This window comes from Strix uralensis, chromosome 16 (assembly GCF_047716275.1).
Source record: "Strix uralensis isolate ZFMK-TIS-50842 chromosome 16, bStrUra1, whole genome shotgun sequence".
Classification (NCBI taxonomy): Eukaryota; Metazoa; Chordata; class Aves; order Strigiformes; family Strigidae; genus Strix; species Strix uralensis.
Window position 1 is genome coordinate 7,414,832 of NC_133987.1, and position 130,179 is coordinate 7,545,010.

Sequence of the window (130,179 nt, forward strand, 5' to 3'; positions counted from 1 at the left end):
AGGTATCATAGGAGAAATTAACATTCTCAAAAATTCACAGTGGTGTCTTGTCCCTAAAGCTGCTCTGTCCCGTGGCTGGGCAGGGTGGGGACCAGGGTTCCTGGATTTTGAGAGTGTTTTCGGGATGGCAACCAGCCCCCACTGGTCTGGTGCCAGAAAGGAGGCAGTTCAAGGGTCCCAGGAAAGCGAGAAGAGTCATCCATGGACCAACTTGGGTCCTTATGAGTAACCTGGGGGAAACAGAAAGCTCCTGGTTTCACCCATGCTTGAGGCCTGGATTAGCAACGCTGGTGATAGGGGAAATAAACCTGCCCTGGTCTGCAGGCAGTGAGGGTGCAGAGAGCCCCACAGCTCCGGTCTAGAGCCGCTTTGCACCCCAAAACTACAACTTAACGCCTGTAAAGGCAGCAGAGCCCTTGGGGGGGGATCACCCTGAGGTCTGGCCCCCAGCACGTGCGGGCTGCCGGGGCTGGGCCGGGCCATGTGCCCGTATTCCCCTTCCAGCAGCTGAACCACCGCAGCGGGATTGCTCATCTGCACCCCGTGGGGGACCCACACCCCCCCTCCATGGCAGAACACCCCCATAGAGCACCTGCACCCCCCCTCCATGGCAGAACACCCCTATAGAGCACCCGCAACCCCCCTCCATGGCAGAACACCCCCATGGAGCACCTGCACCCCATGGGGGACCTGTCGTCCCCCCCCATGACAGAGCACCCCCATGGAGCAACTGCACCCCATGGGGGACCTATGCCCTCCACCATGGCCGAGCACCCCCACAGAGCACCTGCACCCCGTGGAGGACCTGCCGTCCCCCCCATGACAGAACACCCCCACAGGGGTGCTGCACCCTGCAGGGGACGTGCCCCCCTCCCCCCATAGCAAACACGGACACCCCCCCCCCTAGGAAACACGTGCAGCCCTCGGCCCGCCCCCAGCACACAGAACGCCCGGAAGGGGGCGGGGCGGGGCCGCCTGGAGGACCGCCCCTCCCCGCCTCTATGGTAGGTTTGTCGAGACGGGACCGCTCGGGCCGCCCGTCTCTCCCTCGCCGCTCTCCGCTCCCCGCCGCTCCTCTCTATGGTGCGGGGCGGTGCGGTCACGTGGCGCGGGCAGGCCGGAAGCAGCCGGGCAGCGGCGGTTAAATGAAGCGGGGCCGGAGGGGTGGCGCGGGGGTGGCCGGGCCCGGTGAGTGCTGTCTGGGGGCCTTTCTCCCCCTCCGCGGCGGGCTTGGTGTGGTCTGTGCGTCCTGGGCGGGGCGGGGGAGAGCGGCGGTAACCGGGCGACGGGGGAAGGGCTGGCCCCGGGCGCGGGGTTCATGCCGGGGCTCCCCGCTTCGTCCCTCGGGCCTCGCCGGCTCCCTTGGTGGGGGGGTCGGTCGCTGCTCTCGGCTGGGGTCCTTCCCCCCCTCCCCCTTCCCCTCAGGGCCGGTCCCTTTTCCCCCCCTTCCCCTCAGGGCCGGGTTTCCCCGCCCCGGTCCTTTCTCCCCCTCCCCGGGGCCGGCCCCGCTCCCTCCTCCCCCCGGGGTGAGTGGCTGGTCCCGGTGAGGCCCTCACCTCCCTCCCGGCTCTGAGTTCCTGCTGAAGTCCCATGTGTGCCCCCTGGTATGGAGGTGAAGAGGTTGGGGGGTACCCAGGTACAATTTTCTGGTGCTGCTCTCCGTGGACTCTTCACCGGCTCGTTTCAGGTACCCTGGGCTGTGTGTTTATACTGGGGAAGAAAAATAGCGTCGGCTCCGAAGCTGGTGGCGAAAGGCAGAGATAAGCTTGTTCTTCTCTTATGACCCCCGTCTTGTTGTGGAAACACTTGGTGCCTTTGGGACATCTTGACATTTCAGGCATCTGCTGTGGGAGCTGCTGCAAAAAAGACCCAAAGCACAGCTGCCCTCGGAGTTGAGGGATCTGTGCAAGAGAGACTCCTTCTCCTCCTCCTCCTTCTCTTCCCCCCTCTCTCTATTGATTTGAGTGCTAGCTCAGCTTGGTGGGAGAGAGCAAATGCTGGAAGCACTAATGTACACAGCATTTATCTAACGGAGGTGCCTGATGGGTGTTTCTGCCTCTGAAGCTGCACTCATTCCCCCAAATGGGTGGAGGAAGGTCAGGGTTTCACCGAAGTATTGTGAGGCTGAAGAGCTGTAGCTAACTCCAGCGTGCGTGTGAAGAGAGGAGCGTGAGCTCACCCGGGCAGCGCTCCCGCACACTGGTTTGGGATGGGCGAAATGTAGGTCAGCTTAAAAAGTCGCTGTCGTCTCGTGGATCTGCTGGCTTTGCAGCTGTGCTCGCTGGAACCCTGGCATGGCCGATGGGCAGATAACGGCCGCTTGCACCTGCAAGTCTGGCCCAGGAAGTTTTTCTTTTCATCTCACCTTTGCTTTATGACCTGAAGTGGTGTCTTCAAATGTCTTCTAATACCTTACCTTAGAGTCTCATGGAAAAATACCAGAAACATAGTTTCCCTATAAATAAGTTTAGTTGTCGATATTCCTTTTCAGCTTCTTACTGCTCATCAAGCGAAGTTCATTTTCTTACATGAAGTGTTACGGTTCAGTCACTGGTTTGAGACCTCTGATGCTTTAAAAAAAAGCTGATGTTGCTGCTGTGCACTTTTACTTCCATTATTGAGGTGTAATGCTGAGGGACTATAACTCAGCTGTCTGTGTGCTTTTCACAGCATCTTTTCTTGTGTTTCTTTTCCAGCTTACTGACAGCCACACAGAACAGCAGACTCATCTAGCTGTATTTCAGGCAGCAATCCTAAAAGCAGTAGCTAATTGCCTTGGTGGTTGAAAGGCATGGGCAGCCTTAGTGCTAAGACCTACAAGCGCACCCCTGCATCTCTATTTGGTCTCTGTGGTGGTTGGCTGCTCTTTCTTACAACTTCTGCTATTCAAGCAACATACTTTGGAGCTGTTGCAGGTTTCTAGTGGTAGTGATGGAGGAGAAGGCAGGTGTCCTCCATCAGGCTGATAGGCTGAGCTTTGCATGCTCAGTTATAGAGCAGGCTCCTCCCCTTTCCAGAGAGGATGGCATAAGAGCTTTTTCCCTCCAGTGACCTCTTTGGAAAGTGAGGGGGGATATTTGAGACCCATCACTCTGCATACCCACATCTTGAGCAGGTTCTGGTATGTCCCTGTACAGGTACTGGGCCATAGGAGCGTGCAGCCCAAACTGTATGGCAGAACACATTATCTTTAGGACTAGTAGAATTCTCGGGACAGCTTTTAATTATGGAACGGTGGGATTTACGGCTTTAATCTGAGCTTTTCATTTCTAGGACGAATGCTGTGCAAAAATTCCACTGCCTTACATCAGGCCTTTTGATATTGTAAACATCTTAATAGATTTCATGTGCTGGGTGTCTGCATGGTGTGACTAGATGTTAATAAACAGTCATCTTGACAGGAGTTTGTGCCTGAAATACCAAGACTTGGGAAAGGACTCAGACCCACTTCCTGAAGAAGAAGAGGCATTCAGCCCACTTGGTAGTGCTGCATTTTGGTAACAAGCCTTCTTCCATCTCTTTTTCTTTCCTTCCTAGGATGTTTTCCTGTCAGCCTGGCTGCAGGCATACTTCTCGGGCAACTGTGTAAGTCAGGGCATGAATAACAGTTCCTGGAAGAGCAGTTGGGGCGGGCTTTACTGATGATAAGGTACATTCAGGTTTCCAGCAGGGTGCTGGCAGCCTGTTCCTGGGCTTGTGTTTCAGAAGCTGCCTTGGAAGTCCAAATTCCTGGGTAGACCAGTGCTTTGTCTGCCTGAGAATGCAGTGGGCGTTACTGCCGCCGGCGAGCTACGACCGCTGGCAGTGTGGCTGTGCTTTCAAATTGAACACAAATCGCTTAAAAAGTCCTGTGGCAAAAATAGGTGGAGCGAGCACACAACTCGGGCAACTTTGGTGTAGCTGGAGAGAGGCAGGAAGCGTATCTTGGGGGCCAGGAGCTGATTAGCAAGCCTGAATTGTCGCACAAACCCAAGTGCGAGAGATGTGGAGCCCTTTGGGTGTGTTTTAGTGCCTGCTGGAAGAAGCTCCCATTCATTAATTTGGAATGGGTGTCTTATTTGTATTTATTTCTTTTTAAAGTCATTGTGAGTGGTTTACTGTGTCATAATGCTGGCAGCTTGGCGCAGCGATGGGCGTCGGGACTTGCCACCGGCTGCATTTTTTTCAGGACAGTCAGAACTGCGCCACTAATTCGTCCCGTCAGAAGCTTGGGGTTTTTTGCACGTGGATTTGGTCTGGAGATATTTTAAGTCTCCATTTAAATTATTGAGTTCAGACATCTTAACTACTTAAAGGAGAGGCGCTAGTAGTCTCCGAAGTCTGTGTGTGCACTAAAATAATAGTGTTGTGTATTGCCTGCCTCGGTCGATGGGTGGGGTTTTCAAGCTGCTACGTGTAACTTCAGTTGCTCTCAGTAGGATCTGTTCCTGGTGGAGTAGGTGCCTTTTTTTAATACAGTGAGCAGTGGAAGGCATGAAACATGCCACTGAGTTGGACACTAGCTATCTTCCAGTAGGAGCCCAGGAGATAAGGTTATCTGGGTACTGATGTGGTCGTGAAATGGAGCTAAAGCTAAATAATGTGCTGATCAGCATTAGTCTGGCGAGAAGTAGAGTAGTTTTGTTTTAAGCAGGTTACTGGGTCGGGAAGGTCTGGGGAAATAGGGGAGGGATAGGCAGGGAGAACAGGAAAAAAAGAAAAAGGCCACTTAGCAGTGTCCCGGTGGCTTGAATAAGTTATTCTTGCCAAAGCACCGAGATGTGAGATAACAAGGAGTGTTTTACTGAGCTGGGATAATCTTGTTCTCAGCAGCCTTCATGTCACTTTTATAGAATTTGAGGTTTATTTTGGAATATCTCAGGAGTGATGTTTTTCCTCTGGGTCGGTGCTTAAGAGCTTGTGGTGATTTTAAATTCATAATGATCCTTGAGAAAGCTTAATTTCTGGGACTAGAAATCATGTTTCTGCTGAATGATGCCCTTCTCCTAATTACCAGCGTTGCTGTGGTTCCTTCCCCATGGAAAAAGCATTGGGCTTTGGGCAAAGATTTCAACATGGGGCAACCGCTACCCCAAGTCACGATGCCTTCTCATAGTGTTTCTGACCCAGGTTGGGGAAAATTTAAATGAAGCATGACTTCCTCGCTGGCTTTGAGGGAGCCTGACTGCTTTGCTGATGCCGATGGTGCCTGGCTGGTCATGGGGTGACTTTTGGAGGCTGTCGTCCTCACTCGTAACGAGGAGCAAAGTTGATGAGCTGAAATAAATCTGGGAGTGTATGTAGGTGTCAGGGTGACCTGAAATGTTTTCAGTTGGCTTCTGCGGACAAGTGCTGGATTGCTCGCACTCGGTCTGCTTACCTCTGTAAGGAGGCCAAGCTACTGTTTGCATTATTTAGATAAACACTTGGACAAGATCTGTAGAGGCATCATGTGATATTGCTCCGTAGTATAAGGTGATGAGGATTTGTACTAGCTAGAATCTTTGCTTGGAGAATATAAGGATGGAAAATGGCCTCAAGTAATATATTTTGTCTAAAGCACTTCTCACACAAGGCTCCTGTACTGCTTTGTCAATACTGACATGCTCTTACCAAGCTGGTGACGCTCTTACTGCTGTTTTTCAATTGGAAAAAGGAAGACAGCAGTTGGGTTTTTGCAGCCTTTGCAAAACCAGAGTTAGGAACAGATTTACGCTTCTACTTCCAAACACCATCCCAAAGATGTGATGCATTTTTATATTAGATGGAGGAGGGGAGGGAAACCTCTCCCTGATGCTTCTTGCAGATCATTTTTGCTTGAAGGTACCTGCAGGCCAGTAGCGGAAGGAGCGCTTGCCCACATCCCCGTGGCAAGTACAAAATGTTGTTGGCTAAACGTGTTACCGTGGGATAGCAGAGCGAAACGGGCAGCGATGTTGACAGCTGCCTGCAGCAGAGCAGCGATGCTGCCTAGAAGACTTTCCTCCTCTCGCCGTATTATGCTGTAATGCAATTTGAGGAAGATGACAGCAGCAGCATAATGGGGAGGCAGGAAAAGAAGCTTTTTCTCCCTTGCAGGAAACCAGCAGCGTAGGGCGTTTCGTACCTCCCCTGCTGCTAAAATTTCCAGCTACAGATGAACAAGACGGGCAAGACCCATTAGCAGTAACTTGGCTAGCATAAATAGTTCATGTCCTCTCTATATTGTTAAACCGGAATCCTATTGTAGTGGAGCAGGCTTCATTGTGTATAAACTGGGAGGTGCCCTTGGATCAGCCACGACTAGCACAGACCAGCTTGCAAGGGCTGGAACGCACCTCACACTTAAACACACTGTCTGAAGAGTGCTCCTCAGCTTAATGTTTTTGTGTTTGTTTAGCAGTTTGTGGCTGCTTTTACTGACCCTCTGTCCCAGATGGTTAAATAATCTGTTTGATGTTGTACTGTTGCAACACCCAGGAAAAGAATTTATATTCTGCTATGTGAAGGCTTAAACAGTGTTGGACACTTGACTGTGATGACTAAGGGGTAGGCACGTAAATCTGCAGCCTGGAAACAGTCGTGTCCTTAGAAAATGGTCTGACTGCAGCCTGTGTAACCTCTTAGCTGTGGCCTGTAGTTGTTCTGATAGTCTTCCATAGGCAAAATATTTATTGTCCTTGGGATGAAATTGTTAGGTACCTTGCGGTCTCCTAAATCTGCGTGACTGTTGACCTGGAGAATTAATGTGTAGTGCTTCTTTCTTTGATTTTTAGCTGGCCAACTGATAACTCATTCATTTGTGAACTTTAATAGGCTCAGAAAAGAATAATGTTGGATGTGGAGCATCTCTAAATCTGGCCATGATCCGATTTCACTGCTTTCAATTCTGATGCAGTGGTATGCTTTCCTCAAGTACAACCTCTTTGCTTTTCTGCTATTTTAGCATATTCTGCTTAAACCCTGCAATGGCCACTGCCACGTGGCATGGATGAAGTCAGCCTGGACAATTGTCGTGAGCCTGGAAGGCTGCCCTCAGTTTTTGCTAGTGAGAGTTTGCTTGCTGGCCCAGAATTGGTTGGCTGTAAGGCTAACGTGTGGCTGCAAACAAAACTAAACCCAGTTTTACAAAAGCAGTTGCTGGCTGGCTTGAAAACCTTGTAACAACTGGTCATCTGTGGTGCTTGAGCAGTAAGGACGTAGTTACCGTTCTTCAGGTGGGTTGGTGGCAGTCCTTCTTGTGTAGCAGATGTTGGATACAACAGGCAGGTTTTTTTACTCTTTCCAGCAGAAATAGGTGCAGAGCGTGGACTTGCTCAGGTGTCGTGCATGTCTTACAAGGTTTCTATTGGTATTTTATTCTCAGTATGTAAGGCAGTTTAAGATCTTTCCCCTTCTAGCAGTTTATTTTAATATCTTAGTTCTGTTCTCCCACTTTGCCATGTGTGAGAAGAAAAGGTATCTCATCTGAATCCTACAAAAAAGTTTTCCAGGGCATTTCTTTTCAAAGCTGTAACAAATGCTGGTGGAGCTCAGCGCGAGAGGAGGCGACAAGCTGTGGTGTGGAAACATGATCATCTTAAGCAGGTATTGCAGTGAAACCCTTCTTAACATGAGGCCACAGCTTCTGGCTGCTACTGACCTTTGAAATTATGGCAAGTGCAGATGCTTAACATAGCTCAAAAAAAGGGTACGGCTGTAATAACCAAAATATGTGACCTGTGAAGTAATTCTTTTTGGAAGTCCCTGATTCTGGGATATTTGACACCTAGACTGGTTGGTAGCAAGCTTTTAAGTTGATACCTCTGAAAGTACTGTGCAGATTGACACAGAAACCTTCCTTTTTGCTAAGGTGGGCTACTGCAACAAGTCAGGATATTTTTCCTTCTGTGCCACCTCAAGGTCAAGTCTTAGCTTTTATATTGTCAGCAGCTTTGTGAAATGAGGTGAGGTGTGCTTTGTAGACTGCAGCCTGCCTTGAAAGCAAAGTTTCTTGTGACAGGTTCAGGTCACTTTTAAAACAAAATAAATATAAAAAAAAAAAATACCCCCTTCCTTTTCACATTTGCTCCTGGGGGTGCGTTATGCTTTTTTCTGGAACACAACTTCCCGAGTTTAGATGGTTATTTTCAGAGCTGGTCTGCTGGGCAGCAGCTTAACATCTAGGATGCCATTGCAACCTATCAATCCTTGGTGATCTTTAAAGTCTTTTGGCTGTTACTGCAACTAAAACTGACTCTTTGTGCTTTCTAGCCCTCTTGGCTTAGGTCTAGTTAGACCCTTGCTGCTGCTTTTAATAGCAGTTTGCTGGTTGTGTGCAGCCTGTCTCCTCCTTGCTCCCAGTGCCCCCTGCAAACAGGGCTGCAAGTGAAGCAGGCTTCTGGTTGCTCATCTGTGTGGATGTCAGTGCTGTAGCCTGTCCTAGGGTTACTCTTAAAGTCCTTTATTTCTCTGTTTCCTCTCCAGTGAAAAACGCTGCTAAGATTGTAACCTGAAGCTTCCTGAAGACGTGCATCCAACTTGTTAAATAACCACTTAAAAGGTTGCACTTGGTTTTCTTTGTTCTGTTATACCTTTTAAAGGTGACATTCAGGATCCCTTAAAAAAGGAAAGAAAAAAGGAAAAAAACTACTAAGGCTTTGGAGAGGAAATGCTGTGTCCTTTCTCCCGGAGAGCTCTATGAAGTAACAGGAGGAGTGCTCTCACATATGTCCTGGGGCACGTAGGGCATTTGTCCTTTTCTGTGTGGCTGCTGGGTTGATGGGGAAGAGAGGGCAGTTGCAATTCATGTTACGTAGAGCCGTGGCGGTTATGTGCAGCACCTGGTAATCCATGGAGTCTGGCTTTTTCAGACATCAGTGGGTTTAATAACAGTGCTGCTCAGAGAAAGGAGCCTCTGCCCCCTTCTCTTGGGATATACGTGAGTTCAGGGCAAGAAAACTGGAAGTAAAACTTGCTCTGGAAGCGGCAAAGCTGCAAATCGCATGGTTTCGCATGCTCTTCCGTTCGTCCCCACCCTTATACCACAAAATCAGAACAAAACAGTTCTTTAAAATGATGGTTTGGGAGATAGGCTGTGAGCCCAAAGAGGTTGGTGTTTTGTGTGTGTGTGTGCTGTCGTAGTTAAGTGCTGAGCTGCTGGCGTCTGAATTGTTGTTTGAACACGAAATGCCAAGCTGGCACCTGTGTTAGTGTTGTGGGAGGGAGGTTTTGGCTTTTGAGGATTATATGGTATGATGTTGCACATGCCAGAAGCCTGAGGCAGGCAGAGTAGTACCCTTTACAGGAGCTAACTGCAGAGATGCCTCTTCCTCCCTCAAAGCCTTGAATTTGCACTTTGCTCTTAAAATGAGCTGCTCAAGGCAATGGCATTAACTCCTTTCTAACCAGACTTTGTAAATTTAACTTTTTTTTTTTAGGACTCCATTTAATAGGGGAGGCAGATACTGATCCAAAGCTCCCCATCTCTTGTGCAGAATATGCTTTTTTGTATACATCAAAGTTAACTGTCCCATGCTGGTCAGAGAGATGTGACGATATGGAGCCCTGTTATTTAGCAGAAGGACTGATGGGGATCGTGGGAAGGCACTGAAATGTCCAGCAGCTGACCTTGATGCCAGTCATCAGGGAATAGCTTGAAGGCATCAGAAACTTTCAGTTGAGTTGAATTAGCAGTTGCCCATTTTTGGAAAACAAGTACATCTGTTTCAAAATAGTCTTACATTTTAGAGAAGAGCTCACAGAGCAGAGATTGGTTTTGCTAGGGAAACTGGGATTATTGTAGGTGGCCAAATGTTAAGTTAGGTGAATAGGATAAAACTGGACAGGTTTCTTTCCTCTTGTACTTTGTGTTAATAGATGCAATAAAAATGGAGATTGGGTATATGAAGAAATTATGATTAAGAGATACTGTCACCTTAATGGAATGATGAACTGCGAGTGAGGTTGATTGGAAGTCTTCTGATGTACAGACAGTTGAGATGTTTCCTGTAAATCCTGAGTTGACTTGCAAAATAGGGAAAGTTTAGTTAGGGATTTGATCCCAAGTGATCCCTGAAAATCCGCTCTTAATTGCTTCTGACTAGGCAATTTTCATTAGACTGGAGCAGTGCCACATAGATGTAGCTCGTACCCTGTTAACGCAGAGCCTCTCTTTTCAAAATATCTTCTGATATGTTTTTGGTAATGCCATTGACTGTAAAAATGCACAGCAGAGCTCTGCACAAAGCTACAACACATGGTCCTTGTTCTAGCCACAAGCAGCGTTTTACTAAAGCCAGAGAGCCCTGTGTCAGTGAGCTCATAGTTTGCTTTTCATCCATGCGGTGATCGCTAAGCACTCGGCAGTTATCAGGAGAGCTCGCATCAATGATACGTCTTGGTGGAAAGGGCATCTCTCGCTTCAGTGCGTTTCACAGTGTAGCTTTTCTTCTTGGGTAAGAGAGGGTGAGGAACAGGGAACTTCTGTGAGATAACCAGAAGTTGTGATTGCTGTCAGAGAAACTTGAAGAGTCCCTGTCCCTCTTGTCCATCTTAATAATGTTCTAGCCTGGAGCGCTGCTTCTGAGGCCAGTTATGATGTTGGTGTGGCTGCAGAAATAGTGGCCACTCTTCTGAGATGCTTTCTGAACAATGTGTGTGTGGGCTGTCATGTATGTATGGAGAGGTAAACGTTGAGTTCTGATTTACTTGCCACAAAATGTTTCTAATGTTATATTGTCTTATGTTTTGGTGTGATGAAATCAGTTCTCTGGCCTTCTGCAGTAGAACTATGTTACCCGGCTCTTATTGGAGACCAAATTGTTCACTTCAGCTTCTGTTCCTTGATTTTTCTCAGATCTCAGGAATCCTGTCATCTTCTGAAGACAGACGTGTCTGTCTTAAAATCATTTGGTAAACCAAGCCAGCTGCTAATGCCTTGTGAAACACTTAGGGAGTGTTTTAAAACTCATAAGCTAATTCTGTTTATCTTCTGGTATGTTGTTCCTCTTTAGCACATGCTACAGGTCCAAAAATTGGTGGCAGAACTACATGGATGCAGTTGCTGTAAGTCTACCCTTGTTCTGTGCTCCTAAGAGGAGCTTTTGTGCGGTATCTGTAGCTGGCTGTACTGTTTTCTTAGCAAACCAAGCCGCTGCTGGAAACCAGGTGGTCTTGCCTGTGAGCCACTGCCCACACACTCCTGTCTTCAGGAGGCCAGGGTAAGGTTCTTGGGTTGGCGCCAGTGCTTTGGTTTTGGCGTGGTTTCCCACCGTTGCCTGAGCTGTAGGCAGGCCCCCGTGTAAACCTGCTCGGCAGAAGCCCTGCTGCAGGTCTGCATTTTAACCTCTGGCTTTATTCCTTTGCGAGGTGTGATGCAGCGGTGGTAGCTGCCTTGTGCGTAGCAAACAGGACTTGTTTGTGCCCAGCGGTTCTTGTCAAGCTAATGATCAGGGGATTTCTAATTTTCGGTTGGGATGATGCTGCTTAACACGATCAACTGCTGTTAAATTCTCCCAGCTTTTGCTAAGTGACTGTTACAAGGAGCAGCCCCCAGCAAATCGTGAACCCTTTGAAACGTTTCAATGAAATGCTTGACAGTAAGTCGGGCTGGTTTATTTGCCTTCTGTTGTGTTTTGGTATTTTTTTCAAGGGCTGAATTTTTAGCTCTTCATTTTGCTGGTTGTCACAAGCCATGCATTATTTAAGTAGCTTCTCTTTGTTTTAGCAGCTTGAAACGAGCCAGAAATTCACCTTGCTCGCAGGCTACCAGCAGACACGTTTGCTGCCCGCAGGCAGAAAATAGGAGTTGATGCTCTTCCGTCAACTTAAGTGAGCAACAGTGGTGTTGCTGTATGGGGGAGAGGCTAAAACACACAATGATTTGATGTTGCTGACATCTCTTTCAAGTTGCACTCCCCCCACCCGTTCGGCTGGGATTTCAGTTCCTACCTCCCCTGCAGTGCTTTCTGTCTAGTCCTGTTGCCTTGAGCTAGAGCCAGAAAAGAGCACTTTGAGTCTAGTCCTGTCTTGGGTATGTGGGAGTTAAAGATTCTTTTTCAAATGCTGTAAGTGTGTGTGTGGGGGGGAAAATACATTATTACCCTATGTCTATGAGGGGGGATCTCAGCACTGTGAAGATGCTCATTGCAGCACAAATGCGAGGTGGAGGGAGTTCTGCTCCAATTACTGCAGTCCAGAAATGCCTGCATGTACCGAGAGTTTAAATATATGCACAGTAATGATGCGTGCTATTTTTAAGTTGGGCTAAAAATATGTAACGTGGTGTTTGCAGGGATTTTTGAATGGGTTTTGGAAATCCTTGTGTAAGCATTCTGTGTGAATCTGAGACCTGCTTCACCTCTTAGCAGCTGATCCATCAACTCATAGTAGTGGTTGGGACCAGTGGTTTTGTAGATTAAATTTTTGCATGTATGAGAAGCTTGTTTGGGATCTATGTGTGACTTCAACTGTCAGTCTGAGATCTAATCAGTTCAGAGAACAGTTATATGTAAGTCCCTGATGGTCTCTGATTTTTCCAGTAGCTGTTCTGTTAATGGGTGGTTCTCCCCTCAAGCTGCTGTAGGAAAAAAACGTAATGGGGAGGATTTTATTGCCTGTGCAGTGAAACAGCTTGGATGGGCAGAGTCATGAATACATGGAGTAGTGTGGAAAGCGGAGGGGAGATTTGGTGGAACCGCATCTTCAGCACAGCGGTCTTCACAAGAGATGACAAGATCGTGACAAGAGTTTCGTGTTACCCCAATACTATATAGGGATGCAAGCCTCAAGTCCAGTATGTGTGCTGTGGTGCAGGTGGGAGTTTTTTAAGAAAAAGGGAAAAAAACAAGCTTGCAAAATGTGTATCTGTCTGCTGCTGCCAGGTCTTTTTCTTTTAAAACAGTTCTAGTATCCTGACCTTGACTGTATTGCAAAAAACCTGATGGTCGTGTTAGAGCATGGTTATAGATGGCCTTATTCTTTACCTATAAATAGTCACTGAAAGCACTGAGGTAGTGTGGGATAGCTTCTTTCCATCTGTCTTGCTTGCTTTTTATTATGTTGTTTATGTAGGGCAAGACCCTAGGGTGGCTCTGATCTTGTTACTTCACGTTCTTGGCGCCCTAGTGCTATAAACATGAATAAACTTCTTATTCATGCCACTAGATGGAACTGGCCCATGCTTATAGATATTTGTTTAAACTTGAGCTCTGTATTGAGTATTGACAACATGAATTGCTAGCTCTCGGTGGAAGCTTGGCTTTTACCCTCAAAACAGTGCTTTATTAAGCTGCTTGGGGTTTTATGCAGTCTATTTTGAAATAGAAAAGTGGTACATCGCCAGTTCTTTCCAGGTTCGGCTTTTTGTTGTTGTTGTTGCCTTGACTGTGTACTACAGTTAATGCTACTTATTATAGTCCTGCTTTTAAACCACCATGAGTCTTTTGGTGTGTGCGCATCTTTCTCTGGTATGGGGGGTAGACAGTCTGTATCCCAAGTTTAATTTCAGATTATTTCCTGTGCCTCTTTCTTGATTCTTGAGGTTGAAGTGTGCAAGTTCCCCTCTATGGGAACCAGAGTTGCCTATAGAGAATACAGTCTTCGTGTTAGGCTTGTGGCTTATCCCTTGTTCTTGGATGTAAACAGCTGTGGTTTAGCTAGCACTGGACAAAGCACCATTTGAGCTATTTGGGAGATTTTTTTGGTGACTGCCGAGCATTGTCGACCCACTTACATGTACACGCACACCCAACGCTGCTAACGCATTGCTTGTCCCTGTAGGGGACAAATATCCAAGCCACTTAGCTTTGCTCAGAGAAAATCTGAGCAGACACCTGTCTAGCCTCTGTCCGCACCACTTGATGATGCGAGGGCTGATTTGTGGCTTTCACGAATGTCCTTGTTCCTCCTCAGCCAGTCTTGGAGTGATCCTTTGCCTTTTTTTGCCTGCCAAGACATCTCTTTGTTGAGCGTTAGCCTGCATAAAGGCAGCTGAGATGAGGTGGGTGCTGGCTATGCAGGGGCTGCTGGTTGTTGCTTTATAGGACCGACCCGCTGGGAAGCAGAAGTGGTTGGCGTGGATACGTGAGCTGAAGAGGCCTGGGTGCTGCCTCTGGTTTTGCTGCCAGCCTGCTTGCTGGCCTTGGTCACACTGGTCCTTTCCATGCTTCCATTTCTTCATTTTTTTTAAATGGCAAGAAGCATACTAATCTTGTTTTCTAAAGTACTGAGAGACCTAAGGATGGAAAAACACTATGCAGGACTGGGTGGTAGCTATTCACGAGTACCAGGGGAAACACAACTTTAATAATGTGAACGTGACCTTTTAAAAAGGACAGGGTTCTCAGTGACCTGGCTACTGAGCTGCCGCTCCAGCACCTGTCTGCAGTGATGTGAACAGCGCTTTCATGTCATTCTGGCAAATAAAGTAAGATTTATTTCTCCTTGTTTAGAAGGCAGAAGCTGAAGACTTAGTGGAAACACTCCCAAAAATCTTGGTTTTGAAGCATTTTCAAGGCATCTATATGCCTGTGATACTCTTGGAGCTGCTTACTGGAAATAGGGTGTACTGCTGAGGTTTCAGGGCTGAAGTTTAGGGGTAGTTGCATATTTGTAGTAATGCTGGTTAGAAGAGGTCTCTGCAATTCCCTAGCCTGACATCCCACTCAAATTTTGGACCATCACCAGTGCTGGGACCAGGTGAGTGTGGCTGTTTGTAGCCCAGCCTTGAAAACCTTTATGGTGGAGGTTCCCACTGGAGAAGGCAGCTTCAGGCACTGAGTTGTGCTGCTGGTACCCTTTGTGTTAAGCAAGTGTCCTGCCCTGCAAACGGGGAAAATGCCGCTGCCTTGCTCCTTTATCCCACTGCCTGCGGTGCAAGGCTGCAGACCGTGTCTGCTCAGGCTGTCCTGCAGGAGGAGGGTGCATTCCTGCCCAAAGCCAGCCATCTCTTGGCGCTGCTGTGCAGTGTGTGCTTTCTGTGAAATGTGGCTTGGGTTTTGGCTTTAAGTGCTAAATTATACACTTTTTTATTTCTATTATTCTGTATTACAATATTTTGGAGATGGTAATGAGTAGTTCCTTGGAGGGGGTATAGATATAAGTGCATAGTATGCATCTGAACTGATTTCTTCATTTTGCTGTCCTGGCTGCAAACCCTGTTCCCTGCAGAGGAGGTTAAGTAGAATTATTGAGGAGGAATATATACTGCTTTGTGTGCTAGCAAACAGGATTTTACAGCAGACCCACCATCTTCTTCCAACTTACGGATCAGTAAATATTTAATAATACTGATTCCTCTGTGCTCTAATAATGAGATGAATACTTCTCAATAAAAAGACCTCCTTTCTCATCTCAATGATCAAATTGTGCTTGGAGTTCCCGTATGTATTCAGCTGCTCTGTAATAGCAGGAATTGAGAGCTATAAGCTGACAGAGCATAAAATGGAAACCTACTGTTCAGGTTGCAGTGATTCCTCTGACCCCCTAATCCTGTTCGGGAGCCTCCAGCCGGCTCATTGTGCCTCTCTGAGAACAGGTGGGGGTAGCAAGTTTTAGTCCCAAAAGCTCGATCCTGTGAAGGAACCTGATCCCTGTCACGTCTCTTTTCAGTTTGAGAGCAGGTGGCATATCCTGGAATTTGTACCAAGCCCTCACTGAGGAGGGAATGTGGTGTAAATCAGGGAAGTCTCTTCTTTAAAATAGATCGTGGCAAGAAAGCGTGCTCTGTAGATGTGACTTGTTCCCGTGCTGGTTCACAGTGCAGGCACAAAACATTCACTTATGTAACGCCGTGCCAGGGGTGCAGCATCCTTCTGACGTGCCAACAACATGGGCGTTGTGGAAATGAGCTCAATGCCTCTCTGGTCCATCTGAAGTTGTGCCTCAGCTTGACGGGACCCAGGGAATTCAAGGTGTGATGCTGGTGCCTCCATTTCAGCTGTGCAGCTCGCTTTATGGTTCAGCTCCTCAACTAGGCTGTCAGGTCTGATGCCCATAATATTGACTGTTCCTCTTGGTGCTCGCCTTTCTGCAGCGCAGTGTGGTGTGACTTCACGGTGTTAAGTGCGATAGGGGATGGTTGTAATGACATCAGCTGGTCCATTTGAGATGCAGGTTTACATGGTGATGCCCTGTGGCCGCTCAGGCAAGTGGCTTTTGCTCCTCTCACCAGTAGATGGTGGCAGAAACACCTCTACGGGAGTTGATGCATCAGGTTTTTGACTTCTTGGAAGCGGGAGAAGATCCACATACGGGGAGGGTTTGAGTCCTGGGTGGACAGAATTGCATCTCCCTCTGCCCTGCCCCTTTCTGTGATTGCATAGCTATAAGCGTCTTCGTGTCTTCTCCAGAAAGGCTTCTCGGGCCTGATTGTACTCTTCAGTTGGCTTAATTGTCGGAACAGAAGAAAACAGAAATGTGTCTACTTCTAGGCACTGAGAAGGTGGTACAGAAAAATATCCTCATGAACCAACTGTACTGGGAGAATCAGGAGAACCCCCAAAATGATCTAGCAGCTTAGTCTTGGGAAAGCCCCATCAAGGTGCTGCTGAGTTTGCCTTACTCTCTCCTGGTTTTATTTTGTGTTCTAGTTCCTCGTGCGAGCCTGACTGCCATGCCTGGACGTTGACACTTTCGGGGACTGCTGTTTAAAATGGCAGAGAGAGGTGGAAAGGAAGAAGTAATTAACTTGAACAGCTTCCGCAGTCACAGAGGGAAAGGTGAGTACTGGTTCATGCATATTTTCAAAACTCTCTTTGTAAAACTCCGCTTACAAGGAGCGGGATTTGTAGATACTGAACTTGCAAGAGCGCTGTTAACAGGAACCTGCTAGTGGTCTGTTCTGCCGTGTCACACACTGCTCTGTTACACTTACTTCACAGCCACCTACAGAAAATTTTCTCATTTTATGCAGACCTGCAAAATATTTGGCTCTTGTCTTTCTCATGTTGTACTGCCTTAAGGCAGATTGCTCACTTCTTGGGAACACCATGTAGAGGTATTTCAGCAGATCTGAGGGACTTGCGGTGTTCCACCCTTCTGAGCACCTCACAGGAGAGATGCTGGCTCTGCAGTCATATCCTCGCAGGGCTGTATGCATTGACACCTGTTCCTCCAAGAGTGGAATTCAAAATGATGCTTTCTGTGCGTGCCTGAAAAGTGGTAAATGAATACTCAGGAGTACTTATGCTAAAGCATAAGCCAAAACGTTGTGTCAAATCACAGAAAAAGCATGGTTGTACACTGTCTCTGCAGTACAGAAATGCTGTTTCTGGCTTGAGTGTCTCTCCTGCGTTCCAGCAGCTGTGTTCAGTAGCATCAATATTCCGCTGTTGAGAAGCCTTGAGGGACAAGGTTGTCATCTAATAGCAGGATATCTTCTGCACCCGCAGCCCGGGGCCCTGTCTCAGTCTTGCGTAAGAGGCCGAATTGCACGGAGAACTTTATCTCTCCTCTAGAATGCACTGCACATCAGTGAAAGAAAATGTATTGTCCCTGAGATACTGAAAATTCAGGACTTCCCTGGAAGAATTAGGAAGTACTCCCTATGTGGCTCGTTCAGAATAATTTTTGCAGCAGCTTCACTCGTGCCGAAGTTTGGGATAGAAGAATCTCTGCGTGTAAGTGTCAGAGTGACTGTTTCCTGCATGTGCCGTTGTGGTGAGCTGTAGTCTGTGCAGGTGTTTTGCTCAGAGGGCCCAGGGATGTAGGAGTGGCTGTTAACAGTAACTTGCAGAGGAACCAGTGACCTTTGAGCGCTTCTTCCCTGTTGCTGCAATACAAATGTGGAGACTGCTTTTTCCAATGTTTCGGTGCTTCTGCCCTGTAATTTCAGTTATTTACCTTTAGCAAATAGCTAACTTTACTTACTTTACTACAGACTGGATAAACCGCAGGGATGAAGGTCTTATCACAATATCAGATTCCTCGGATGAAGAATTACCTTTGTTGCAGGAAATGCCAGCAGAACAGCAGTGTGAGGAGGATGACGATGATGTAGTCATCTTGGCAGAGGTAATTTTTCATTCTCGTACTGCCTTGCTTTATTCATGGCCTTTATAGCCAATTTGTGCAAATATCTGATGCATTCCTTTGAGAGTCCTATCCGGTTACAGTAATTTACTTAAGATGTCTGAAATGAATGTTGAAATGACGGCATTTTGTTGGCTTTAAGTGTTTAATCATATCTTGGGCACAGGAGGGGAGAACTAGACTGTTAAACTGCATTGTATTTAAAGTTCTACTTAACTTTATGGAAGCTACAGCCTTCATTATCTGCCAAAATCCAGAGAGAGGGAGCACTTTGTAAGAAGACTTGATGTTCCTTAGAAGGCAGTTTTTCAAAATATGCCTTGTTTGACCTTGTATACTTTGTATTCTTCTATGCTATCTGGACTCTTGTTGGGCTGTTTCAGGCACTTACATTTTTGTGATTCTACAAAACCAGCCCACCTGATAAATCTCTTTCTACTGGCACAGGCAGTCACACAGAGGAGGGCCAAAGGTTTTAACCTACCCCGATTATTTTAAGTGTATAATTTCATATCTAAGCTATATTAAGAATATATTCCACTTTTCTGTTAAATTAACTGGAGACATTGAGAAAACGGGTTGCAAAGCTGACCTTTCTGGTTTAGTTGAAAACAGTAGCAGAGAATATTCAGACTCTGTTGGCATACAGCAGTCTGTCTGCCAGAGGCAAGAACAAGGCTAGAGATTAATGCTTTGAGCTTTGGTTCCTGCCTGTTTAAATAAATTGGTGAGAATGCAAATATGCCATCAGTTAGTTCCCCCTTCCCAGACTATTTTACTGGGAGGTAAGTGGGGACTGAGGTGAGCTTAGGAAATTATTCCAGTCGGAAAGTTCTGTGCATCCCCAGTTCTGCCACATGTTCTTAGCACCTGGGGACAGACTGAGGATGGAGTTCAGTGAAACAAAGATATGTGGGTTGCAGTTTTATGCCATATTAAGCACCTTGCTAAACAGACTTGTCATCTGTTTCCCATCAGAAATTTGATTAGATGCAAAAGACCATCTGGAGCAAGGATTCTGACATGCAGACAAGAACTCCTACTTACTCTTGTCTGTCTTCTTTTTAGACCCCAAAGCATCAGCAGCTTCTGCGTCCCAATGTCATCAGACCTGCTGCTCTGTGGCAGGGTGCAAACACTGTGGGAGAAGGAGGATCTAAAAGTGCTGTTGAGCCCTTGAGGAGCATATATCAGCAAGATGAGATCTCAACTCTGCTGTGCCAGGGAGACCAGTATAATCACATGGTGGAGAGCAGTGCTGGACCAAGCAAGGATGAGAATATGAACTTTGCCTTGCAGCAGCCTGGACCCTCTGAGCTTAATGGCCCCAGGTTTGAACCTATGAGTAACCAGGAGCCTGGCCCAAGTTTGCTTCCAACAAAAAAGACAAGTCCACCACCTGTTAACAGAGAAATCCTTAGTCAGGAGAATGCAGATCTTCCACCACAACAGGAAGAAAAGGTAGAAGCCCGGGGACGGCAAGGAGAGGATTTGGAGCCAGAACAAAACCTTGGAGGAGCACCTGCTGCAGCTACCACAGACCGGGAGATCCGTGAGGACAACCAGCTGGATCACCTCCACTTCCAGCCATTGGAAGGCGAGCCCCATGCTGTGGTAAATGGTTGTGCTCCTCAGCAAGGGCAGCCTGAAGCAGAGCCAGGATCTTTGAGGGCATATGGAGAGGAGGCTCCTGGGCCAGCCTTCCCCCGTCCTGAACCACAGCAGGATGGGATCCCAGGGCCCGCTTCGCCCCAGCCGGCACATCCACCAGAAGAAACGGGTCAGCAGGCAGCGATTGACAATGAACAGCCAGGCCCAGCATTCCCCACACAGGGATCTCATGAATTTGGCTCTAGTAATGTGCCAGAACAGGATGCTGCTGGGCAGGCCCTAGACCTCACTGCGCTGCTCATCAGAGAGACAGTAAGTATTCCCAGGGCTTGTTTGCCTTCCGTGTGCATGTTATTTTCAGACAGGTTTTTCAAGGTATGTAGTGTTTCACATGCTCATTGACTTCAGCTGCAAATCCTCTTCATTTTGGCTGAGACTCAGCTGTGCACCATGTGAGGAGCATGCAGTGAACTGTCTTGGAAAACTTTGGTTTGAAAGACTAACCCCAACAATGTGGCAGAAGTGATGAGAGGATGCAAATCTCAAGGGCACTGTTTGCTTTGGGGTGGGCTCTTGGCCAGAGAGATTTAGCAGAACTGATTGCAGGGTCTCAAGGGCACGGTGAGATGAAATAATAGGGATCTGTTCCTTAAAGGCTCGCACCCTCTCAGTTCTGCTAGTTTGTTTTTGTCTGGCTGATTCCTAACCCAACTCTGTAGAGCTGGTTTAGGAACGGATATAGAGCTAAACTAGTGAAACTGAGACTAAACACTGGCAGAGGGATAGAGGGTGGGGTAGAGAAAGCTTAGAGACACACAGCTGAGAGCCACGACTGCTTTCAGCTGACTCTCCTAATATAGTTTGGTCTGTGGCCGTGTTAAGGCCACCGTGGTGGTCAGGGGTAATGGTTGCCCTTGCAGTGTGGATTTCCAAGCAGTAGCACTGAGGAGTTACTGGATAAGCAGCATGAAGGCTCACGTATGTTAACTTCACACGCTCCTTTCTGACTCTGCATGTGAAATATAGCATGAGCGGCGCTAGCTACAAGAACTGAACAGCCAAGGAGGGTATTCCTTAACCTTTGGTGTATTCAGCAGTTTGTGCAACATGGTGTGTATTTGAAAAACAAAACAAACATGTCGATATTTCACATGTCTGATGTTTTCCTCTCCAGTGCACATTCCTCCCCTGATTGCTAGGGAGGAAGAGTATCTCTTGATGCCTTATGGAATGCTTTCTTGCAAACAAGCGTATTTTACTGCCTCTATCTTACACCCCCACTCCCATCCTTTTCAAGTCTTCCTTCCACATCCCGTGTCTGATTCTATTTGGGAAAACTGGGGTTGAGGAAAATATGCTTTAAGTAGCAGTCCAACAAAATTCAATTCTTTCCAAGTAAGACCTTGTTGGTCAGTGACTTGCCTGGAGATGGGTAAGTAGATACTCTTGCATTGTCCAGTCTTGCAAAGCAAAATATCATATGGTGCAATCGATTGCAATACCTGTACAGAAACCCAACAAGAGAGAGCAGCAAAGAGTGCTCTTTGCTACGTGGCTAATGCTGGGAGAGCTTTCACAGAAATGCCAGTAAAGGTTTGTTGTCTGTTCAGACCTCGTTGCTAGTGTGTCTGGGTGTTTTGGGTGGGTATACGTGTTGTTGGTTTTTTTTCCTTTTGCTTTGGAATGTTGTATTTCAGCACACAATCTGGAACTCCTTAATCTTCTGTCTGAAGGTAAATATTAGCTTTTCTTGAGTTGTAGATCATACCTACGTGCCTCTCCTCTTTCCAGCCCGAATCACTCGTTAGGCCAGCTGCTCGTGGCCATTCACATCACTATACATACTCTTCTTGTGAGAGAGAGCTGTTAGCAATCATCCTGTGGAACAAAGGAAAGCCAGTGGCTTGCAGTATCCAGGCTGGATGAATATAAATGGTCTCTTGAAATCCTTGTCTCAGGAGCGTGCTAAATAATTACCCATAAATCTGTCTGTGGTGCTGTTGCTAGGTTGTGCTACACAGCTCCTCTAATACCTACGTAACCTTTAGCTTTTCCTACTGTAGGAAGCAAGATTCCCAGATGTGAAGAAGGAATATATTGAAGAGCTAATCAGCATCAAGGACTGCTATGACTTAAATGTGTAAGTATAGAGCTAAGAGCCAGGGTGCATCATACAGCAGTCTGGCTGCAGTCACATTTCCGTTTCCCTACCTGCTAATGATGCTGTTCTAGAGCATATCCAAGTTGGGAGACAGCTCTGCATTGATAGTGCCAAAGAGTAGAGAAATTTTTTTTCCCTTCCAATAGAGCTTTTCTTAAATCGTCTCTAATTCTGACATTGTGCTGTAGCTTCTCTGCTTTTAAGATCATTTGCTTCTTTAAAGATATTACATATAATTTCCTCTTAACTATTACTAGCGTTCTTAAAAAGGGTGTCAGGATTAAGGTGTTGAGATAACTTCTATAACACGTGGTACAAAGGTGAATTGGTGAGTTTTGAGTTGGAGAAAATAGTTTCCTACTTCCTCATTTCACTGGCTTTGGATTTTTCCAGGTAAAACTGACACTGTTTTGGACTCCCTTATTTAGTGTCATGATGTTGGCTTTTATCCCATTTAGTTCATCAAGTAGCAGTGGTACTGTTTGAGTTCTCTCACATCACTTTTTGCAGCTAGAATAGAGCAAACACATTTCAGGACTGGTAGGATTGACTCTAGATATCTGTTGAGGGGCTGATTTTGGTCAAACTGAGCAGAAACGTGAGCCAGGAAGGGAAATAAAGGGAGTGGAAAATCAGCACAAGGACTGTTGCTTTCCCAATTGTGTTAGCAGCTCAAGAATACTTTAGCATTCACTGTGCTTGATAACTCTGGGAGTCATGTTAGAATCAAAAGTTTAAAAAAAAGTCATTAACCTTATCGATAAGTTGCATCATCTCCTTACCTTTTTGGGTAAAGCTTGCACAGCTGCAGAGCGAAGGATTGCGTGTGTTGGCACCAGCAACGCAGAGGGGAGAATGGTTTGAAGTAAATCACTCGTGACTTGTGTCTGATGCTAGGTGGCCCCTCTTTCTTTCTCTCTCTCTCTCTGCAGCTGTCACTGCTGTCTCAAAGATCTTGAAACTAGTTATTATGTGATACAAGAATGAATAATAGGTGTTGGTTGCCAGAGTATTCACTCTATCTTGTATGAATCCAATGCCCTTTCTGGTTAACTAGGGCACTAATTAAGCAGTATTTAAGTGCGTGAGGATTAGAATTAGTTATTGGACCATAAGTAAGTTAACTGGCAAGGAACTAACGATGATCCCATCCATTGGGCATAGATTTCCTCTTCTACTGTCTTTGCCTGTGTTGTGAAGTCGTGTCTCCAAAGTAGGGCTTCTTGGTCAGAAAGTCATCAGACTGAAACTTCTTCCTTGTCTTTTGAAAGTGCTTTCCCTATAGCAGTGGCGTAGTCAGCATGAGAGAAGCTTTCAGGTGCCTGCACCACGTACTTGGTGCACCTTGGTGTGGATGGTTGTGTTGGGAGTGTAGAAGACTGCTAGGGCCATTCCTTGGAGCGATCGGCCGTTTAAGTTAAGCATCTGGCTGCAGGACCCTCTCACAGATTGTGTGAAAAACCTCGTCATTGTGTCCTGCAGGGATTTAGCGAAGCCTGAGAGAATTAAATCCCACTATTGGCTTCTATCAGTCTTAATGTGTTCCTTCCCTTTTTGCTCCGAAATCTCTTCTCTCCTATTGTGTGCCACAGACCCAGAGAGATGAAAAGGTGCTTACAGGCTTCCCTGTAGGCCATCTACAGTGTCTGCTCAGCGGTGCGTTACCCACTTACTGGATGATAAAGATTTCTTCTCCATATTTTTATTCCTTTAACCAAACTATCTTTTGAGTTGTCACTGCATCTTTTGTATGAGAACAAATGGGTCAAAGCAGTGGTCAGCCTCGCTGGCAGGGTCTCTTTGATCTCCATGGTATGTCAAGCTGAATCAGGCTTGAAATATAATAAATAAGGGTGGCTGGGTTTGGGCAGGGATGAGGCTTTTAACTGGCTCTGTGTCCTGCGGTGCAGATATTAATGAACAGTGCTGCAAGTGTGCGTGCATTGCGCGCTGGGACCCACTTAACTAATTGTCAGACATTGAAGGTTAACATCTCTGAAAATCCTGGGCATTGAAATGGCAACATGCAGAATAGTTCAGATGTATTCTGACTGTGCCCCAGCTGAAACCCCTGCATTTGAGCTGCAGTGATTTGAGCTCCTTGAAGTTGCTGTTCTGTTGGATTAAAACAGTTATCTTCTACAAAAGGGATGGCAGGGGGGAGGGCTGGAAGCTATTAAATGCCCAGCACCAAGATATTTTGTTGTTTTCCCAAATGATGGTCTTAAAACTTTCAACTGATGTGAAAGATAAGATGTGGGAGCTCCTCTTAGCAGGGTATCATCTATTCAGCTTTTGTGTGCAGAAGCATTCACACTCAGTCAAAAGCTTCTGGCTCAATATGTCAATACCTGATTAAACAAAAAGAAATGCCTCTGCTTTGAATGTGAAAGCAGGGCTAAAGTAATCATGCCTTGATAGTGGGTTAATGCTTCAAGCCAGTTCAGATTTCTTAATTAGGGACTGATTTCTGACATCAGGAATGTAAATTAGCTGCAATTATGTCTTTGCTGCAACCTAGCACCTTCTCATTCAAAAAGTTTTACAGATGTTAATTGCTTGTCCTAGCTCCTTTCAGGAGGATATTATTCTACAGCTGGGGAAACTGAGGAACAGCTTATGTTACAGCTGGTTAGCGATGGTTGAGAATAAGCTGTGAAAGTCTGATTCAGACAGATAGCCTACAGCAAGCTTCTCTTTGAAAAGGACTTCTGAAGTATTTGTGGATCTCCAGCAATGGGGTATTCTGAAACTTCTTGCTAGAGTCTTTTCTAAGCTGAAATACTCAGTTAAACTAAATTCACCTGACAGTTACGATTGTTTGTGATAGGACCTCAGGTATGCTGCATATACGGGCTAGTATGCATTTTTTCCAGCGATTTTTAGTGATTAGTTTCTAAATGCTGTTCTGACTAGACCAGTTTCTAGTCGAAGTTGGACAATGCTGGTGTGATTTCAAGCTTTATTATAATGAAACCTGTATTTAGAATACATACTGTATGTAAACATGATCTAAACATGCTTCTGTCTCTGCTCTAATGTGGAAGTAGTTAGAGACTGGAGGCTTTAATTCAAATTCAAATCTGTAATCTATTGTTGAGGAAGACATCAACCTTTCACAGGTTTTGTACGGGTCCGCATGCTTTTATTTCCATGGATGCGTTTGTATTAATAACAGTAGATGACAGCTAGATTTCAATTAAAGATGCTAATGTTGTGACTTATTTCTTGTATGGTCTTCATAATGTTAATGCCAGAGCAGCAGAAAGCTAGTACACCCTGACTCTTAGTCGTGCAGGATTTGACATGTGCTCAAAGGAGGTACCACTTTATGTGGTTTGACCCATGGATGTGATGAGTGGGGAAGTAAGCGTGTTCACCTCTGGCGTGGAGAGATGTAGGCTGGTTAGTAGCTCACCCATACAAGCTTCTTGTAAGTAAACGTACTTATTGAAAGACAGATCTGTTTGCTTTTCCTTCTGCAATCATACAGCCAATCATTCTTTACTTAATTCTCAGTCATTTACTTTCAGTTTGCTCTAGTAAAAAGACCTCCCTTGGTTCTTACTGGGCAGGCTGTGACTTGCCTGCCCAGCCTCGTAATTATAGGATAGTGAAAACTGAACAAGTGAGGAATAATGAACCTGAGCTCCCAAACGCTGAAGTAACTATACTTATCTTTTCAGACTTTGTAACTTTCTTCTGGAAAATCCAGATTACCCAAAGAAAGAAGGCAGAGTGGTTTTAAATCCCAACAGCAGCCTGCTTGCCAGCCAAGATGAGACAAAGGCAAGTGAGAGTATCCTCATCTATAGCATGCCTCTCTTCCAGTCTGTTCAACCTGAGTGGACCTTGGGATGTCTGGTCCTATTAATGTGTATTTGTAGAGTGCTTGGTTGAGCCATGCATTCATAAGAGGCCTTTGGGCACATTTAAAATGGCATTAAATAGCAATAGTTAGTTGCTTGCAAGATGACTTCCAAAATTTTCCTGTTTTGCTGTTGCATAGCTGCACCCTGTCTGCTCTTTTGCCTTGAGTAAGACCCTCTGCCCTGCCTGCCTGTCAGCTGCCCTGTCTGAAGTGTTCATTTTGATAACTGATACGAGAATTCCATGGTCATTCTGTCACATGACGTAGATTTGGCCCTCAGGTCTCTCTTGTGTGGCCTTTCGGCATTGCCTTTCAGCCTCCTAACTGCAAAGTCCCTACAGCTGCTTGATTTTATTTATTCTTTTAAAGTCCGTTTGGCAAAAAAATTCTCTCTGAGGTGTTTTGAGTTGAAATAGCTGTGTGTGGCCAGAGAGAGATGTCGAACACCTCTTTTCACTCTTGGAAGCATCTCTCAACCTCCAGCCCATAAAGTTGTTCACCCTCTACAGTAACTTAAATGTGTCCTCTCCTCGCTGTCTTGTGCAGCCACGCACAATGGCTTTAAACAACATGGCGTGGGTCCTGCTAGGAGCAGAGCTGCAGCGTGGGGCAGCTCGGGGCAGGTTACCCGCACAAGCACATAGACCAGTAGACTTCACACCCGTGCTGTGCTCGAAGCTGGTGGTTAGATAGGTGCTCAGAACTGGCTGCCACGTAACCTGAATTTTGGGTGGTCTTGCAGAAGGTTCTGATCACTGAAAGAGTGGATTGGGGTGTTCTCGTGTGTATTTATAGCAGCATTTTTACATCTTTTGTGTTTTCTCCTTAGGTGCCTAAAGTGGACTACTTTGACTTTTCCAAACTTGCCCCACTTGATCAGCGGTGCTTTATTCAGGCAGCTGACCTCCTTATGGCAGACTTCAAAATGCTGAGCAGCCAAGACATTAAGTGGGCACTACATGAACTCAAGGGACACTATGCAATCACACGAAAGGTTCTCCAGTTCAAGTCTGTTTTCTTTCCTAGGGTTATCTCCTGTGTCTGTGGAGAGCAGTGCGATGTCGTTTGCCTTACTATACCATCTGCTAGAGTGTGGTTATGGGCTTTTTTAAAAAAAAAGATCTTCCTTTCCTTTTAAGAAGTATTAATCTGTTTAGTAGAGACTTGCAAAATTTATTGGCCAGACAGAATGCTGCAGGAAGTTTTTACTTTTCTGTGATAGGAGACCTGGGGAAACACTAGCTAGTTGATGGTAGGTAGGTGATGCATTAAACTGAGAAGCATTCCTGTATGTTGCTGCTGAAGTGCAGTATAATTGCCAATAAAGCCTAGACGCTTAGCTAAATCTTAAAACATTTAACTGCTGCTCTTAGTTAACTGCATGTAATTGAAAAGAAGCCCGAGTCTCACTGTCCTGTTTCTTCTTATTATGACTTGTGGAATGAGTCCTATATTCCTCATGAAAGAGTATCAACAAACTGAATGTAAATGTGATTTCAAGCTTTTGACTTGGATCTACTCCTCTGATACGTTCCTCTTGCTTGAGCTGCTTTCTCTACTGTTCTAGGACTTCACTAAAACAAAAACTCATCTCTTCACTTGCTTGAGTGAGCACTGAGCATTTGAGCTTCAGGGTTGGTTGTTTTTTTTTTTTTTTTTAAAAATAAAAAACCGAACTCAACAGCAACAAAAAAATGCCAAACCAGCTCTGTTGTATCAGAGTGGACACCGGCTGTATTTGAGTTAATAGCTGAAGTGTTGTGAAGTATCGTTCAACTATTTTGTTTTTATGGAATGATTGCTTTATGAGCACATAAAACAACAAGGTGAGCAAAGGCAGGAGGTATACTTGCCTCTGTATGGGGTGTTTGGCTTTCCAGTTTTGGATCAGTCTTATGCACATGTTTGTACTGGGCTTTGATTTGAAGTATGTGCTTCTGCTTTCTTCCAGGAACAGACAGGATTTAAGTCTGTATGTTGTTTTCTAGGCCTTTTCAGATGCTATCAAAAAATGGCAGGAGCTGTCTCCTGAAACCAGTGGAAAACGAAAAAGGAGGAAAGAAATGAATCAGTATTCATATATAGACTTCAAATTTGAGCAAGGTAAGTACCAGGCTGCATGTATTGTCCTCTCAGCATCGTTATAATAAGCAGAACTGGCTTGCAGCAGAAAGTACTGTTCTTAAAAAGGGATGTGGTCCCAAAACAGCTATGTTTCTGTCACTGGCACCTATTTTGGAGATATTCTTCATTAGTATCGCTGCTTGGTACAGTGCTCTTTGAGATGCTGAAGTTATGCAGCTGGTAGTGTGTGGAGGAAGAAAGATTTAAGCTTTGTTCTGGCTGCTCCATTCCATTTCATTGTGCCTTTAACTCTGCTTTAGGGGATGTGAAAATTGAGAAGCGCATGTTCTTCCTGGAGAATAAGAGACGGCACTGGAGGTCCTATGACAAGCTCTCCCTTCTCCCACCGGTGCTACTGGAGCAGGAATTCTATGAGCAGAAAGTTAAAGAGATGGCAGAGGTGAGTGGGAGGAGCTACTTTGATCTTGTAGTGCAGATTGCTTCAACTACTGTAGAGGTTTTGGCCCTAAGCATGGAAATCTGCCTTTTAGAGAAATTCAACCGCTGAACAAAATATTGAATAACTGACTACCTTTGCCCCTTTAGTCCCTGTTAACATGTGTGACTTCCTGAGTAACTAACTTTTGAAGGAAAAAAGCCAAGCACAGAGAGAGTTTCATATTTACTTAAATAAAGCTGTTACTTCTGCCAACACTGTTCTGGACCATTTTTGCTACAAAGTATTAAAAGCTCTACTAATTAATTCTTTCCTCTAATTGTTAGCAGGCTTCTCTGCTCTTTTAGGGCTTGTAATTGCAGCCCAGTGTTGGTGGTGAATAATGACCAGGCCCAAGGCAGTCTGTCCACTCGCTGCCTTCCACAAGCTGGCAGTCCTGTGTCTCCAGAATGTCTTGTCCTGTGCTGAGGACCATGTGTTTCGAAGCAGAACCCTGCAACACCCGCTGGTGTGCTGCCTTCCCCTCCTAGTCTGAGGAAAGACTGAATTCACAGCTCTGCACCTACAGTCCTTTCTAAAGTAGCTTCCTAAAGATCCTTGTCTCTTAGGCAGATGGATAGTGTCTCCTTTAAACACAAAGCTAACGTTCCTTGGGGCTTTCTCTGGAGGGGCCCATTGGGTGAGATCATCTCTGCCCATGGAAACCTGAACCAGCAGCCCTCCATAATACAGAATTCGGTTCTTTGTTCTTGCTGCCTTTGCTTCTCCCATCTGTTGTAGCTGAATCATAAATAGCTTAATGGATTGGAAGGATGGGCTTAGTGATGTTGTAAGAAGACAGTGAGCCTTTTATGGTGGTTTTAAGTCCTGAGATAATGTAAAAGAGTGTAGAGGCTGGAAAATTGCTTTATTCTGTAAATACAGATGCACATGTCTCTCTTGCAGCATGCAGACTTTCTCCTTGCTCTGCAGATGAATGAGGAGCAGTATCAGAAGGTCAGTATCTATGTGGTCCGTTGAGTTCAGCTTGTGCATAGACACTGTTTTGCACTTACCACTTCACAGATTCTTTTGGCTTCTGAAATGGAGCTATTCTGAAGCTGCATTTGCACTGTGCTGCTTTTGCTCAGCTGGCAAAACCTGCACAGTGTGTGTTGGCTTTTAGAAAAGGTAGGCAGGAGCGGAGTCCAGCAAGACAGTATTGATTCATGTAGTAATGATCTGTAGTAATTCAGTCAGCTGCTGCTTGTATCTTCACTGGCTGGAACAAACACTGCAATAGAATAGTGCCAGGTTTGCTCTTGCTACCACCATTATGGCTGTTGAAAACAGATTTGCTGTCGTTGGAGCTCTGCCAGTGGAAAGGCCTTCCTCATTTGCAGAATTCTTTAAAAACCTGAAAATCAGGTCTTTCCCTTTAAACAGAGAAAAGTTCAGCAGCTGTGGATTACCTTTTCCTTCTCAATGCCCCTTTCTCTTCAAACTTTGGAGAAGATGTTGGACCTCTGAAGAAGTGGGCATACTTTTTAACAGTGGCAAGCTTCTCCACCCCTGCGGTTTAGAGGCCAAAGCAAGGTCTCTCCAGGCAGATGGGTAAATGTTCCTTTAGAGGGTAACAGATCTGCAGACTGTTTTTTCCCATATGAGTGGTGTGTACTCTCTGCTGCTTCCCTGCAATTGCATCTTCCCCAGACCAAGATACCTCTCTGCCTGTGAGCTAAGAATTATTAAACACCATATGTTCTGTAGCTTTTTGGAACCTGTCAAGCAGGACATGTAGATATTAAATTACTTAAAACTGAGTTTCTGGTTGTGCTTAGTCACTTTGGACCACCAAATAGGATATGTAATGGAATGGTGTATATCTGTTGCTCTTTTTTTAGAATTAACGCTGGCATTGTTTACGGCTTGCAGTTGTATGTGTCTGTATGTTGCTATAGCTATTGATGTTTTGGTGATGATGCTAATACCCCTGTTTATGGCTGCAGGATGGTCAGATGATAGAGTGCCGCTGTTGTTATGGGGAGTTTGCATTTGAAGAGCTAACTCAGTGTGCAGATGGTCACTTGTTTTGCAAGGAGTGCCTAATTAAATATGCTCAGGAGGCAGTCTTTGGCTCTGGGAAGGTAAGAATTTCCCAACTGGATGAGGGGAAACTGGGTAAATTGCTACTGGGAGATCGCATTGCTGTTTGTGTTGTGTTGTTGCTTAAATCAGATGTAACTGTGCTTCCCAGGAAATATTTTAATGGAATCGTGTCCTGAAATCCAAATCCAAGAAGTCAGTCTCGCCATCAAGTGAGGCCAACAACTTCACAATGGGATCTTTGCTGAACAGGATTTCAGTTTTGCTGAACTCTATCTTTTGTGCTTTGTGCTTAGCAACTTGGATTATTAGGAAAACTTTCTATGCCATAATAACAAAAATAACTTACACTCGTCTGTTTTTTTATTTTCTACTTAATAAACCAGTGGTATCTGCAGAGAGAACACACTCTTATCTCTGACTTGGCCAGTCTCCTCCTAGCTAAGAGGGTCCTTCATAATATCACTGTGATCCCAACTTAATTTGGGGTTCCTCTGTGACACTACTAACCTTCTTAGTCTCCAATTTAGCTAGCAATTATCCTGGTACTTAGCTGAGCTATGAAGTCATTAACCTGCTCTGAGGTGTGCATGCTCCTTTGCCTCAAGAAATGATGATCAAACTGTGGGGTGCTTTTGTACTCTGGGGTCTATTTTTCATGTGAATGTATAAACTGGCAGCTGTATTTTATGTGACCGTGTTGACAAGAATGCAATGTTCTGTCTGTGAACAGAGTGCTGGTTCTCAGCAGAGACCGTACAGTAATAATGGGCCGCTATGTGGTCACAGTGGACTTGGAGTGAGTGAACTGTGATCCCGACTGTCAACAGCATCTTCATGCCCAGTGTTTGTTTGAGGCCTGATTTGTTTAATTAGTCTTGTTCTTTCCGTAGCAAACCCATTCTCTGTCAGTCATCTGCTGACTTAAGCCCTTGTCTCTCTAAGCAAGGCTCTGCCTTAGTTTATTTGGAAAGGTTGTGGGTACTGAGTTTTGCTTTTTGCGAGTATCATACTAAACCTGAGCTCTCTCCTTCCAACCCTAGTCAGAGCTCAGCTGCATGGAAGGCAGTTGCACATGTTCATTCCCCACCAGCGAGCTGGAGAAAGTGCTTCCAGAGAACATCCTCTGTAAATACTACGAGCGAAAAGCTGAGGAGGAGGTGGCTGCTGCCTGTGCAGATGAGCTTGTCAGGTAAGTGTCCAGCAGAGGATGCAAACTGCACTTACTGTTGTAGAAAATTGTTCCCTGAAACCCTAAATGCATGCTGACTGTGAGATAGGTAGCTTTCAAAGAGCTGTATTATGAATTCAGTCTTCTGCCTTCCCAGGTCTGTTTTTATTCAGGTCTGTCTTTGACTAGGAGCAGATTAAAATTCAATAGACTTGTCTCCCCCAAGACTTGCTTGCCAGCTCTGTGCTGATCCTCTAAATTACATGGTCAAAAGCAGTGCTGAGCATATAATATTTTGACTGCAAACAAGGAAGTGATCGAAGAAATATGAGTAAAAAGGCAGCAGTCAGCACATCCTGTCGGCAGGCGTTTGGTTGGCAGCCTTATTAACTACCACATAGCTCTTTGACTAAATCCGCTTTCAGCGAAGATTTCTTTGGCACTTTGCATTAATGACATCTTATTTTGGGCTGCAGGTGTCCATTCTGTAACTTCCCAGCTCTACTGGACAATGATGTGAAGCGGTTCAGCTGCCCTAATCCCCGCTGCAGAAAGGTAATTGGGGGATATTTTACCATTTGGTCTCTTCTGGAGTGTTGGGCAGGACTGCTGGGAGGACAACTCACACTTCCTAGTAGCAGGTGAATGAATATCTAATGTGACTGCATGGGGCAGCAGTCAAAGTATTTGCTGGATCCTACTGATGTTCTATAAAAGCGTGTGGCTGGTCAGATGAATTTCAGGGCACTGTTGATAAAGACAGCACTATTCCTTTCTTTCCTGGTAAGATGTTGGCTAAAAAAGCTTATGGATGCCATAGGTTGCTGTCTTGTACATACAGAAATGTTTTAAGTGAACGGGGAGCTGGGTGTTTAAAAGGCATAAAACCAAACTGTAATCCTTTAGCTAATGAAACTTCCGGAGAATGAGCTGAAGCAAATTTGTGCTATCCTTAAGAGAATCAGCATCTGCATTTTTCTCTTATGCTGTTGCCTGAATAGAGATTCAGTTGGAAGCGACCAAAAAAAACTTGTTGGAAGAGCTCACTGAAATGTGAGCCATTCAAAGGGCAGAAGATCTTTGTGCTTCTCTCAAAGTTTGCTAATAGCCATAACGGGAGAATCGTCAGGCCCAATGGGGGGGAAAACTTGTTGCTTCTGCACCATCTGTTCTGGGGAAAAATAGAAGCATAGAAATGTGTTTTCCAGTCTTCTGAATGTATGCAGAACCTTGCTTGTATCTGGTGCCAGTGAGCCGAGGCCAGTACAGTATCAGTGTTGAGTGCTGAAGCTACGAGGCATCTTGCGTAACTTTAGCCACAACAACAAAATCTCGTGCAATATTCAGGGAACTGCCTGTCCCCTAGTAGAGATTTCTGCTAATCACTGAAATTCCTCTTGAGTGCATTAACTTTATGGTTGTAGCTGCTGTAGCTTTGAGTTGTCGTATTGACATGATACCACCGTTTGCCTGTTTTGAGAAAGTAATAGGAAGTCAAATTCTGTTGTCTGGAAAAATGGAAATTGCCAGCAGTGAGCTTCGCATTCTGTAATGAAAATTGAACTTACTGGCAGGGGAAAGCTGCTTATGAAAGATGCACAATTCCATTTTAGTTCTCTAATCTCCAGATATGTTTTGCTAACATTAACCTCTAGCATTTGGGGAAAACAAATGTGATTCTGATGGATCATGCAAGTGTCATGAGCAAGGAGGCTTGCTAGTCGCTAGGTGGCAATGTTGATTCACGTTTAAATAATTATTTTTTTTGCAAAAGCCGAGTTGTTTTCAAAATGTACATATGTCAGCACCACAGAACAAAATTCAGGCTCGAAGAACATGAACGCTTCGATGTGCAAAACGAATAGAAATTGCTTTTTTTTTTTTCCTAAAATGTGTGATGTGGCACAGTAACTGTGGTAAGAGGGCTCAGTGCTGAAATGTTCCTTTCCTTCTGGTTTGCTGTTTCATTTCCTTCCTAGCGTACTGCCTGTCCCCCCCTCCCTGGGGTTGCAGCATTCCAGTGGGCTGGATTTCTAGTTTCCTGGACAGCTTGTGTTGATTCATTAGCTGAAAATCTGCTGAGTAGCTTTGTGCTCTTCTTAGAAGTCTTGAATGACTTTAGGATTTTAAGTTGAGGGTGAGGAATTCAGATAGCAGGATGTGGTCTTGTGTCACAGCATCAACTGCAGTGGTTCTTCATATTCCTACTATCTTGTCTCTCTCCAGAATAAATAATTTCAGTTAATGCTCTTGCTTGCAGGAAACTGTTGCCCTTAGGGAGGAAAGGGCTAATCTAGGGAACGCTACAGAGGTTGGAGAGGATGCATTGGCTTTGCTAGCAGTGCCTCTGGCAGCCTCGGTGGTGGTGATGATTGATCCTGGAAGGAGCCCCGCTCTGGTTGGAAGGACTGCACTTGCACAGCTGAACCTAAAGGGAGGGGAAGTGTGGAAAGGTCAAAATGTGCCTCTCCTGAAACCTTGAGGCTCTTCCAGGGAGGGGAGAGGAGGACCAGATGGTGGACCCATGCTCCATCACCTGGATCCTTTGTCTTGCTTTGAGAGTTCATGTTGATATGCTCAGGCTTTCCTTTAAATCTTGCAGAGAGGTTGATTCATATTTGGGCCAGCTGTGGATGTATTGTAAGTGATAGGAACCAGCTGGAAACCTTCATTTTGGCATGTATGTCGGGCTCAATAATAAGAGCAGCTCTAGGCATACCCAGGTCACTGCTTATGCATCTCACCTGTAGTTCCAGTCACTTGCACCTTGCAGGGACTAAAATGTTGCTAATTGTAACCTGAGCAATGGGCAGAGCTGCCGGTCGCCTTCTGCGACCGAACGGCTGCACGGAGAGCATGCAGATGAGCCCGCACCATCTGCCAGGGCCATTGTGGCTCCAGCTGTGTGGCGTGAAGTTTGGCTCCTAGTTAGGTGGCCAGGGCTTGAATCTTAATATTGTGAACTTGCAGGGTGGAGGAAAAGCTTAATTAACCAAGGAAAAATGTTGCCCAAGCCACCCAATGAATACATTCTCCTGTGTGTGTGTGTGCTGCCTGAGCTGGTGCTGGGGGGAGGCAGCTTTCACTCAGATCTCTCTGAGTTTTGAGGTTTTGCTCTGTAACAGCTCACTGACCATGCATGGAGCCAGGCTTCCTGGTGACAGGAGGGTTTGCCAGCCTGCTTGGTCAACCCCCATCTTATTCTGCTCAGGGATCCCTGTGTGGAAGCAGCTCTTGAATTTCTCATCTCTGATGATGTGTATTTCTCCCTCCCTGTGCTCTGACACACCAAACCAAAGCTGGCAGTTCTGGTAAAACTAGGAAGGGCACATGTTGCTTCTTGACTTGTGCAGCACTGGGAAGTGAGTGTGCACTTTTGCACGTTGGGGGAAGTACTGTTTCCCACCAGCAAAGGAAGTCCATCCTTTCTGCCCTGCCTCCCTCCTCCCAAGGCCCCACAGTGTTGGTGAAGACAAGGCTTTTGTTCCTGGGCTGCTTACTGCTGTCCCCGGCGCCGTGTTGCGGGTGGGGGAGATGGTCTCCCCGCTTTGCAGTCTCAGCACAAAGCACTGCAGGGCTTTCAGCCAGCAAAGAGATGGGAAGGTGAAAGCTGCCGTTGCCATAGAAATAATGCATGCACAGAGCAGCGCTGTCCCTTCGGTGCCGGCGAGCTCAAAACCCTCAACACTCATTTCCTAGCCAGGCCACATTGCGGGGACTTGCATTTCCAGGACTTTTTCCTTAAAACTCCTTTGCATAGCTTAAAATTGTTGTTACTTTATTGTACGGCTGTTGCCTGCCCTGGCGCTGACGGGACGCAGAGAGGGGATGGCGTATGGTGGTGTGGTGCTAAATTGCATTGCCCTCGGCCGGGGCAGCTGCCCCTCTTGTTCAGGGCCCCTCAGCACATCCTGGTAGCGAGGCTGTGTTTAGGGACTGAGTTTGACTGCTGGCTGTCAGAACTGTCACGCTGGAAAAATGAGCATTCATGTGCCTCTGTCAGGTGGATAAAATCTTCACTCTTTCGCTTTTTCATCTTCAGGTTAGGCTCTCTGGCCACAGCAATCCTCGTGTGTACTTTTAATTTGCAGGACTTGGTATTTTAGAGGGCTTCTTTTCAAGCTGCTCGAATGTCTCGGGATTGATTTCAAGGTGCTGGCTAGAAACAGATGCACCCAGCTGCTTTTAACCTTCATTTTCTGTTGGAAGCAAGACAAGTTTAAGCTTGTACAGAGCTCTGCCTAGCAAGCTGTGTCTGAACATGGCTTCTCTTAGCAGGGTGCTAACTCTGCATCCACAACCTGTGTTAATAAGCGTAAGTCGCGTTGTACGGTTTGCAGCAACTTTGATGTGAGTGGCCTTGATGAAATAAATTGTTGCATGATCAACAAGACTTAAAGTTACAGCAGGAGCCAAGGGATGTACAGCACTGCCTGTGATCTCTGTACCTGGGGGGTGATGGGGCACACAGCTGCTTGTGATTCAGAGGTGGGTAGCGATTCAGCCACCTATGATCCAGTTACAAGTGTTTTATAGGGTGCAAGGGGAAATGTTTGTGTAATCAAGTACCCAGCAGCCTGGGATGTGTCCAGGATGACAGAGCCTTCCAAGGATGTCATCCAACACATACCACAGGGCCCATTACTTCTCTGCTAGAGGCTGGCCTGTTGCTGCCCGGAGCTGCCCTGCCTGACTCCAGATGCGCTGTGGTTTTGGGCTTAAACTGTATCAAGATTTGTCACTGGCAGGGTGTGTGTGCAACACAAAAAAAAAAAAAAAAAATGTTCTGGTTGGAGAAATTGAGCTTGTCCCAAATGCCTCGGAATAGGATGTGCATATGGAGAATTACTTAATTCTCCTTGTTTTGCAACATGTTTTCCCAGCTGTTGAAGTCTGCTGTCTCATTCAGCTTCCTGACAGCAGCGCAAACATTTTGAAGGTCCCATGGCCCCGTCTCATTCTCTGTTCAGCGTCCTTATTGCTGTTCTCTGTATGCTTTTCCTTGAGCCTATTTATTTAGATTTGATTGTTACTTAGAGCTTAGCCCCGCAGCTTTAGTGGAGAGCAGAGCCAAAGGTGGCACTCGCTTATGGCAGACCCCTGTAATTGCTTTCTGGTGGCAATGACCTCAAGAACCAACTCCTGCATTTAAATTCCCATTCTCCTGTGTCTGTGTGAATGCGGCTTAGCAGAATTGGTTGAGATGAGGAAGAAAGGGAAATGCAGTGTGAAGGACCTTGTTAAGTGTCTTACTGGGGGGGTTGGGAATGGAGTACTCATCCTGCATACACCTTTGTCCGGAGGCCTGTCTCATGCTTGTCCAGGCTGGCAGAAGAGTCCAAGCCATCTTTTCATGACTCTGCCGTCTTCCTCCTCGGCACTGCATCCTTGAAACATCCTGCTCTGGAGCTCTCAGCTTTCTTGTCCAGCTCAGTGCCTTCGCTGCACCCTTTTTAAATGAGCGGTGCGCATGGGAACACGCTCCACTCTATTACTGCCAAAACCACAACAAATGGCAAGTTTCCGTCTGTCATCTCAGCTCGGCTCTGAGGCACTCGGCGGCTGGGCAGGCGATTTTCATTTTTCTTCCATAAAAGGACATTGAAACTCGTCTGCAGCGGCGGTGCTCCGCGCCGCAGGCAGGGCGAGCGGCGATGCTATCGACGGCAGCGCCTGCAGTGCTGCAGCAGGAGCGCCGGTGATTTCCGTATCGCTGCTCAAAGGGATGGGCAGGAGGGGAGGGATCAAGGCCGAAGGTGGGGTTGAGGTGATTGTAGGCGGCAGATAACACCCCAGCAGATTTTATTGCCAAGTCCTAAAGGAAGATAGATAACAGGAGAGTGCTCCTGGTACAGCAAAGCCTTAAAAGTACAGTCCCATGTAGGAGGACTATGCGCGTGCTAAGCCACGTGGTCCTTCCCATTGAGGCATGTAGGGTCAAAGTTGCATGGGGAGTGCTGAGAGTCAGGAGATCTTCTCATCCCCAGCTTTATGCTGGGCAAGCTACTTAACTTGGGGGGGCGGGCTGCAAGGGGAACAAGGGAAAGCCACGTGCCAGGGGCTCTCCTTGCTTCCCAGGAAGCTGGATGGTGCATGCCCACAGCTTGCTTCCAGGCTGAGAGAGAGCATCTAGGAAAGCCAGGGACCAGGAGTGAGTTGTTCCCCTTGGACATACTCCTGTAGTTTGCTTTTTGGGTGTGCTTGGTCTGGGCTAGGAGCAGCTACAAAAATTGAGTGGTGCCAGCAGTAGCTTGCTCCTAAATGCCCCATTCCAGAGAGGAGTCATGATGATCAGCCCAGAATTGCCCTATGACTTGTCTGTATACCTGCCACCCTTCCTCGGGACATGTAGGAAGGGGCTGTAAGAGCTCTGAGAATATCTCACCTGGAAAAAGGGTAGGAGTGAGCTGGGTTAATTGCTGTGGTGGGGTGGAGAGACTCCATCAGTGGGAGCCCAGGTGCTGCTGCTTTTACAAGGTCAAGTCTATTTATGCAGTGGTATGTGGAAATACTTCACTTGATAAATGAGTCTGACAGAGGAGAAGAGGGCAAAGCCCAGCCTGGAAATGGACCTGAGGAAATAGGTCAGTTTAAATGGGGTATCTGTCTCTTAGAGGGGAAAAAAAAAAAACAACCCTGCTGAAAGCAAGAACTCAAACTAGTCTCTTTAAAAATATACTGTGTAAGTCAGTGCAATTTCAAGCAACAAAGCTTACTCCTGTGCTTGGTTTCTACCTTATATAGCAATATCCATTCAGTGAAAAGGCAATTCTCCCACTGTTTACTGACCAGTGAATACCTCTTTGTCAGGTCCATAAGAGGTAGCAGTGCTGTCTTCCCTTCGTAGCTTTGTCCTTTGCTGAGGAAAGATCCAGAGGTAACAAGCTGAACACAATTTCATGTGGGGATGGGAACTTCAGCCTCAGCGGTCTTGTCTCGCCCTCTCTCCGTGGGCACAGCCTGTCACCATCTAGGCAAAGGAACCCCTGAGAGCAGCTGCAAACCTGTGGTGGTCAGTGCGGAAGTGCCGTGACGGCGTCTTTGGAGATAAGCTGATGGATTCCACAAGAGGTTGGATAAGAGCACCCTGGGTGGGTGGTGTGAAAGGTCCTTGGCTGCCTTGGTCATGGCAAGTTGGTGGAGAGGTCCTGTAGCCAAACTGCTGGGGCTGGAAGGACCCTGAAAGCTGTAGTTGTGCTAGGGTGGAGCAGAGAATGAGACCCGCTGCAGTCTGAGATCAGCTGTAAGCTTTGCCTTTTCCTTCTTAGGTCCCTTTGAAAAAGAAAAGGAGGAGAGGTGTTCTTCCATTTCATGCAGGGAACAAGAGAGGGAGTAATTTAACATGGTTGCCCTACCACTGGGGAGAAACACTAAACCTCTGTATGGACCAGAGTGCTCAGATTGCTTGATTTGTTTGATTTTTAAACAGTGAAGTAACTTGGCCTCTGTCACTTCTCTGTCCTCATAACAGGTAGCAATGCCACCGAGCTGCCCCAGGACTGCTGTGGGAGCTCAGTGCAGGTACCCTCCATGGCAGCAGGGGCAAGTTTAAGGTTAAAACTCTGCCCAGTGCTACTTGTTTTTGCAGAGCGTCGGAGTAGGGTTATCATTTCGCTGCTGCAGTGGAAATGGAGGTTGGAGAGAATGGAAAAAGGCTATTCCCAAGTCAAATTAAAAACATTGTTCTGACCTTAGTCAAGAAGCTACATCTTCCCTCTCTCTTTCCTCCCCCTCACATTCCTGTCGTAGTAGTCACTGATCTCTAACCTCAGCTTCATCTGCCACAGCAAACCACTTAAAAAATGCACTTAAAAATCTCTGACTTTCTGCGTACACCTCATCTTGCTGTACCTTAGCACTTGCGGGGCAGTTATCTCTGGACAGGCGTGAGTCAGCAGTGGAGGTTTTGAATAGTATTGTGTCAGGGTGGCTGATGACTGTCCCCTTCGGGCCAGAGCGCTGAGGTGGCCTAACCTGGCATGTGTAGTGCGAGGAGGTGTTTTGCTTCTCCTTTCTGTTTGCACATAAACAGATTTCAGCAGATGACACAGTCATCAGACTTCCTGAGCTAATACAAGGCTGCTGCAGACGATGTCCATTTTGGAGGCTGTCAGTAGAGTTTGTTTCCTAATTTGGTCACAGCGTGCTCAGGGCTGGCCTGCTTTCCTTTTTTCTTTTCTATTTTTTCTCTTTAAAAACACCCATCCTTTTATATCATTGTCGTGGAGGGGAAGCTGTTTGTATCGAAGAACCTTCAGCTCCTCTCACTTCCTCTTTGCAGAGGAAGTGATACTTGAAAGGTCTCTTTGAAAAAGCAATGCAATGCTGAAGCTGATCTTTCCAGCTTTTTTTTTTCCTCCTTTGCCACTCTTTCATGAGCTCATCTCAATGATCCTGCTAGCTTTTTATCCCTTCTGGGTGGTCATCTGAGCCCTTGGTGGTAGAGGACTTTGGAATAGTTCTCTTAAGTGACAGAGGGAGCTATGCTGCAGTTAAATAACATATTTAAGCTGATATATCGGAATATATATTGCAAGGGGGAGAGAGGTGTGTGATTTCAGCTAATGGAAAGACCACATGCTTTGTTTTGTTTCATACATCATCACTAACGAGGTCTGGTACCATGTAGGAAGCTGTAAATGCCAAACACAAGGAGAAGAGGCTGGTCAGGTCTGCTGAATGCCCTTTGAAAGCTAGCTCGTGTGTCTTGCAAATCCTTAAGAAAATTAGGGACTGCCAACCCTTTTAGAAGATGCCTGCTTTTCAGGGTTGGACCAGAGTCAGCCCCAAACAAGCTGCCTTCCTGGTGTGCAGGAAACAGTTTAGCCCTTCCACTGTCAAGGTGAGTCTTCATTCAGCAATAGGAACAGCTGAGGAATCAATACCAAACCTGTAGGCTCGTTTTTTCTTTTATTTCTTTGCTGAACTTAGCAGGAAGAGAGGAGGGGTGGGGAAGTTCCAAAGTGGTACAGTCAAAGATGCAGCTCCAGCAGCTTTATTCAGCGTTATCAGGAGGCTTGTGTGCCTTACACGGTGGTGAAGCTGCTGCTGTTGAGGGAGCTGCTGTCTGTGTTGGAGAAGACTCCCTGGCCTTGGAAGCACAGGGGGATGCTGGGTTACCTATGCAAATCCAGCGCTATTGTAGGTTCAGAGTAGATGTCATAAGCAGCTTCAGCAGAGCCTCAGGTTAAGGTGCACCAGGAGCAGCGTGATTACTGGCGTTAAAGGTTTGACTGTAGATGGGCAGGTATGGGCTGGTCTCCGCAGAAGTTCCCCTGGAGAGAGGAAACTTCAGTGTACGTCATGTGTTGGATGCCAGGTTAGCACTGACCTCTGAAACATGAGTAACGGAGAAACGGGAACATGAAGTGGTGAGGCAGCGAGTTTAGAGGGGAAAAGGGAAGGTAAAACAGAAGTTTTCTTCTAATTTAGTAAAAATCACCTCTGTGTGTCATTCTTATTTGCATATTATCCTCTAATTAACCATGACTGACTCACTCACCACTTCCACCTGAAAGGAACGATATGTTTTGAAGTACATGGTTTATAATCTCAGTAGGCCAGCATTTCTTCTCCTCCTCTTCCCTCCCCTTCCAGTGCCCCCCAAAATGCATTCTCTTATTGCTTTTAACCTTCAAGCCTCTTTTCTTCTGCTCTCTCTCTGTTACTACTCTTGCATTATTAATGGACTGTAGCAATCCAGCCAGAACACTGACATTACTAATTACTACTTGTAGCAGAGGAATGAAGAGCAAGATAGAAACTGGGTCAGGAAATGTTGCCATCATAAAATGATAGCATCAGAACTGGGGAGCAGAACTCTGTACGAGCAGGTTTGCATTGGAAATGGCCTCCTTCACCCAGTAGCATACCTGTGCACGTTCACCATGCGTGTCCTCCTTACTTACTTGCTGCATGCAGATGGGAAGACCATCTCGCACACACAAAAAGGTTAATGGACCTGTAATTTCCCGGAGCAGAGGAATGGAGTGAGTTGTGTTCTGCCTGGTAGCACTTCAAGCATCACAAAATTCATGTGCTCTTCATTGCTGGCGCTGTAGTAGGAAGCCCCTTCCCTTGTTAGTGTCAAAGGCTGAGGAAGCATAAGTGGCTGCGTTTATTTTTGCATTCTGTGAGAGCCTGTCACACTCAATGCGTTCAGATTGTCCTTGGTAGTACCAAGGGCATCCTATAGCAGCAAACAGTGCTCTGTGCTCTGTGTAAGAGGATACGGCTGCTATGAAATCAGAACAGGAGCATTATTTTGGGGATGCAGCAATTAACCTGTGAATACTGGGCTGGTGTAAGCATAAGGCATTGCCCGTTTCTGGTTAATGGAGCTGTGCCTCTTCGCTCAATTGGGCAGAACATCCACTTGGGAATGTGGCATCCCTTGGAGGCCTTGCGTGAACAGTTGTGCTGTCATGTTAGCTTGCTCCTTGAGAGAGGGGCAAGTGTGAAAAGCGTCATTTACTGTAAAATGTATCAACTCTTATGGTAAGCAACAGAGACAGTAATCTCTTTAAACACATGTTGTCATCTTTGAAATAGTTAAAACAGCTAAAAGACATAGATCAGCAATAAAATACAAATACAAAATTGATCAGTGTGTGCTGGCAAAAGACTGAAGTTCATATCCCAAAAAGATGCTTTAAAAGAAAAAAGGCAAACTGAAGTCTAATCTCTCCCAGAGATATAAATTTGCTTGCCTAGTGATGGGGGATGAGAGTATGTCTCTGGGAGAGATGGCTGGCTCAAGGTGGCAGATTCGTTAGAAATCCCTTGGACACAGGGCAAGGGACTGTGTTTCTTCCCTCTCTGTGTTGCTGTTCCCAGTACATGTGATGGCCTGTGTGTGCATCGGTTGGGTGACACTGCTTTTGGCTTAATATGGGGAAGCATCAAAGCAGTTTGGGCTCGGTCCCTGCTAGGTGGTCGTGCATCCAGATAAACTAGTAGCCTGCTTCATTTACATTCTCCACAAAGCCGGGAGGCCAGCACATGAGCGGCGTGACTCCCTCGCAAGTCAGATGGTAGCTCACACAAAGCAAGCTGGGCAAACTTGACAATATCCCCTTTCAAAGATTATCCTTTAAACTGTCCTGGTCACACACCGCCTTTGGCGCCTGCCTGAGCCTTTTGTAAGGATGAAGAGTATTTAAGAGAGGCTGGCTGCTCTAATCTCTCTCTGTGGGCTGAAAAATCTATCCTGCTGTAGCTAGCCAACTTTATTTCTCTAACTGATCATAATAAGTGTAGGACTCTTAAATGCTGGCTTATGTTTATCCGTGGTGTTGGTGGGGCTGTCTGTTATCTTGAAGCAAGCCCAAAGCAGAGCTTTGCTAGTGCAGCTTAGAGTGTTTGAGGGAGAGCAGACGTTCCCATGAAGTGGGAGCTGATGATAGGCAGTAATTTCTGCCACGTATTTAATAAAGCCGTTGTGGAGCTGGAGAGGTCTAGAGTTTACGACCCCAGCATTTTTTTTTTTTTAAAAGGCAAGTACTGATTTGCCATTAAAACCGAGCATTCAGTAGGGCAAACGCTTTTTCTGTCCAAAATTTCACGTGCACATATTTAATTAAAAGGCGACAGGGTTAATGAAGCTTTGAGTGCATAAGGCCTCATTCCCTGAATTTAATTTTCTTTAATTGCTCCAGAGGTTGAAATTCCCAGCTGTGGTTGTCCCATAACATATGAATTGAGGAACTGGAAAGGGACAACTTGAATTGTCTCATTCAGTGTCAGCTTCTTCCTCTTCTACTGATTTTTTCATCTCTCTGGCTGAAAGAGGATTAGGTAAAAATGCTTTCTTAAGTCAGTGGTTTAGCTTTGCAGTGGAATTAGCAAAGCTGCGAGCTGCTGACACCTTGGACACTGGGAATGAGGTGAAAAACGGGGAGTGTTTCTGCAGATCATGTCACTCTTCCCTAACATGTTGCAGAAGAGAAAATACGGTTTTTATTCTCCCACCTGCCATCACATTCAGGATCAATGCCATTAAGTTAACTGAATTACATGCCACAGCCCAAATCAAACCAGCCTTCGTTAGTGTGCAATTTAAATTTTAAAAAAAAAAAAGGTGTTTTGGTGGTGAATTTCTTGCTCTGTTTACAGGGGCATTTCAGTAGTGGTTTTAGTGCCCAAGACCTCTGTGAGAATCAAGGTCTTTTTGTGGTCCTCTCGCGTTAACTGTTGTGTAAGCTCAGAGTCCAAGATCTGCAAAGCTCTGTAAAAGGGCAAAAATCTAAAATGCAGCAAATCCGTGTACCAGTGAAATGATCGGTGATGGAAACAGCCAATCGTGTTCCTGACCTTGTTATAATAAAAACTTACAACCCTTGCTGAATGTCCCCATATGTGGCGCGCTCTGTCTCTATTTGTGACAGATGCTGTCAAATATTCCAAGGCTACTGTTTGTTTTTATGTGTCCTCGTGGGCTTGTTAGCAACTACAGCCTTGGCTAGATGGTTAATAGTAAAGAAAGCTTCCAGCAGCAAGCGAAGACATCGGGAGGTTAATTTAATGTACATCTAACATTGGAACAATAGGAACGTCAAGCGTTTTAGAGTTTTGCCTTTTAGAGGTCTTAGCTGTCAAAAATCCTTGGGAAAATATGTAGTAGCATCCTCTTGATCTGGTGGAGACCTGCCGTAACTGTCCAGCATGTGGTACTGATAGATAAATATCCCCTACATGAACAGGTATTGCAGAGCTGTCCAGCTTTCCCAGTAAGAAGCTGGTGGCTGCTGGTAAGCTGTGGGGTAGAAGGTGGTGCCTGAGGTACATGTTGGGGTTGGGGGGATTGTTCTGGATGAACTGTGCTTTGCTTTCGGAAAGGTATCTGGTCTCTTCCCTTTGCTGTGGGAAGAGCCAGCCTGCAGGTACCCCTATCCCAGCCGTGGAGCTGGAGGGGTGCAAGGGTGGGTTTGACACCCAGCACCCCAGTGATACCCATTTGGAGAGGTGGCACAGAGGGGTGCCCTCCACGTGTGAGCTCTAACCTGCATTAATCAGCCGTATCCAGTGAATCTCTGCCTGAGCAGATGAATCCGTAAAACCATTGGGGTTAAAAAAATTTAATGATTTTCTGGCATTCTTTAATCCTTCCGTATTTCCAGTCAGCCTGCTCATCTTCAGCTGGAGTCAGCACAAATACCTCTCGCAAGCTTGCACTTCTAGCCTGAAGGAAACCACCTTCTTTGCTACTACATAACACCTCTCCTGCGCCTTGATGGTTTAAGCGACCTCTGCCCTGTCGAATAACTAATGGCTGGGTCATCGTGCTGTGGGCCAGGAGGTCCAGACCTGGCCCGTGTGTGGCTGCTCCTCCCGCCATGGGCTCGGGGAGCAGAGGTGATGCTTAAGTGGTCTCCATGCTGCTACCAGTGTAAACAGAGCAGATGTTTCCCCGAGTCGGGGGAGCATTAATGGAATGCGTCGGCCCCGGCTGATGTAAAGCATGGCTGCGAGTTTTGGGGATGAGGTCAGCAGTACTGAAAACTGATGGGAGTTTAATGTCGAGTCTGCTTCTCCGAGCCGAGGGGTCAACTGAGAAAGCCGCAGCTAATGGAAATGCAAGTACACTTGTCATAAATCAGTGCCAAAATACTGAACAGGCATAGCTGCCGCCGGATTCCGCAGCCAGCGACATTTCTGTAACCATCCATTAGCTATTTGGTGGCTGCTTTCCTCAGTGAGTGATCTTAGTGTTTGACTTGAGAAGGGACAAACAGAGGCTGAAAACAGAGGGTTTGGGAAAAGCTTTGCTTCCCTGTGCTGGGAAAACCCTGCCTGCTTCACGGCCTTCCCCCCAGCATTTATGGGGTCTGTGGTTACTGCGTCCCACCCATTTGGGGAATAGCAGGAGGGCAGCTGGGATCTTGTTTTAAACAAGTTATCCTTCTGGTAAAAGGAGATGGATCGTGTTTCTGCCATGAGGTTGCTAGGAAGTGCTGAGGCATCCAGGAAAGCGTCAAGAGGCAGGAGGCAAAGCAGGCTTGGCACTGCTTAGAGATCATATGTTTTTTTAAAAAACAAACAAATCTTGTGAAAAGTAAAGAGCAGCATTTTTCTAGACAAAGAAAAGTCAGTTTGTTCTCCAGACCAACATGTTTCCTGTAAAGCTGGATGCTGTAACGTACCATTTGCCAACAAGATAAGATGGTTGTATTTGTTCAGAGATTTATCCTCTGTGAAGCTAATCTGAAAGAATGCTTTATTGCTCTATTTATTTTTTCAAAAGAAGCTTCTTTGACCTCATTTTTTGTGTTGAGAGCATGCATGCCTTTAAGCTAAATCTCAAAGCCTGGTCAAAATTGGGGTCTGTCTTTGGGGTTACTGCTTAAAACACAATATCCGTGGGCTGTTAGTGGCAGAGATGCCATTCAGAAGCTGAGGTGAGCATCTCTTCCCCAAGGCCTTTTCTGTATTGAAACGCCTCACCACGATATCCAGCCTCATACAAACTAACAAAGCCAGTCTGCAGCTAGAAGGTGGTTTGGGGTTTTTTTTTTTTTCTCCTTTCTGGGCCCTCCTTAAAGGGCAGAGGTTAAAACAAAGCAGATGTTCTTGGATGGTGTCTCTGCTCTGCTAAGAGGCAGTTGCTGTAAGAGGCCTTGCCTTGGCTCCTGGCACGTGAAATGAGGATGCTACCTCTTATTTGCAAGGGGATGTCAGGCTTAATAAAAAAAACAATCTGAAAGAGCCAGATAATCCCCTGAGTGGGGTGAGAAAGGAGTATCAGTGGTGTTATTGCATTACCTCCATCCTAAAGTTTGTGTATGCAATTATCCATTTAGTAAGTAAAACCTGAAAGTTGCCTCCTTACAGCACGTTCTCCCCAAACAAGGGAAAGGATTGCAGCTATCAGAGTGGCCTGCGAGGAGAGGGATGGATCTTTCAGGTAGCTGGAAGTCCTGCCAGTTTGGGTGTTTGTTGGTTGCCTGCTACTATATTTAGTTTCTTTTGGCCTCCCAGAATGAATGCATTGAACCTTTCTAGATATGGAGATAGGCACAACACCAACCAGCTCTGAACAACAGCTTGCCAACTTCTCAGCTTTGTAGTTGTTTTCAGCCTTGGTCCTTGCCATTCGTTCCCGTGTTTGGGGTAGGGGATAGTTAGATGAGGTTATGTGAACAAGAGTTGTTTTTGTAGCTGTTCTGTCTGCATGTGAAAGCTGGGGTATTTTTTAATAAAAGCTTCTTTTTGGAATATTTTGTTATCCTGTGGCTTTAACCCTTTGTGGTGTATTTCAGGTGTGCAGAGTGAAAAACAGGCATTTTGCAGGAGTCATTAGGTGACTTTTACAGTAAAAGAAATTCGTATCTGAAAGTATCTGCATGCTTGTGTCTGGTACAAAACTGGAAGAGATCCCTGTGTTGAATAACTCTGACCTACCCATGTAATTTAATGAAGCATTTTTTTTTCTTCCTGGAACTTTATTCTGGTTGCAGCTGTTGTATAAGCTATAGATTTCTAGATTTGTGTCAGAAAACCATGACTTCAGACCACTGGGATTTTTGTGGGTGGGTGAAAGTGATAACAGATTAATGAGTTTGACTTAGCATCTCCATCTGCCGGACTAAGCCATGTTCTGTATAGGAGACTTAACACAGCTGTTTTGAGCTGGTCCTCTGAAAGCAAAGCACCCTTTACCTAGTCAAAGCTGACCCCTGATCTGAAAAAACAAGCATTGCTCTTTTGAAAGGTAGTGTTTTATATATAATTATATTTACTTTCCTTTTCCTGATCCAAGCACTGTGAATGAACTCAAAAGCGTGCAAATGAGGAAAAGCCACAATCACACGGAGAAATGCAGGTGATCCCCTAAGGACGGGGTGCAAGCCCCGGGTACTCACCAAACACGTGGATCAGGTTCCTTGTCTGAAATTTGAACTCTTACGTACTGCTGTGACACTTGCAATTCCCTGCTTTGCCTCCATAAGTAGATAAATTCAAACGTGTAGTATAGAATCAGTTTTTTCAGTCCCAAATGTGGGCGACTCATACCAGAGGAAAATGACTGGCAAGCGATAGCTGTGCATGGCCGTATGTGTAAAACTGCATGTGCTTTCTCAAATTGCAGTTGGCTCAGATCTCTGTTGCTGTGAGGGACAGCCTTAAAGTCCAGCTGCGAGCAGAGGCAGGGTGAGGAATGAATTGACCTGATCAGGCAAAAGCTGCTGTGCATTAGCTGTAGCTGTTAGCTTTTCTGTTCCCTCCTGTGAACTCTGAAAGTTAAATGGGAATGAAGTAGCTGCTGAATAAGAGACATATTATCCTTTGCCTGCATCCTGTTATATGTAGCAAGTTGCCATGGCTAAGACACCGATCAATTATTGTTATTTTGAAGTTGAGTATTATTCTTCAGCTTTTTTTTATAGAAATGGGTATCTGTCATCTCCAGCACTCAGAAAGTATCTGCAAAATCGGGTGTTGATGTTAGTGTGTTTGTGTGTGCCTGCACATTCATACTCCTCTGCTGTTCCTGTACACCCTTTCTCCAATTTTTTCATTGCCTGTGAGACTGGATAAACAGCCCCGACCCTGAGGAGCCCAAAGGCGCTGGGGAGTTGGAGGGTGTGGGGGAAAGGCTGGCTTGGCTGATTTGGCTATGTAAAACTGAAAGGCATTTACTTAGTGCGTGGCGTGGACTGTTCTTGTATGTATTGAGTTGTGCAACTGCACAGCTGTACCAAAACAGACCGAGGTCCTCTGACTTGTCTCCCACATGGACTCATTACAACTACTTGTCAGGAAGATGCAAAATTCCCGTGATCTGTTTGCATGTGTTACTCCAGATGCCTTTCTGTTCAGAGTGCCTGTCTGTTTTGTGCCTGGAGTATCGGTGGGCCTTCTCACTGCTTTCTACAAGCTTGATGACAGATGCTATCCTTAACATTTGGACTGGACAGTTCCTGTGAAGTACCTCACATCACCATGGAGAAGTGAAAGCAAGCAATGGAATTACCAGGAAGGCTGCTGTAGTTCTTGGACTTGCATGCTGCGGCATGTAGACTCGGAGAAAGATCTTATTTTCTTTATATTATGGTGTTAGTGACACCAAGTGTTTTGTTCTGATTCTTAGTCAAGAATGATAGGAAGCTAGAAGACCGTTAGAAAAAGTTTAAAAGTATTCTCTGCAGTCTAGAAATCCTGCCTTATGGTAAGATGTTAAAGCTAGCTCTTTAAAGAGAAACGTTGTGAGATCACTTGATAAGTCTGTAAATTTACACCTTCAGAGGTGTATGTAACATCTTAAATGTAGCAGGTAATGATAAGATAGTATTAAGTCTAAAAGGTAAAGCTGGCTGAAAACCCGTGCTTTGAGTCAGCCTGGAGCTTTTGGATCAAGTTGGATATCTCGATTGAAAAGGAGGAAGGGGGAGACTTTTAGACTTAGTTGTAAATGGAATTTTTGATATAGGGAATAGGTGCTTTTATAGGACTCCCTACTTTAATGCTCACTTTTGGCTTCATTCTGGGTTGAAGTCTATTGCTTTAACATCATTACGATCTGTAGCCCCACCATTTCAAGCTGTGATTGTCCAGGCTAAGCCAGACTAGGTGTGAACAGAAGTGGCTGGCTGACAGCCAAGGAGCTGAAGAACTGCAAGAAGTGGTAGCCTGGATTCAATAGGTAATGTTCTCCCAGGGATCGTGTGCTGTGTTAATTAGCGCTACCAGGGGAGAGACAACCTTGGAACATGTGTGATTCAAAGGCCACAGGACAAACTCAAAGAAGAAAAATTTATAGAGAGTCACTAGATGAAGTACCACCAATGGTGCAGAAAGTCCGTGACATGCCTGCCCTGTCTGTAAGGGGCTTCCTACCTGCCCTACTCCTTCCTGTGCTGGAAACAAACACAGCTCTAGATGGACTTCTAGTGATACCACACTGGCTCATGCTAATTTTGCTGGTGGAGAAAGCTAGCCCTATCTTCATATTCAGGAGTAAGAGATCCATATGAAAAGGGCTGTAGGTAATCACTGCATCTAAAACTCCACTTTTGACCTGAACTCTGCAAACCAGCCTTCATTTCAGCATGGTGGTTTGTTAAACCGCTGTTGTTCCAGGCTGAAGGTGGTTGTTGCTGTACGTATACACAGAGAAAAAGGTTATGCTGTAAACTTAGAGTTTCTTGATTTCTCCTGCTGCTGAACCGATGCACGTGGATGTGGGCAAGGGCCTGTCCAGGGATGTGGGCAGGGAAGGTCCTGCTCTGGGTGGTTCTCTGTGTGACTCTTCACTTAGCATTGAATACAGATGTTTATGGCATATACTTAGAAAGACTGGTCTGGAAATAAACTCCTCTTTGCAGCACTCTACCTCCCACTTCATATTTTAAGACTCTTTATTCTTTCATAGTAATTTTCCAAGTGGATTAGCACAGGTCACCGAGGCATCCACATCAGTAAAATACAGCAAAATGTTACTGTCATCTCCTGAAACACTCCAGCACTCCACCCCACTGCTTATCAACCCGTACTCCAGTAATCCTAATAGCTATGTCATAGTGAGATTAACAGAAAATCCAGGCAAATATTTATGGTTCCCTTCAAGGTATGTATTAATTTGAAAATGTGAAGTGGAGTAGGTGCATTATGAAGAGAGCTTGGAAACCTTGCTCACGTGGGCTGAAGGGATTCTGTGGTGTTACTGAGAGTGCAAGGGGGGATGCAGCCGCGGTGTGTAGCATCCCCCAGGTAGGGATGGGAGAGGAGCAGCTGCCGCTCACAAAGGGGAAAAGGGGGGACAAGGACCAGTGTCTTGGTTGCCCTTGGTGCTATAGCAGCATCATAGAGCAACTTGGTAATGAGAGGAAGAAGAAATAGAAAGGCAAAGCAGAGGAGAAGCAGTTTGAGGCTGGAAGGAAGAAGCAGGAGAGCTGTACAGCAAGTGGCATCTAGTAAATGCCTGGGCAGGTGGTATTGGTTGGGAGGTGATAGTTTTAATCGTGGTGAAGACTGGTTCCTTTTTGGCTGTGGGGCTCTGCAGGTTTCTGGAGTTTGGGAGGGTGACACCAGAGGGCTACTGAGGTATGGCTTCCTCCCTCAAAGTACAGCAAGTCCCAAGGTGATAGGTGCTGGACTCTGATCTAGCTAATGGTGAAGATACTTTTCTAGTTTTAAAATCTCTGTGCTCATAAAAGGTTTAAACTAAGATTTTAATAGCAGCATGTCAACACGTGTGAACCATGCACTTGGGGGCTGCTGCAGAGGAAAACCTGAAGAGGAGCATGGTGGGTGCTGCAGTTCGGCTAAAGTCAGACAGAGACCAGTCTCCGAAGGGGAGAGCTGGAAAAAGATGAGAAGACACTTTCTAGCTGTAGCTCTAAACACTAGGAGATATTTGTAATGTCGTTAGCATGCTATAGTTAAAGAATGCGTTGTGCCTGCCAGGGCCGTGGTAATTGCTAATGCTTATAAGTATTGCCCCCTCTTTCCCAGAGGGGAAAAAAAAAAAGCAGAATTCCTTGTAGTCTGTGTGGTTTTGGGGGAGTGTTTTATTCCGAATCAGCTGCAGAGCTGTGACACCAGAGGGAGCAAGTGAGCCTGAAATAGTTGCTTTCAACAAAAACCAGCAGCAAATAATGACAGCCTTTGCAAGAGGTAAATTAAAACCATCTTCAGCCTGGGAAACATGCACAGCTCAGCATCTTTCCTCCATAAATACTTCCCTGCTGTTGAGTCTTTGTAACCCCTTCGGAGCCCAGGAGCTGTGCTCTTCCCTGCTAGCAGCGAGCTGCCTCCTCACCGTGTGCTCCCTGAGCATCTGCTGGGCAGAGAATTTGACCCATCAGTAACTGAGCTCTGTGCCTCTGTTGGACCTTACTGGCCTGGAGAAGTTGAGGAAGGATTGATATGATACCAGTCTGGCCTTGCTGCATGGCACGGGGCAGCCTGCCATCCCTATGGAGCAGTTGTTAGTACTGGAGCAGTAGATTTAGTAATTTCCTTAGCACCCCTCATGCATTTCTATTGTTAAAGCAACACTTCAGCTTTGGGGGAGGTTGGTCTTGCTGTCTTCCATCACCCCCTTCAAACATGAGGTTATCCAGTCTTGCTCACACATCAGGAGCAGTCAAGTAGCTGGAAGTGTGGATTTTTAATGCTTGGATTATCAAAGCTCACCCCCAGCCTGATGATGTTCTTTCCCACTCTGTCTCAGTGGCATTGCATCCTTGTCTATGGAGAGATACTATGAGGCAGTCGTGGGATTTAGCTCTGAGGAAGCTGAGAGCAAACTGCCATAAGAGGGCTCCAGAGCCCTGTTCTTGAGCACGCTCCTTTGTGGAGCAATCTTTCCTCTTTTTCTTTACCAGTGTGTTCAAGCTGCCTTAGCAAAACCCTAATACACCTGCTCTAAATGTTGGGATTTTTTTTCTTGTATTGCTCAGACTGGTTATGAACCTGGTCTCTTCATTTTAACTAGAATAGTTGTACGTACTACAAAACGACGTTGTACTAATAAAGCTTATTTGTTGTCTGAATAGAGAAATTTGACTTAGACTCCTTCCCTTCTCCTGTTGCAACGCTGTCCCCATAGCAGGAGCTGTGTCAGTACAGCTGCAGGGAGAGGAGGCCTGAGCCCACTTGGAGAGGTGCCGTTCATCTGTATGCAGCGTGCTGCGTGCCCGTCTGGTAAATGAACACAATGAGACTCGGCGACGGGGTTTGGGGCAGGGGAGGGAGTTGTGTTGCCATGACAATAAAAATTGCAACGGATGACTCTTCAGATAAAAGCATCACGTTTTTCAAAGGAGGAAAAAAACCCCACCAACCTAGTGTAAAATAATAGCAGTTGAAATATGGTGTGAATTCCAGCTTCAAGTAGATGCAGCTTGCTAGAAGAACGTGGAGCTGTAGGTGCTAATTCTGGAAATGTTCTTCGCCTTAGGGTGCTGAAGGGAGCATTAAGGAGATCATGCAGGAGCCAGGCATCCTATGAGTAAGCGTCCAGCAAGTTTTCCATGCAAATATTTGGACATACAGTAATGAGTTCCAGTAATAGCTGACTGCTGACTCGCACCATGGGAGATACTGGGAGAGCAGGGACGGTGCACTGATAACGTGCTTACCAGTGAAGATACAGCTGCCAGTCTGCTACAGTCAGGCACAGTGCAGATGGCCAACTATTTATATTTCTGTTATGCCTAGAGCAGATTCCTCTGTATTACCACTGTCTGGGGGAAAGTAAATGTCCCCTGGAAGCCAGAATCAGTAAGGATGTATTTACAGGGAAGATAGTGAAGTCCAATAGACCTAGTCCTGCTCTAGGGGCTTTTTAGGAGTCTCCTTGCAGATCCTGTTTTGGTGGAACAGTTCTAATCCTGCTGCAAATCCATGTTAGAGACTGGTTTTGTGTTCAAGCATAGCCAGTGGAAGATCTGTTTCTACTTTGATCTGGCACCTAACTGTAAGTTTGTCCCTTTTTAACATAGACTCCAAAGACCACAATAAAATAGGCTCTTTTTTTAACTGTTATTCTCCCAAAATTGTCCACAAGGAGAAACTAAACTTACCCAGTTGCCTGTAATTCAAGATGTGTGATGATTGCACTGGTGAGGCAGCCTGTTGTGTCTTGTTAAGCACAAATAGAAATTCCAAGGAAGGATGGGATAATTAGAAGCAATCCAGTGATTCTTGCGACTGTATAAAAATAACAGGACTTTTTAAGGATGAGTTATTTTTAGCATCCTCGTGTCAAAAAAGCTGTGTGAGGTTTTGCATCTGAAAACAGTAAAATGAGGTACTGTACCTGCTTTTTTTTTTTTACTTCTCCAAGTATGATGTGTGCTGAGGCTCTTGCCTAAATTGGCTTTGGAAATTGTTGGGGTAGCTAACGCAGCCACCTGGCTTGCTTGCAAGGGGACACCAACACCAGGTTTAGCAGTGGGACCCACAACCGGCCGAATGCTTAGTGGGTAGCGAAGATGTGATTTAAGAAGGTTTTGAACAATACACCCAAAGAAACCTTGCAAACTGAAGCTCTCTGATGTCTATGTGATCTGTATTTAATTTTGCTGCTTTATTGTGTCTTGGGGAGGCTAACTTTTTTTCTCTTCACCTGTCCTGTAACAAGACACTCCCATAAGACAAGGTGTTTTTCAGGCTTGTTCTGAAAAGCTACTCTTCCAAGGGAGAGGTTCCAGATTGGTGGCCAAAACCAAAAAGTGAAGTTTTTGTGGGTTTCCTGTTACAGCATATCTTCTTTGCGCTCCTGGGAAGTCAAGTAGTAGTGTTTATATATTAAAGAAGAGGAGAGGGTTGAGGGTCTTAATAGCTGCTCACGCTGGCTGCCAGGCAGCATCTAACCTGCCACACTAAACCATTTCACAAAGGTGCTCGGTTGTAGTGTGTGTGTCACCAAAGATTAACCCTATGGAACTGAACAAGGCTGAATGAAACTCAAGATAAATACTGGAAGTGGTGCTGGGTGCTCTGTTAGTGAGATTTTTGCTGGAGAGCAATTGGAGACGTATGGGAGATACCGAGAGTGAAGCAGCTTGTCCTAAGGGCTGGCTTGGAACAGAGCAGTATTTCCTTCGGTTTAAAGGGAAGGACACAGATCCTTTAGTGTTGTCTAGCTGTCTTCTTGCTGGAAGTCTTCTGATTTGAGAAGCTGGTGCCGGGGAGGGGGGATATACACCAGTCATGCATGTGGGAACCACAGTAGGGAAGAAACTTGGAGAAATTGTGAGTACAAAGCGGTGATTCTTTGACTTTCTCTAAAATGCCTTTTTAACATAAAGCTCCAACTATGTAGTTTCCTCAGTAATAGCAAGCTCCCCCCCCAAAAAAACTACAGTAGATGATGTCTTGGGATCTTAATGTGCCCTATGAGCATTACACTGACTTTTCCCCCCAGATGCCATTGTGTAGACATCATCTCCTTTAACAAGACTTGACAAACTGAAACTCGGGTTCATTTTTACTTCTGGAGTCATAATCAGTTTCGTGGTTTCCACCCAACACTGCTGCATTGTTTTATGTGATTCTGAAAGTGAAACTAGGGCCAAACAAAAATGAAATTTTCCTGTCAGCTTTTGTTGTTGATGCATCTGAAATGCAAGGTGTCAAGTGCTGATGGCAACCAGCGAGCGATGGCGAAGGGTCATTTGGCCTTCATCTTTGCATGAGTGGGTTTAAGTATGGCTGTGTTTAATGGTGTAAAGGTAAAAGAATACTTTTTAATTAAAAAAGCAAGCAAAAAAGCAAAGTTACTGTTCTTGAATAAAATTACTTCTGACTACTTTTTTTTTTTTTTGATTGAGCATGTCTGCATTTAAGGTCAGGAATTTGGAATAATATCTGATGGGAGAAACATAGGGGTTTGTTAAGCAAACATAAACATGCCCTATCCAGAAGGCCAAATGCCTTCCTGATTTAAATTAAATTCTCAGGTTGTTAAGCATTGTTTTACAGCAGATGCATAAGTAGGGTTGTTGTGGAAAGGACCATATTGGGTCACCTGGTAAAACGGTGCATCTTGCAGATGAAGTGTCCTCACAGACGCACGGGAGCCCAGGGCAGAGCTCCCCAAATGCTGCCTTTTTTCTTGGTGTGGGTTTTTTTTTTTGTTCCCTCCCCTTTTGTCTAGCTTTAAAACGAGACATCTGTGCTCCTCTGCAGTCTGGTGTCATTGCCCACGTGCATCCCTGACGGAAGTGGGAGAAAAACCCTTTAATCCTTATGGGGGGAATGGTGGTGGCCTCTGGTGTTTCCGGAGCTTTAAGGAAGTCACTGAAGTTCCTCCTCCTTGACTCCTCTTCTCAGAAATGTGAAAGATGGGTCTTTTCCTTTTATGGCCAGTAATGCTGCTTTCCCTTTACAATAAAATTCTGGGTCAGAAGTGGAAGTGAGAAGTCAAGCAGGGAGAAGGGGCTGGTCCTACCAGCTCCAAATGGGTGGGTGTGTGATTTGCGACATAGTAAATTCTAAGCTAAAATAAACCAAGTTGCAACATCTACCCAGAGGTGCTGGTTTTGTTTGCTTGAGGGGTGCCTTAGGTTTCCAGTCCTGTTGCTTAAGACAGCAGTTAGGAATTGTGACTGTCCTTAATTTCATGGGGAGAAGTTTATCTGGTCCAGACCCAGGATGGTTTTCAGATAGTCTGATTGAGTCTAGATAACTCTGAATCTAGGTAAGCATAGGTGGACAATGCCCACTTCTTTTGACAATCACCTTCAGTCCTTTACACCAAGCGAAATGTCTTGGCCTCTTATGGATGTCTCAGGATATTTTTTTTCCTGGACCCTAAAGAGTGATTTTCTACAGCAGTTAATGTGGTCTTTGTGCCTGACACTTGGCACTGGCTTCACTCATTAGCTGAGAAGAGGTAATGTCCCTCTGGGTGGTAATTGCTGATGGTGTTGGTAAGCCAGAAGCCAGCTTTGTCAGCCAATAAGTCTTTTACAAATCATCCCGCAGCAAATGGTTCGATGACTTTGAACCTTAAAAGTATTTTTCTAATAAACTGAACCTCCTGTTTCTTGCTACAGAGTGCTTCATATCCTGTTTCACGACGTTAATGCAAATGGCTCATTTGGCAATCGGTTAAACTGCTTGGGTTTTAAGTGGTACAGCTCTTGTTTCATCCCTGCAAAACCTGTTGGCCGCCACTTTAGTTTCGGTTCTTATTCAGCACTTGAGCTCTGAAATTAGGAGGAAAAACAAAAAGAGTAACTGGTGAGGAGAGACCGTCATGATGTTCCTGGGACTGTCCATAAGCCCCTAGTGCATCCAGTAGCTGCTGACCTAAACAAAATGTTTAATTTACAGGCTCCCCCATTTTTTCCTCTGGCAGGCAGCTGAAAGACCATTCTTGCCCTGGTCCACCTGACAGTTATTTCCCTACTTGCACCTTTGAACAAATGAGTTGGATGTTCAAAGTGAGCAGTGGACATGGGCTCGTGCAACTGTCTCAGTATGTTATGGATCTGGTGTTTAATTCCAGCCGCCCCTTGCTAGATCACCGCTTCCAGTTGCGGGTGTATGGTTGGGGCTTCCCTTTTGGACGAAGGTGTTTTGAAGATCTCTGTTACTTGGTGGTTGACTCTAGGAACTGCAGCAGGTTTTGTCTACATAGAAAGCCTCTTCCCTGGGATTACTAACAGGTCAGGAGGAGCTAAATGCTTCCCACACGTTGGGGAAGCAGTTTGGAAATGGTTTTCAGTAAAATCCATGTACTCTTCAACTCTGTTTTAACGATGGTGTGTTTGTGATCACACCTTTTTTTTCCTTCCTTGTCTTTACAATACAAGTGCTGGGAAAATGAGAAACAGGATCTGTAAACTGCTCTGAGGCTGGGGAAATGGCCGAAACCAGCCCTGTTTCTAAATACTTCACTTGTGCTGCCAAAATCATTGATTTAATCTTTTGGTATCCCACACTCTGCATTTTTGTCTATGGTTCATACCGCTCTGAGGGTATCGTGCTTAATCCTTTCTGAGGAACTGCATGTACAGCATAATTTAATAATCCACCCATTTGATAAGGTAACCCCCAGAGCACCAGTCTTGATCCTTACCTACATTCAGCCATACCAAAGCATTCCGTACTTGCAGTTCTTTTAGTTTTTTCTTACTGTATGAGGTAAAGGTGAGCACCCAGTGGACCCCCATCTTGCAACAGAAGCAGCATTCCTCGGTGGCCTGGGGTGCTAGAGTGGCTTTCCTTCTCCTGAACCAGCCAGGATTCTCCCCTCAAAACTGAATTTTTATCAGCGGTACAACATGAAATATTCTGGTTAGTTTTGCCGTTGTGGTTGGGTCGTGGCAGAAATGACTGTTGCTACTTGGGAATGACTGCTGGTCTCAAACAGATCCCTGGAGATGAGGTGGATTGTACGCTTACAACATCTCTGATTTGTAGACAAGTCATACCATGCAAATAGTTGAACCGTGTGCTTAATTAAACTTGTGTGCTCTACTGAAGCAGGAGGAGAAGAGGGGAACCGGTCTTTTTGATCAGCGTTTGTGAGCGTAACAGAAAGGGAACTGCTTGCCTTGGGATTTCACAACGCTGAGGATTGCGGTCCACTCTTCCCTTCTCACTTCTGTTGTGATGGGCCATCTTCTGTGCAGTGCTGGGACCTCACAAATGTTTTGGGGTTTGAGGCGTTGTTTTCGGTCTCATTTTCCCTGCCTCCTGCCTGATCTCATGTGATTGTGCAGAAGTGAGCCTGTATTGCTGGATTACCAGCTTTCATTTCAGAGCTGGTGTGGGTGGAGAGGCTCCCCTTGGAATTGCTAACTCGGTTTAGCTTTGATGGCTGCAGATCCAAGGTGGTCTTATTCCAAAGTGTTTTCAAGCCCCAGATGTTTCTGTGACTATTGAGAAAAAAAAAAAAAAAAAAGATATTATATGACTTAAATTAAAATTAGATTACAGATTAAACAACTCATCTAATAAGACAAATGTATCCTGAGTTACCCTTGTTTGGTGGCACATCACAGCATCACTGTTATTAACCTGCCCGCCCTCCCTCGGGAGTTAAGGCAGCTGATTGGCTTTGGTCAAGATTAGACTGGTCCTGGGGGTAAGCAGGCATTTTGCACGATGGCCTTGGATTGCTGTATCCCCTCTGCCGTGCTCCTTGCTGGGGCTGGCGGGTTTCTGGGCATTCCTCTGTTATTTCAAAGCCTCAAGGCTGGTGTGGTCGTACCTGCAAAATACCCCTATTCATTGACACGGTGCTGGCGCAGTGACCTGCAGGGATGTGACAGTGTACACCTGGCAAGGGCTGAAGCTGGTGTTTTCCCCCCCTTGCAAGGTGTGCTTTGGGTAAGAAACACTTTTGATCGCTGCAGCCTGTGCCTCATGGTTTTGGACATCACTTGTCTCGTTGCATCTCCTTCCCAGTGTCCCTCTGCTCCCTGCAGCCCTGGGGAGGCACGTTGTATCTACCGAAGCTGTGGGGCCAAACAGCCTTAGCAGGACTTGAAAAAACACCCCCCAAACTGCAGTTTTGAGGCTTCTTTGCCACTCTGCACCAGACAGAAACCCAGGCCCAGCTGGTGTTAGGCTAAGCTGGTGGGTGCTTTATGGGAGGGAATGGAAACATCGTCTGGGGGACTCTGAAAGAGGAATCAGTGAGTTGCCAGCACATCTATTTCCCTGAATAGTTTTCAGTACTTTACGCTGCTTTATTTTGGTGCATACTCATTTACTTGATACCTTCTTTTTTTTTATTATTACTGTTTTGAACAGGCATCTGAGTAGCTTTTGTGGTGCGGGAGGAAGTCCGGTGCAGACTTCAGGTGTAAACTCTTCCATCATGCTGCACTGCTCGGTGGTTTCGGCTTTTTAAAATCTCACACAGCACTTTTTCTCAACGGAAAGTTTCAGCAGGCTGCTGGTGCAGGCCATCGGCTTTGGTTTTACCACTAGCTTATTTTAGCATAGCAAATGAGCTTGCAGATGACTCACTGTCACGTTGGGTGAATTTTGAAGATGGAGGTTAGCAGTTCAGAGGGCCATTTTCAGTTTATCTGCTGTAAATACTATAACTATAAATACTATAGTTGCAAGACTGGCTGCTGTGGCTCTTGTGCTGTGTGGCTCGGTTCAGGGGCTGCAGAGCTGTCCTCTTTCTGTCTGCACAGAGCTCTTGTGGGGAGCAGCAGGTAAGAGGTAACTCTGTACCACATAGCATTACAACAACAAATCATCTGAACCTCTTGAGATTTCAAGGAGGCCAGGTATCACTTTGCTTTCATTTTGCTTTATCCTTCCTAGTTCCCCAACATTTTTTATTTATTTTTGTTTTACTGTGGCCAGTTTAAAGCTAGGAGCATCTTACCTTGGGCTTTTCCCCTTGTTTGAGTTTAATTTCCCTGGCAAAGCAAGCTGTGCTTGCCCAGTTTCTGAGGGTGCATTTGTACCTGGACTAAAGCTATTTACCAGCATAGCTGCTCTGCTCAGACAGTTCACATTTTCTCATCCCTTGCTGGTGTTACACTGACCTGGAGTGTTAACTTCTGCTGTAAATAGAGTACAGTTAAAAAACCTCTAAACTGGTAATGAAGTGTGTTAATGCTGCTAAATTACCATCAAAATTGCCATATTGCAGAGACTCATTAAAAGTGGTTGTAGGTGTGTTACATAAACCGGGGTCTCCACGCAACTGTTGATGGAGGAGAGGACATCTGTAACCGAGTTCCTTGTGTGATCCTTTCATAATACAATAAAATCTGGAAGACGGTAGGGGGAGAGAGAACCACAAGAAACATAGGGCAGATCCTGGAGAAGGCTTTCTTCAGTTCCTGCCACAGAAAGCCCTGGGTAGGGATTTGTCTGGGGTGGGGTGACAGGGGATTTGTTTATCATGTGGTGGTGTAAGGGGGAAGTTTCAAAATTAACTTCAGTAATTGTTTCTCCTCTCAGTCTTACAATGTATCGTTAGCAGATACCTCTGTAAATAAGATACCTTGCTTTTGTTACGCCTTAACCTTCTTGATGTTGTTGGGTGCAACCCCTTGAGTAACCTTCCAGAGTTATCCTTTAAAAATCACGTTGCTTGTCTTGAAATCTCAATCTGTTCCTCACCTAAGGTCTCTATTGTTTCTGCCAGTTCAACAATTGCTGCTGCTGTTGTTTAGCCCTGCTGTATTTCATCAGTTAAGAGTTCCAGCTATTGGAAGCAGCATCCCTTGTTGTGTGAGGTTGTGCAGAGGATTAAATGGATAACCTCTTAGATCTCCTCTGCTGAATGGGGTAAGGCAATCTGCATTGGGGGAGAGGCAAGAGGGTCAGCTGCTGAGTGCTTTGAGCTAGTCTGCTAGCATTTAATTATTTACTTTGGCTGGGAAGGCATATTGCTGTTATCTGCAATCAGTCCAACAGATCTAAAAACTGGTTAACAGCTACAGAAGTGTTTCCAGTAGCATGTACTGAATTTCTCTTAGTTTTCTGCTCTTGGAAGCAGCAATATGACCTCAGGTATACTGACTTAGACATCTTTGGTGTGAGGTCACAGACTATATTTATCCTGCCTTTTATAAAGTCACCGAGCAGTGGTTTCCTCTACCTGCACTGCAGGCTGACTCAGTTGATGGGTGACCACCTCTGGGTAGGTCACAAAGTTAATCCACCCTGGCCGTATCCAAACTTCCCAGTGTGCTGAGCTGGAGAGATGCTGTGTGCAACATCAGTCTGCTTAGGGCAGGGCACTAGTTTCAGATAAATGTTTTATTTTAGGGGGGAAAGCTTACCTTTGTGAGAAGCACTTGTTTCTCAGTTTAGAGAAAGGGATCCTGGTGCGATGAATGCATGATGCAAATACTTTTTATTTTTTTACTCAGCCAACCTGCTGCCTGCAGCTTTTTCCTCACACCTCTGGAGCTTTGAAACAAGAATATTTCTTTCAAAACATCCCTAAGAATGAAAAAAATCTTTAGAGTTTTGTACAAGTTCAAATTAAATCTTGATCCTTCTTGGTGAAAGAGCTGTTTTCTTACTCCAATTACGCTATGGTACATGAGCACGAGGTCAGCGAGCAAGTTCTTGTGCTAGCACAGTTTCCACCTCTGAGCAGCCATAGGGTGGTGTTGATGCTGAGCAGCATTTTTTTGCATGAAGCTGCAGGTACTTCTGCTCTATAGGTCTCTAACCACTGCACCCAAACCAGCAGCTGATCTGGCCTTTTAAAGTCAAGCTCTGGGGAGGAGAAAAGCTTGTTTTGGTTTGGTATATGTGTTTCAAGAACTTCTGAATTAGATATGAGATAGTCCTACTGACTTAGGCAAGCATAGGGCAGGAGTTAACACATGTTTCTGGTTCTCAGATTCTAAGACAGATAACCCAAACCTATGTGGGAACCAGCCTGCCCGTGCATTTCTGGAAGCAGAAGGCCATTGCGTATCTCCAGTGTCTTAAAGATGGGGAGGGAGTACAATATGCTCAATTTAACAGGATGCAAAACAGGAGGCATTGGTTGGGGTCATAGATTTTGGTAATGGGGTTTAATATGTATGGCCACAAAAGCTTTGATCAGCACTCCTTGTGGGTGTTTGATATAAATGTGTATTTTCCTTATCCAGCTTTTAACTCTCCATCACTCTGTTTACACCCTGGCATGTTCTTACAGCCTAGTCCAAGGCTTGTGCCTTTACTTTATTTCTTCTTGCAACCTCTCCCCTCCCAGAATAAATCATGGCCATGCTAAGGAGAGGAGACTTCATGGTTGTTTTTTTTTCCTCTCCTCCCTCCCGTCCCAGGGCCTGGAGCTGCACTGTGGCTGGCGGCCGCTGAGCGGCAGCGCTGCCTGGGGAACAGCCTTGCTTGGGGACCCTTCCCAGCTCCTCCAGGGGCAGCAGCAAACCCCCCCAGCACCAATGTCCTCCTTGCCCCCTCGCCCATCCCAGGCACGGTGTTCATTTCTCCACACTGAGTGGATTTTGTGCACTTGGGGTTGGTACCTGCTGCCCATGTTCTTGCCTGTTGCATGTGGTGCTGCTGGCGGCTCCGGGACTGAAGAGCTGCTGCAGTAGTTTGTGCTGGAAGGAGAACGCTCTGTACTGGGCAGTCGGGTACCTGTGGAGTTGGGGTCCCACTTCCCTGTGCTGGGTGTTTGTACATCCGTAAAGAGGGGTCTCACCAAAATGGATTGTCTTGGGCTGGATTTTAGCCTCTTTGTCCTAGCTTAACATATAGGAAATCCCAGAAACAGCCCCAGAGCAGTTTGCTCGTGATGAGCTTATCCATGCTTAAAGGTTGTATTCATTTAGCTACTTCTGCATCCATTTTTAGTTAAGGTCAGTGCAGCTTTATGGACAGTGGAGACTTTGTGGGGAGGAAGACTGTGTGGTTCTTTGTTTTCCCATTAACTCGTCTGGTTGGGAATTGCAGCCCTTTAATTAAACCAGCTCAGTATGGACTGGCCCCGAGGTGCTATTCTATGACTATTACATTCACATCTGCTTTTGGGTAAAACTTGGCCTGTTTTGAGGTTAGCCTGCGCTATTGTGTGTCTAAAAGCAGGAAGAAGCAGAGAATCAATCACTGGGGCTCCATCCCAGCGAGCATCGGAGGGATACATGGTATGTTTTACCTCCCTCTCCTAGCAGGGAGCGCAGCAGCAAAGGTGTGCCATCGGCAGAGAGTGCTGGCGTGTGCAGCTCGCCCTTCCTGGGGGACGCAGGGAGTCGCACGGCGCAGCGGCGAAAGGATTTAATTAACCGGCATATGGAGAGCTAAGGCAAGCGCTGGACTCCTCAGAGCCACCGCTGAGAGCTGGAGGGCGGTGATGACAGCCTAGTCCGTTGCCTGTTGTTGTTTAAGTTGAGCTTCCCCGCCTCCCCTTGCATTTTGCTCAATCAGTAAATGGCTTCGTGTAAACTCCTACAGAAGAAGCGGGCACGCAGGAATGCCGTGGGTAGTTGGTCCCTCTTCTCTGTGTATCATCTGATGTTTTTGTCCATGTGGCATTTGTTTGGGTTGAAACCGGGAAAGCTGATGCATCTACATTGCTGGCAGCGTGTACAACAGCCTGCCTGTAGCCAAAAGGACATGGAGACTGGCAGGCAGAAGTTGACTACCTCTCCCCCCACCCGCCCTGATTTATGGGCTGGACCTTGGAGAGTTATTTTTAGTGGAGTGAAAAAAAAAGTTTAGACTGTGTTTTAAAACTGTTGCATCCACTTCAAGCACCAGTAGAAGTGCTGAGGAAGGTGGTAGGTTCACATAAAACACTCCCTTCTACCTTCATTAGGTGCTGGGGCAGTTAACAAGGATGTTTAAAGATTGTGATGCCCATGCTAAAAACAAACTGGTCACCCTTAGCCAGGCTGGCCCTGAGCACAGAAAGCTGCGTATCCGCACTGCTGACCCTGGGAACAAAGGATCCTCCTGAACCCAAACATGTTTGTGCTAATCCCGGCTGCTTCCTGGCGGCCAGCGAGAGGAAACGGAGCCACTACCTCTAACAGATGTACAGTGAGGAGATTACAGTGTGCGATTAAACACCCTCTCCATCACATCCTCCTCTCCGCCGTCCCAGCCCGGCACATTAATGGACTGTCCCAGGCTGCCTGCCAAGCTCGGGCAGATGTAACAGGCAGCAGATACTTAATCTCCTGCATCCGTGCCTGGTTTGGAGCCGTTTGCTAATGCCAAGGCTTCTGCAAACACACCGCCCCTCGCACCAAAAGCGTGAGCTGCGTTAGCTGTACCTGCCTGCGAGGAGGAGTGGGCTGGGGAAAGGTGGGAGAAACACATGGAACTTCCACCATTCAGAAATTATTAATTTAACTGAAAAACTGTCAAAACAAAAAGTGCTTTTCCACATCAAGTACGTGTGTAGGCCATGGTTTGCTAACGGACAAGGTGCTGAAGAAGTTGGGCAGGGTCTTTGTTTTGGTGGACTGACTTGCTCTTTGGCTGCCACACTTGGAGTAGAAGACTTCAGGGCTGGGAAGGACTCGTTCTCTCTTTGTGTGGGTTTAGGCGCTGCCTTATATTGCGGTAGGCAGTCGTACTGCCAAGTGCTGCTCTTACAATAGAAATAATCTAGGCTGGTTGCAAAAAATCAGCTATCCTACTGTGTGTTTAGGTTAATTAATATGGTAATGGCAAAGTATGTTTCTTTATCAAACAAAAAGCTGTTTCTAAAATAAAAGAACCCCCTACGGAAATTGTAGGGATCAGAATTGTCATTATGTGAGACGTGCAAAACCCTCATCATCTGAGTGGGTTGGATTTGACTAAGAGTAAAAATTGTAAAAAGTCACTTTTCTTTTCTTGGGTGAGAGCTGTGGCCTCATTTATAGCACTGGAGCCATCACCTTTGTCTGAACCACGGGCTTCCTCCCCACTTTTGTGTGAAGGGTTCCAACATGGGTTCCTGTGACTGCCAACATTGTGCCATTGTCTCGGGTAGAACAAGGGGAGAAGTTGCATCAGGTTCTGCTAATGGCACGTGTATTGTCCATTTTTTCCCCTGCATCTGTTCTGGAGAGGACGTGGCTCGGTCAGAGGCAGTGCCAGGTGATGCTTGGAGTTAGGAAGCCATGGGGACATTTCCTTCTGCTCCATGGGTTTGCAGCTCCCTGTGGCCAACACTTCTTGGGAGAGATCCCAGAAATGTGCACAGCTGCGATGGCACTCGCTGTGCAGCGGTCACAGTAATGTGGAGAACTGGATACCTTCCATTTCATGCCATCCCAGCGTGTTTGGGAACCTATATTGCCATGCCTCTTCCCTTTCTCCTCGCCTGCACAGAAATCCCTTTTCCTGAGTGCAGGAGACAACTGTTTGGCAAATAACAGCCTCAGCTCAAGGGAGAGCATTGTTTTCAAATAGTTGCAGCGTGCAAAGCAAGGATGGTGGCAGTAGCAAAAGGCAAAGGGAACGACTTGGTACAAAAGTATAAGCGGCACCATCTGCTTCAGAAGGGCATCATTTCTAATTCAGCAGCAAAGGAGGCTCCTGGAGTTAAGTAATTGGGAATAGTAGGCTCCTGGCTGGAAAGTGTGCCAACCCTTCTGGCAGAAAGCTGTTAAATCTTTGTTGCTGGCATGTGAAAGTCGTTCTGTGTAGCAGGACTCCAAAGACTGTTTTTAACCCTTGATATATGTAAAAAACTGAAACCTACAGAACTTTTTATCTCGGAATGGCATGTGGCCAGGTGTCGAGAATAAAAGGGGAAGGTGGGTCTTCATCGAGGTACCTGTACAGCTCCAAGTCTGATCTTCCCGTGCCGATAACAGCCAGACGTGGCCTGCCAACAAATGCACACAAAATGGTGCCTGTTTTAACAGCTCTAGCAGGAAAACATGGTGTATGATGAATGATTCATGAGGATCAATAGAACCAGACATTTACTGCCTCTTTAAAACTAGTGCCTGCCTGCCAAAGGGTGCATTTGCAAGATAAGTGATCACCAAATCCTCTGCTGAGCTTTTGGGACACAGTTGCAGGCTTGGCTCTCCTCTTACTACAGCCCTTACCCTGCAGTCTGCAAACATGTCCGGCTTACCAGCCAGGACGAGGAGGCTTTAATTCTCCAGATGAAAGCACAAGCTGTTACGCATCTCCCAGCAAGCACAAATATAAACACGTCAACATTTTGCACCCCCCTCCTCCTTGGGGTGGCTTCCTTGGAAGCTTTGGTCTTCATCCTGTTTGTCTGATTCGCGATCAAAAGAGTGTTGCTGCCTACGTGTGTCTTCAAGCAGTTACTTCTATCGTATCTCATATAAACATCCAAGTTCATCATTAGAATAAAATGAAGGTAATGCAATCAAATAAGATCTGTCTCTGCAACCATTGTCTTTTGCTAATAGTGCGACCAGAGCTGGGCAAAGCTCTTTTGGGACCTTCTTTGCTGTGGAGGGGAAGAGGATGCTTCACAGCCATATGGGTTTTCCTGCCAAGGGGAGAAAGTTGGATTTAAAAGCCTGAGCCCCAGCCATCCTGAAGATGAAACAGTTGGATTGTGAAACATGTACTTTTTCCAAGTTTGATCTGGATGTTTTTTAATCTTCCTCAAATTAAAGGAAAATCTCTTGTTTGACCCAAAACAAAATTATGTTTTCTTTGGCCAGCCAACCGAAAAAATCAACTCTATCCCCAGTGTTAGTCCAAGTTCCCTTGCCAGTAGTGCCTCCCCAGCTCCATGCAGCTTTACCAGTCCTGGATTAGAGGCTTTTGCTAAAGAGTTTATAAGAACAGGAGAGTTCAGTCACTTGCTCTAAGTTTAGTTCAGTTCTGGTTAAATTCATAAATGGTTGTTCATATTCCACCTCTGGTTTACGGATATTGGCCCACATCCTGCCTTTTTAAGCTGTTTACTCACGTAAACTGCCTTAACTTTATTTTGTGAGGTTTCACAAAGCATAATGTGGATTTGCTTGTATGCATGGTGAAGCAGTTTTTGATGCAGCTGTAAGGTTTTCATTGCCTGCTGGTCTAGAAGCCCTTTATATGAAGGTGAAGGATTTCGGTCAGGAAACGCATGAACTTGATGTCCTCTAGCACCATGTTTTCATCTCTGCCGTCTCCTCCAGGAAGTAACGGATGAACCTGGTAGCTGTTCCGTGGGTTTTAGGTGAACTAGGATTTATGGACTCATTCTGTACCTGGGTTCTTGTGCCTTGGAAAAACCCTTGGCTCCCATTATTTCATGGACTTATTCTGGTCTCCAGTGGAGGACAGACCTGCAGACAGTCTATACTATACTGCCAGCCCCATCCTCAACTGAAAACCTGCAGCGTGGTGGGGCAAGAGATGGGAATTTTTCCAATTCCTGATGCTGTTAGTGGTGTGCTGGGTCTTCTTTTCCCTTAATGCTTGTTATCCTCCTCAGGAAACATGTCGGAAGTGCCAGGGGCTGTGGAAGGAGCACATGAACCTCACCTGCGAGCAGCTGGCCGAGAAGGATGACATCAAATACAGGACATCCATGTAAGTAAACTCCATAACCAGGTAAAAATAGGGGGGTAAATGAACTCGTAATAGCAATACTGTAGGCAATACAGTCTGGTGTGGAGGGAGTGAGAAGCCCCTGTGTTCTTGTGACTAGCAGAGGCCCTAAACTTCTCCTGGGCATCACTACCTTCCATCAGGGAGGTCCTAGGCATGTCAAAGCTGAGGGGTCAGAAGGCTCCTAGGATGGGATTTCTTTCTGTGAAAGATACTTGGCAGCAGATCCAGCTGGTAATTCAAGAACGTGGGAGAGTTGTCACCAGACCAGCCTGTTCCTCTGGCTAGCCTGGTGTCTCGCAGGCTGGCACCTGGTCCTTCTCAGAGGTGAGAAATCCCCATTAGTGTCGCTTGGGGGGAGAAGGGAGGTGTTGCACAGAGGCAAAGGAGTGTATTGAGTCACAGTAAGTCATTATTACCCTTTGAAAATCTGGAGTGGGATGCGTGGCTTACTCAGCTACTGCTTTCTGGCTTTGTGGGAGGGAATGTGTTTTCTTACAGAAGCTTGTCTCTGTTTCTAACTGGTTTGTAGGAATTGTTACAGAATGGAGTCACATTTTGAAATACACAGGTGTAAATCCTGAGTGTTTCCCTAAAATCTTTTGAAGTTCGATCTCTCTTATTGCTACAGTAAATGACAAAATCCTCTGCCTTTAGGAAATAAGGGAAGGTTCATCCATGGAGCTGCGTGTCTGCAGTCCAGTGGGACTTGCCCACATTGCCCAATCCTTTTCTCTCTGATTTAGTCTGTCTGGCATGAGTAGAGGTTGGAAAGCTCCACCACTGGGAGGCTGAATGACTGCTGCTTGCTCATCTTGCAGTCCCTAATTCAGAACAAAATCTTCACAGACTTGTGACTTTCTTCTCTGCCACTCCTTTCCCTGCAGGAAAGAGGGGTGAGAGGGAGGAGGAATAAGTTGTCATGTCCCTAATAAGGAAGAAAATAGTAGTTTCAAAACCTTTAGCAGAACGTTTCTGTGGGTAGATGAGTCTAACTGCCTGATACAATAAAAGCTTCCTTTTGAAGCCTTGCATAAGGAAAGGGAAGCACAGCTGGAGCTCAGGCCAAACTTCCTGCCTTGCTCAAAGTTTCCAAAAAAAAAAAAATCTGCATCGGCAGCATCCTGTTGAGTAGCGGAGGGAAGAGCAGCTGCAGCTCAGAGGAAAGTCAGTCACAAGTTGGGTTTTTTTCATCTCTATTCTTAGCATATCTCCAAATGCCTGGGTGCAGGTCATGCCAGGTATAACTGCGTGGGAGCTTTGGGTGGCTGCAAGGCAGCTGAAGTTCCCACCTTGCCATTCCCTGCTCCTCTGGTTGTGCTGACAGAGCGGTTTGTGGGGCTGTGCTGTGTGCTGGTTTGCTGCTGGGATCCTCCTCAAAAATACCTCCCTGTCGTCTCCCAAACATATGTTGACTTTGCAGGTCCACTAAAGTAGTTGGGTGGAGATCCCTGGTTAAGGAAGATCATTCCCCACTGTCAGGTCAGCACGGCCAGAGAGCTGTGCTTCCCTCAATGAAAACACTGTCTCTTTACTCTTCTGTCATCAGATTTCACTTCTAGGTTGTGAATTAAATTGTAACGTGATCTCCAGCGGTCAGAAAATTGGCCCTTAGGATGACAACTTATATTCTTAAGTCTTTTAATTAAATGACCGAGGCTTTTCTCCATTTCTGTGCCAAAATAGTATTGCCGCGAGCTGAGCCTTTGCACTGGAGTGCGTGTCGCTGCCAGGATGTCTCCTGGGGACAGGGACTGTGCTTTGTCCTGGATTCCCATTTGTGCCCCATTAGAGCAAAACGTGTCCCTTGAACCTAAAGCAATAACGTCTGGAAAATGTACGTAGGGAATCTTAAGAGGGAAAACCCAGCCTCTCTGGGGAAAGATGTGATTATTTTTCAGTTACTGATTTAAATTTAACAAAAATCAAACCTGGAGCGTATCAGCCAGGGTTAAAAAAAAAAATATGGTCATGGCAACTTTGTAGCCGAAGCAACAGGCAAACATAAAACTAGCTAGCAGATGACAGCCAAGGGTTTGCTTTTCCTGAACTTTATCTCCCAGGCCGTATTTCTCCACAGCCAAGTCAAGCATCCACATGCCCTTTGGCCCTTCAACTTACGGCTTAAATTCCTCCCAAGCCAGAGCTTGGTGCTGTGGCGTTTTGGCTCACATGGAAACCAGGATCGGGTCTGTAGCACACAGCCAGTGATTGACTTTCTTTCACTTAATTTGTTCTTGAGTTGTCATGGGTTGGCTCCAAGTGGAGCTGAGCCCAGACCTCCTTGGAACAGCGGTGGACCGCGGGGATGGCGTAGGAGGAAAGAGGATGGGGAGAGGTGCACTGGGGAGGGGGGTAAAAGCATCGCTGGGATAGCGTAACAGTAATTTTACTGCAGGCTGGTGACTGAAAACTCCCCTTCTCTAATTCTTCTCCTTCCTCTTGCCTTGCAGAGAAGAGAAAATGACAGCCGCCCGAATTAGAAAATGCCACAAGTGTGGGACTGGCCTAATTAAATCGGAGGGTTGCAACCGCATGTCCTGCCGTTGCGGTGCTCAGATGTGCTACCTCTGCCGGGCTGCCATTAACGGGTACGACCACTTCTGCCAACACCCCCGCTCACCCGGGGCTCCCTGCCAGGACTGTGCAAAGTGCTCTCTCTGGACAGATCCCACAGTAAGTAACGAAGGACTTTTGTGAATGATTCCGCACCCTGATTTCAATTACTGTTTGATGGCAGCGTGTTGAAATACATGCCTTCCACCAGAGGAAAACGGCTGGTTTTAGACAGCACAGCTTTTTTCCTTTCCCAAGGCAGCTAAAAAACACACTGGAAGCCTACATCAGCACAGAGTCACATCTGACCGCAACTTGGAAGGAACTGGTGTTGCTTTAGGGAAAAACAGCTCCTGTTAGTCGAGGGCTTTGGCTGGGAGTTCTCTGAGTGTTGTTCTGGGGAGCGGGGTTTGTGGAAGGAGCTGGTGGGGAGCGTGTGCTGGCACCAGGCACGGTAGCAGGCGCTGGGATTATTGGGACTTGTTCCTAGTTTTGCAGCTGAGATGCTATTTGGTACAGCTTTGCATCTGGGGGTAAGGGGAGTTGTGTCTCTTTGGTGCCCAGATCATCCTGCTGCTGGCTCTGCAAGTCCCTTCGCAGAGGTGGATGGACCCACCAAGAACACTGCCTGCAAGCCCACGGACCCGAGTTATAGTTGGGTCTGTTCTCACGGCTGTTGTCAACAGCTGCAAAGGGAGAACTGAAGCATGGACTGAGCTGTAAGGGAAACTGTAGTAACTTAATACAGCTTGTAGCTGTGACAGGCATGGGAAAACTTAGTGCAGCATCTCTGTAAATAGAGGTCTTCAATACCAGAAATCCGGAAGGAGTGTAGGTAGGAGCAGGAGTTGAATTTCCTGATTTCAGCAAAGCAGTAGAGCAAACGTGAATGTGGATCTGCCTTCCCAGGGCTTGTCTGAGCTTGGTTTGTCCCAACACTTCTTTGTCTCAGGCTGCTGCAGCTTGCCAGACAGCTACTGGCCTCTCTTTCTGCAGGGGATGTGCACAATCCTGCGCTTGCACAGAGCCAAGGAAAAGCCACTCTAAATCTCCCCTTCCTACCTTCAGGCTCTTGGGGATCTCCCAGCAGTGTCCCAACTAGTGTAAACTTCCTAGTCCTCTGCTTGCCTGCCTTTATTCTCCACCTTATCCTATCACTGCGAGGTGTTAAATTAAACACAGACACCTCCTAGGCACCCCTGTAGCGTTTCCAACACCTGGTTATTCGCTGCCTGGATTCCTGTCCCACTCCTCCCTGTTTTCCACCAGGATGTGATTCAGGGTTCGTCAGCGCTGCTGTCCTTTGTTCCCGTCAGGCTGCTAATTGTGCTGGGTGATGGCATTTGTTCAGAGCCAGAGAAAACATGAGGCCTCTCAAAAAGCTCATACTGTACTTAAAAATAAATAAATAAATAAACAGCACAAAGAGGGCACTGTCACTAGGCCCTTCCCAGCTCTCTAATTAACCAATGTTGTGGCAAAGAAAAATTTCCCACCGTCAGCAAAGAGCTGGCACTGCCTGCTCTTTTTGTTTTGTTTTGTTTTGTGGGGTTTTTTTTTTTTTCCTTTGGATGACGGAGCACTGGTGGGCTGAGGAGGTGAAGTTGGGTAACTGTCCTCGCTGCGGTGCAAAGAATAACGTGAAACTGAGCTGTTGGCTTCTAAGGCTGAAATGATAGATACCTGTGTGCATTGTCCCCCTTCGTAAGGGGCTTAGTGACACTAACCCAGTCCCACCTGGGTGATCTGTGCTCTCCTATGGACATGTAAACAGGAGTTAAAGTGGTAGGCGTGAAGAGGGGGAATGAATTTGAACCTTGACATGGAGCTATGAAAGAGCAAAAGGCCATTGTTTCAGTAGTGTCTTGTCCTTTGTGAGGGACAATGGCCATCCAAGGGATTACCCCATCCCAGCTCTGCTGGCTGCTGCACTGGCATCTTCTTGTGCCTTTCTCAACTCTGCTGTTTCCTCTTTTGGCTCAATGTCTTCTATTCTGTTGAAGTCAGTAGACAGCTGATGCTGTACATATAGGAGGAGAGTATCTGTTGTGGGCTTGCACATGTTTGCAGCCATGCTCTGCCTGTGTGCAAGTACAGAGAAGACAAGACTGGGTCATCTCATCACCTGTGAAATTTGTAGCCCATTGCTTAGGAGCTGCCACTCCTCTTCCTGAATTAGGCCCTGTTGCAAAATGGGGAGGGCACACGTGGCACCAAAGCCTGGCTTCCAGAGGGTGACAGGATGCTTTTGTTCTGATTTCTGATATACTTATGTACAGCCTTAACCTAGAACTGTCTTCAGCAGACCAGTGGCGTGATCACAGTACCATGATCTTGTCCATTTGCATTTCACAGATGTAGACTTCAGCTTTGTCAGACCTGGATTTCATACCTTTGTGAAGGATCTGTGCTGGGTCTAACTCCCCGTTATTTACAGCAAAATTCAGGTTTCTTTAAAATAGGGATCCTTTGTTCTTTTCCAAATGTTTAACATTTTCTGAGTCTGAAATGATTCTTGCAAAAGTATAAGTAGACCTATTCATTAGCTTGGGTTAAAAACAGATTAAAGACAGTCCTCTAGGAACTGCAGCATCTGTTAGTCTTTGTCTCAAATGATCTTGAGAGAGTAAAGCAGATGCTTCAAAATTTCCCATAATAAAAGGTTAGTTAACCTTCCCTATACTGTAATCAGACTGGAGTCTAATTTAAAAGTATTGGTGCAATATTTGCTGGCTCAGAGACAAGCTGCAATCGGGCTGTGGTCAGCAGCTTCCAGGGTAGCAGGCGATAATCGCTTAATCGCTGCATTTCTTCCAGAGCTAATCGGTGCCCTGGGCCCCTGTAGGATACGGACATGTGCCAGGAGCTCTTCTCAGTAAGCTGCTTGGCCAAAAGTCCTCGTGTGCCTGTTCTGCAGCCCGCGCTGGCTTTGGCTCTGCTCGCTGAGACGTTGCTGGCTACAGGAGGAGCTGATGCAATATTGCCAGAGACAAAGCTCGGGATGGAGCAGTGAGAATTGGCTCTGCAAACAGCAGGCTCTGGGACTTGGGGGCTGTGTTTTCCCTGATTTCTAAATATCTGTAGCAAACTTGAGGCTGATGTGCGTGTTTTAGTCAGTTTGTTCAAATCCTGTGATGCGATTTGACTAATGCAGTCTGACTGTTTTGGTAAACCAGGTTCTGGTCTCGTATTATTATTTTTAATTTAATACTCATCTCTGGACTATCAATAATACTGCATAGCAGTTTTTTTGGCTTTAAAGTTTAAGATGTTTTCAGTAAACTCTTAAAACACTCCCAAAGGCCCATCATTAAAGTTCAAAGCAAAAGACTAATCATGATAAGGTGTTTGCAATTATCCCTCTTTCTAGCATTATAAAAAGAAGATGTTGAGCGAAGACTGTGTAAAACTTCAAATGCATTAAGGACATGCATGAAGTACACAGCACTGCCTTTAGGATTTGGAGAGGGGGAAGCACCCCGAAATTTAGGGTGTGTTGGTTGGTTTTATTTTTTTAACATGCTATAAAATGCCATAATCATAAGCATACGGTTAATCCGCAGTATTCACAGAAAGCCATCAATATGGAATGCCTGTTGCTAAAATAACTCTGCATTTCTTAAAACGCCAGCGTGTGCTTCATCCCCGTCCTGGCCCCCCTTTTCCTGCAGCACTGCGGATGCCCTGTTCCAGTTACAACACAGCTTTTATCCCCTGCTTCCTGCTGCATGGAGGAACACGCCGGAGACAGCCGATGCCTGTTCTTGCTCAGGCTCTCCGCAGCTGATCTGGGAATGATTTGAAACAAAACCCCTTAGTCCTTTGGAAGCCTCCGTCGTGAAAAATCATTTCAAGTTTATTAGTAACGGCTGCGGCCACACATACGTGGAAAAAGAAAGCAGTAAAAAGCCAGAAAGGGGGAGGCAGTGGTGGTGAAGGCACTTTCTAAAGACAGGGGAGGGGTTGCGCAGCCCAGAAATAGTTACCAGGTCTCTTGTTTTCCCTCTTTCAGGAGGCGAGCAGCCGCTTTCCCATGACACTTAATAATTAAAGATAACGAGAGGCACAGTAGATAAAAACAGAGCTTTCAAAAGCTCCAGGGATGGCACTTTTGTTCTGGGCAGAGGAGGTGTGACTTGCGGAGCTTTTATCTCCTTTGCTGCTGTATTTTCTTGTTCCCCATGGGCTGTTTGTTTCTCCGGCGGCTCTTTCTGCGTGTGTGCAGGGCCCTGCATGGATGCTGGACGTGGTTTCTCTGTACCAGCCTTGTTGAAACGGGCCTCCTTGCCATGAAAAGGTGCCTCGCTTAGCAACCCAGCCCAGCTCTTTAGTTAATCCATCCACAGACCCGAGCCATCCTTTCTGCTGTGATTGGCTCCGTGCTCGCCGCATTCCCTGGATTCAATGGCAGAGGGCTGAAAGGAAAAGCCTCCTCCATGCCGAGATCCTTTCACAGGTGGGGGATCACAAGGGCAGGCGCTGTCTGTCCATGGACAAACATTTTTTTTTTTTTTTTTTTTTTTGGCTACAGGATTGGGGATGGTTCCTACAAAGAGCATCCTGCTCTTAGGTTTGGGGCAGAGCTCAGTCCTGGTTTGCCACTTAAAAATGCAGCTGCTGTTAATAATGGCGTTTGCTCTCTGTGGTGTTTGCAGATAAGAAGAGTGAATACATCTCATAGATCCTTTGCATTTTTCTCTTGGCCACCTCCCTTCTCCCGTGATGCAATGGAGCGTGGGGAAGGGCCGTGCTATAGCGTTGCCCTGCATTTTTCTTTCTCAGGAGAAGAGCCAAGTTACATCCCTGCTCAAAAAACATGTGGGCTGGCCTGTAGTGAGACCCCCCCAGGGTTTGGGGGGTAGCTTTTTGATTTTCACTTTTTTTTTTTTTGCTGTAGGCAAGGCAGCTGACAGGAAGATGACTGTTAACTTGACAAGATAAAGCCCTTCAATCCATACAGCCTGTGAACAGGCTATTAAAATTATAATCTAATCCTTTATTAAGGGACTTGAACCCGCTCAGGAAAATGGACACAAGAGGCTTTTGAAATTGTCCTGCAGCCTCCACTCCATGTGACATTAAATGGTTTCTCACCACAACAGCCAGCCATAAGTGTGCTAATGAAAACTTCATTTTTTGTGGGGATGCTTTACCCCTAGATGAATCTGTCATCTCCCTCCAATTAACTGTGGAATCAAAAAAACAGCTTCTGCTTCTCAAAGAATTAGCAGAGTTTTGCAAAAATCACTGTTGCACATGGTAAATATTTGCAGGACTGACTTGGTTTTTAATTCTGACCTGTGCCAGTGCAATATATAACAGCCATAACTTGTGGCATCGGCTTTCCTTCACAAATATCCTAAATTTATCTTGCCGTACACAGATGATCAATTTTTTTGTTCCAGCTGGGACATGGATCTTTCCTAAATACTGCAGGTATTGAGCTGTGCTGTGTATTCATCACTTGCCAGGTTAATGTCTGCCTCTTAAGTAGGAAGGTGCCTATTGTGCCGTGTGTTTTTGTTCCTTCTGTATTAATAGATACCAATTTTTCAGAAACACTGCAAAAAAATTCCAAGCCAAGGCTTGGTCTGTAGGATTAAGTACAAATACTTCTCAACCTTCCAATGTGAGAATACTCTTTTATCAACAGAGAAACAACAAAGCTGATAACTTCTGTTCTTGGAGATGTGCTTTGATATGCCTCTGCTGTGATTTGCAGTTGCAGAACTAGTCGGGAACTCGTCGTCCCAATCCAGGTCTGTTCTTGGCAGGTTTTTTGTATCCAGGGTGTGCTGTGATGTTTGCCTCCCTCTTGAAGACCAAGAGGGGATGGGCTTGAGTAAGGATCTCTGGCTGCTGCATCTGAGGTGATGTGGTTTATGTTGTCCTTGCGAGGCAGACGTCATTTTGGAGATCTGGCAGATGGGGTTTGCTGTTATGCTTTTCCCTGGCGCTCTGGGAGCTGCAGTAATTGAAGCCAGCATCACCTTGCGTGCTTGCAGCTGGCCCGCCAGCCCCAGGGGCAGATGGCTTTGTCCATCCCTCATTAGTGTGGAGGTCAGCTGCAGTTTAAACCGGGAGGGATGAGTAGCACTCGCTGCAGGAGGATCTTGGAAAATTGCTTTGTTGATGTGTCCGATTCGCCAGACTTCTGCGGGACTGACCGGTATCAACAGTGGGGTTTGCAGGAGCTGCAGCACCACGCCGGGGGGGTGGCAGGACAGTAGTGTCCCTGAAAAGCACTGTTTCAGAGGGTTAATCCCAGACTTTAAGTAAAGTAAGTAAAAAGTAAGTAAAACTTTACTTACTTAAAGCAAGTAAAACTTTTTTTTTACGTTAGAAGGGACTTTTGCGTGTTTCTAGGCTTTAAGGTGAGGTTTATGCCTTTGTGCGAGGGAAGGAGATAGGAGATAGGGTGATCTTGTTCAGCTGAGCTTAAAATATGTTTCTTACTTGTCAGATAACTAAAAAAAAAACCTTCAGGTGCATCTTTTCCAGTAAGTGGCAATAAGATGGGAGAGGTGGCTATCTCCATTTTCAACAGCTTTGCAAAAATTATTCTGAAAAGAAAAATATTGAAATCTTGAAGCTTTGGGGCCACCCTTTGAGAGCGCTGCTCGGGCAGCGGAGGTTTGGTGGCCTGTTGTGGATCATGCCCAGGTGATTTTCCAGCCAGGGAACGCCGCAGTCTGGTACTTGGGGGGTAATTAGAAGTCCTGTATAGGCTCAGGAGAGCCATTCTTCAGCAGTTTTTATGGAGATAGATAGGCTGTAATTAACAGTCCATGGAAGCAGCCTGCTTGGAGAGAAAAAAAAAAAAAAGTGTGTCCTGGAAAGTCTTAATTTTAACCATTGACTCACAGAATAATAAAAGGGAGGGAAGTGTATTGAGTTTGATGGCTTTCTGCAGATTAAGATAACTTTGGTCTCCCAGGGAAACCTTATCTGGTGGTGAGAGGAGGGGACATTTTAGCAAGGCTCCCAGGCGTTGCTGCTTGACATGTGCAGGACCGTGAGATTGGAACTGGGAAGCTGGCTAGACTTAAAATAATTTCAACGTAGCTGCACACATGGAGCATATTTCAAATTTAGTCCCAGAGCACTCTTCAAAATAGAGGATATTTTCCACATTAAGAGTGTTCAGGAAGAAATTTATGGGTTTTGGCAGTACTGAAATTAGGATGAATAAAACTAAGCAGTGTCTTGCACATTGTGGGGTACGTGGGGCGTGGGGCTTCCCTCCGGCTCCACCGCTAGCGCTTGCTGAAGCAAACCAAATGCTCCTTCCTACACAGGTAGACCCAGCGTGCCCGATGCAGGTGTTGTGTGTCATCTAACAGCTCCTGTTCTTGGCCTTCTTCCCTAATAACCAACATCAAGAGTACAAACACTGTCAGGGAGGCTTAGCTATGCTCATTTGTTTTCTGAAAGTGCCAGGTAGTGTTTCATCCCGATGGACACGAAGCAGCAGCAGATGCAACCCTGCAGAGACCAGGAGGACCTCTGTTGCCATCGCTGCACATATGGCCAGCAGAAGCATCTGCTGCCTTGCACTAAAAGGGAGTTGTCTTCTTTAGTTGTTTGGTGTAATCTTTGTTACCCCGATAGCTGTTGCATGCTGTGGTGCGATGAAGAAACTCATTTTTCACAGGCATTCTTGGAAGTGGACAGCTGATGCTGGAGCATGATTTGGGGTGAATCTCTGGTTTCATGCCAACGCTAGCACGGCCGGTGTAAAGCCTGAGAGCTGCCTGCACCCTATGGGCTGTCGATGCCTCTGGCCATCCCTCCAGGCAAGCCTCTCCTAGCTCAGAGCTTGCATGGTCTTCTTCCAGGACTTTGTCCACCGTGCTCCCTTGATCTAATAAATAATGGTGTAAATGCCATCTCTCTAGGTACCTGCAGCCACCTGAGGCTTCAGAGCATCATTTGGTCTCACTGCAGCTCCTCTGGGTTGAGAAAACTGAAGATGATGAGAGGCAGAAGGACGCTTTCAATTTCTGGCTTGTCCTTGCGTTCTTGTTGAGCAGTGGGTCTGAATATTCTTGCTATAACCTCTAGATAGACATTAAAGAAACATATTGCGATTTATGCCCTCCTCAGAGTTACAGATAAGATCTAAATGGCCTTGTCACAGCACCGTTTAGCTACTAGAGCCAGAATTTAAGTTGTGTTAATTCCAGCTGTTGCGCCAAAAACTCTAGAAGTGCTAGCGTAATATAAATATTTAATAGACTATTGCCATTTAAAAGATTAACAGCTCTCCAGCAACTCTTCAGATGGGCGGAGCTGGGTTGCAGTTCTCTGGTTTCCATCAAGTCAGTGAATTTTAGCACTGATCTCCCTGGAAAGCTGATCTGAGCCTCTTAGTCATACTCTGTAGAGTAGGCTTGGCTCTGTGCAAGTTACTCATCCCGCAGTCCCCCATCGCAGCCTTGCTTTGACTAAACCTAGGTCAGCCCCAAATGAGGACAATTCAGCCAAATTTACCTTTTTATTCCCATGCAAACGTGCTGAAAAGAAAAGCAGCATTGAGAGAATAGAAGGTTGCTGCAGCAGGTCTTAACCTTCTGATTCTTGATACTCCTGTGATTTCTAGGAAGATGACGAGAAGATAATCCAGGAGATTCAGAAAGAGGCTGAAGAGGAGCAAAGGAAGAAAAATGGAGGTAAGTCATAGTCTGTACCTGTGCTTTGAGATCAGACTGAGGACAACAGGAGAGCATAGGGTTCCCAGCTACTGACAAGTCTCTGGATCTTCCTTGGACTCGTCCCACAGCCTGGCTGCTTGCAGGCTGCTCCGTGCATTGCTGTGCTGCACGAGGCGTCACCCAAATCTTGCTCTGGAGTGCAAGCCACCACCCTGTTCCTCCTGTGAACAGGTCTAGGTTTAAAGTGCTGTTGCCTGCGGGCCTTTGCTGGGACTGTGGAGAGGCACAAGGCTCCTGTCCAGCTCTCACTTGGCGCTGGGTGTGGTGGATGCACAGACCTGTCTCCTCTCAGCTTGGTAAAGTAGCTGAAGGGCAGAATAACCTCTGTGCTCTCTGGTGGGAGGCACAAGGGCATGCAAGGGGCTGCCCCACATCCCTCCAAAGGAGATGTTCCCCTTTTGTGGTGTTGTGTTGATGAAAAGAACCAACCTGGAAAGCTCGTACTGCGCTCTGCAGTGCCTGGAGCGTGGAAGGGACGAGCAGTGGTGCTGCAGGGAACGTGCTGGGGACAGAGGATGCTGACTGCAAATGTAGGACCGTGGACTAAGCTTGGTGAGTCTTTGTTTGTGGGATGACTGGTTTTTTTCTCTCCTCCCTCTGCAGAGAACAGCTTCAAGCGGATCGGCCCTCCTGCAGAAAAGCCCATGGAGAAAATCCAGAGAATTGAAGTCATCCCCAGACCCGTTCCTCAGAACCTCCATCAACCCCGGATGCCCCCTTACCCCTTCGTTCACCCTCCCTTCCCGCTCCCTCCTGTCCGTCCCATGTACAATAACATCCCCCTCAACATCGGCCCTATCCCTGCACCCTACGTCCCCCCGTTACCTAACATGAGGGTGAACTATGACTTTCCCCAGATCAACGTTCAGCTGGAGCACAACTTGCCTATGCACTTTGGCCCTCAGCCTCGACACCGGTTCTGACCTGGTTCAAACAGCACTTGGCGTAGAGTCACTGCAGGGCAAAGCCACCCCAGTAACATCACCCCCCTTCCTGCTCCAGCCCCTCTCAGTGTAACCAGCTGGAAGGGGACCTGCTCTGACTCACGCGTACCTGCACTACACCCCTCTCTAGAGCTTCTCTGAAACTTTGCGATCAAACATTTCAGCCTGTGTGGCAACAGGGCTTGGTGCTGCATTTTCAAGGGGTCTCTCCCTGTGTTGGGCATCCAGATACTTTGATTTGACAAAGCCTACTCAGGCAGCTGTTGAGAGGGAAAGTGAGACTTGACGGCAGAGATACAGCCGTTCCTCGGGGACTTTCCAAAAATCCAACCTTCCTGCTGTCCAGAGCAGCTGCTGCACAGTCAAGTGAATCTTGGGGGAAGGGAGGAGAGACTTGGCGTCTGAATTAAGACCTTCAGGAACAAGATAACAGGAGTTGGCTGCCCTGGCCTTCTGCCTGTAGAGAGGCACAAGGCTGGAGTTCCCATGTTCTCCAGCATCCCTGTAACCTGCTAGCACCTCCCAGCAGAAATAAATTGTTCAAAACCAAGTCAATCTACTGTTCATAGCATTTCTCGCTCTGCGAGTGAGGGGATGCAGCAGCCGTCTTGTTGCTGAGATCTCGATGGGAAGCTCAGAGCCATGTTGTGTCTCAGGGCTTTAGCAAGTAGCAGAAGACTCGGGCACCCTAATCTTTGGCTGAACTGAACTTGCCCCCTTTGAAGGGCTCAAGTTTTTTTTCCCCCAGAGTTGGGTGCCTTTTGACTTCCAAAACGTGGCCTTTGCTTTGCTGTTCCCATCTGGCATCCCAAATCTCCCTCTGGTTCTGGCAGCAGTCTTCAAACAGCTGGTAGAAGCACCCGGTGCCTAAGCTGTGCCCTTCATTGCAAAAATGGCTTGGGCAAATACCCAGTTAGATGCGTAGACAGTGGTGTGTGATGTGTGCTGTGGCAGAAAAATAAGGAACTACCCCTGTAGTCGTGCATGCAGGCGATGGTGAGGCGGGAGCCCCCTTAGCCGAACCCCCTGCAACCCGGCGGGCCGCTGAAGCCTTCTGCTGCAGGAAGCTGGCTGCTTCCACGGTGCTTCATAACTTCTGAAAATGTGTGTTTCAGCTTAATTGGCTTTGGAAAAGCATGTTAAAAGGCAAATGCGAGTATTGCTGGGCTGAGGAAGTGAGGGTTTAGGAAAAGCAAAACTTCCTTGTAAGAAGCAGAGGGTGTAGTTGCTGGGCTGCCGGAGGAGTGCTGGCACAAAGCCCTTTCCCCACAGCCCTTGGCTGTACTGTCTGGTACAGGCCCCCTTTAGAAAAGAAAATGGTTGGAGTGGAAAAAAAAAAACCCTTCCAGAAACGTTGGGCTAGCTTTTAGCAGCCCAGTTGTGCTGTTGTTCCCTGAGTGGTTTGGTCTGGGCCTCATCCTGCTCCGTCCTGCTGGGAACCTGCTGGGTGCATTTCCCCTCCTGTTATTCCCCTTGGAATTTGAGTGTCTATATGTCTTTTGGTTTTATTTGTTTTTCAGGTAAAAATCCCTGCCTCCACCTCACAGCTTCTGCCAAACCCTTGCTTGCAGCTCCCTGTAACTGCTCCCAGCACAGCATCTCCACGGGCCTGCAGCGAGCGATGGGCTGTCGGTGGGGTGCTCCTGGAGAGATCCACCGCGGCCCAGGACAGCGCCTGGGGACTGGTGTCCCCAGGAGGGTCTCCCAGAGGGGACTTCCATGCTTTTTTGGAGCTGAGTCAGCAATTTCTCCCCTCTTGGGCATTGCCTGTGGGTTGACCATATCCAGCTCCTTAGTGCCGTGGTCTCTCTAGCATTAATAGCCAAGTGGTATTCCCTTGCTGCTACCATTTGCTTTTTTAAATTTATTTCTGGAAGTAGTCTGGGGGCTGCAGGAGCTTATCGCTTGCTACTTGGCTGGGTTTTAGCCAGGTTTAAACCCTGCCTTGCTCCAGGTGATTCCGGCAGTAGCCAGGAGCAGGGCGTCCTGATGAGTTTGGGAAGGGCTGTGTTCACAGCGTCAGCAGGTGGCAAGAAAATGGGCCCAGGTCAGCAGAAGCACGTGTGGCTGCTGCTTACAGAAAGAGAATCCTGGGGTTTTCATAGCCAAGATCTTGTGGGCTCAGGGGCTGGCTTGGATGAGCCCTCCAGTGTCTCTAAAGCACGTGCCTTTCTCTGTCAGGGTGATGGTGGTTGTCCCCCAGCACCTGCCTGTGTGAAGGGGAGGTCGGGCAGCTGGGGCACAGCTCAGCTCCTGAACTGGTGACTCAAACTATGAAGGAGACACGATGTGTCGCACAGGGCTACGTTGCTGGGAGCAGGAGCGAAAAAGGATGCTCTAATCCCATCTTTTGGTGCGTGTCTGGAGACGTGCGGGCATCGAGAGCTAAGCTGTGGCAGAGGGAAGTGCGGAGAGGGATGGCGAAGCGTCGGGCAGAGGTGGCGAGGGGAGGTTGGTGTCCGTGGTCTGTCCTGTTTGGGGTGTGAGTGTCTTCTGCTGCCGTGGCGCAGCAGTCGCGGTCCTGGAGGAGCCCAGTAGAGACAGGGGGAGAGGGGACCACTGTCTACGTGTCCTCTGTGAAACCATGAGCTTATTTGTGTCTGAGAGAAGAGAAATCGGTGCTTGGTCTGTGATGGGCTGAGCCCTCCACTGAGCCCTGGGGTGACGCTGGGCTCCCAGCGCTGCTTCTTTCTCTCCCTGAGGAAACACCCATTTCACCACAAATTACTCCACAGCCAAGCCCGTGGCTCCTCCTCCCCTCTAACCCAAGAGACCTCGAGTTGTGGTTGCTGATAGCGCTTGGATCTGCGTTCATATATTTTAACTGTGTTGATTTATTTAAAAAAAAAACAAAAAAACAAAACCAAACCTTACTGCACAGCCATCAGAGCCATCCGTGATCTGGTCCCGTTTTTCCTCCCGCTCTGCCGTCCTTGAAACCATTCGTCCTTTAAAAGGCAACAGGGAGGTTGCTGTGCCCAGGCTGATCCAGTAACAGGTACTTCTTAAGGTTAATTGCAGTGTTCCATTTTACTTGCCTTAAAGGTGGAGAGAGAAACTTAGTATTTGCACTTAGCAAAACATTATATTAAAAGAAAGAAACCCTGTAAAGATGTGCATGTTCTGCAACTTTGTATAACAATAGCTGAAAATAAATAGGTGGTTTATTAAAAAACAAACAAACAAAAAAAACCCCAAAAATATTTTTCTTTACCTTCTGGTAGTAAACTGTTCTAATATTCTGTGTGTAAAAAGTTCCTGTATTATATTGTAATTTGAATTTTTGTAAATAAATTTTGTTCACTCTGGCTTTTACCTCTGTGCTTTAGTTACAGGCAAAACATCATCCTTCCCTCCCCACTGGCTTGGTGCTGGGGCTCCGTACAGGCAGCAGCAGGGGTGAGCGGGCAGGGCTGTTTCGCCAGATCTCAGCCTGTGCAGTTGAAAACTCCGCAAGTTGCAAGGCAAAGCCCATTTGACCCTCCTGGAAAAGCTTAATATGTTCCACATGCTCCCGAGGAAAAACTGGACGGGATAGAAAATGGTTTCCAGTTGTTTCTTTAAATGGAAACCAGGATGTGTGTGTTGTGGGGGGAAAGGCTGGAAGGGGGGGGGGGGGGGGGGGGGGGGCCGGAGTGATGGTAAACGCAGAATCCAGCCTTAAAAGCGAAAGGAAATGTGTGTTGGCAACTGGGGGAGAGGGGAAGGGTGAGGGTCCTCCCTGCCGTGGTGCAGCGGCTCTGGAGCCCCTTCCCTGCTCGGAGACCCTCGGCTGCCCTGCAAACCCCCCACCCTGCCTCCTCCCCAGGCCGGGTGTCACAGCTGGGTGTCACGGCCGGGTTTGCTCGTGCCCAGGCGGATGTGACTGGGGGAGTGAGGGCGAGCGTGCGGCCATCGGAGCTGCTCAGCGTTTCCTGCACAGCCTTAATTTCGCCCTGTCTATAGTCAGGAATGGACATCCTTCCTTCCTTCGGCCCTTGCTGCGGCGCTTAAACCCGTGTCTGAAGTTGAAGGTTCCCCCCGGGATGTACGTTTGGGGGTGGATTGGGCAGCCCCCCCTTTCCCAAACCTTACTTTTACCAAACAAGCTTTAGATTTTAAAAGCCCGTTGGTGCCGAGCCGGGCCGTGGGAGGTGAAGGGCAGCGAAGGGGCTGCACGGGGGCTGGAGTGGCCCCCAGCCCCTCCATAAAGCACGTGCTGCACCCCGTCTTCATCACTGAAACTGAGGTTGGCCCCAGCATCAAACCTGGTTGAGTTTTGCCTGGTTTTGGCTGTCTCGGGAGATGTAGGGACACATCCTGGACATCCCGGCTCCTCCAGCCGCAGGCGATGTTTTGGCCTGGGCTGGGCTGCAGCTGTTGGGCTTCCCACCTCCTTCCCATCTTTAGGGATTTTTTTTTTATCTCCACTTCTCCATATCACCGAGCAGAGGAGGGGACTTAGTGCTGACCCCCACCATGCCACGCACCCGAAACCAGCATCCCATTGCTCGTCCCTCCCAGCAGGTACCTCCCCCTCAGGGCCATCGTAGGGGGGAGAAAATATCTGAGCCAGGGGGAGAAAAAGCAACTCCTTCACAGCACTGCCAGACTGAAGAGGGGCACGGCTTCGCTCCCGGCTGCAAGGGCAGGAGGAGCTGGTTTGCAGGAGAGGTGTTTTGCTGGTGCAGCTCCCTGACCCATGCACATCCTCAACAATTCCCATGGGCTCGGTGGCTTAGGGCCACTCCGAGCATCTCGAGAGGTGACCCAGCCTCCAGTCAGCTTTGGCTTTGAGCCTTCTTGGTGGAGACGAGTCTGTTGGTCACCATTCCCTTCCCACCTTCACAAGCTTTGTGAAACAATTTTGCCCCCAAAGGCTCCACCACCCCAAATGCTCCACGCTCAGACTCGTGCCTCCCACTAAAAGGCTGTTGCAGCCCCAGCTGTGGTTGCCCTGACAGACCACACACCACTGCTTGTATCCGAATGCAGGTTTTATTTTTTATTCATCTTTCTCCATTTGAAGCTATTTTTTAAGTTATACAAATGGCACTTACAAAAAAATAATAATAAAAAAAAAAAAAAAGAAAAAACCGAACAAACCCAAAACTTAAATTTTCGGAGTGAGATGTTTTCAGAGAGTCACGACACCCGATAAGAGGAGACAGGAGAGATGTTGACCTAGTGTCACACGGAAGAAGCTGGAGCGGGAGTTACATGGTTCAAACTGCGACGGGGGACTGGGAGGAGGCGACACGGGGCGGGTGGGGGGGGTGAAGGCCAGCGAAAAGTGTGTGCCAAGTCACAGGGTCACACAGGGCTTCATCAAGACACTCGGTCCTTCGAGGGGCATCGTGGTCCCCGGGCGGGCGCGCGGTGCCCGTGCGAGCGCAGGCAGCCCCTGGATGTGAGCGCAGAGCCGAGGTAGAGTCCCAGCCGGGATCCCCTGTGCCGGCGAGGGACCCCGGCCCGGAGTTGTCCCCCTGGCAGGGGACGGGTCGCTCGCTCTCCCAGCTGAGAGTTTAGCACCAAGCTCCCACGGAGGGTTTGCCCTCCACATGGCTTTAAGGCTGACAAGCCCCTGCCTTGCCTCCGGCAGTAGGGACCGGCCCTGTTTTGGCACCGGCGAGCACCCTTGGTGTGGGGTGGGGAGGGGGACACCAGCGCTGCCCCTCCCCAGCGAGGGCCTGGGAGGGGGAAAAGGCTCCTTGGTGTGTTTGCAGGGAGCAAATACCAGCCCTGGGAAGGCCCCAAAGGATAAAGTGCCTTTCAACACCCTAACGAACACGTCAGCATCACCCGTTACAAACAGCGTTATACTCTAATGCAGACCTAGTACAGACAACAGCTGGTAACACAGTGCCATGGAGAGCATATATAAATAGAGACTAACAAAAATACTGTTTTGGTCTTTTTTTTTTTTCTTTTTCTTTTTTTTTTTTCCAGTAGGGTTGCGATGGCATGAGAGCCGAGCCCAGGTGCCCCGGGGGCTGCAGGACCAGGAGCTGCCCTCCTCGGGGGAGCCCGCAGGAACGGGCGCTTCCTAATTCAGCATTAGGTGTTCAGTGATTTGCTTCACTGTTCCAGTATTTTATGAGAGAAGAAAAAAGAAAAAAAAAAAACAAAACACAAAGGTACTGAGCAAATATCACTGTGCAAAGTTTGCTAAGGAAATTTTCTATTCTGTAAACCAAAATCTGCAGTTTATGCTTCCAGCCACCGCCCAGGGGAGGTTGCATCGGCCAAGCCGGGCTCCTGCGGGGATCAAAGCCCGTCGGTGCTGGAGATGGGCTGGATGAAGCCCCCACCCTGGCACGGGCTTGCTCTGCGTCCCCCCCCCCACACCATCCCCTCCCAGGCACAGCAGCAGGACCAGCCTCGGGGCAGGTGCCTGCCAGGCTGGACCCACCATCTGGGTCTACGATGCTCCTCCACAGCCAGAAGCACAAGGAGGGGCAGAGGGACACAAGGAGCGCGGGGCTCCGTGAGATGAAAGGCTGAGGCTTTCCAGACGGGATCACCCTAAAAAATCATTTCCAGGTACATGGGGGGGGGGTCGGCTTGCTGGCTCTTCTGCGGGGACACGTGCCAGCACACGCCAGCCCTGTCCCCGGGGATGCTGTGATATGTAAGGTCACCTCTTACGGCTCAGCTGGGGATGAATCCTGCCCCGAAAGCCAGGAGCGGAGAGAAGCTGCTGGGGGGGAGCTGGGAGGAGACGGCTGAGCCCAGCACCATCACTCTGCCCCTGCATGGAGCGGGGTGGGATGGGACGGGTGCTCCAGGGGACACTGGCAGCACAGACTGAGGCAGTGCCAGCGCTGATATGGCAGAAGCGAGCACAGAGGTGATCTTATTCCCTTTTTTTTCAATCAAGGAGAGGAAAATAAACTACCTAAGATGATGCTCGGGGCCAGGAGGGGGGTACGGCAGTTTCCAAGCCCAGCAAACCTGGAGGGGAGGGGGGGGAGGAGGGTGGGGCAGGGAGGAGGGATAGAGACAGACCCCTCTACAAAGCTATCGGCAGGCTGCCCCATCACTTTTCCAGTTCTTACAGAGATTTATGGAGACCCACCTCCCACATAACACCCTGACTCTATGGCGGGAGGGAAGGGCAAGCCAGTCTGAAAATCCTTTTACAGAGAGGAGAAACAAAACCCAAAAGAAAAAAAGGACGAAGGAGGGGAAAGAAAAGTTGGCAATGGGAGGTACGCTAAAGTGCATTAATATTCCCAGAGGGTGGAGGCATCAATGGCTTCGGCGGATGCCTTGAGGACCCCGGCATGGTCACCCTTCAGGTATTTGCCATTGATTTTGATAGCCACTTTGTTATAGTCGCAGAACTCAAAAAAGAAGTCCACGGGGGTGTCGCTGCTGCTGGTGACGGACGACTCACTCCCCACCATCCAGTACTTCCCAGTGGCATCTGCAGGCAGAGGGAGAGAGGGACAAGGTGGCCCTGTGAGCCACCATGGGGACCCCAATGGCCATCACCCCCCCGGCCCGCACCCATCCTCAGGAACTCACCCTTGATGTTGTAGGCCCCATCGTTGAACTCCAGCTGGAAGACATCGTAGGAGGAGCGGTTGGAGTCCAGGGTGCCGGTCACCTTCCGGCACCCGATGAAGCCGTGCTCGCCGCGGAGGACGATGATGGGCCTGTTGATCAGCTTCATCACAAAATGCTCCGTCTCGCCTGCACGGGAGGGGAGAGGGGCTGTGAGAGCGGCTGGGGGGGGGTTGCACAGCCTGGACCCCACAGCTGGCAGGCAGCAGTGAGGAGGGTGGGCTGTGCCCCCCACCCATTTCTCACCTACCCCATCTGTCCCCTCATCTCACAGCACGTGAAACCATCATTAAGAAAACTTATTGCCTGCATCCCTGAGCATCACTTGGAAGAGGAGCCTGGCTGGGGAGGGGGAAGACACTTTGCTTGTCCCCTGCTGCCCCAGCGTGGGGCAGGGGTCCCTAAGGGGGTCCCTTACCTGCTGTCTCCATGGAGGCTGCCAGCTGCCCGTTCTTCTTTGCCGTCACGTACTTGCCGTTGGCAGCTTTCAGGGTGATGCGCTTGTCGCACCACTCGATGTCGAAATAGCAGCTCGCGTTCCTGCGGGGGCAGAGAGGGTGGTCAGCGGGATGCAACGGATGGGGACCCTGCCAGTGCCACCCCGCTGGCTCGGAAAGGGCCACGGCTGGATCAGGAGGCCTCAATTTGATCCAGTTTTGAGGGATGAGCCCCGTCGCGGTGGCCACCCCGATGGGAAGCCCTCGCCCCGCAGGCAGGCAGGCAGCCAAATGCACTTTTGGGGTTTCCGCCCGGCTCTCAGCTAGCGTAGGGTTGAACTGCAGGGTAAAGCATTTCGACAGCCCCAGCTGGCCGGGAAGGATTACGTGGCCCGAGGGACTTCCCGAGCATCGTGGGTGGCAAGGCCTGACCCAGCCCCGGCTCTCCAGGGAATTCGCTGCCTTTGCTGGAAAGTGTTTTGGGGCGAGCGCCTAGGCTGGAAAATCCCCCTTGGATTCCTCTGGGAGATGCAGGGGGGTCCCCAAAGCCCAGGGATGGCCCCGAGCTGCCAGGGACAGGGGACTCACTTTGTGGAGGCAGTGGACTGGATGCCCCCGTTGGAGGTGAGGGTCCAGTACTTCCCAGTGTAGGTCCTGAAGGAGCATTTCTTGGTGTCCTTGTTGATCTCCAGCTGGTAGGTCTCCTGGTCACCCTCCTCGTCTTGGTTGGCCGAGAGGTCCATCCCTGCGGGGCAGAGGCAGATGGAGGTGGGGGGCGCTGAGGGGGACGACCCCAACCACCTCCAGCAGTTCCAGGTGCTGGGGCAGCCCAAGAAACCCAACTGAGAGGGGCCCTGCTCCCCTGGGCGAGCTTTGGTGACTCCTGAATCCCTCGCATGCATCTCCCCTCTGGCATTTTGGGTTCAAATCCAGGTTTTCATTGGCTACTCAAGCGTTAAAGCCATAAATGAGGGCTGGACTGAGCTTGAGGCAGCCATGAGCTTCAGCTCAGGACTCTCCGGCTCCATCACAATTAAGCACCAAGCAAAGACCAACTTAAGATATTTCACACAGAAAAGGGCTGTAGTTTTTTCCCTGAAGGTGACAGCCAGGTTATTCAATCCATTAGCAGAGGCCGCCACACCACCTATGAATCCCCAGCTCGTGGCATGTTTAAGGACTGTGGCACCATTTTTCATCCATAAATTGTCACAGCCCATTGGGGCAGCGAGGTTTGCAGGGAAAGGAGGCTCGGGAAAGCCCTGGGGCAGCCAAGCCCTTCTCTGACTCTCAAAAAAACATCGGCACCAGCCTGTCCCCCAGCTCTGCCGGCCGGGATGACCTGTCCCCACACCAAAGACAGCATTTACCCCAGCAGCCTTGGAGGCAGATGCAGCCACCAGCCACAGGCCTGGGGCTACCACTGGTCCCCCCAGGCCACATGCGCATCCACCCACAGGCACTGAGCCCAAGCAAACCTGCTTAGTCAGGGCTAGCAGGGCCAAATCCTCTCCAGAGCTCTCCTGCTTGGTGGATTTCTGCCTAAAAATACTTCTGGGATGCGAGTCACAAGCCGTAGCCTGGAGCCAAAGCAAAGTGGCCGAGCTGCCAAGGCGGGTTTCGGGGCGGGAGCTGAGGCGGCGTGCTCAGCCCCACTCCTCCCTGCCTACCTACAGCTGGGACGAGTGGAGACGGGCCCCAGTACCACCAGTGGGGCACAGGTCTGAAACCAGTGAGAGCAGCCCGGGAGGGGATGGTGATATGGACTGTGGTTTAGTGGAACCAGATGAGTTTTTCAGAGCAGAAGGCACCCGCGTCCCTCCCCTGCTGCATGGGTGCTATAGGCTTGAGTCCAACCACACACCTGGTCCTGGAAAGGATGCAAAGCATGCGTGCAACCTTCCTGCCTAAATCTGTCTTTTCCTGGAGCCAAGAACCTGCTCGTGGGGCTGGCAAATGAGTTCAGCCCCGCGCATCTCCGCGGTGCATTGCCTCCCAGTTTCTTGGCTGCTGGGATTTCAAGCACTGCGATTCACGGTCGCTGGGAGAGCTTCAGGGACTGCAGCTCTGCACTGGAAAGCCACCAGCAAATCCCACCAGCTGCACCCAGCGGGTGCTGACCCACCTGAGGAGGGACCATCCACCTCCACACACCAGCTATTGGCCTTGGAAATGGCGCTGTCTTCCCCCAGATCCTGCAGACACAGCTTATTCCCACTGCCCCATCTGCATCTCCAAGCAGGCACCCCCAAGCCAATGGCCCCCCGGGGAGCAGCCTCTGCTTTGCCTATCAGTCTCCCACCTCTCCCAAAGGGATCAGGCTTTGAGGGCTTTGCTTTGTTGGCTGTAATCTTATCTCCCACACCCAAACTGTCCTTTCACACCGCTGCCTGTTCACAGCATCCCCTCTCCCCCCCCAGCCATCCTCCAGCACCTTCTGCAGCTCCTGACAGCCACGCAGCCACCCCAGTGCTTTGCTCCCCGCAGTACATGGGGCAGAACGGGGGCCAGAGGGGTGCTGCACAGCCACCAACCCCAGCCCCACTGGCCAAGTCCTCAGCTCACACGGTTGTCCCACACTCACCACCTCCCAGCGCTGCCGGGGGCTGAGCTGGCGCTTGGTGGAAACATTTGGTTTTGATTTTGTACCCCCGCCGGGAAAGCAGCGCTGGGGCAGGCCAGGGGGCTCACGGAGGGGGACTGGGCTGCGGGAGGGGATGCTGGGGGATGTAACCCACCACCCAAGGCTGCTGGCACCCCCAAACCTGCAAGAGCTGCTGCCATGGTATGCGTGGGGGGAAGCAGGCAGCGGTGTTTCTGCCTCACCATGTTTTTAGGTGAGGAGCTCCCTGACCTGCAGGTGATGGGGAGAGCCTGGTGGGGGGATGCTTTGTGCCGCAGAGCAGGATCAGATGGGCTGGAGATGGGACAGCGAGTGCCAGGAGCCTCCCACCACCATCCCTGCTCCCCCAGAGCCCCCCATCACGGAGCACAGCGAGCCCACCAGCCCCCCAACCCAGCTGCCATGCGATTGCCCACACTCTGGCCGTTGTGCCAGAGGTTTGGCTTTCCCCTGTGCCTCGCAGAGCCCAGCGGCAGGAGGGTCTCCCACCACCCCCTCCCCGAAAGCAGCGCTGGGTTGGGTTACACCGACTCAGCAGAAAGGAATGCAACTAGGGCTGGGGCAGAAGGAGGCTTCGAAGGGCTGTAACTGAGCTGGAGCGGGAGGTTTGGGGGGTCAGAGCTGGGTGCGATGGGAGAAACACTGGAGGAAGCATGGGCTGAGAGGTGGGAGGACCATGTCGGGTCCCAGAGAGATGTCCCTGTGGCCCTGTGGCGGAGGACAGAGGCTGTCCCTCCAGCCACCCCCTGCCACCACCCCTGCTTTTTGCAGCCCAGGGCTGTGGCAGGGAGCCGGCATCTCCCGCAGCGCCCGGCCGAGCCACTCCCGCTGCAATCACGCTTTAATTACTGCTCTTGGTAAATTTACAGTCTGGAGCCTGCACGACTCTGCCTGACCTTGATGAAGCTGCTAATTACAGCTGGAGGCGGGAGGGGGGCGAGCACACCGCAGCAGGGCGGTGCTTCGGGAGGAGGAGGGCGGAGGCAATGCCTGTGCTCCCCAAAAACTCCCCGCGTGGGATGGCCTCCGGCTCCATCTGCAACACGACTTTGCTACGGGGGTCTTGGGGAGGATGCAGAGGTGGGAGCTGGGAGGATGAGGCCTGTGGCCCCCCAGAGCTTCTTAACACAGAGCCCCCCCAAACAAAGCCCCTGGGCTCAAGGTCCCCCAAGAGGAGCCAGGGAAAGGTGATGGGGAGGAGAGCCAACGCTGGCGCAGAAAAGAGCTTCTCAAGCCCTCGGTTGACGAGGTTTCCAGCTGCCGCGATTGAGAGAGTACCCGACATCCAGCCGGCGCCAACCCTTTGGATTTGAAGGATCAATGCCCCAGCCCTCGCCAGCGGATGCACACGGAGGCCCGTGGCCATCCCCAAGCACGCACACGCTTTCTGCACCTCCCAAAGAGACAAGCTTCTTCATCTAAAGAAGCAGCAGTTTGCTGTGGCTGTGCCAACCTCCATGCCACGAGGGGCCGCAGACCCAGCGTGGGGGGCATTTATGGCATGTAGAAGACTTTCCCTCTATCTTAAGTTCATGCAGAGGGTGTCCTACGAGCCATCTGGGGATGCTGGTGAGACTCAGTGGGACGTGCTCCATGGAAAGGAGGCTGAGAGCCTGGAGGACTACGGTCAACCGTGGGACAAGCCAGTTGGAGCAGCCCCCACGCCTGGACCCACAGGCGACAGTCCCACACCTCAGGCAGAAGCTGCCTGCACACGGGCTCTGCTCGCTGCTTCTATGGCTGGGAGCTGCAGGCAGCTGCCAGCGCTGGCCAGTACCAGGAGCAGAAGGGAGGGTGCACCTTTCCCATCCTCCCAACTCCCCAGAGGCCAAGAGGCTCCCTTTCAAAAAAACCCATGGTTCTGCCTGAAAAAAACCCGAGCCTGCCTCCCTCCAGGGTAACACACTGGCAGCACCCTGCAGAAGCCCCAAGCCCTCATGGGCAGCAGGGCAGGATTTTGGGGTGCTGCACCCAGCTCTGCCTGCACAGGTCAGGTCAGGTCTCCCTGCAGGGCTCTCGCACCCTCCACCCCACACTGCAGCCATGCACGTGCCCCAAGACTCATCCCCTCCCTGCCCTTCCGATGGGCTTATGTTGTACCCGTAACACTAATCCAAGCATGTTTTTGTCTAAAAGCAAAGCCTGGAGCACCTGGGGACCATGTAGCTCCTCTGCTGGGGGTGCAGCTCTGCAAGGGGGTCATAGGCAGGGCTATGGATTTCCTGGAAGACCCACCCCTCCATCCCTGTGGATTTCCTGTGGCTTCGTGGTATCGCCAAGTGTCAACATGCCATTTGGCATCTCCAGATGAAAACCTGTGGCTGAGCCATGTGCCCCCAGCCACACCCCCCACCCCGGAGCCGCAGCTCCCCACCTCACTGTGGCACCGAGATGAACCGGGCTGGGGGGGATTTGGCCACAGCTGCGGCTGGCACTGATCCCCCCCCAAGCCGGGAGGGGTCCTGGCCCCGGAGCAGAGCTCCCCATCACCAACCCGGCATGCCCAGGCGCGCTCCCGTTGCCACACGGCTCGCTCGCCCCCCTCCCCGGACCCCCATTTCCCGAAATGCCTCGCTCCCGAGCCAGCCCATCCTCTCCCCCCATGCGGGTGGGGGAAGGCAGGCGGCACACCTCCGCCGGGCGGGGGGCTGGCAGGGGCCCAGCGGAGCGGGGAGGACGCCAGCGCTCTGCCCCCGGGGACCCTCGAGCCCACAAAGGGCCTTTTGTTGCCGCAGCCGGGGCTAGAAAGGAGCCATTGAGCCGGGGAGGAGGCTGCGTTCTGCTGGCAGCACCCCGGCTCGGCTCTGTTTGAAGGTGTGATGGGGAGATGGGGGGTCTCACGGAGCCCGGGGCTTCCTGGGCAGGGACGAGGTGCCAGGGCCACCCCCAGCACTGGGCACGGAGGCAGGGCTGGCACCCACCTCATGCTCCCCCCGGGATTGTTGGCATCGTGGTCCCCAGCGTGCAGGGGATGGCGACACCGGCCATCCCGGGGACACGGAGGAGGCTCCAAGCCAGGAGCTGACGCGGCACTCGTGGGACAGCGCTGTCCCAAGGCTGGACCAGCTCCAGCTCCCAACCAGGGGAGCCACAAAAGCCCGGTGGCCCCATCCCTGCTCCTCCCATGGCGCAGGAGGGGAACAGCCGCTGCCATCCCCACTCCCGCTACGACTCCATGCCGACACGAGCTGCGTTTTCCCACGAGCCTGCGCCGAGCCGCAGCCGCTCCCTGCCCACATCCCGCATCCCCCATCCCCGGTGTCCTCCGGCGCATCTTATCAGCTCGACCAGGGGAAAGGGCTGTCTGCAACCGCTTCCTCCAACGGCTGTTGCCTTCTCGACAACCTTGGGACAAGGCGCTTTCCCGACGGGAGAAGGGAGGGTGAGCCCCGGAGAGTGGCAGCTCCCAACCTCTCGCTGCTGCCGGGGCAGGATAAACCGGGTGGAAACAGCTTCTCCGGCCAAAACGGACTTAAGCGAGGATGTGCAGCCCCGGCGTACCCCTCCCCGTTGTGTTTTGCTTGGAAAGGGGCCGGGCACAGCCCAGAGCCCCCTGTTGCTGGGGAGATTTGTGCCCCCCCCCCGTCTCTTCCCACCCCATCCATGCCGAATCACACAAAGCTGTCGGGTCCGCCAGCAGCGCGCTCCCACCCGTGGGGACCCCACCGCCGCCGCCCCAGCCCGCACATCTCCCCCCACATCTGGTTTTCCCATCTCCGGTGACAAAGGGCTGCAGCAGCCCTTCCCCCATGGCGCTGCGGCAGCCTCCCGCCATCACCAGCCTCCTCCTCCTCCTCCTCCCCAAAACCCTGCGCCTAGGCAAATAGTCCCCACTACCCATCTTTGCAGGCATTTTTTTTTTTAAGGGGCTGCTTTGCAGGGCAGAATGTTGCTCTCGGAAAGAAGGGCAATGAGCTCCCTGCAAGGAGCTGCCCAGGCATGGATGGGGGGGTTCAGCTGCAACCTTGAAATATTATATATACACACATAAAAAAAAAAAATTCCCCGGTACTTGTTCCTCCAGGCTTTGCTGCAGCGAGACATGCTCGCACCCATCCCGCGCCTGGCGTGTGCCGGCCTGACTTGGCACGCCGGCGATGTGCCCCAGGGCCCCCACGCTGGCCCGGCCGTGGCACGCAGCTGTGCACCTCCAGCATCGCCCTCTCTGCGGAGCAGGGACCCCCCAGTCACCCCTCAAGCTGAGGTGGGGGGTGTGGGATGCACGCTAGGTGCTTGAAGGCGAGGGGGTGGCCATGTGCCGGGGGACTTGTGCCATGTGGCCGCGAGGCTCGAGGCAGGCGGTGCGGGGGCCTCTGGGCGAGCGGAGGGGATGGGGATAGGGGGTGCAGCGGGCACGGAGGGACGGCTGCCTTTGTGTGGGGGGGTGCAGGTCACGGCTCGACGCGGTCATTTTGGAGAAGCCATTTTTGTAACGCTGCTGAGGCTGGGGAGGGGGGTGGCACCCACTCCCCCACCCACCGGGGAGCGTAGCCCCATGGGGGGGGGAAAGCTGCAGCCCCATGGGGAGGGGGGGAGTGCAGCCCCCCAGGGCCCCACTCTGCAGGGCGCAGGCGATGCTGGGGGAAGGGGGAGTTCGTTGGAGGCTTTGTTGGGTGAACAATGAGCTCCGCAGGTAGGAGGGCTAAGGACGGCAAGGGAAGATCCCATCCACCCCCTCCACAGCACCCCCCCCCCCGTCCATCCCTGCACCCCAATGCAGGCCCCTCACCATTCCTCCCCCACCCAGGGCACCCTGCGGAGGCAATGCTACAGGGATGGGGGTGCTGGAGGGATGGGGGTTCCCAGGCAGGCGATGCGGGAGGGGGAAGGGAGAGGGATGTGGGAGGGGTGCGGGGGGGGGGATGATGGGGGGATTGGGGGAGGGACCGCGGGCAGCCATGCCGGAGAGGTGCAGGGGGGTGATGGTGACTTCGGGGGGAGCGTGTGAGAAGAGGTTCAAGTGGGGGGGGGGGGGAGACACCCTAAAGAAGTGATGGCAGAGGGATGCGGGGGGGCACCCCGTGGGGTTGCTGATGCAGGAAGGGAGGGGAGGAGGGACGTGGGGGGCTGCCGGCGGGGGCAGTGCTGCAGGGGAGGGGGGTGCCACTCCGAGGTGGCGATTTTGGGGTGATGCAGGGGATGCGGAGGAGGAGATGCCAGAGGGATGCAGGGGGGGACACCGCGGCGCGGTGATGCCCCAGCGATGATGATGCCAGAGGGATGCAGGGGCGCACCCCGGGGCGGTGACACCCCAGGGACTTAGGGGCGGCCAAGGGGGGGTGTGTGTGCAGGTGTGTGTGTGTCCCATCCCCTCGTACCTTGCCGGGTGGAGACATTCCTGTCGTTGCCGGCTCGCAGCACGACCTGCGGGCAGCTCTGCTCGAGGGCGAAGAGCTCATCCTTGCCCACCTTGGCACTCTTGCCCGCCTTGAGGGTGCCGCTGGGTCCCGAGGGGGCGAGGTAGCGACCCTCCCCGTCGCGAAAGGCCACCTTCCCGCAGCGAAACTCGAGGGTGAAGGCGGTGCCGGGCTCGGCGGCGGGGACCAGGCGGCCGTCGCAGCGGAGCAGGCGGTGGTCGCAGCTCTGCAGGCTGTACCGCTGCTCCACGAAGAGGAGGGTGATGAGGGCGTCGACGCCCCACGGCACGTCGCGGTCCACGGCCAGCTCGTCGCGGCGAGGGCCCAGGTGGGCGTAACGCTTGCGGGCCAGGCTGTAGAGGTTGGCCTGGGGGTGCATGGCCAGGTGGACGCTCCATTTCTCGGTCGCCGAGACGGCGGGGGCGAAGCAGGAGAGACGGTCCTCGGTGCCGCCGAAGAAGCGGCGGTGGGGCTCGGACTGCAGCGACCAGCGCCCGTCGCCGTGGGCCACCACCAAGAAGCGACAGTCGGGACCCGGCTCTTCGCTGTCGCAGCTCACCCGGCCGTCCTTGTCGGCTGCCAGGTAGCGGCCCAGGTGGCTTTTGAGCAGCACGGCGCTGGAGTCCTCCCCGTCCTGCTCCAGCGTCCAGATCTGCTTTTTCTTCATGCTGGCGGCCGAGGCGTTGACCTTGAAGCCGAAAGCCTCCGCCGTCAGGTACTTGTTGCTGCAGTTGATGAGCCCGAACTGGATCTGCACCGGCTCCGCCGTCCCGTTCGCCGTCATCCTGCCACCGCTGCCGCCACCGACCGACGCTGCCGCCGCGACCGCCCCGACGCCGCTTTTATAGCGGCGACGCCGCGGCACCGCCCCCCCCCCCCCCCCCGCCCGCCCCCCAGCCCGCCCGCCGGGGCCGCCCCCCGCCGCGACCCCCCGCCCGCCCCTCCGGCCCCTCCGACCTCCGCCGCTGCACCCCCGACCCACCCCCCCGCATCGCTGCAGGGCCCCTCCTGGTGTAGCAGGAGACCCCTTGAATTTCAGGATCCCCCCATATTGCAGGACCCCTCCGTGCATTGCAGGAGCCCCCTTGAATTTCAGGACCCCCACACACACATTGCAAGTCCCCACGACCCTATTGCAATGCAAGACCCTTCCCTGCACTGCAAGAGTCCCCTTGAATTGCAGAAACACACCCCCCCCCCCCCACTGCAAGACCCTACTGCAATGCAAGACTCTTCCCTGCACTGCAAGAGCCCCCTTGAATTGCAGGACCCCCCCCCCCCATATTGCACAATCCCCACTCCATGGCAAGACCCCTCCCTGCACTGCAGGAGCCCCCTTGAATTGCAGGACCCCCACACACGCACATCGCAAGTCCCCACTGCATGGCAAGAGCCCCCCTGAATTACAGGACCACCCCCCACATTGCAAGACCCTTCCCTGCATTGAAAGACCCCCCCCCTTGAATTGCAGGACCCACACACACACTGCAAATCCCCATTACATGGCAAGACCCCTCCAGGCATAGAAAAAGCCTCCTTGAATTGCAGCCTCCCCCCCATACATCTCAAGACACATTGGCATGGCAAGACCCTTCCTTGCACTGCAACAGCCCCCTTGAATTGCAGGACCCCCACACACACATTGCAAGACTCCCCCTGTATAACAAGACCCCTCCTCGCATAGGAAGAGCTCTGTTGAATTGCAGGACCCCCACACACTGCAAGAACACCCCCTGCATTTCAAGACCCACACCCGCATTGCAAGACCCCCTACGCATTTCAGTACGCCCCCACGTTATGACCACCCCCCTTGAACTAACAGTTCCCCTCCTGCATTGCAAGAATCCCCTCTGCATTGCAAGACCCCATCCCATTGCAAGAGGACTCCTACATTACCAGAAACACCCCCCCCCGCACCCCTCTGCCCCTCCCAGGCATGTTGCAGGGCTGCAGGACAGAAGAGAAGGGTGAAAGATGCCATGCCCCCCCCCCCCGCCATCTCTGTGCCATCCCAGCGCCCCGTGCCAGGCACCAGCGAGGCTGGGGAGCATCTAGGCCCTGGGGAATCCGCATTGCCCCAGCAAATCCAGAAGGAAAACATGGGCATTCCTGTGCAAGGGGGGTATTTCGAGGCCGTTTCTCAGGGTGGGGGCGAGCAGCGTTGCTGTGCGTGAGGCTGTGCCCCGGTGGCACGTATGGCAGGGCTGACCCCGGGACGGGGAGCACAGCGGCCTGGCCGCAGCACAGGGAGAACCACCCAAGGGTGCTGCCCACTGCTCCCTGGGGACAAGGACACGTCTCATGTCTACAATGTGGAGTCAAACACAGAAAAAGAGGAGCGTGGCAGATTTGAAGCCCCCCCGGCTGCTTGCACGCTTGCAGGGGGAAGCCGGCTGGGGGAAATGGAGCTGTTCGCTGGGGAAATGTGCAGAAATGGAAAATTGGAGGAAGAGGGATGGGAGGGACCCAGGGGATAGTTTTCAGCCGGATCAGGGAGCTGAACCGCCGGCCCCAGCTGAAGTGGGACAAGGGAAGGGCTGGAGCATGGGTGCGGGTGTGACAGGGTGCACTCAGATCTGGCTGGCACAAAGACTTTCTACAAAGACTTATCCCCCTGTCCCGGGGCAGGGCTGAATCCAGCCCCCATCTCCCCAGGCCCTCCAGGCTCCACTGGTTCTGCACTGGCCATACTGGTTAGAGCTACCACTCCACCTCCGGCTGCACCACAACCACCCACCCCTGCCCTGGGGGTCGCTGGCACAACCACCCCGGGGCAAACCTGCCAGGCCTGGATGGGATTTGTTCTCCTGGACGCCTCAGCCAGACCTGCTCTGTGCTGGTGCTTCACACAGCCCTGCAAATCCGGGCAGACGGACAGACAGACCACTTGCAACCAGAACCAACCCCGCAGGCCCTCAGCTGGGTTGGAAACAAATCTCCCCCAGCTCCAGTGAGGCAAATCCACATTTGTCTCACAAACTCCTTTTGCTCCTCTTGCTAAAAGCACCCCGAGCGTTAGGACCCGGCCACGAGGCCGAGCAGCTGCCTGGGCCCACAGCTGCCGGGATCTGCCTTCTCCTGCCGCAGCAGGCAGATGGTGGTGAGGCTGAGAAAGAAACTGCTTTTCAGCTCGACAAAAAAAAAAAAAAATAGCAATTATGCAGGGGAAAAAAAAAAAACACCCACCCTGTTTTCTCCCCACCGCCCAGCAGCGGATGGCTGGCACTGCCTGGCTCAGCAAGGCCTGCCCTCGCTGAGCGGGCAGCCTGCCTGCACCCACCCTGCCTGCACCCTTGGCTTGGGGGGGAAGGCTGGGAGAGCCCCGAATGCAGTCTGAGACATCCCCGCATGTCACTGTGGTGGCAAAGGGTGACCAGTGCCCCACAGCCTGGGGATGCTGTGGCCAAAACCTGTCTCCTGAGTACATCCGTGCATGCCGGGTGCGCTGGAGCAGTAAGAAAGGCGCTGGGTATCCCTCTATATATTGCATTTCCCATCGTCTTTGCAAGCCGCCGTGACTAAACGCTTCTGAGGTCACCCCCCCGCAGCCCTCCCACCGCTGCTCCCACAGCAGACCCAATCCCCGGCGCATGGCATCCATGACAAGGGCTTTCCGGAGCGAGGCCGTGTCCCCTCCGGAGGGGCTGCGTGACTCACCCGCTGGGACTTCAAATAAACCTCCAAAAAAGAAAAGCAAAGAGAAAAGGAGCCCCAGTCATGGAGTAACCCTTGTCTTGCCCGCCTCAGCCACAGAAACGCCCTCGGATTTTCATGCTTGCCTGGATGCTTTTTGTGCAGCTCGGCTTCGTCTGTGAGCGGTCCTGGGGTTTTTAGTCGTGCTCGTGAAATCAGGCTTGAACAGGGAGCTGGTGGCTGGGGCCGCTGCAGGGAGGGTGGATCGCCGGGCACGCCAGCACGGGGCAAATGGCAGGCACGAGGGGCTTGGCTGGGGGCCGAGATGGCAAGCGCAGTGTACAGCAATGTCTGGTGAAGCATTATGGGGGTGCAATGAGTTGTTTCATCCCTGTGTCCCCCGGGAAGGCAGCAGAGTCATCCCAGGGCAGTGGGAGATGTCCCCGGGTAAAAGGACAGCATGGACCAGAGGCACCAGCCCGAGGCAGCAACTGGGGGATGCTCTGGGCTGTGTGTCCATCCCTCTCCTCTCCTCCAGCACACACAGCCCCTTCGGGCATGGCTGTGTCACGGGGTGTCTGGAGCCAGTGCCACCAGGTCATCCGCTCAGAGCACGGCTGTCCTCAGGCTCAGCTGCCAGCCTGGCCTGAGCCCTCCTTGTTCTTGGTGCAGCGATTTTGGGGGCTCGCTGCAAGGGGGCTGTTTGCTGCCTGCTTCCCCCGGGACCCCTGTGTGCTGTGAACCCCGGCCTGGCGTCGCTGGCACACGCAGACAGATATCCTGGGGGTGTCAGTGTCCTTTGTGGTGGTGGCAGTGGCTGCGAGATGCCCAGGGCACGCCTGGGAAGCTCCCCCAGCACGTCTATCCCCCTTCGCCCTGTGGTGGGGCTTGGCAGAAATTGGGGATTGCATTGCTGGATGGCCACCATCTCTCCAGCCACCTTCATCCCTGCACAGGGCAGGGCTTGGTGACAACGGGAGCCCTTTGTGCAGGATGGAGTGACCTTGTGCAACCCAGTGAGCTGTGCTCCAGTGGGATAAAGGGCTTTGCCAAAACCACCCAGCGATCGGGGACTGCTGGACCAGGGCCGGGAACAAGCCCCAGGCACAGACCAAACCCCCTGGCCAGAAGCCGCACCTCCCCAGGGTCCCCATTGTGTCCCTTGCCGCTGCTGGGGGCCACGGGGGACACCCCAGGGTGCCCGGCTGCCCCAGCCTTGTTGCCATATGCCACCAGGCAGCTCAGCAGAGGTTCTCCAGCAGCTCTCCTGACAGTTGGCAGGCGCCCCGGCCTCATTAAAATTGTATTAGGCAGTATTTAAAAAAAAGCAGCGGCACCAGGGAAAACAAAGCCCTAAGAGAGGGGCTCGGAGGATCATGCTGGGGGGTGGGGAGTTTTCCCATGAGATGCTGCCCCGAGGGGGCTTGCTCAGCCCCACAACCTGGGAAGCAAGGGATAGTGGTGGAGCATCATTGGGGATCAGACATGTCCCTGTGTCTCACAGCCACCGGGAGCGGTCGTGGTACCTGTCGTGGTGCTTGCTTGGTGCTTTATTAGTTTATCCTGTTAGCCTAATTTAATTGCATCCAGAGGGCAATAAGGGATGGAAATGCTTGAAGCGCCCCGTTTCAAGCAGGTTGGGTGTTGGGCATATGCAAGGGTCAAAGAAATGAAGGAAGAAAGCAGACAGGAAAGCACGTAAGGCCAGGCAGTCCTGGGTCTGGGCTGGGACTTTGTCCCTCTCTTCCTGCTCAAGCTTGTTTTCTGGTGTGTTTTTTACATTATCAGAAGCTAAGACGAAAACCTGCCCCTTCCTCCAACTCCCCCCAAGGACCCCACAGAGGTGGGATGGAGGCCGGTTCATAGAGCAGGAGAATGAATTTTATTGGGAAAGCTTAAAAGACCTTTTGTGTAGCAGTTATTAACCTCGGTGGCGGGGACAATGCTCTTTGTCCCAGACCCAGTGCCCTGCCTGGTCCCCGGGGGCTCTGCACCCGTAACCCCATGGAAGTGCCTAGATGAAAGCAGATGAAAGACGCAGGGCGTTTTGTGGGCCAAAATAATCAGCTAGAAGGGGTTGCTTTCCAGCCGTTCAAAAAAAAAAAAAAAGACAAAATCAGGAAAAATAAGGACATGTCCATTCTTTGCTGCCCATCTTGCAGAAAATGTGGCACATTTTGCGAGCAGAGGATGTGGGAGCCCTGGCGGCTTTTTGTAGTCCCTTAGAGGGAAAAATAAGCTGCGTCCGTGTGATGGTGGCAGGTTTCTGCAGTGCCTCCCTGGGCCTCCTGTCCCGACCCGCTGGCAATGCCGCAGCATGTTTGCCTCTTGCTGGCCGCTGATGCGCGGCCCAGAGGTGAATTTTGGCCCCAAAACCACTTCAGAGGAGGCTCCAGCAGCGGGCGATGCCAGCTGCCCTCCTCCCCCGGCCTCCTCCAGCGCAGAGGTTTCAGCCGGGACTGGGGTCGGGTCAGTCTGTGGTGGCAGGAAGGTGACGCTGGCGCGACGAGTGTGCACGTGCTCAGCTCTCGCCTTGCAGCTTGCACCCGTCAGCACTTAAGCTGCTGTCACGACCCAAACCAGGAGGCCAAGAGGACGACTTCAGTGCCAGCCTCACCGCCCAGTGCATGTCCCAGCTTTTAATTCCCCGCTGCAGCACGGAGTCAGCATGGAAGAATTCGCAGGGATGAAGAAAGTGTGTTATCAGCATCTGCCCACGCAGCTCTCCAAAATAACACGGCCCCAGCCGCTCAGCAGCGCCAGGCGGAGCAGGTGACTCAGCTTGCGACAGCAGCTCCTTTCTGTTCCGATTTTCTCGCTCGGTCATGCCCGGATCCATGTTTCCCCCCGTGATCAGTGCGCTGTGCCCGATGCACAGCCCCAGAGCCGCCTCTGTTCATGGCCTCGTCCGGGGCTGCCGAAGGGTTTGGTGGGCAGAGAAGCGGCACTGCCTGAATCCCCAGAGCATGGCTGCTATCTGCAAACCCGCAGCGTGCCAAAAAGCAGGTCTGAGCATGGCTGGGATGGCTGCCCCCACCCCCAGCACGACACCGCTGCGAGCAGACACAACGCAGCAGCTCTGTCCTCACCCTGGGACAGTGCACGGTGCATCCCAAAATGGATGTAAGAGGGATGGAGAGGCCTTGGAGAGGAGTCAGAGGCTGACAGGGAGGGATGTCAGGAACAGGGGACAAGGCGAGGAGGCTGGGAGGAAGCCACTGAGGATGGGTGATGAGGAGGCGGCCGTGGCTCATGTTTTTGTGTTTGCCATCTCCCCAGCTTCTCACTGCAGGCTCAGAGTGGATGTCTGGACACCCTTTGCAGGATGCTCTTCCAGGGCGTCTGTGCCAAGACCCCCATCTCCTCAGGGGCTGCACCCATGGGTGCACGAGTTTGTGTGCAAAGCCCTCCAGTGGGGTGAGAGAGCTGAGGCTCAGCCTAGAGAGAAACTGAGGCCAAGCCCCAGCAGAACCAGAGGGTCTCCCCCCAGAGCAGGGGGACCTATCTCTTTAAAGGAGGGAGCAGTAATAGGAGTCAGCTGGGAAGCCCTGGGGTTCCCTATAAAGGGCTGAGAGGGGTAAGGGGGGGACTTTTACAGCCTGTGGCTTGGTGAGGTTGGTGAGGGGGTTATTTGACTCCTTGGTGGGGGTATCCCAGCATCCTGGGGTGGGATTCAGGGCAGCAGCAGTGCATGCACCCATACCTGCAGCAGGGAGTGCTGGGGCAGGCGGGGGCTGGGATTTTGGCCCAGGGAAGGGGCTGGAGGCAGTGGTTTGAGGATGGGGGGGGGGGTCAAACCTCCCTGCCCAGGCACAGCCCCTGCCAGCTGTGCCTTCCTGGGCCTGGAGGTCCCCTTCCAGATGGATAACTCCATTGTTGATGGTGAAAAGAGTCCATTAGTCAGGATTAGGAACAGGCCTTTGGGGATTAGCCCCACACCTCCCACTCAGCCCTCCCCAGCCTCCTTCGGGAGCTGGCCTGGGGGGGGGGCCCATCTCTGCCTCCTTGGGGCACTGTCCCCCACCTCTGGTTTTGGATGCAGGAGGGAATGGGGTTCCCATTGAGCTGTGGGGGCTGAGAAATGGGGGAGCTGGTGGAAAGAGGTGAATGGGGTCCCCAAGTGTTCTGATATCCTGCTCCCTGTTGCATTTTCTCATGTGCTTGCGAACCCCCCCACCCCGTCCACCCTCGGACGGGGGGTTTGCAGCCCTCAGTGCTGCTCGTCCCAGTGGCACCGCCAGCAGCCGGTGCACAGGGCTGTGCTGCCTCGGCTGCTGACCTGCAGGAAGGCAGTATGGTCCCGGATCAGGATTTTGGCTCTTTGACAGCTCAGGAACACTTGCAGCCCCTTACTTCTCTCCTTAGGCACATCCATGCTGATCTCCTTTAGTGTCTGAGCTTCCTGTGCATCCTCACAGGGCCCCGGTGAGGCTGGAGGCAGTTTTGCACGTGGGGAAACTGAGTCGGGGGGACCCCAGCTGTGCTTGCCATCTGGCATGTGGAAAACCATATTGGGGATGAAAATGGAGGCTGTCCTTCCTGTGGGGTCTGCGAGGCAGGGGGCTGGGGGGGGGTGAACAGTCAAAATTTGGAGCCACTTGTTGAATTGAGCGTGACTCCCCATGTGCAAATCTGGGGACTTCTGGTGTGAAACCGGTGGCAATGGGACCTGGGGGGGGGGGGCTTTTGCCTCCCCCACTCCTCCATCCCAACTGCTGCCTTCGCTTCCCGTTCCAGGGGCTGTCAAGCCGGGTTTATCCGCGGGTGAAAGGCTACGGGGAGTCACAGCCCACAGCCGGTGGGGAGGGAGCGGGTGGGGGGCTTCTCGGCAAGCCTGCGGCCGGGCTGGCTGCAGGGAGGCCCCCGGGAAGGCAGGAATGCTGGGCGGGGGGGCCGCTGCTGAAACCCAAAACCTCTGCGCAGGGGCCCTGGGTCTCCGCATCCGGCCCAGTGGCGGCTGCAGGCGGGAGGCCCCTCGGCTTTGGGCCGGGAAGGGGGTGCTGTGCCCCCCAGCACCGGGCTCTGTGCCTGTGGGGATGGGGTGGGGGGGGTCTGTCTTGCCTCTGCAGCCCCCCCTTTTAGTGATGGTGCTGGTAACCCCCTCCCCAGCCCCCTCCTGGGGTCCCTTGAGCTTCCTGGCTGGAAATGGAGGCAAGCAGGAGAATAAACTCCAGATGATGTGGGGCTGGGGAGGGACAGCGGGAGCAGAGTGGGTCGCCGATCCTGGGTGCAAAAAATTGGGCTGGAGATTGAGTTTCCTGTGCTCTGGGGAAGGCATTGAGTCCCCTGAGGGTCACTGGAGAGAGAGGGGATGGGACAGGGACTGCTGTTGCTTTGCAGGACAAAGCAAAGGTCCTTGGTGGGGAGTGGGGAGCACGGGGTGGGGGGCTGGGGCTGGCTGATGTCCTTGGCCAGTGCGCGACCCCGCCTGCGGTGTGGGCCTCAGCGCGTGCAATCCCTTGTGCAAGGCGTGTGTTGGCATGCACACTCCTGTGCAGCATCCCCCTCTGGGCGTGCAATTCCTTGTGTAACATGCATGTCGGTGTGTGTGATCCCGTGTGCAGTGCACACCTTGGTATGTGTGTCCATGTGCTGCGTGATCCCATGTGCAGCGTGCCCTTTGCTCTCACGTGTGGTGTGCACCTCAGCAATGCACGGCGTGTTGGTGTGTGCAACCCATGTGCTGCATGCACGCAATTCCTTGTGTGAGATGTGTGTCGGTATGTGATATCCCACATGCAGCGTGCACTTTGCCATGTCCAATCCCACATGCAGCGTGTGCCTCTGTGCAATTCCTTGTGCCACATGCGTGTTGGTGTGTGCATTCCCATGTGCAGCGTGCCCCTTGGTATACATAATCCCATGTGCAGTGTGTGCTTTCCTACGTTCAATCCCATGTGCAGGCTGCACCTTAGAGTGCAATTCTGTGTACAACGTATGTGTTGATGTGTGCAATCCATGTGTAGCGTGCCCCTTGGTACACATGATCCCACATGCAGTGTGGACTTTCCCATGTTCAATCCCACATGCATCGTGCACATCAGTGTGCAATTCCATGTGCCACATGTGTGTTGGTGTGCACAATCCCATGTGCAGCATACCCCTTGGTACATGTGATCCCATGTGCAGTGTGGACTTTCCTATGTTCAATCCTATGTGCATCATGCACGTCTGTGCAGTGCCTTGTGCAACACACATGTTGGTGTGTGCAACCCCATGTGCAGTGTGCACTTTCCCATGTTCAATCCCAAGTGCAGTGTGCCCCTTGGTACATGTGATCCCATGTGCAGTGTGGACTTTCCCATGTTCAATCCCACATGCATCGTGCACATCAGTGTGCAATTCCTTGTGTGACATGCATGTTGGTGTGTGCAATCCCAAGTGCAGGGTCCCCCTTGGTACACGTGATCCCATGTGCAGTGTGGACTTTCCCATGTTCAATCCCACGTGCACCGTGCACCTCAGCGTGCAATTCCTTGTGCCACATGCGTGTTGGTGTGCACAATCCCATGTGCAGCGTGCACTTTACCGTGTTCAATCCCATGTGCAGTGTGCCCCTTGGTACCTGTGATCCCATGTGCCACGTGTACTTTCGTACATTCAACCCCATGTGTGGCGTGCACGTCAGTGTGCAATTCTGCGTACAACACGTGTGTTGGTGTGTGCAATCCCATGCGCTGCATGCAATTCCATGTGCCACACGCATGCTGGTGCGTGCAATCCATGTGCAGCGCTCACTTTGCCACGTTCGATCCCACGTGCAGCGTGCGCCTCGGTGTGCAGTCCCATGTGCCCCACGCGTGTTGGGGTGCGCAGTCCCCCGTGCAGGGCTCCCCGCGCCCCCCGAGCGCAGGCCATGCGCTGCCGGGATCCCCACGCAGCGCTGCAGCTCCGCGCGGCGCACTGTGCATCCCAACACTGCCACCCAGCAGCCCGGCCCTGCTCTGCAGCGGCTCGGGTGGGTGTTGCAGCTTGTGGAAATCCTTGGCGGGGTGGACAACATGGAGACGAACAAAAGCAGCTAAAGGGAGCGAGCGTGGAGGCTTTGCTGCCTGCTCGGGGCCCACGGGAGCATCTCCCATCCCCTCTGGGGATGCTGCGTCTCTCCAGGAGCAAGATCCCTTGCTCTCGTGCATCACTTGCAAACACAAACCGGGACTCTGCAGCAGTCTGGGGGTGCTGCAGGATTTGAGCGCAGGGTGGGAGCGAGCATCGCAGCAAGGGGAACCTTGTTGTGGCGGTCAATCCCCACCGGCGAAGCCAGAGGCTCGGTGCCACAGACATCGGACTCCAACCTGATCGCTCGGGCTCGTTCGTCTCGCGCTGTGATTACACAGAGTGATGGTGTAACTGCTCACTCCATCACAGCCTGGTCTGGATTGTGGTAGCCAGCGCAGGGACAAGAGAGGTTGCAGGTCCCCCAGACCCCCACCCCATCTGATGCTTGCAGCATCATCCCCACTGCTCCTCCCTGTGGCTGGTGGGACTTGGGTGGGGGGACCTGACCCTGGCACAGCCCCAATCATCCTTCACCAAAGCATGCAGGAAAACTGCACTAGAAAAGCACAAACTACCCCAAAGCAGCCCTGGCCATTCCTCAGGGCTCCCTTCACCCCCGGGACACTGCACACCCCGTGGCCCTGCACATGCCTTCCATGCTGTGGGACGTCACCGGAACATTTCTCCCTGCTTTTATCGCTGGGGTGAATCATTTACCAGGGCGGGCAGGCTGCCTGCATTTAAACGCCTTGGAACAGCCAGTGCCAGCAGAGCACAGCCAGGATGGGGGGGTCTTGCTCCCTGAGCAAAGCCGCAAGCTGAGGGGTCATCACCGCTTCCTCTGCCCTGCACAGGGATCTGGTTGCAAAAGGGGAATTTAGGGGACGGGGCAGATGGTTGGTGTGTGGCCCAGACTGTTGCCTGCTGGGGCTGCCCATCCAGGGTGGGTTTGTTTAGCCAGGATTTGGGGAAGCTCTGGAGTGAGAACCCAGCTGAAATTTGCGATTGCAGGGTTGGCTGTTGCCCCTTTGCTGCTTTGGCCTCCCCATGAGTATTTTGGGGTGTTTGCCCCATTGTGCAGACGGGGATGCCACCACCCCAATCCCCTCCCTGCCCCTTGGTCGGGAGAAGGCTCCAAACCGCAGGGCACAGCCACATCCCTGTGGCGAGGTGACAAGGGATGGGCGGGTGACACAGCCACAGACCAACACCCGGCTGCCTCCCGGGGTTCCTCCCTCACACCCTGGGGCGTTTGTTCCCGTGACGTAATCCGGGGTGAATGTGTCAGGCGGGCAATCCCCGGCAGGGATGAGCTGAGCTGTGGTGGTGCTGAGCCCCGGACGCTTCTCCAGGGCTTGTTAACCCACCCCGGGGTGGAGCAGGCGATCGGCCCTGCTTCCTCCATGGGGAAACTGAGGCAAGGCTGGGGCTGGAGGAGGTGGCATGGTGAGGACCCAGGGATGCCCATATCCCACGCTGGGCATGGCTGGGGAAGGATGGGCCAGCTCGGGGGTCACCCTTGGAGCCAGCCTGGCCCTGGGATGGGGCCAGGATCCAACCCCTGTGCTCTGGATGGGCTGGATGGGCAGCTCCGTGCTGCCTGTCCCATGGGTGAACAGGCTTCACCCACCAAACTCCAGGTGCTTCAAGGTGCTCCCAGGTGCATTTACACTTCCATGCCTCTAGACCAAATTCTTTGCAGAAAGTGAGATTTCAGTGCCTGATCGACTGCGGTATCCCTGCACCACATGTCGAGTTTTCTGCTTTCCCCAGGCCTGGTCCCTGGATCTTGTGCTGGACCACGGCAACATCTCCCCAAGTCCAGCGAGTCCGGCAGCAGCCCTCGGCCAAGCCCGGCACGTCGAGGCCGGCGCAGGGTGCTTTCGGCATGGTGTTTGCCGAGGCACAGCCGCTCCTCCCTGTCCCCCCCGCGCCGAGGGGAACGCGGAGAGGAAATTGCTGCTGACGGAGCTGCGAGCGCTGCCGGACTGGGGATGACTAAGTTTGGCAGTGCTACCTGCCGGCTGTTTTTCCTTTTATGGAGGATTTGAGCGAGCCACTGGAGCAATTCTCCGAGAGAACCCAAAGGGATCCACCCTGACCTTGGGGACGGGCACCGCTGCGTTGGGGACAGGGTGGCTGGAGGTGGCTGGGGAGCAGGGTGGGTGGCGAGACGCTGGGGCAGCGTGTGGCCGGTGGAGACAGGGATGGACCCCCCTCTCCTCATCCAGATGGGGCACCCGAATGTTTTCACTTTCTATTTTAAGGAGCTGGCTGCTGGCCCCAAGTGGAGGTCTGGCCCACGGTGCCAGCCACGGCGCACAGCTGCTGGCACCCTCCGTGCCACCCACCTTTGAGGCCACCCCTCCATCCCACGCCCATCCCAGCGTGGCTTTCCTGCAGGCTGGGGGTCCTGTGGGTGCTGGGGTGAAGGGGAGAGAGGATGTGAGGGGGGACACATCGCTGCAAGGGGACACTGCTGCAGGGGTGGGGGCATCATCTGCACAGGGACACCTCGCTGGAAGATGACAGCATTGCAGGGGACACATCGCTGCAAAGGGACACCCTTGGGGTGAGAGGAGGGCACCACTCTGCACCCCTGGGCTGCTCCACGGGGCTGAGGTGGAAATGGGGCAGCCCAGCCTCGGAAAGTCCCCAGCTGGTGAGAAATACAGTGAAAGAGAAACAAAAATAGCACCTTTCCTTCCAGCAGCCAGGGTGGCTTATGGGGCTGGGGCCAGGATTTGGCTGGGGTCCCCCAGCACCCCGGGGGCCACCCCTGTAGCTCCCAGCCTGCGCCGGGGGGCCGGGACCGGGCTCCTCACGTTGTGTCCTGCATTCTTGGCATTATTCTCCTTTTTTCTCCTCCTCCTCCACCCCGGGGACGCGCTCTCAAACCTCTCCATTTATGGACAGGAGGTTAGGTCAAATGGGAGGGTGAGGGGACGCCTGGGTCCCTGGGGAGGGACCGGGGGTGCCACACGGCGGATGGGGTCCACGGCCACCCCTGAGGGTCACAGCAGCGATGGTCTGCAGAAAGTTGAGGGACACCCAGGCATTGCCCCTGGGACCTCCATCGTGATGCCCTGTGCCACTGGGACCCCCACCCAGGGTGGTGGTTGACGTCACCCCCCCCCCCGCCCCAAGGATGTGGAGCACCCTGAGCTGCTGCAAGCACCGGGGGAGAAAACAGCCCCTGCGGGTGGGGAGGGGTTTTTCCTCTTGATTTATCATTTTATTTAAAAGCCAAACACTACCGGTTTGGGGGTGCGGCTGCAACAGCTGCCCCCACCCCGAGGGGTAGGCGGGATGTGGCCCCATCCCCAGGCCACCGAGGAGTCACTGGGGCAGGGTGAGATGACTCTGAAGAGGCTCCGGATGATGAAATGTCCTGATTCATTTGAATCATTAATATATTAAAAAAAGAAGAAAATAATAAAGGAGAAGTGACTCAGGCAGCGGTACCCTGCCATTTGGTGGTGACAGAGCGGCTGCTTGGGGTTAGGCTTTTGGGGTGGATTTTTCCCTGGTCTATAATAACACCTCGGGGTGTTGCTGAAGGCAAATACCCAAGGAAATGCGCTACCAGGGACAGTCCTCATGCTCTGTCATGCCAGATAGGGCTGGGGAGCAAGGATGCATTAAAGGGTGGCACATGAGAACCCCCCAGCACCAGGATGTGCCAGATTGTCACCAGGGTGGGGGAGGACCTCGGCACCTCATGGGAAGGGTGAGGTGGATGAGCCTCAGCTGTCCTTTGGTGTATTAACCAGCCCTTCAGCCCCCCAGCCCAAACCCTGTCCCCATAGGCTGGGGGGCAGAGGGAGGGACCCCAGGAACTTGTCCCTGCACCCCATGGGGGCCCATGGTCCCCTCCCGGTTCCCGGCTGACTCAGCCCGACGGGATTCCCACAGTTTCCGTCAGGTGCTGCCTGGAGTAAATGGGGAAGAGGTTTCACAAGCCCCAGTAATTAATGCTAATTACAGAGCAGCAACATGGGAATCATTTCTTCCCCAGGTGTCCTTCCAAAAATGGCTTTCTGCAGGTGTGGCACCATCCTTCGCTTGTCATTAGGCACTGCTCCACCTCAGAGAAGGTGAAACCTTCGAAGGCTGGGACTGTGGGAACAGCGTGATGGAGGACGGTCCCTGCAGCCCCGCAGGCACCCGGCCCGGCTGCAGCTGCTGGCAGATGGGTTTGACTGGAGGGCAGGGCTCGCTCAACCCTGGGTCAAGACAACCCATGGGGAAAAAAATACCATCTGATCTCCTTGAGTAGCATGACTGCTCCTGGCAGCTGCCGGCAGAAAAATAAAACCATGGAGAAGGGGCTCAGGGTCCTTTTTTTTATTTATGGCTTGGTTCTGCTACCTGCATTGGAGGGACAATGAGGTCCTCCCAGGACCAGGAGCTCATGCTGAGAGGGGCTGAGCTTCTCTGAGGCTTGAAAAAAGATAGGTTGAAGGGGTTTAAAAAACTTTTTCATCTTTGTTTTTCTTCTCTCTGAGCTGATCATGCTCAAAACCCCTGCATGTGAAATATTAGAAATGAAGCAGGGTGGAGGTGGGCTGGGAGACCTGAGCTCCAGACCCAGCTGTAGTAGGCTGGAAAAAGCCTCACCTGCCTCAGAAATGTGCTGAGCATTCCCAGCACTTGGGCTGCCGGGAACCTCCCCTTCCCCTTATCTGTCTGGAGAAAAGGAGTTAGAGGAGATACAACTGGGCAAGGTGGAGAGGAAGGGACTAACTTGCCCTCTGTGGCCACAGTGACCGATGACACAAATCCTGGGCTGAACCATCAACAGCAGAGTCCCGGGCTAGAGGTGAGGAAACCCTTCCCATACAGACTGTGAGGCCTCTGTCCTCAGAGCCCGATTTAATGTGATTTTTCTGCAAGATTGAGCAATGGGAAGCAGCTCGGAGGTGACCCAGTGATGCAGGACAACAGCCAACTGCTGCTGGTGGCATCACCTTTAACGGTGAGAACCAACCACCCTGCACAGCAAAGTGCTGGATGACTGCAGAGATCGATCGCTCTGCTGATCTCCCGCAGCCCCATTCTGTCGTTTAAAACTGGGTTTAGAATGATGGCATCTGGGTCCCTATCCAACAGGGATGATTGTGTCCTATTTAACTTAAGCCTCAGGACTTTTGTGGCAGAGGGACATGAAGGGGCAGGTGCTTCCCTATTTGATGAAGAAGAGCATATCCCATGCTGGAAACATCTCTTATTATTTAGGAGTGGAAACAATTTCAAAAGACTTGGTTGAAGCTCACAGAAGAGGAAATCAGACAGGATTAAATCCACCCAGGGCCAGTTTCCAGGTCGTTCCCATACTTCTTCTCCAGGATGAAACAGTCCCAGTCCAGTGGCTGCGGGTGCTGCGACTCCCCGTCCCCCGGCCAGGCAGGGTGGGGACCCTGTGACAGAGCAAGGCTGGCGGGTGAAGCTTCATCCCCACCGGGCTGGCGAGATTGGAAACCGGTCCTGGCACAGCCGAAACCCATCTCCTCTGCAGGCTCAACGCGAGCTATAGGAAGGTGACTGTCTGCATGGTTTTTAAATAATCGTGACTTTGCTGAGATTATTTCTTTTTGATGTGTGCAGACTTCTCCATCTTACTTTCCCTTTGCAGATTTTCCCTTGCAGCAAGGGGAGTTGCTGCGTGTAGCCCAATGGACTGGTCTTCTCCCACCGCTTGGTCCTTACTCCTGTCTGAAGGTGGGGAGGAAAAGGGCAATGCCAAAACCAACGCTCCTGTGTGCAGAGCCAGTTCCCCCAAGGACAGTTGCTTTAATGAGATGTCACAGCTAACGAGTCTGCTGGCAGAGCGCTTCTGGAGAAACGTGCTGGGAAATGGTAACGCAGCAAGTCTTGGTGTTGGAACTGCACAGCTTTCCGGGCTGTCTGTCACATCCCCAAGCTGGGCGAACCCATGGGAGCAGCTGGGCAAAGGACCTTGTTCTCCACCCCAGCATCATCCAGGAGCGGCTTGCTGACAGTCCACTGCCACTCGCTACCAGGATGTGATTAGACCAAGTGTAAGAAATATGCTCATCTAAAAAAAAAAAAAAGGGATGGCAAATAAACCGGCCAAAGCAAATATTGGGAGTTCCCAACGTGCCAGGCACTAGCGCAGGGTTTATTAGGTGGCTCTGGTGATTTATGGGAGGAAATTCATGATGCTGGTGGGCTTGTCCTGCACTGCAAGGCCCCTGCCTTGCCCACAACCTGATGGAGAACATCAACCTTGCAGAGGGGCTCAGGCTGCTGGCAGGTTGGTGGCTCTCCTTTATGGGCAGCTGGACTTGAGCCGGCACCTTGAAATCTCCAGGAGATGAGAGAGCATCCAAGCTCCTTTCCATCCCAGAACATGGAGACTTCAGGAGCTCAGAAATATTTCTACTGCTGAGTGCTGAGTTATCTTGGAAGCAAGTGCAGGCCTGCAGCACTTCAGCAACTCATGTCCTGGCATCTGCTGGAAGTTAACAGGCAAAACTAACAATTTGGGGTCAAGGGACCTCTTGTCCATCATTATTCCTTGAGCTGATGCATGAAGGAGGGGAAATATGGAGACCTTTTCCCTCTCTGTGCCTGCCCTGGGAACAGGGATGCAGGGTGATCTGGGATGCAGGGTGATCTGGGGCACCCATGCTGTGGGAGCTCACCCCCACCGCTCAGATGGGGCAGAGGAGGGAGGGGATAATTTCTAAGGTGAATTCCTGGTGAGTTTAGGGTTTGTGAAGCGATGGAGGGGGGCAGCGGGCGCAGGCCTCAGCTGCTCTCTGGCTTCCGGTTTCCGCTGCCTCTTTCTGTGGCTGGTTACACGGAGACAGGGTCAGGTTTTGCCATTTAAGGCTTATTTCCCCAGGCTGGTGGCTGTGCTGAGCGGTGGGGTAGGTTGGTCCCTCAGCCACTCTGTGTTAATTAAAATGTGTGTCCAGAGAGGGGTGGGTGCTCGCAGGTGAGGAGTGGGGACCCTCACCATCCTGACCTCCCTTCTTCCCATGTCTCCTCCTGTCACCGCAGAGGAAAAAGCCAAAGGAAGGGAACTGGGTTCAGCGGTGGAGCGATGTGCCCTGTGTTGGATGGACAGCAGAAAACCTTTCCCAGTCCCAGAGGCTGCAGGATCTGGGCAGGGGGCTCCGATTCTGGGGTGGCAGCCCCCCACCCGCCGAGCCATCCCTGAGCAAGGGACCTGAGCCAGGTGATTCCAGGGTGAAGCAGGAACATCCCCTGCCCTGCCAGGCTGTTGCCAGGACTGAGCCCAGGCTGTGCTGGGTCCAGAGCTGCCCTGTGTTCAGGGCTTCCTCATTCTCAGCACCGCAGCTGGTTGCTGTGTCTTCCTCTTGTTTGTCCCTCCCTAAGCTCTTGCAAAACAAGAACAAGAGCTCCCAGAGAGTGAAAAGTGCCCTGCAGCCATCTCACAGCCATGGGTAGTGGTATCGGCACCAGGGGGGCTCCTGCAAGGAGATTTCCCTGTAGGAAAATCACTCCCTGGTTTTCTGCTTGCTGGCTTGCCTCTTCCTTGGGCCAAGAAGCTGTAGAGACAGCAGCCACCCTTCATGTCTCAGCCCATTTTCTGTCCGAGCCCCACCATGGCCCTGGTGGTCCCTGTATCTGCTTGGCTTCCTCTGCTGCCCATGGTCTTCCAGTGATGGAGGTCTGGACGTCACCTCTGCAACCCCATGTGGCTCTGGCTCCGGCGTGGGGAAGGGAAGAGAGCAGGAACGTGGAAGTCTTAACCCCATTTATCCTTAAGGGCCGGAGGAGGGAGAAATGTGTTCATACACCACCCTGCACATGCAGGTTCCTTGGGAGATGCCTGGGCTAGGGCAGTGCCATTGCTCCGGTGAGTGCCACCTGCAAGCCCTTGAGGTTTTAATGGGACTTAAGTGCATTTTTCAAATATTCTCAGAGCCGATAACACCTCCACTACCCTGGAGGAGCTCAATGCCCACCCAGGCACACATGGGACAGCAGAGAGGGCACCCAAGGGTGGCAAAGGGACCCCAGTGCCAGGCAAGAGCAGAGGTCTGCCATCCTCCTCGGGAACAGGAGGGACCTGACAATTCACAAAACTACCTGAGTCCCATCACACTTTCTCCTTCCAGATCTCCATCCCATGGACCAGCCTGTGGTGGGATGAACATTGGGGTGTCCTCGCTAGTCCCAGGTCAGAGCTGGTAAGGAGTGGGCAGGGTACCTTAATGCGTCAGGGGAGTGACAGTCAGCACATGGCACCCACGGCTTTTATTTGCCTTTCTCTTGAGATCTTATCTCTTCCCAGCAGGAATGCGTGAAATGAGCCAAACAAAGCACACGCGGAAATACTGTCTCGAGTGAGGGATGGAAACTTCTGGGGCAATGGGCTGAGAGGGTAATAAAACGCAGCGGGGATCGGTGCCTTTGTACACAGGCTTGGTGGCGGTGGTTTCCTTTCGTCCCCAGTTCGTGTATGGAGTGGCCTCTGGATGATACCAGAGGGATGATATTGTTGCAAGCTCGATGGCTTGTCCCCAGATTTGCTGTAAATCTCAGCGAGAGCTGGATCAGAGGGGCTGGTAGGGAGCAGCATCACGCCGCAGAGCACATGGGCTCTCTCCTTCCCCCGCAGACTGCCCGTCGTGAGCACCATCACCCTGCTGTTATCCCTGCCATGGGGACAAGAATCAAGCTGTCTCTGACTGGCACTGAGTGAAAACCTCCCGATCCTCCTCCCCTGCACCCACTCCCTGCTGGGGAACCAAGGTGGGGGGAGATGGGTGACAGCTGGGTTTCATTTCTGGTGGCTCTTGTGAAAGGGCTGAGTGCTCTGTACAGGCTGAACAACCCCTGAGGGTTTATTTTAAGCCAGAGGAACATGGGGAGCGGATGGGGCATTGACAAGAGCACGTCCCACTCCTCCATCACCGACTCCCCGCCTGGGGCAAGCTGCTTGCATCAGGGCTCGGCACCGGCTCTGCAAACAGAGCCAGGGGCCAGCCCGGGCATGGACGGAGCTGGGATGGTGCCCAGAGCGGCTCCAGCGGGTGCCTTCGCATCCCTCCTTCTAGGAACAGGCAAACCCTACCTCGCCCGCCTGTTCCCTGAACATCCCTGCGCACTCAGGCAGAGGAGCTGGGTGCGGATCTGGGGCTGCCAGAGGGGTGGAGGTCCCCGTCTGTGGGTGCTCAGGGCTGCCCCAGCGGCACAGCACGGCTGTCTCAGACCCCTCTCTTCCATTAAGCTGGTGTGACCCCCATTACTGGAGGTAAACAGGGATTATACCCCCAAACCCAAAGCAGAATTGCCTGGAGAGTCAGGAGCGCTTTATATCACCTGGCATGGGTGGGAGAGCCATCCTGACCGGGGGCAATGGGCATCCCGTTCTCTGCTCCTCTGTTTCCCACACAGAAAACAAAGGCAGCACTCTTCCCTCCTTCGCCGAGGTGGGGCAGGTCACCTCGCCAAGGGCTTGAAGTCCCCAGATGGGAAGTACCATTAGCCCAGCAGAGATCAAAGCGAATTTCCCGGTGTGCTCAGGTAGCCCAGGATCTGTTTCATTTCCTAGGTACAGTACAAGCGGAAAACTCCATCCAGCTGCCTCCCTGCCTTTACCATCAGCGACCGGGAAAAATCAATTCTCAAAGTAATTAAGAAGCAGTTGAAAATACACTGTACGGCTCAGCATGTAACATGCACAGGAGCCTTTTGGTGGGCCAGGTAACTGCACCCCAGGGAACATTCTTTGTGGGAAAGGGCCCCCCCCCCCCCCAGGAGCTGCATCACGGAGGGGTCATTCAGTGGCATTTGGGAGGCGATGCGGGTGGGGTGAGTGGGGCCAGAGGGCTGAGGTTTGCAGAGAAAACCCAGGGAGAATCAGCTTTTTCTCTTCCCCTTCTGTTTTTAGCTGGAGGAAATATCCCCTGAAGCTGACGTTGGGCCTCGCTGGAGGGGCAAGGCTGCTCCAATGCCCTCAATACCTGAAGAGAAGCTCTTATCCCTGCAGGAAGAGGCCAGTGCAGGGCTTAGCTTATACATGTCCCATTGCTGTGGGAGAAGCGGACCCCAAAAATGCACAGGGTGTCCAGGAGCATTGAGGCTGGGAGCCCGGCCGGCATCATCCCGGGGGGTCAGGCTGTGCTGGTGTAATCGCGCTGTGCTGGGGAATGACCTTGGGCAGAAAACAATTCAACACTTGGGCCTCGCTGGCTCTTTCTGTCAAGGTCAACTACAACAGCACCGGCAGCACATTTCACTGGTGGGGGAAGGGAGGGTTTTGCTCTCCTTCGGCTGTGTCAGCTCAGCCCAGGGAGGGTCTGCTGGGGGCCTGGATGGTGCTGGGAGAAGGATGCCCAGCCCTGGCACCAGCTGAGGGCTGCTCACCCAGCTGCCTGCAAGGCTGGGAATGAAGCCCTGGTCTCCTGCTGCCTGTGTGGGCTGGGGTGGGCTGGGGAACCCTGGGGCCAGTGTCACTATCTGGAAATGTTGGTGCAGGGATCAGTCTGGAGGCACGGAATGAAGGGATGGGGAAGGCATCGGGGCATGGAGAGATGGGGCTGGAGAGAGTGGTGACAGGAACATCTGGGGAAATGGGTGGAGAAAAACCACTGCTCAGGGCTTCAACCCCTCCAAAAAAGTCCTGTTACCAGGGACAGCAGGCTGTAAACCAGGCACGTGTCCCCTTCTACCACCTCCACTGCCTAGGTAGGGCTGTGCCATTTTCAACAGCCTCAACAAAACCTGGCACAGGCTATCTGTTGGTGCCCCAAAGATGGAAAGCAGTGAATTTATACCGTTTTCCAGCATGATACAATATAATGATTTACCTTCGTTGTGGATGGGAGAGATGCTCGATGCACCGTTAGCCCATCCATGTGGATGCAGTAGATCAGGGGAGAATGGTCCCTTGCACATGGAGGTCTGTAGAGGGAGAGGCTTTCATCTCGCTCTGCAAAAGGCACTGATATATCGGAGAGGGCTCGAGGATCAATACAAAGGAGCAGGAACCTTGGGGAGGGACGTATGAGAGTGGAGAGTGATGCTTGGAGGGAGAGAGGAGAGTCTGCAGCTCACTGGAGATGAGCTAGCATCGGGGATGCAACGCAACGAGTCAGGAAAATGTCAGGGGCTCTTTTGCTTTAGGTTTTAACACTGAACGTGTCCCCATAAAGGGAGAGGTGGGGGCTGCGGTGAAGCCCCTGAACATCTCCAGAGCGGGAGATGGGCCTGGAGTTCCTGCTTGGATTTTACCTCCTGCAAATTCCCATTGCAGCTGATGCTGCAAGGAGAGAAATGAAAAAGAGGAAGGCGCTGGGATGGTCCCCGTGCCTGCGAAATAGGGGATGTGGCCAGTGCTTTTTTCTCTTCCCCTTGGGGAGTGAGAAGGGAGGAGAAAGGCAGTGCTCCGAAAAACCTCCATGATTTTTGCGGGAGGGTGATTTAAAGCAACTGGACTGGTTTCAGATGTTTCTACCTCCTTTCTCATTGTTATGACAGCAGGAGGGAGAGAGTGGAGACCCGAGTGCATGGCGAGGGCAGTGATGGAGGAATTGAAGGGGGTGTGCAGAAATTCAAGCCAGCCCCAAAAGCTGCTGGGATTATTTCCCTCCCTTGACCTTCCTCTCCCCAAATCTGCAGCAGACACCATCCCTGAGTGAGCAAAGGGCTTCTGCTCTAGGGGAAGGGCTGGAAGCAACGAGTGGAAAGGAGGGTTCGCACATTGTCCCACAAGCGCAGAAATTCAAGTTTGGCCGTATCAGCCAGCGAAGGGCAGGAGGATCCTCCCCCGGATAGTTTTGTCCAGAGCCAGGGCGAGCTGAGCACCAAGGACAAGCAGGGAGAAGTGAAGCAACACAGGGAAATTTGGGAGCCTGCGATGTCTGCCCAAGGGTAATGTGATAGCCAGGGACCTCTTTGCTCAGTTCCCCTTTCTCTCCTCTCGGCTCTTGTGACACCCCAGGAGCAGACAGGAGAGCCCCGAGCTGTGGCCAGGAGCCAGCTTGGTCCATCGCATCGTGCATGGTTTGGGTGGTGAACATGGCGACTGACTGGTGGCTTCGCTATCAAAGCATCTTCAGGCTGGGAGGAAGCGGTGGCTCCTGGCCGTGTGCTGCGGGCCACATCCTGCCATCCTCACTGAGGCCAAACACCCCCCCCCCAGCCAGGAGACGCAGGGCTGGTGTTACTGCCCGCCGGATGCTGGTGGATTGATTGCTTTCTGATTCAGTCCAATAATCAAGAGATGCTAATTGCCTGGTAATTTCCCTCCCTGCCTAATGGGCTGTCTTGCATCCGTGGCTCCCCAGCCCCGCTCCACCCGACCGGCTCACCGGGATGCAGCGCAGCAGAGCATCCCATCCCTCTGATGCCGCCCCATCCAGCTGACCAAGACCCCTATGAGCCGTGGTGGCCTCCCCACCTGGTCCTGACCTCCTGCTGACATTTCCCATCCCAAACCCACCACCCCAGTGCTATTGTAGGACTTTTTCCCGCTGCCGTTTTCTGCAGATCCCTTATCAGCATGTTCGTGGACCACTCTTTACACCCGCAAGGGCCATCAGCTGTACCCATGCCTTGTGGCTCCCCTTATTTGACGTATAATCTTCTAATTAATAATCAGCCTTTTCAAAGTGGAGTACAAACATTAATTAATTCCCCGTGAGGTAGGTAATTAACAGCGATGACTCCCATTTTACTGCAAGGGAAGCTGTGATACAGAGACCTTGCACGATCCACCCGAGGTGGCACGGAAACGACCGTGCAAAGGCACCTCTGCTCCGGCACGGCCCTGCAGAAACCCCGACTTGCCCAGGCTGGGTCTCCTTCCCACCGAGGGTTTCTCGTGGGGACAGTCCCTGCGTGCTGGTCTCTCTCTGTTCTTCCATCACCATGGCCATCTCCAGCGTGGAGGGGATGGCATGGTCCCAAGGTGGGCTGGCAGGGCAGGTCCATCGCCATGGCCACCTCTGCCCTGAGGGATGAGGCACGGCCCTGGGGTGGCCCAAGCAGTGGCCACAGGGCTCCTGTCTCTCCTCTCCACACCATCCCCTCCAAAGCACCCATGGTGCTGGGTTTTGGGGCACCTCCACCAGCTCCTGGACAAGATGCTCCTGAGGAAGAGGATGGCGTCCCATGGAAAAGGGCTTTTCCTCTTTTCCTCCTGTTCCCATCCATGTCCGCTGTCCCTCTCCTCCCATCCCCCCAAGCCCCCCAGGTAATTGCAAATCTCCATCTCAGCAGGCTTTTGAAGGTTCCTCCTGCTGCTTTCCTCTTTTGTTTGTCCCACAGTGGGGAGAAACACTGCGGGGGGGTAGGAATAATGCCTGGGTCCCCCCCTCAGCCAGCTCCCACGCTGGGGAGGGCAGCTGACGGTTCAGGGAGGAAGCTCCATCCTCGAGGCCCCATCCTCATCCTCGCTGTGATCTCTGCAGCTCCTTGGTGACAAAGAGCTTGCTGGTGTCGGCTGCAAGACCCCGATGGCAGGGCTCGTTCCCCCCACCATGATGCTGGGCGAGGGGTGTCCCATGGAGAACAAGCATTTTTAGCATTTTTTTCCAGGGAATTTTGATTTTTTTCCCTGTCATTGCTGTTTTTGAACCGCCGAGATCAGACATCCAAGGTCCCCACACCAAAGTCTGCGTGCTTCCAACCGGCAACAGATTGCAAGTGGCTGCTGCTACTTTACTTACAGAGCTGCTTAATTAACTTGATTAATCAGCCCGCGTTCGCGCAACGCTCTGGAGATGCAAAGCCCTCTTGTCGCTGCTGCCTGCTGCTCTGTGGACACTGCCCTCGCCTTTATTTCCAACCAATATTTGATGGTAACAGTCAAAGAGCGAATTGCAGAAAGGCAGCCCAAGCAGGAGCAGCCACGTCTCCCACTCCGGCAAGCTTTGGATCAAAGAGAACAGAAAGAAATATTGCCCAAATCTGACCAAATCACTGCTCCCGTGGTGACCCCCACCAGCCCGGGGCAGGATGGGGAGTGGGTACCAGGGCCCCCCACTTGACTCAGCACCCAAGCCAGAGCCGGTGGGGCATTTCCTTCTGCCAGGTATCACTGGACACAGCCTTTAACAGTGCCTGGAGGCGGCCGTGGCGTTCCCCGGGCAGGTTCAAGGGCCGAAGGCCTGGCAGCGGGCTGGCAGCAGCCGTGTCGCCACTGCCTGCTGACATCAGCGGTGAACTTGGTCTCAGCATCCCACCCGAGGCTGGGACCCACTGGGAGTCACTGGTGGTTGCCCCACGCCTGGGGGTGCAGGTGACAGGCCCTCCCCAAGGCCAGGGTGATGGGCAGCGCTGCAGGCAGGAGCAGGCAGGAGCCAACCCCCCCCCCAATACACACACACGCCAGGGTCCTGCAGCATGTTGCCCCCGGGGGGGACCCCCTTTCTTTCCTGGGGGGGGTGGGGGGGGGGGCTGCCGCTGCTCGCCCGCCTCCCGCACAGCCCGGGGGGGGTTGGACGGGCCGGGACCCCCCACACGCGGGGGTTTGTGTGCGGGTTGCGGCGGTTCCCTTCGGGGGGGGGGGGGCGACCGGGCCACCGCGACCCCCGGGGGGGGGGGGGGGGCGAGCACGGGGGCAACCGCCCCCTTCCCCAGCAAAGCAGAGTGAAACTGCGGAGGGTGCTCACCCACAACACACACACACCCCGCACCCCAGATTTGCTTTGCCCCCCCCGCCCCCCAATATTTTATTTTTTTTTTCCTCTTCGCAGGGCGGGGGGCGCTGCCGCGCGCCGGGGCGGGGCGGGGCGGTGCTGCCGCGCGCGCCGGGGGGAAGGCGGGGCGGCACGAGGCGGGGAGGCGGCGGCGGCGGCCAATCAGAGCCGCGCGCTCCGAAAGTTTCCTTTTATGGCGAGGCGGCGGCGGCGGCGGCCCCATAAAAGGCGGGGCGGGCGGCGGGCGGGAGCCGCCGCGAGCTCTGCCTGCTTCCTGCGCGCGCGCGCCCCGCTCCCGCCACCGCCGCCTCGCGCCACCCGCCCCGGCTCTGACCGCGCAACTCCCCGAAGGTGAGCGGGACCGAGGAGGAGGGAAAATATATGTGTGTGTGCGCGCTCTTCTCCGCGTTCCACCGTTAAATCGTTGCTATTATTAATATTAGTTTAATTCCGGTTGTGAGAAGATGGCGTGCCCGCTGCCGGGGCGCCCTTTGTTTGCTGGGGGGGGGGGCAGCCCGGCCCGCCGTGCGCTGCGGTGTTTTAAAGGATGTAGGAGGAGATGTCGGTTTAATAACAGTTTGGGAGTGCTGCTTGCTTGGGGGGGGGTTCGCCCCCCTGCTGCTCGTGGGGTTAATCCGCCTCGTAAGAGGATTGCTGGGGGCCGGGAGGAGCGGGCGGCTCGGCTATTGTGTCCCGGGGAGCGGCGGGAGGGGGAGGAATGGGGCGCGGGGCTTTGTCTGCTCCGCGCTGTCCCCCTCCCCCAGCCGCCGTTGGGGGGGGTTTGGGGGGCCCGCGGTGCGGCTGGGCCTGGGGGCGTTGTCTCCCGCTGGGAAGGGGCGCGGTCGTTCAGCCCCCCCCCCCGCCCGGGTCCATGTAAACGGCCCCGGTGGCTTTTTCTTGTAGGGGAAGGGGGGCGGCACCCCCCTTCCCCAGGGTGAGGTTGTTGCATCGGAACAAAAGCTGCATGTACACGGGTGTGTGGGGGGTGGGAGAAGGAGAAAAGCCCCCGTGTGCCCAGGCAGCGGCGGTGCCCTTGTGCAGGCAGGCTGCCCGCTCCGGGCAGGACTACACGTCCCAGGCTGCCCTGTGCGGGGCTGGCATATGTGCCGGCAGCTGCCGCCGCCCTCCCCCATCCCGCTTTGCCAGCGGATTAAACCCGAGCTGTCGGCGGCGCCGGAGCTGAGCTCGCCCTCCTCGGGGCGTGCGGCAATTGCATAAGACCCTGGCTTTAATCCCACCCGTTCCATGGGGCAGAGCCCTGCTCCCGCTTGGCGAGCGGGCTGGGTGAGGTGGGTACTGCTCCCCTAGCCGTGGCTCCTCGCAGTGGCCATCTGAGGCTCCGGGAGAGCTTTTTGGGGCGGCTCCAGGACCCGCAGAGGCGCAGAGCCGGGCGAGGCGTCGAGCCGCGCTGGCTGGCACACGGTGGGGTGCTGGGGTGTGGCAGCCACACCCACCCGGCCGGGAGGGGGAGTGGCCGCCAGGGTCCCCCCAAAAACTGGCGGGCGAGGCGCGGCGTGCTCCATCCATTGCCTTTTATGGTAATAATGCAAGAGGGCGCAGGGACTTCCTTTGTCCCAAATCCGTGCGGCGCCGGGATCTGGAAGGCGTCGCACCCTCTAGCGGGCGCCGGGCGAAGCGGTGCCGCGCCGGCAGGAAGGAAATGGGTGGGGAAGGCCTTGGCGGCATCGCCTTCCCTTCCCTGCCCGGGGCTCGGTGGCTGGTGGGTGAGACCGGTGATGCTCATGTCTTCTCTTTTTTTTTTTCCCCTCTTCTCCTTCCGCAGCCAGCCATGGATGATGATATTGCCGCGCTCGTCGTTGACAATGGTTCCGGTATGTGCAAGGCCGGTTTCGCAGGGGACGATGCCCCCCGTGCTGTCTTCCCATCCATCGTGGGTCGTCCCAGACATCAGGTAGGTGGCTGGGGTGTCTATTATCGGACAAAAGGGAGGTTTTGGTGGAAGCGGTTCCCCTAGAGGCATTGGGCTTCTAGGAGCCCTTTTATTACGCTTTATAACACAAGAGGCTTCTGCACTGCAACACAGCTGGTGGGGGAATACAGCCTCCTGCAGAGTTTTTGTGCAATGTCTGTTGGAGCAGTTGGCTTTCTTGATAGAGCGGGGCCAGTGACTGGAGACCTGGCTTTGGGAAAAGCCCCCCACCCAGTGGGGTTTGCCCTTCAGCTGTACTTAACTGCTCATTCTTTGTTGTGCAGGGTGTGATGGTTGGTATGGGCCAGAAAGACAGCTATGTTGGTGATGAAGCCCAGAGCAAAAGAGGTATCCTGACCCTGAAGTACCCCATTGAACACGGTATTGTCACCAACTGGGATGACATGGAGAAGATCTGGCACCACACTTTTTACAACGAGCTGAGAGTAGCCCCTGAGGAGCACCCTGTGCTGCTCACAGAGGCTCCCCTGAACCCCAAAGCCAACAGAGAGAAGATGACACAGGTGTGTAAAACTCCGGAGCTTGGAGCTACAGCAGATGTTGCTGCAGGCCAGCTCTCCTCTTCCATGTTGTCCTCTCTCCTCCTTCACCACTATTCTCCCTTTTTGCCATCTTCACAGGGTTTTCCTTTCCTGACCTGAGTCTCCTCTTTGCTGGACCTTGACAGGTTTTGTTTGCCTCTTCTAAGCTGGCTTTCTCTGAGACTGAACTAGCAACTTGTCTAACTGCTGTTTCTGACTAGACACACTAATCCATTTACCAGCTTTGAGTGACTGTACTGTAGTTTACTTGGCGTTTGTTTTGTTCCTTGCTGTGACACATGGATGGGTCTGGTGGTTGGTGGTGTCCCTGCTCAGCCTCTGGCCTGACAGGTGTGGGTGGAGACCAGGCAAGAGAAGCATGGACTTCAAGGGGGAGTGGAGAGATGACTCTTACCTAGGGACAAAAGTAAAACCACTTGCATGGACTTGGTGTGGACCTGTAGAGAGAACCCTGGGTTTTGCTGTTGACTCAACTCCTTCTTTTCTCTCCCTAGATCATGTTCGAGACCTTCAACACCCCAGCCATGTATGTAGCCATCCAGGCTGTGTTGTCCCTGTATGCCTCTGGTCGTACCACTGGTATTGTGATGGACTCTGGTGATGGTGTTACCCACACTGTGCCCATCTACGAAGGTTATGCCCTCCCCCATGCCATCCTCCGTCTGGATCTGGCTGGCCGTGACCTGACGGACTACCTCATGAAGATCCTGACAGAGAGAGGCTACAGCTTCACCACCACAGCCGAGAGAGAAATTGTGCGTGACATCAAGGAGAAGCTGTGCTATGTCGCCCTGGATTTTGAGCAGGAGATGGCCACAGCTGCCTCTAGCTCCTCCCTGGAGAAGAGCTATGAACTCCCTGATGGCCAGGTCATCACCATTGGCAATGAGAGGTTCAGGTGCCCTGAGGCCCTCTTCCAGCCATCTTTCTTGGGTAAGTCAGACTTTTCTAGGATACCCTGTGCTCCTCAGTGTTCCTTTCTGTAAAGGGTGACCTGGAGACTGTGGCAGCCACTTACCGCTTTGCTGCTGGTCCATAGCAAGGACTGTGCTGTCCCAGCAGTTAGACTCACTTCCCACACAGCCTAAAGTTGTTAAAGGAGCTTGGGACAGTAGAACAGGAGGTTGAGCCTGTTGGGCTTTCTAGTGCCTTCCCACTGAAGGGGCTGCCGGTCTTTTGGTTGCCTCTAGTAGCTCCTCAGGTTTTCTTGACTGTGTCTGAGCCCTTGCTGACTCAAGATCTGCTTCTTCCTCACAGGTATGGAGTCCTGTGGTATCCATGAAACTACCTTCAACTCCATCATGAAGTGCGATGTGGATATCCGTAAGGACCTGTATGCCAACACAGTGCTGTCTGGCGGTACCACAATGTACCCCGGCATTGCTGACAGGATGCAGAAGGAGATCACAGCCCTGGCACCCAGCACAATGAAAATCAAGGTAGGATGGAGTCAGAGGAACTTCTCAAACCCCTGTTCATGCTGAAACGCAGAGCAGGCGGAGGGGAATAAGATCAACTCCTGCTAGAAGAGATAGAAACTGTATTTGTGTAGCTGGTGCAGCCTTAGCGGTGTTGCTCTGGGCACGATGGCATCCGCCCAGCCACATGAATAATGGGATTAGTGTAAATACTGGCTGCAAAGGTAGGAGGGAGGTGGGTGTGGGAGCCTGTCTTCAGCCTGGTTTTGGGCTTCGTGGTATCTTGGCCAAGGCTAGATAAGGGAATTTGGCAGCTCTGTCCTGTGGGGCCGTGCGTGGGCAGTGAGGGTTGTATGACGCTGTGCCTCTGACTGATGTTCTCTCCTGCAGATCATTGCCCCACCTGAGCGCAAGTACTCTGTCTGGATCGGAGGCTCCATCCTGGCCTCCCTGTCCACCTTCCAGCAGATGTGGATCAGCAAGCAGGAGTACGATGAATCCGGACCCTCCATTGTCCACCGCAAATGCTTCTAAACCGGACTGTTACCAACACCCACACCCTTGTGATGAAATGAAACCCATAAATGCGCATAAAACAAGACGAGATTGGCATGGCTTTATTTGTTTTTTTTTTGGCGCTTGACTCAGGATTAAAAAACTGGAATGGTGAAGGTGTCAGCAGCAGTCTTAAAACGAAACATGTTGGAGCGAACGCCCCCAAAGTTCTACAATGCATCTGAGGACTTTGATTGTACATTTGTTTCTTTTTTTAATAGTCATTCCAAATATTGTTATAATGCATTGTTACAGGAAGTTACTCGCCTCTGTGAAGGCAACAGCCCAGCTCGGAGGGAGCCGATGCCAGTTACTGGTGTTAGGTTATAATTGCTTGTCTGTAAATTATGTAACCCAACAAGTGTCTTTTTGTATCTTTCCGCCTTAAAAACAAAACACACTTGATCCTTTTCTCTTCGATTTGTCAAGCAAGCAGGCTGTGTTCCCCAGTGATAGATGTGAAATGAAGGCTTTACAGTCCCCCGCAGGGTATACGAGAGGTGCTGCCAGTATGTGGGGGAGGGAGGGGCTACCTGTACACTGACTTAAGACCAGTTCAAATAAAAGTGCACACCATAGAGGCTTGACTGGTGTTGATGGTTCATTTTTCTTCCTTCTGTGCTGCTTTTTGACAGTTGCTCCATGCCCTGATCTAGCCTTGCCAGGCTGCACAGGTCAGCTATCTGACCCTGGTGCTGTGGGCTGGCTTGTGGTGATAGAGCAGGGCTGAGCTGAGCCTGCCAGCCCTGCAGGTCTCCACAGCTTGCCCCCTGGGCTGGAGCTCTCCAGATAGTGCCACTGTGGGTGAGGGGGAGCTGGGTTTAGTGGGGATCCCACTGCACTGCTGAAATGCTGCCTTAGCACTGCAGCACCACCAGCTTTGGCCTGATGAAAGCAAGTGGGGGGTGGTGGTGGTGCCATGAACATGCCAAAGCAGCTGCCTTTTTGTTTGCCAAGGCTCCTTTGGCTAGTCTGCAGCCCTCGCTAGCCCATGGGCCACTGTGCCCTCTTCTCCCTGCACCAGATGCCTGAGCTTGTCTGTCCTGTTCTGGGCTTGCCTGGGGAGGGAGGCCTGGCTTTGGGCTGGGAGACTCATGCTCTCTGGCAGACTCCTGGCTGGGTGGAGCAGCTTTCAGGTGAAAGCTGGAGAAAGTCTTGTGAAGTGGAAAAAATTGACTTTAGAAAGCAAGGCTAGTGGGCTGTTACATATGGCTGGGCAGGGGTGGGGCTGGGAAAAGGGTGTGGGAAGGAAGAAAGCTCTTGCAGGGTGGGTGACACCTACAGCTCCAGGACTTGCTATGGGCAGCGCAGATACCTGCCTGTAGCCCAGCCCCTGCCAGGAAGGAGGTTTGCACAGCTGCCTGGCCCTGTCCCCATCCTCTGGGCTTCTGAACCTTCTGTGAAGCTTCAGCCTTGTTTGATGGATCAAATTTCCAGTTTCATGAGGAGTAGCCACCATGGGGACCCTCCCAAAGCCGTGCTGGGAGCTGAGACCCTGTTGGGCACAGCAAAGCCTGTGAGCCCCAGGAGCAGGAGCTGCTGCTGCAGAAGGAAGGAGACAGGACCGAGGCTGCCAGGTCAGGGTGCAGGAAGAGCAAAGCCAGGTGACACTGCGCGTTGCCAACTCCAGCAAACTGCTCCTTGGAGCCTCGCTTGCAGGCTTGCTGGCTTCCCAAGGCTCCTCCAAGCTGCCTGTCTTTGAAGAGCTAATGGCTGTGATTGTGTCATACTCAGAGCAGATGAAAGGCAGGGAACAGGCTCCTTCAGCTCTTTAATCCTCTGCCTGGCCTCATCCTGTTCCGGCATCATGGTGTATTCAGGGTGGACCTGCCGGTTTCTGCCCTTCATCTCCCCATCCTCCCTCCTGGCTGCCCCAGGTGCAGTAGGAGCCTGGCAGGGCTGTAGGTGCAGACACTGGGTTGGGCAGATGAGTTACTGGAAGCACCAGTTTGCAACAGGAGAGGTGAAATGGGTTGGAGCAAGGCTCAAATTGGGCTTATAACCTGAGGTCTTGGGGAAATGGGGTGAGAAGGAGGCAGTGGCAGAGGGAGCTGGTGGGAGCGGGCCAGGAAAAAGGCCAGGAGGCCAGAAGAGATGATGGCAATAGAGAAAGAAACGGGGCACCTTTCTTCAGCCCTCCCTGCAATGGTCACTGATTGCTGTGCAAAAATGTGTGGAGACACAAAGAACAGAAGAGGTGAAGGTGATGGTGAGGGAGAAACCAGAGAGCAGCAAACGCTGGGGGCCAAGAGCAGCTCAGAGCGGCAGAGGTGTGGGCACAGGGAGAGGGTGAGCGACAGGCTGGTGCAGAGCTGTTGGGTGCAGGGGGGCCAGACTGATTTTTATGCTCCAGAGCACAGCAGGTGATGCTTTCTGTTAACTAACACTTTGCAGGGTGGGGTTTTTTCTGCTTTCTTCCTATTTCACTTGCTGTTCCAGGCAAACAGCCCCCCCAATAAAATGAGGCTGAGCCTTTCACAGCCCTTCCCGATGCCTCTCTGGTGCAAGGCCGTGGTGTGCACAGCTACTCTGCAGGCTGCTCCAGCAAAGCTCAGTTTATTCCTCCTCTGGGCCATTACATGCTGGAGAAAAGAATGTGGTGCCGGGCAGGGAAGCCTGTGAGCATTACTCACTGCTCCCAACTCCAGCGAGCAGGGGGGAGCCCAGGGTGGTTTCCTCTCAGGAACGCCAGACGCTGGAAGAAGGGGGATTGTTTTTTAATCACGGTTTCTCCATCATGGTGTTTCGGAGAGCTCTGTTCGCCCCTCACCGTTTCACAGAGGTGGGGAAATGCTGAGGGGCCCCTCACAGGAAGGGCAGTAGGGGTGTTGGTTTAGCCATGTGCTGGCTCTTGAAGCCACCAGCCACGGGCAAGACTCAAAGGAGATGTGTAGGGAATATTCAGTCCCCTGCCTACCTCCTCCTCCTCCTCCTCTCCAGCACACAAATAGCCAGGGGTTGTGGGGAGACCAGGAGATTTAAAACGACCACCCATGGGCCAGGCTGAGTGCGTCCTCCTGTCTGGCTCAGTGGTGGTGGCGTCCCAGGATCATCCAGGCTGCAGAGACTGCGGGACTCAGCTTTTTGCAAGCCACCCAGCCCTTTCTCACCTCCCTTTAGCTGCCCGGGGGGAGCTGGCTCAGCTCAAGGGAGCTGAGCAAACACGTTTTACACCCTTTCTTCCCCCAGAGCTCCCAACTTTCTCTCCTGCTGGAGACAGTCACTGGCACTTCACCTGCAATTAGCTGGTGACCTGGAAAGTCACCTCACTGAGCCGCTTATGGAATCAAGCCACCGCCAGGAATTAGTGATGTCCTTGGCAGAGGAGATGGTTGTGACTCTCAAGATTTAGCCCTGAAGGGCCTCATTGTCTCTCAGCCCTGTCAGGGAGTGTTGACCAGAAATGGTCCCTGGCTGGGGGGCCCCTGTTCTCTCCTTAGCGAGTGTGTGCTGCTTCAGGAGAGGTGCCAGCTGGCTGCAAGCAAAAGTCCCAGGAAATCCCAGAGCGTTCAAACAAAAGTGGCCTCCTCACAGAAGTCCCCTCTGAGGGTGCAGAGCATCACCTTCAGAAAACGGGATTTCTGGGGTATCAGTTCAGGGATGGGACTGCGGGTATCAGCTGGGCTTGGGGCAGGAGGAATCCTGGTCTTTGAAGTTGGTCTTTGCGGAGGGATTGCTGACCTGGAGCCTGCCCTGACTTGTATTATACCCATCTGTAATCTACTTTAGCAGGCCTTACAGTATTAAACTGTATCAAGTATTGAAAATCACTTACAGTGGTGGAGCTAGCAGTTCACCCAAGCATACCAAGTGTTCTGGCCACTGTAGTCCATCTGGGCTTTAGTAATGCTGACAAAAAGATGAGATGTTCAGACTATAAGTTTTAAGAAGAATCAGAGGAGAGAAATGACGCAAGACTTTCCAGAGGGAAAAATCTAAAATCCGCAGAACAGTCTGGCCTTGAACAGTTAAGAGATTTTGTCCTATACAGAGCAAAATATCTTGATACAAGCATTAATTTGTTTGTTTGCCCTCCCGGACTGGGACGGCATGGTATGTGCCTGCTTTCTTTGGGCTAAGAAAACTGTGTATTAGTCATAAGATGAACAAAGTCTGCCCTGAGATGGCCCAGCCCTGAACTGAACCCATCTTCACAGAAGGCTCCCAAGTGCCCACACTGGTAAGAGCATTCCTGAACAAGGCACAGCAGGGGGGGGTTTCTCCTCTCACCGGGTGGCCATCTCACAGCAACCATTAAGAGAAATGCCAGAGCTTGGTGCAGGTGTTCATTTCTTTCCTCCTTTACCACCCACCTGATGTCCTGCCGCTGCCTTGTGTTCAGCCTCCATGTTTTATCTACACAGCCACATTGCTCACTGCTCATTATTTGGTGGATTACGAGTCCAAGTGCAGCTCCTCTTACAAACTGCTGCGAGTCTGGTTTCTCCTCGGGAGGTTCTTTTATACCTATCTCTGTTCCCAGTTCTTATTCAGGGTTGTCAACTGCTGTCTGGTCCATGTACGCCCCAGGGCTGGAGGGAACCTGTGGCTAGTCCTAATACAGGCTACTCCAGCTGATCTGGCTCTCTGGGCAGGACTTTTAGTCTGCTTATGGGCCTTGCTGATGATTTTATTTACTATTTGCCTTGGAAATGCAGGTCTCCTCCACTCTCTGCTTTCCTTGATGACTGCAAATATGGTAGGTTGGTATTTTTCCCAGATGTCAAACAAGTCGGTCTTGACTGAAGGGCCTCCAGATTTGTCATTACCTTCTATTTAAGTAAAACACATGACAAACAAAGCAGGTTCTCTTACTGAGGCTCTCCCTCATCTAAGGGCTAAGAGGAGTTTGCCTCTTCAACTCCAGAGCCTTCTCACAGGCCTAGAAGCAAAATAAGTAATCAAGACATGAGCCACTTGCTATTTCTAAGCGAAACCCCCAATCTACCCCTAATCTAATTCATGGCCTTAAACAGCAACAATTAAGCAGGAGTAAAGCAGCAACCTATTCATCTTCTTTTGTGGGTCATCTTTAAAACATATTTTCTACGAACAAAATTCCCAAAGCATACACGTAACTGGAAATTCCAGCGCTCGGGTCCTGTCTGTACTTGAGGTTTGGGATGAGGAGCTAATAGTAACAGTGCTGAGCCAGCTGCTCCCCTTGGACGTCGCTGCGTGCAATGGCTGTGCTCACAGCAGCCCTGGATGGCTTCTGCACAGCCCTCTGTGCATCAGCGAAGCGGAGGATTGTATCTCACACCCGCAGCCAAAGTTAGAATAGCTTGGTTAGAGCCCAGATTGATGATCGTTCCATACACGACCAGTGAACCTGAAGCTGACAAGTTTATCTTTACGGTTTTCCTGGGTGGAAGGGGGTGGTATCTGCAGCCCCATTGTTAGCACCAACCCAGTCGGTGCTCACAGGTGTCCTGTCTTC

At 50.9% G+C, this 130,179-nt stretch overlaps 3 protein-coding genes across 8 annotated transcripts; 2 read left to right on the forward strand and 1 right to left on the reverse strand.

Annotated features, from left to right (window-relative positions):
• The first annotated feature begins 1,052 nt into the window (after positions 1 to 1,052).
• On the forward strand, positions 1,053 to 82,339 carry RNF216 (ring finger protein 216). 5 transcript variants are annotated; one of them, XM_074885829.1, is made up of 17 exons: positions 1,053 to 1,188; positions 16,530 to 16,658; positions 17,819 to 17,952; positions 19,039 to 19,893; positions 21,645 to 21,721; positions 25,429 to 25,531; positions 26,443 to 26,607; positions 27,602 to 27,716; positions 27,998 to 28,137; positions 29,080 to 29,130; positions 30,123 to 30,260; positions 31,263 to 31,411; positions 31,867 to 31,945; positions 66,702 to 66,799; positions 69,271 to 69,493; positions 77,976 to 78,045; positions 78,691 to 82,339. In XM_074885829.1, the coding sequence occupies exons 2-17, from the start codon at positions 16,592 to 16,594 to the stop codon at positions 79,008 to 79,010; spliced, it is 2,784 nt and encodes a 927-aa protein (XP_074741930.1). In that variant the 5' UTR covers positions 1,053 to 1,188; positions 16,530 to 16,591; the 3' UTR covers positions 79,011 to 82,339. The 5 variants fall into 5 exon arrangements, with proteins under 5 accessions (XP_074741930.1, XP_074741931.1, XP_074741932.1 ...); XM_074885830.1 differs by lacking the exon at positions 1,053 to 1,188 and adding an exon at positions 1,630 to 1,687; XM_074885831.1 differs by lacking the exon at positions 1,053 to 1,188 and having other exon boundaries at positions 16,615 to 16,658; positions 17,893 to 17,952.
• A 1,650-nt stretch (positions 82,340 to 83,989) lies between these two features.
• On the reverse strand, positions 83,990 to 95,810 carry FSCN1 (fascin actin-bundling protein 1). The gene is made up of 5 exons (XM_074886095.1): positions 94,958 to 95,810; positions 87,605 to 87,761; positions 86,998 to 87,119; positions 86,541 to 86,708; positions 83,990 to 86,439 (listed from the first exon to the last, which is right to left on the reverse strand). The coding sequence occupies exons 1-5, from the start codon at positions 95,778 to 95,780 to the stop codon at positions 86,237 to 86,239; spliced, it is 1,473 nt and encodes a 490-aa protein (XP_074742196.1). The 5' UTR covers positions 95,781 to 95,810; the 3' UTR covers positions 83,990 to 86,236.
• Positions 95,811 to 120,501: 24,691 nt separating this feature from the next.
• Positions 120,502 to 125,326, forward strand: ACTB (actin beta). 2 transcript variants are annotated; one of them, XM_074885665.1, is made up of 6 exons: positions 120,502 to 120,624; positions 122,057 to 122,185; positions 122,488 to 122,727; positions 123,261 to 123,699; positions 124,024 to 124,205; positions 124,575 to 125,326. In XM_074885665.1, exons 2-6 carry the CDS (start codon positions 122,063 to 122,065, stop codon positions 124,716 to 124,718), a joined length of 1,128 nt encoding a protein of 375 aa, XP_074741766.1. In that variant the 5' UTR covers positions 120,502 to 120,624; positions 122,057 to 122,062; the 3' UTR covers positions 124,719 to 125,326. The 2 variants fall into 2 exon arrangements, with proteins under 2 accessions (XP_074741766.1, XP_074741767.1); XM_074885666.1 differs by lacking the exons at positions 120,502 to 120,624; positions 122,057 to 122,185 and adding an exon at positions 122,845 to 122,891 and having other exon boundaries at positions 122,634 to 122,727.
• The last annotated feature ends 4,853 nt before the right edge of the window (positions 125,327 to 130,179 follow it).

What these genes read in the sequence shown, in the direction of transcription:
- ACTB (XM_074885665.1), top strand. Translation starts at nt 122,063, where the DNA reads ATGGATGATGATATTGCCGCGCTCGTCGTTGACAATGGTTCCGGTATG. An exon ending in ACAGAGAGAAGATGACACAG is followed by an intron (nt 122,728 to 123,260) that starts GTGTGTAAAACT and finishes TTCTCTCCCTAG; the next exon opens with ATCATGTTCGAGACCTTCAA. An exon ending in CTTCCAGCCATCTTTCTTGG is followed by an intron (nt 123,700 to 124,023) that starts GTAAGTCAGACT and finishes TCTTCCTCACAG; the next exon opens with GTATGGAGTCCTGTGGTATC.
- FSCN1 (XM_074886095.1), bottom strand. Translation starts at nt 95,780, where the DNA reads ATGACGGCGAACGGGACGGCGGAGCCGGTGCAGATCCAGTTCGGGCTC. An exon ending in GAATGTCTCCACCCGGCAAG is followed by an intron (nt 87,762 to 94,957) that starts GTACGAGGGGAT and finishes TCTGCCCCGCAG; the next exon opens with GGATGGACCTCTCGGCCAAC. An exon ending in AGCCTCCATGGAGACAGCAG is followed by an intron (nt 86,709 to 86,997) that starts GTAAGGGACCCC and finishes CCTCCCGTGCAG; the next exon opens with GCGAGACGGAGCATTTTGTG.
- RNF216 (XM_074885828.1), top strand. Translation starts at nt 17,486, where the DNA reads ATGTGGCTCGTTCAGAATAATTTTTGCAGCAGCTTCACTCGTGCCGAA. An exon ending in GACTGCTATGACTTAAATGT is followed by an intron (nt 21,722 to 25,428) that starts GTAAGTATAGAG and finishes TTATCTTTTCAG; the next exon opens with ACTTTGTAACTTTCTTCTGG. An exon ending in AAGTTAAAGAGATGGCAGAG is followed by an intron (nt 28,138 to 29,079) that starts GTGAGTGGGAGG and finishes TCTCTCTTGCAG; the next exon opens with CATGCAGACTTTCTCCTTGC.